We start from the raw sequence: 139,848 nt of genomic DNA on the forward strand, positions 1-139,848 counted from the left end.
CGCAACGGCGCTGCGACGGAATGAGATGGGCGTGACGAGTGACCCACTTGTGGGCGGACTTGTCGTAGCACTAGCAGCGCAAGGACGGGACGGCGCCGCCACTGCTCTATTCCTGGCTGCCGCTCATGTTGTCATGAGCTCGGGGCAGCGGCGACCCAAGCGAACTCGACGGGCTCAAAATGCCGTGAACGGCCCACTAATGGCGGTCCAGGCCCAAACAAACTGGTAACCGTTGTCTTTGAATGGTAGTCCCAATTTGCAGCCCATTCTCCCCTAAACCATCCGGCCGCTTCCAGTAGGAAAAGCAGGTGCCACGTCGTTTGAAATTCCCGTGGCCATCGGATCTCCCATCTTGCGGGTGTCGTTTCTTGGAGCGGATTTCGTGTGGAGCGGCTCCTACAATTTTCTGTCGCCAAACTCGCTCTCCATCGGCTTCTCTTCCGAATCAGCAGTGCCTAATATATTTGGGGCTTCCGCTTCCCATCTGCAGATTCTTCCCCTTCCTTCGCGTTTGTCGGCTCTCGTCCCCGCTTCCCTTCGTCGCGCTCTGCCACCGCGTTGCGCCGCCGCCGCCCCTGTCTGCTCTGCCCTGCGCATCCACCAGCGGTGCATCTCCTACGGTGGATCTAGCCGTCGTCAACCCCCATTGTTAGGAACACAGAGCTTTCCTTTCCTCCGTCCTCATTGTTCCTCGGTTTACCAAAACCCTAGGTATGTCGCATCAGTGTGCCCTGTGCTTGGCGCTTCACCTTCGGCTGGGGTACCCTGCATTGGAGCCTTCGCTTCGGCTCTGTACGTCTGCGTCTCCCGTTGGTCCTCCAAGAGCGGCGGGCCTGCCGGGCCCTCGCATTGCTGCCTCCGTTTTTCTCTGGGCGACAGGTGCTTCGGTGGGGTTCTCTACCTTTGCTTCGCCATCGTCGACGGTCCGGCTTCAACCACGCCGCCGTTCCTCGGGCCATACTACCTTCCACTCGCTCAACAGTCTGCATTGTTTTTATCTACTGGTGAGTTCCCTCCAAATGTCCCTGTTGCCCCGTTCTTGCTGTGAAATCCTGAAATCAAAGGTGTGTGCTTCTCTCCATTGATTTGCATTTACATGTTAGTTCTTGTTTTGCTTAATTATAGTTATAGTTCATGCTGTTGAGATAGAATTGTAGATTAAATGAAAATGTGCTACTAAAGTACCGAGTATGCAATACTATGCATCCTCTGTATATAATCCTTCACCTTTTTTTGGGTCATCTTTCATTTTGATGGCTACACATTTCAGTTTGTACAACCTATAAGAAACAAAAATTGTATATCAAAAGACTTGAGGACACTAGATACTAGATTATGGGAAGATTCATATATGTAATACTTTCATTCATTAAGGCTTGTGCAGACAGCTCAAGAGACATTTTGTTTTCTGCATGAATGTAGTTATAGTTTTTGCGACCTTTTGTTTTCTATAAAGGACTCAGGGCTTGCTATTTTTTTAATCTTAGTTTAGGCGCTTCCAATTATGAACAAAATAAGAGCAGCAGACAAAGCAATCAGTATGCGGTGAATGGATACATACAAAACTCATACGAACTGTGAAAAGAGCCTGTCCTAAACCTCTGATTCTAGGAACCAAGATTTTTTTTACTTCTGCACTATGGTTCATCGACCCTCAGCTTTACTAAAAAGGTGCTTGTGCCCACCTTCTGACTGCTGCCGAGCCCTCGATTTAGATTTAACCTCACTGGATATAGAATGTGATCACACTATTTTTCCTTTAGATAAGCTAGAATTCAGCTTTATTCCTTGCTATTTCCTTTGTTCATTTCTGATGCTTTATATAGTTTCTTTTCCTGGTTTTCCTTCAAAGATTCTTGCCACTGAGATGGCTTATCCATCTGCACAACAGAATTGTACTTTATTTCATGGTTGCATTTTAGAAATAGGTTTTGCATCTAGCAACTTATATAGCATAGAATTCATATGCAACCTTGATACATACTGCCTTACTCTGAAACTAATAAAGGGCCTCAACGCAGGATATTTTCCTGTCACTTCTGTGAAGGGGTTGCTAAGTGGAAGATGTACCAAGTTAAGATTTTTTTTGAAGATCATAGCTGCCCTTAACAGATATATAAACTATTGAAACTTATACTCCAAGATCTTAATCAAATGATAATTCGTATATTTCTGAGGCTTCTAAAATTTTCACAGGTTTCTTTTGTGATCTTCTTTGCCTATGATCTGCGGCCTTTCCCTTTCAGTGTTTTGTAGCTGTGATGATAGTTGATGTATCCACATTGCAGCTACATAGTTAAAACATCTTTGTCTTGTGCCCTCCCCTTTTGCATTGCCTTTGCTTGTGATGGACCTGCATTTTTTTTGCCCACTGCCCGTGATTAAATGTAACTTATATTTGATTGTGCTTTCGAATGTTTTTATCTAAATTTATCTAAGATTTTCTTTTGTGCAGTTCTGCCCCGTTGTTCTAACCACTCAATGCCCTTTTTTCCTTAGGTGAGGATGCAAAGGATTAATGAGAGGATGGAGGATGTAGAAGCATCAATCCCTGTGTATGATAAGGTGAACTTTGTTGGCTCATGCTTAAGATGATGCCTTGTTTAGCTTTGACAACAAAGGTTCCTACGTGCAGGTTCTAGCTTTTGAAAATAGGATGGTGGTGGAGGATTTCACAGCACCAATGTGAAAATCCTGAAATGGAAGGTGTGTGCTTCTCTCCATTAATATACATAGATATTGTACATGTAACCCCTTGTATTAGGATGGCAAAAGAGAACAAATCTGGAATTGAGTTTCCGTTTTATACACTTTTACCTTTTGTAACCCGTTCATATAGAAGAATGAGCCGTTTGCCAATATAAAGTAGGTGTTTTTCTACTCTGCTTTAGTTACATGAAGCTTCCATTATAGTATGCAAGAAACCGTTCGCAATGAATGTTGTATTCATATTTGGCTACTTTATATCACCTGGAATAGTTCTTTGTGGTTCTGCTGTTATTATCTTAATAGGTCGTGAAAATTTAGAGAACCGTCATGTCGCTTTAGATAACATAGATATCAAATGGCCATGCATTCTTACCTGTTTTTATGAACAGTCTTTCCTTGTTTCTCTTTTACTGTATAAAACATTGATGTACAACACAGTTGTTTGTGTTATATTATGTCATTTATGCAACTCAGTTTACAATGTGGCCAATTGAACAATGTTATCCTTTACAGGTAGACGAAGTGAACTATATATATGCCAATAAAAAAGGGTTATACGCAACTTATCCAACAACCTGTTATATTAACAACTTTTTTATTATTAAGAAATGGTTCTATGCTAATTATGCCGAGCAGCTTTGAACTTGGTCATGTAGTATTATAGTCACAAAACTCGCAAGAATAGGAATTTCCAGTATGGTGCGTATTTTATCTGAATGTTTCTAGGTCTCATAGTGACCATCGTGTCCTTAAGTAATAATACCTTTGACCACTTTTGCATGGATTCTTTGTGAGTACAACTAAATTAATGTGTTTGTTTTTAAAATGTTATTTGCTTCACTGATTCCTACAGGCTACTCATGCAATCCATCAGGCCAATACATGAGTTTCCTTTAGTACAAAACAATATCGGCTAAATATTCCATCCCTAGCCGTTCAAGCTGACACCTGCTCTGATCGTCTCGGCTCCAACAAAATTCTGAATCGTCAGCTATAGATCATGTTCTCTCTCATCTAACTATTGAAGCCAGTAAATTCTCTTACTCTCTGTATACCTTTTGTTTCAATATTTATTTGTTCTTTTGTAGGTACAGCTGAATTTATGAAAAATCTAGGTATCTACTACCTTAGGATGACATAGATATGCCGTTGCTCAAATACTGAAGAAAATACAGCCAGCGGAAAACATACATTGCAGACAATGAAGCTCATGTTACTCATTGACTGAAACGAAAGGCCTCATCCAGTAAACTGATCACTTATGGGAACAAACCAGTTAGCATGTTGCTCCGTCAACAACTTTCAGCGTGTTCAGACTTCACAGCCGAAAGCTTCGGTTATAGCTTCGTCGATCACATGCAGTTGTGTACTTCTTGCATAACTAAAAAACAAACATGCTACCCTATTTGTGTGTGGAACCGCGTCTTGGTCTGTAAATCAAAATTCAATTTGCACGAGCACCTGCACTTCAACTACATTTTATATTTGTTATTTACATTTGACTCAGCAATTAACTTTAATATATTACTTCATTACGCACAAACACCATATTAGTTCAGAAAAATAGAAGCTTAACGTTTTCCTCACTTACGCGCGATGGCGCGCGCTCTTCACTAGTATTATACAGGAAGGTGTCCACAACCACAGCCAGAGAGGGTCGTGTGATCACGCAGCATTTCAATGCTCAGATCGTTTTGTTTTGTTTTTTCCCTTTTCGATAACATTTTGTTAAAACACTGTATAGAAGAACATGCACGGTAAAGATGAAGATGCTCGTACACACGACGCACAAGTCACCTCATGAATGCACTAACGTGCATGTTGACATAGACACATAGTGCGTCGCCCACCACTGAAATGGATGGCGTCCGTTTTTATTTTCAAAATCGAACATAAGGAACCTAACCCAACAAGCCTTATTTGTTGAGAAAAAAATTGTTGAATGACTAGCAGGCTCGATTGATAAACTCAAGCGAACAGAACAATGACAGCAACAGTAAATTTCTTAGGGCATGGTATTTTCTGGCTCCTGGCCGTACTCCAAAGGCGACCTGTGGCACGTTGTAAGCACGCAAGTTGAGGATCAGCACAGGCAAGGCAATGCAAAGCAGGAGATGGTCGTCGATCGTAGCTGGAACTTCCGTGTTGCTTCTGCTCCAGGTCAGGAGATGAGGAGAGTGTCGCGTGAAGCGCAGGTACAGTAGCTGGAATCTGGCGGGTCCAAATTCCGCGCTTGGACTGGCCTCGAATCTCGATGACCAATTGGTGGAATCGCCGTTTTCTCACGTGGCGCGGGCAGCCACTAGCGTGCCATCGACCAGCAGCGAAAGCAAAGCACCCGCCGCCGGCTGGCACGCAAGCGCGTGGTGACTCGCGCGGGTGACTAGAGCTGCAACTTGCGAGATGACCAGAGGATCGTCAGTGCTGAAATGGCGTGCCGTTCTGATGCCTTTGGCTTCGGGCGATTTGTGATTTGCGATGCGGCCAGGCCTGGTGAAGTGTTCCGATGCCCGTATGCCTGGTGTCGTACGGTCCCAAGGCCCTGCCGAAACCTTCGCTTTTCATGAAAAAAAAATCCATCCCATCTAATCAAATGTTTAAACACATATGTGAAACATTAAATATACATAAAAAAATTAATTACATAGTATTTTGACTACTTATTTTTATAAAAAATATTTATCAAAAAATGATATATATATATATATATACATATACATATATACGAAAGTTTTATTCAAGATAAATCTATTTATATAGTTTTTATATTTCTAAACTCAACGGCTTAAAAAGTTATCCATAATTTATATTCCCAATACTTGATCCAACCTTTGTCAAAACGACTTTCTTACACAAGAAGTAATTATTTTTTATCAATATTTGAACACCCTTCCGATACCCTAAGAACTTTTCATCCACTATCTAATATCAATTTCAATGGTGTTTCATCAAAATTTTGTAGACATATAGTATACTGACATGGTACTATATTAACAAAATAAAAGTTAATAAGAATTTTATAGAAGTACTCCCTCCGTCCCCGAAAGAATCAATTCCTAGGATCCGTGTCAGTCAAACTTTTTAAAGTTTGACTAACTTTATAGAAAAGAGTAACAACATCTATAATATAAAATACATATTATATGAAAATATATTCTATGATGAATCTAATAATACTAATTTGATACTATAAATCTTAGCATTTTTTTCTAAAAATTTGGTCAAAGTTTAAAAAGTTTGACTTAGGACAACTCTAGAAATTGACTCTTTCGTGGACGGAGGGAATATATATTTTTTAAAATATAGATATGTTGAAAACTGTATAAAATCCCCACGATGGCCTAAACGCATCCTTAACTCCAGCTGCGTTTTCGGGTTCCCGGCGGCATAGACTTGCGGGCGGAGACTCAGTAGCAAGTCAACGCCTCAACGAGAGGAATCGAGGATGCACAGCTGCGCCTCTTCACGCCGAAATCCAAAAAGGTTTTAAGAATTTTTGTAGTTTGTCTGTAAATCGCGAAACGAATCTTTTGATTCTAGTTAGTTCGTAATTGAACAATATCTGTCAAATAAAAACGAAAGTGCTTCGGTAGCGAAATCTCAATTTTTTTCGAAACTAAGTGCCTAGGTCGCTGGTGGAACCGTGGAACGGAATCGTCTCGTGATTGATTGCTACTACCTCCGGAGGAACGCTTCCTCCTTTTCGCACAGGGCGGCCAGCCGGCCACCGTTGCACGTGGAGGATGCACGCAGCGGCTCAGGCGAGGCAGCGACGGCCAACGGCAGCTATAGCCAAGGGCGACGCCGGCGCCGGAGCGGAGGAAGCTAGGAACACCACGGCGACGCAACAAAGAAGCGTCCTGCGCACTTTTGCTGAGAGTAAACAAGATCTCGTCATGTTGCCATTGTCACCGCGCATTCAGTTTGGTATGCCTTGCTGTGACCACCATGCTGTATGTAACCTTTGAAACTTGCTCGGAAAGGGAAAGCGGTAAGCTTGAGCTAGAAATTCCAGATCACAGACAGTATTTCACACAAGAAGCTCAGCTTATTTTGACATGATAGCAAAACAGAGTTACAGTTACAAACATGATAAGGGAGGAAGGACCAGACCATAATACTTGTTGATCCCTCCTGAACCTTACACGATCAAACACTTAGCAAACAACACAAACTTACATAATAGTATACACTAATCAAACAACAGAAACTTAAGACTAATCAGCAGCAGCAGCAACCGCAGGAGGTTCTTTCCTAAAAACCGTAGTAACCTCCTGACAGCAGCCACTGAAAGCCAACCCAATCCAAACCAAACGAAACCAAACCAAAGAGCAGGGGCAGGACAAGAAGCACAAACCAGAAAGACCATGGATGGATCAGTGCGTGCTCTAATATGGCAACCGATCCATCCGTGACGAACAGACACCCACAAATACTGACAGATTCACAAGAGCTTCGTAGTAATTTTTGGCCCTCTGCCATCCCTGGTCCCTCTGCTGCGTGCACTAAAATGAGCACATGATAGCAGCAGAGGAGCGACAGCATCGAGCGGACGGGAAGGGAGAACGCGGAGAGCCATCCATGGCGGCCGGCGTCGTCATCGGTTGTTTCACTTGTCGCCGGCGTCGTCAGAGGCCGGGAGACCCTCCTCGCGGTCGTCGTCGGCGCGGTTGTTCTTGACGAGGCCCGCGGCCATGGCGGAGACAGCAGCGACGACGTCCTTGATGATCTTCCCCTTGATCTGGCCCCTCCGCGGCGGCGGCGGCAGGCCCGCCCTGCTGGCACCGCCAGTGGTGGCGGCGCGCCCAGCCACTGCCGGCATGGCCGGCGCCGGAACCTGGATGGTCTCGGTGGCCATCAGCGAAGGCAACTGGGGACTGGTTGGTGAGCGAGCCGAGAGGGGAGAGTGTTTGATTCGATTGCACAGGAGCCGCACTCCAAGGTGCCTAAAATAGGCGGCCGAGCTGGCGCTCTCGTCTCGCGTTCGCGAGCAGAGCAGAGCAAAAAGAAGAAAAGCGCAAAGGCGGCAGCTCGTGGGGCCCAAAGTGCGCGTGAGAGGGCCCCGCCACCAGGGAACAGGGACGGACACGAGCTGGTGCGGTTTGTTGGAGGGAAGCACGTGTGACTGACAAGTGGGGACGGCCACCTTCTAGACCTACAGCGCCCCGATATTCAACGTGGTCGGTCCGTGGGCCCGCCGTGTCTTTTGATGATCTGCTAGTGGCCTAGTGGGCTAGTGGCTCAGCACTGGATGGAATTGCAAGCCCGTGCTGGTGACGATGATCGTGCCACTTCGGTTAAGAGCAAGTACAATAATTATTTTATAGCCAAGTTAATTAATATTTTTATTATTAATATAGAAGAAAGAAGGAAGGAGAAAGAAAAAAGCTTAACTTTCGTACAAGCAATATGCTGGATAAGTAAGCATAGACACTAGGTCTCAATAAAGATATATGTAAGAAGAATAGGAAAGAAAATAAAAACATATAATAATAAAGAAATTTTATAGACATATACAAAAACAAACTTTTGATAGCTTGACTCTTAGAGCATCTCCAAGAGCTTGGCTAAAATTAGTAGCCAAATTTTAATGTTTAGCTATTTTGTAAAATAGACAACTTCTTAAAAAAGAAGAGATCCACAACAGCCTTGCTATCAGATAGCTAGTGTCAGTGGTTGGCTATATATGGCCAACGAAAATCAAGGAATAGCAAACTTTCTATTTTACAAAACTAAATAGCACATCTGTTGGAGCTTATTTTTCTGTTATACAAGTTCTAAAAAGTCTTAATGATAAAAATAGTAAAGCTGTTGGAGTTGCTCTTATAGCTTGACTTATAGCTAAGTATTTGGCTCTATTATTAATAATGCTCTAAGGACATCCTTAATAGTAATCAAATAGCTAGTCTGAAAGGAATTCTATTGACTATGAGGATGTTTTTAACGATAATTTATAAATAGCTAGCTAAATAAGGTATAGAAATAATAATAAAGTAACACTTCTAATGACTATCAAGAAGAGAGATTAACTAGTTACTGACTCACAAATAACTACCGACTTTCAAATAGCTAATCTAACACGATCTTCTAGAAATATCTCTCTCATATAACTCTGCAGTATAGTGTTTATTTTTTCTTATTTATATTTCTTATCTCGCTAGCTATTTAAAAATTATCATTGATAGCTAGTAATTTCAGAGCATCTTCACAGTTTGGCAAATGATTTCCCATCTATAACTTTTTTAGCAAAATGAAGAAAAATCTTCTCTTACAGTTTGGCATTCTAATTCGCCATCTTTTCTAACTTGACATATCTCCCTGTCTAGGGTGTAAATATGTACGCAGGCTCCGTGTCTGGCATCGATCTTTGATCTTATGCTTAGCGTGACTCTTCGTTCGTTTAGTGAGCTCTTCGTTTTGTTAGCGGGTTTTGGAGTTTTTGAAATGAATTTTGCCAAATTATTGGAGATGAGATCTGTTTTTTCTCTTCATATTATTTTAGAATTTAACAAATAATAAGATTTAAAAAGAATTTTGCGAAACAGTTGAAGATACTCAGATTAGTTATTTGGAAACTATCGAAGACGCCCTCAGCATAAGGAAAAGGAGATGCTTCTAAAAAGCGCCGGATCTCACTTTCAGTCGTTTAGTCGCGAGTTTTATTTATCCACGGTTTTCAGAGTGATCAATGCTCCTTTATATATATTTTTAAGGATACTTTTATTTTCTATACTTATTAATTTTTATAGACACATATATAAAAATCATAGTTTCAATAGATAGTTTTTACAAAATACTTTTTTATCCAATCAAATTTATTCTCTTTCCATTTTCAACCAATCATATCACTTCATGTCTTGGTTCTCGTGTAGACATGGTTTCGCCAGTCTCAGTGGAGTTTCACAAGGATGTCATGCACATTTATTAGAGCGCCATATCAGCAAAACTGCACTTTTTGCATGAAACGAAGAGGAGAGAGAAGGAAGTACTTTCATCATGGTGAAACCTCGCGGGCGTTGTTTACCACACGGTGAAACGGGATGAAATCCTCACTGAGGGCTAAATCGTTTCACCATCTTGCATGTGATCCAATCATTTTGCAATAATTAAATGCTTTGCCCAGCCTAGGAAACGTAAAGGTGAAACTCATGCATTGTAGAGGTTGTTTCATTATTCGTTTCATTGATGCCCTATCAGCGGATTTGTTTTGGAAACGCATTGAAACGGGCCACTGGAACTGGCCTAACTTAGACCCGGTTTCTATGATTTTTCTCTCTCTCTTCAATAAAGACATGTTTGGTTCCAGGCGATTTTTTTATCACCCATCACATCGAATATTTGAGTATTAAATATATACTATTTGCAAAACTAAAACAATAACTAGAGGATAATTTGCGAGACGAATCTTTTAAGTCTAATTAGTCTATAATTGGACACTAATTATCAAATAAAACAAAAATGCTACAGTAGCTGTTAAATTTTATTACCCCCCACCAAACACTCTAACTATCTTGCCACATCAGCAAAGTACTTAGGTGACAGTACAATTATAATTTCTACATTGGAAATACTCTAACATAACTAGAAACATACCCATATACAGACGAGACATATATATAGGGGCTATTTGGCATAACTCCTTGCAACTCCGGCTCCTTCTTTGTGCAACACTATAATAAAACTATAGCAAGGAGCCGGTGAAGCTCCAAATCGTGGCACCTCCACCTCCAAAGCCAAAATATCTTAGAGTTTAGAATAGAGAGAACAATGTTTATTTAATAGCATAAACATTAGTATTTTGTATATAAATTTGATTAAATTTTAAATAGTTTAATTAGATTAAACTAAAACATCAGTTGTTAGACGATAGAAGAGTATATCAGCTCTATGGCCGTCATCTTGGTTTTGGGGTGTTTGAGACTGCTCTACAAACTCTACTATAGAGCAGCTCCATCAAAAACTAGAATTTATAAAATACCTCTTTAGATGCTCTCACAACTCCACCTTTTTTCCTCGAAATGAGTGTGTAAAGCTAAAACTGTTTAGCTAAAAAAAAACGTAGAGCGAAACTAAAAAAACGTAAAGCACAGCCGTCTCACTTCACCCGGCAGCTCTACTGCTCTAGGTAACGGAACGGTGGCGTACTGGCATACACCATCCGTGCCCTGTCTGCCTTTCTTCTTGGTTAAGGATACATTGTACCTTGTGGATCGGTCAGGAATCATCCGCCCCTGGGTCTCTCATTGCCTCAAGCATCAGGTACAGCGTTGCTCGCGTGATCTCACCAGGAGGACGTCACCAAACTAGCTAGCCGAGCAAGCACTACCGGACGCCAGCCATTTCGAACGTATCGCCACGCAACGGCGGGACCCGACTGGATTAGCATACTTTGGCTTCAATTTACGAATTCAAAATAAGTTTAGAGCTTGTTTGGACTAGAGGTTTTTCAAAGAAATTCTAAAGAAATTCAATTTCTATGTTTTGCTTACACCACATATTATTTGAAATGGAGGAATAAAGTTTACCTTTCCTATACAAATGCTTGGTTTCCTTTGAAATGGAGGAAATAAAACATCTACTTTAGAGGTTGTTTGGAACACATGAATTTCATAGAACTAGCATAGAAATTTTATAGGAATAAGTTCACTTTTACAGGAAAAAATGCAGGAATAGAAAAATTTTCCCTCGTTCCAAATAGGCCCAGGCCTTTTGTGGAATGCGACAAAGTTTTCCTATTTCTGTATTTTTTCTATACCAAAATCCCATACACATATTTCTGCAAGATATCGTGGTCGAGTTGCACGTGGAGTTAGACAGACAAAAGGCGACTCCAAATGATGAGAGTATCTATGAGTACTCTATACTCATCAAGATACAACCTCTGCCCCCAAAAAAAATACAACTATGGTATCTGTACCGGTCAATCTGGCTCAAGTTTGATCAAATTTATAGTAAAAATATTTACCTTTAAACAAACTACTTATAAAAATATATTATATAATTAATCTAACTATACTTATTTTATATCATTAATGTTTATATTTTTTATATAAATTTAGTCAAAGTTTAGATTGTTTGACTTTAAAAAAACAAGAATTGCATTATTTTAGAGGACGCATATAATAAACACGAGTGCACTATCATAAGCTATGTTACACGAGTACGGGTACGAGTATCCGATACAATACGTGTCAGATATGCGGATACACACTTTCTCAAAAGAAAAATCCACTAAAATGGTGTATCCGAGTAACCGTATCCGCGTATCCGACGAGTATCGGATACGGATACGTCACCCCCTTGGAGTATTCGTGTAACATAGATCATAAAGACATCCAACACATAAAAGATGCATAAAGATTTGCATCAGTTCTTTGCTGTCCCATGAACCGAGCAAAAGTAAGATAAGAGAAAAAAATGTCATACAACCTCTATGTTGCATCACAAAAACGCGCACTAGTAGTTGTTCCGGTCATATACTATCCTCGCTGCTTTTTAATTTTCACAGTTGCAGTTACGAGCAATGGCGTAACAACTCGTGTGCAGGTGTGCAAGCCGTGAGAAGGAAGCTAACCCGATAACTCATGCGCCAAAAAAACCGGCCCACTTGCGTGTAAAGCTATCGCTGCCGAATGTTTCTTCGCTAAAACACTGAGGCCAGAAAATTTTGCAAAATTTTTCAGATTCGCCGTCACATCAAATCTTTAGACACATGCATGAAGTATTAAATATAGACAAAAATAAAAACTAAATGCACAGTTTGGTCGAAATTGACGAGACGAATCTTTTGAGTCTAGTTAGTCCATGATTAGACAATATTTGACAAATACAAACGAAAGAGCTACAGTGTCGATTTTGCAAAATATTTTGGAACTAAACAAGGCCTAAACCTAAACGGATATGTATGCCAACGTGGCAAAGGTGCCGCAAGCATAAAGCTTCTTCGCTTTTTCTCCACACACGATCGAAAGATGCATTACATGATCTCACTGAGGGTTTGCCCAACGCTCCACGCTAGCTGTTGGGTGTTGGCCTTGGTCTGGCAGGCGGCAGGCCACGAGCTTCAACTTCATTGGTCAGTCTGAGAGAGATGTCTTATTAAGCTCAAAGTGCATCAGCTGAAGGGCTGCTTAATTAAGTGCTTGACTGCAAAATAGCTAAACAAGGTATTAAACAGAATTTCTATCCCTTCCTTCAGACGAACAGATGAAGGATGCGTTGATAGTTGGTACTACACTTTGCATGAGCAGAGTTGAGCCAAAACAAAACACATGGAACAAACTTATCATACAGTTCCAGGTCGATCGACATCTATCTAAACAAAGCGAGTCCAAAGCTAAGAAAACCTCTCAAAGCAAAGTTCAGATACAAGGTCGATCATCGACATCTATGTAAAGACGACGATACTGTTTATATATTTCATTTCAGTTGTAGCTTCGTTCCCTAGCTTGTGATTGTGAAGCCGCTGCTGCGACCCGCTTGCTTGGAGTCGTCGCTGCCGTTGCCGTTGCTCGGCGCCACGAGGTTGCCGAGGGTCTTGACGATCTGGAGCTTGACGCTGCCCCTCCTCAGCGGCGGCCTCTTCTCCTTCGTCGTCTCCACGTTGCTGCTCATCACGCTGTTGTACTGGTAGCAGTGCTCCATATCCCTCCTGTGTGCGTGATGTGCGTGTGGCTGTTGAGACTTGAGATCGATGAGAGACAAGTGCTTGCTTTGCTTGCCGAAGGGATGCGGGAGCAGGAAGTATTTATAGCTAGGCGACGCGTGCTTCAGTATACGGGAATGCTGCTCCATGTAAGCTCGGTACCATGGACTCCTTGATGCAAAATGATCCGAGTCATGGTGTGTACGTATCTTCTTTTCTCTCTTTTCTTAAGAAAAAATGTTGGGAATAAATTGACTAGCACTAGTCAATAGTCATGGGATTACTACTATCCCTTATGTCTATCCCCAGTGTGAACATGATCAAGGGAACCTTTATTTTCGAACAATAGGTAGGAGTAGTAATCAGGGGAATCTATGCCGGCCAAAACACACGATCGAGCCGAGAGAGCATCTTGGAAGCGTCCTTAGACCAGCGACGAGTCAGGACGATCACGCATCGAAGCTTATGGTGATTCTTACTGCAGACCAGTGCTCCCAGAACCGATTCCTTAATTTTTGGAACAATGACATGCTGAGCATGTGTCGTGCGCGCCATTGGCTCCATCATCGCTGCACAAAACGAAAAAGGCTTGATCAAACTATCTCTTCTCGGTGCTTTGCTGAAAAAGGTGAGAGTGAAGTTTGGTACGCTGATCTGTTAGCGTTATCTCTTCTCGAACTATCTCATGGTGCAAACAGCTAGAAGACGCTCGGTGGCTCTGTGCTTTGCTCAAGCCTTTACCATCCTATCCATATAGGTCCTTTTTGCTTCCCTAAAAAGTCATTGCTGAAAATATTATTTATTAATTTGTTATAAAAGAAAAAATATTGCTTAATGATTAGCAGATTCAACAATAAACTCAAGTAAATAGAGCGGAGTGCGCACGCATAAAGAGTTTGGGAGTAGGTTACATCGTCGAGATATTTGCATGATATAGATCGATGCCAAAGTGGCGAAAGATTCAGACTCTTGCTTTCCTATCCGATAGCCATGCATATCACCGAGCAATGTAGTGCTAGATATTTAGATAAATTTAGGCGCATTTTAATCTAGAAATACATATATATAAAGACCTATGGGGCTAATAAGGGCTTCATTTGTGGTCTTTCCTTTATTGCAGGTTAGAGCTGGAAGATATAACCTCCAATGGATATCCTTGGAATCCTGCTGCTGATGAGTTATTAGTTGTTCGTCGAGTTGTTACTTATGTCAACCAAGTTTTTTTTTTCTTTTTTGAGGAGTAGTGAAGTTTGAGTGGTCAGTTGATCGATCGGGTTGTTATAACGAAGTTGTAAGGTGCTGGCGTGCTGCGCACCCTCTCTAGTTGTGTGTTTTTGGAACCTGGCTTCTAATAAAAGAATTCTAGAAAAAGACATATTTCTATTTTTCTTCTTTTAATAAAATTACAGCAAAATTCTTGTCGTCATTTGAAAAAATATATAAAAAGATATTCGTGATAAACTTGTGCATATGGGATCTAATTGTAATGGCAAACATCCTGAACATTCGAATAATCAAGATTTACAATAGCAAACATGATGCTGAACATACTAATCATTATGAATAAAGATGTGGAGGACCCTACCCCACTCCGGAGTTGATAATAATATTATCAATTGTGCGGGCGGGAAGACCCCCATACACACCCACACGAGAAATAAAGAATATCTTCGCATGCGAATTACCAGACGTCCTCAGCTCTAAACAAGCATCAACGCTAATGGTGTATGCATGCAGAAAGCGTAATGGGACCAGGCGTTGACGCGCAGAGTCCCGAGGCGCGTGAAGACAAGCGTGGTCGTCTGTGGCCATGCTTCAAGGCGATAAGCTTGCGCGAGGCGGTGCGCGCAGCCGTAAGAGCAAGTTTAACAATACAGCCCATTTGCTGCCTGTAAGGTTTCTTATAGCCTTCTTAGGGCACTCACAATGCAGACTTTAACATAGAGTCTAAAGTTATTTATTAACTCGAACAATGTGGACTTGAAGTCTAAATAAGACTTGGAGTCTTATTTTTTCTACCTCTTTCTTCAATAAATATGCTGCCACATCAGCAAAATACCATAAATAATATGTAATTAAGTGTCTTGGATTCTGTGATAGAGTCTTGCATTGTGAGTGCCCTTACAGCCCACCCATACAGCTATTCGTTATTAATATATGACCCACTTATCTCTCTCACAAGGTTTTTTGGTTTCTGTGCCTAAGCTGGCTGTAAGCTTACAGCCTGCTTCTCTTCTCTCTCCTTCCTTCTCTCATCCACCTCAGCATTTAGTCAGCTTACAGCCTACTATAATACTTGCTCTAACGCTGCGACAGTAATGTGCTGGAGACAAACTGGAGAGCACGAAGACGGCGGTGCGTTGGCACCGCTACAGCTCAGCTCGCAGGCTGTCCCCTACATGTCCAATAAAGAGGGTCATGTCGCTCCTATAAAAGGAGGGGGTGAAGCATCAAAGGAGGCATTAGGCATCAAGGAGTCTAGCAGCCATCTACGAGACCACGAGTAGTGAGCGAGCGAGAGCTCTAGTCCTTCGTACACCTTGTGAGTGAGTGGTCCCGAGCAGGAGCGGGTGCCTCGCCTATGCCGAGGTAAGCCGGCTCTTGTCGTCCGTGTGTTCGGGGCCTCTCGAAAGGGAAAGCCATATATAATCATGTTTGTGAACATGGAGTGAGTTTTTCCTTGTGTTTCCCTGTTGTTCTTTGATCCGGTCGTATGAGATGAGTCGCTATGCTAAGGACCCTATAGGAGAAACCTCTGCGTGTGATCTTGCTCTCGTCTTAGCCGTAGACAGGCGTCATGGAGAGCCCTGCTGCCGCGGAGAAGTGTTCCCTTCGGGTGGAATTGCCTGGGTATCTAGAGAATGCTGGGGAGATACTGAGGTGGTCAGCTCCGTAGGATAGGCTCGAGATAAGTATGGTGAGTACTGAGTAGGACCAACACACCTACGTGAGCAACTAGTGGCAGACTTGCGGGCTTCGCCAACCTCTAAGGTCCTGCATATACTGAGAATATATCATAAGCGCGCGTGAATATTATATCCGATGAGTCCTAATCACTCATATTAGCAATGCATATCGGCTAATCATACAGTATACGGGAATATCTCAATACTTAATTATACATACACTATATACATCTCAATATATTATAATATTGTGTCGGATTGACACTATACAAGTAAATATTATACCATATAATTAAATTATATTATATTGCCGTGTGTCTGGCCCCTGCCGAGAGCACTGGTGGTGCTGCTGTTTGAGACACGCATGTCTAGCCTATTCCATGTAGTCGAGATAAAACAGACGGAGTGCAGAGTGGAGGCGTGCGGTGGTTATTGCAGGCTGTATATAGGAACGTTACCAAGAAGTAGCGGGTATAAATAATGTTGTTATGAGATACAGAAGTCAAATTTTTTAAAATTTGGCTAAATTTATAGAAAATACTTATAATATTTTTAATTTTAAATAAGTTTATTATAAAAGTATATTCAACGATCTATAATGATATTAATTATATATTATAAATATTAATATTCTTTCATTTATAATTGGTTAAAGTAAGAAAATGTTGACTTCTCTAGAAGCGAGAACGACTTCTATTCTGGGACAGAGGGAGTATGATTTATTTGATTTTAGTTGAATAGAATTATAGGTGGATAATAAACGTGCTGAAGGCTGGAACTTTGCTCCCTTAACTTTTTTTTTTTTTGAATCACTTTGCTCCCTTATCTTAAACGTGCTAAAACAAGTCTGGACTTGAGAAAGTCTATGGACAAGAGAAACAGAAACGGCCAACTTAGACAGGGGAAATGGGCCGAACTAGACAGAGGAACTAGCTGCGTTGGGCCAAATCTAGACGCGACAAATGGATCGTCCTGGCCCTGGTTGAGAGCTAGTGGGCCAAAGCTTGACATGAGAAACGGTCCACTTCCATCCAGCAACGCGCGCTTCCCGTCGTTCTCGGCTGCGTGCGTGCGCCGTGAGCTCGATCGAGGAGCGTGTGGAGCGCTGGAGGCTCGAGACGGCCGACGGATCCATCGCTGACACGATCGGCTCGCTCCCGCAGTGACCGCAAGCGGCGTCATGTTCGTTTAGGTGATAAGCTATAACATACAGTTCGTTAATTTGTTATGAGAGAAAAACACTATTGAATGACTTACTGATAAGCTCAAACAAATAAGAAGACCCTGTTCATTTTAACTTATTTGCTATCAGCGAACAGCTTTCAGCCATGTCTCGAAACCGCTTGCGTCGGGTGGCGGTTTTGTCTGGGACGACGTAGCTTCAGAGGCTTTCGTCATGAGCCATGACAGACAGCTGCTGAAGATGACAGCAGATTTTTCATTTTTGATTTGTCAAGACAATCGTGCGTGCAGAAACCTCTCTAACTGTAGTCCATGCTCGTGTAATACTGTACATGTGAAGTGAAGCTGAACAGGACTCACTCGATGCAGAGACCCTTTGCACGAATCAAAAATGGGGCTAATCATGGCATGTAATACTAATATATACACACAGCTTCAAAGCAGAGCTAACTATCTAGCAGTAAGCATACATGAATTTTGCAAGTTTGCAACCCTGTTGTTGCTCAGTTCCCTCTCAGAACTTGCCGTCCGCCGCTTGGACATGGTTGGGACCGCCGTCGCCGCCCGGCACCACGAGCTTGCTGATGGTCCTCACGATCTGGCGCTTCAGCTGGCCCCTCTTCAGTGGCGGCCTCTTCTCCTTAGTGCTGCTGTAGCCGCCGCTGCTCAGGTACTGGTAGTAGAACTCCATATGCCTCGTCTCTTCTTGCCTTCAATTCTTCTGTTGCTTCCCTGCTCTGCCTTATTTGTGTTTCGATTTCTAAGCTAAAGTGCTCACTTCACTAGCTAGCTTGATGTGGATGCGATGCCGGAACCTTTGGGTGGACAGTGGATTTATAGGCAGGAGGGAGGGGGCACATTTTTTTTTTTGGATAGCTACACTAGTTCGATGCATGCATCAGTGCAGGTGGTGACTTGTGTGCTCGTTCATACTACTATTTTCTTTGTGCAGGAATAAGTTGACTGCCTTCCAGCTGCAGCCGGGACCGGGTCTCCCGAAGTCACGAGGCCCATATGGCAATATGTGAACGAGATCAGCTCGTAAATACTACTCTAAGTCAAGTAGTCACGGAATTTGTGCGCCTAAAACCGGTAAACCACGCTGAGGCCCCGGATTTGTTTAAGCCTGATGGTGAGCTAGACGTGTGGGTTTCTGAAGCATCCACGATTGGAGCAATCAACAGCCAGACGTCACATCGATTAGCACCGGTTTTAAGCTGGGGGCGATTATAATTAGAGGCGAGTTCATGTACGCTACATGCTGTGGTGTCCCGGCTGTCTCTCTTTCCGCAGACCGGCGCTTCTTTTTGCTAGCAACTTGCCAAATATCTTTTCAGTTCAGTTAGGTAGTGTTGGGTGGCTCCATTTGAGTATAAATAACACGAGGAAGAATCTGATAAATCGCAGGTTAAAGGGAAAAAAGCATGCAAAAACCAATCTGCTGAGCCATGTGAATGGACATCACACATCACATAGAGTAGTGGCGTTGCAGATCGATACTATTCGTATTCCTGCTAAGCCCTGTTTAGTTTGCCACCTAAAATTTTTTCATCCATCCCATCGAATCTTTGGACACATGCATGAAACAATAAATGTACATAAAAAAATAAACTAATTACACAGTTCGGTTGAAAATCACGAGACGAATCTTTTAAGCCTAGTTACTCCATGATTAGCCTTAAGTGCTACAGTAACCTACATGTGCTAATGACAGATTAATTATACTTAATAGATTTGTCTTGCAGTTTTCTGACGAGCTATGTAATTTGTTTTTTTATTAGTTTCTAAAAACCCCTCCCGACATCCTTCCGACACATCCGATGTGACATTCAAAAAAAATTTTATCTCCAATCTAAACAGGGCCATACTACAAAAAAATAACATGATAATAAAACGCATGTGTAACAGACATTATTGGGTCACATAGCAAATGGAAGGAATAGATAGGTGGTCAGGACTCAGGAGTGCCTTCGTGATGACTCGTGAGATAAGGTCATGGGCGGCTGCTACTGCTAGCAATCTGGACCAATCGGCGGACGGGTGGATCGGAGGTGTCGCTCGGTGACCCGGTGCACGCTGCGGCGACGGCACCTGCGCTGCCACCTTCAAGCCTGTGGAGCCGTGGAGGCTTATCTACCAGACTGCCCCACTGAAGAGTCTCTCAGAGAGATACACTGAACCTCTGGAATGCGAGGCACCATTTTCTCCTCCGTCCGTGAAATGGTTCAGTGACATGTGACATGTGTGCCACTACTCACTGACTACTACTCGATAACGTCAGTCTCCAGCACGTGCTCCTTAATCGTGTTTTCAGTCCCGTAATCATCAGGGATTTAGTGGTGTGGCTTCCTCTTAAACACTGATGATGATGTCGCCAGGCTTGGCCTGATGTGCTACTCGGATGACAGGTTCAGTTCATCAGAAGTTAACAGTGCAGACGCAGCGGTGAATCGACCAGACAACCACTAGAAACGTCGAGGAGGAGAGCGTCCAGTTACGTCGATGATTATATTGGCCACGAGCTCGAATTCGTGCTGAGCTGAGCTGACCAGTCTGACGGTCTGGCTGGTCGCTGGTCTAAGATGCACCTCTGATTGGTTACCAGTCTGACCAGTCTGACGGTCTGGCTGGTTACAGTTCCACCTCTGATGGACCCCTCTAGCAGTTTACAGTTGCTGTCTCTTTCATAGATTCCCTGATTAGTGCGTCCATCGCACGTTCACTCTAGAATTAGGCACCGTGGCCCAGAAGCAGTCGATTTGTTCCTTCAAAGAACGGTAAATACACACACCTAGTGACTTTTTTTTGGATAGAAAATAAACGCACATCAACAAACATGCGGCACGGCAAATAGGCAACGCATAGCGCCGCTGAGATTGATATGTGCTTGGCCTTTATAAGTACCTGCCACACCATCTCCCATCCTCTAAACACACCACAAAAACACAAGTGAAGCACCTGGCTTTCAAGCAACACCCATCACAAGAAGGGAAGCAGTGGCCAGGGACTAGCTAGGGAGAGAATCTCTAGAGAGAGAGAGAGAGGGGCAGTCAGTCAGAGTCAGGTAGTCATCCATGGAGTACTACGCCTACCAGCACGGCAACAGCAGCAGCGGCAACTTGAGCTCATCAAAGGAGAAGAGGCCGCCACTGAAGAGGGGGCAGCTCAAGCGGCAGATCGTGAGGACCATCAGCAACCTCGTGGTGCCGAGGAACGCCGCTGCTGCTGGTGCTGGTGCTGGCTCTGCCTCAAGGGAGAAATTCAGCAGAGGGCCGAGCTACAACTGATGGATCGATCTCACTCAAAGGAGCGTGATCAGATTCACAGCGTCACTGAGGTTGGTATGTGTACCACTAGCCGATGGAAAAGCAGGAGAGAGTGCTTCTGCTGAGTGCGTGTTCTTCTCAGAGTTTAGTACGTAATGGTTTTGTCCTAGTTCCCTTGCTGTACAAAACTTGCAGGCTTTTAGATGGTTGATGATAGAGTTTTGCTCCGTAAGGGTGTTGTTAGCTGCATAGCTTGTGTGAGGAAATAGAGATCTGGTCATGTAAATTTCCTTGTATAATATGTACATCTTGTGGAATGAATGCTTGTTACTTATGTCAAGAGAACGACATGCTTCACGGGAAAAACTCTGCATTTGTTCTAGGAACAAGTCCACTTTAGATCCCTCAACTTTCGCAAAAGTCTGTTTTTCATCCCTGAACTTCAAAACCGGGTAAAATACATCCCTCAATTTTTGAAACCATGCATATTACGTCCTTGACATACTTATGAGCGGTTTTGAAGGCAGTTTTGTCTTTTTTATTTTTATTTATTTTGGCTGAATATTTGTAAAATTATAGTAAATCACATAAAATTCATAAAATAGTAAATCTTATTTTGTTGGACTCCAGATAAGTAGATCTACATAGTGAACATATAATATAGTATGCTTTAGTACAAATTTTTTTATTGTAGCTTTAGATCTGTGTTTTTCTATAATTAATTAGAATAATTCATAGCTATAGTTTGTATGGTCCAATTGTGGTGATTTTTTTATGTTAGACTAATTACTATATGTTTAAACTATGGTAAAAATTTCATACTCATTAGATCATGTATAACTTAGTTATAGATTTATTATAATTTAATAAGCATAAACCTAAATAAATCTATAACTAAGTAATACGTGATTCAATGAGTATAAAATTTTTACTATAACTCAAACATAGAATAATTAGCGCACCATATAAATTTCATCACAATTAGACCATAGAAAATGTAGCTATAATTAGTCTAATTAATTACAGAAAAATATAGATCTAAAGATGCATAAAAAAAATGTACTAGAACATACTATATTATATATTCAATGTGTAGATCTACTGATCTGAAGTCCAACAAAATTGAGTTTTCTATTTTATGATTTTTATGTGATTTACTGTGATTTTTCAAAAAATTCAGCCAAAATAAATTAAAAGAAAAAGGCAAACCACTTTCAAAACCAGGTTAAGGACGTAATGTGCACGGTTTTAAAAGTTGAGGGATGTATTTCGTCCGGTTTTAGAGTTCAGGGATGAAAATCAGACTTTTGCGAAAGTTGAGGGACCTAAAGTAGACTTTTTTCCTTTGTTCTCTTATGTTTGTTTGATTTGATGGGCTTTTCTGCTGACTCCCTGATGCCCAACCTGCAGAACGGCCCAACATCAGAGGTAACGAAAGAATAGATTTTCTCTGGAGCTAAAATGGCCATGGTACCAGAAACTGATTAGTAAGGCCTTGTTTAGTTCACCCCAAAATCCAAAAAGTTTTCAAGATTCCCTGTCACATCGAATCTTACGACACATGCATGAAGTATTAAATATAGACAAAAATTAATTACACAATTTGTCTGTAAATCATGAGACGAATCTTTTGACCCTAGTTAGTCTATGGTTAGATAATATTTTGCCACAAACAAACGAAAATGCTACAGTGCCGAAAACTTTTCATTTTACGAACTAAACAAGGCTTAAGCCGCTGTAGAATCCTGGGAGAACCTCAGAAATAAGCTGTGCAAAATAAGGTGTATACCAAGGTTCCGGGGGGGGGGGGGGGGGGTGGGGGTGGGTGGGGGGGGGTGTTGTTCAGTGGCATTGTTAACGCCAACACGGACATCATCTTCAATTGAAAGCACCCATAAACTCTTAAATAATACGATAATTTACAAGAATAAACATGTCATAATTGCCCATAATTCTCATATTTTTCTTACAATTCTTCCGATGCATTTACATTGGAAGGCAGCAACCCATGGACAACCATATATCCTGCTCCGTTTCTCTTCTCAAAATATAAAAATGGAGAGAAGAAACAACATACCTAGAAGTGGTAGCAAAAAGAATTCGGGAAACCACAAAGGGAGAGGGGGGGGGGGGGGGGGGGGGGGGACCGGAGTATTTCAAAACTTAGGCCACCCTCAGTGCTGCCACCAACTGGGCGCCGTTTGATCAGATCATAAATACACTGATATTACGAGGTGGCGAAGATATTTGGACTGGGTGACATTGTCTTTATCAATCCAGTTTTATTTCTTGCATCTGTTCATGGTGCCCGTTCAAATTGTCCGTGGCTAGTTGGACCCCTGGCAGATCGTTGTCTTTCTCAGGCGTCTCTGGTCTCATCTTGCCAGCTTCTTTGGGTGATTCTGCTCTCTGTTCATTATCTAGATCTAGTGTTTCATCTCTGTTGGAGGTTTCTACCATTTCATCATTATTGGTAAACTTTGTGTTTGCAGAGTCATCAGCATTGTTCTGCTTTTCCTGTGAGGAATCCATGGAGAAAACAGATTTAAATGTGAGTAGAAAGCAACAGCGTGCTTTTGCATATATAAACTAACAATGGAAAATGCTGTGGACGCTAAAAGAATTCAAAGTCACAGCGATAACCAGAGGCTCTCACATTGGAAGAAATGAAAATAAGGTGATTTTTGGTCCTTGAAGGAGACAGGTAGAATATACACCCTAGAAATTGGTGTAAAACGTATTCATATGGAATTCAGGGACAGAGCTTTACCATTGTTGATGTTTGATAAAATAAATCTAATGTTTTTAACTAAAAGGGTGGAAATTCCGTACTAAAAACATTTAAATTATTTTTTTTATATAAGCAGTTTTAAGTGGCAATAACAACCAACCATGTACATGTTTCTTATGTCTCAGAGCTGTTATCTTTCAGTTACCTTGTTCTTTTCACGCCAACTCAGGGAAAATGGGCCAAGCAAGTTTTTCCTTCTTGGCTGGAACTCCTGCGATGAATTCTGGCTTGCCTGAGTAGGGGATGCATCGAGCATTGATGGTCTAGAAGGGGAACAGGTGCAGCAATATATCAACATTAGAAAATTGTGTCAATAAAGTGCCAGGAAGCTACGTAACTAAAATTATTCATCATGATGTTACATTATGTTAGTTTTCAGTTGAAAAACCATAGGAGGACAGAAGCGGCATTAAACAAAGTTCAATTGCCAACAGTGAGAAGTGAACATACTGCCTTATTGTTAGTTTTAAGATCTGTCCATCTCGCACTAAGAATTGTGAGAATAGATAAGATTGAGATACCTTGGAGAAGGGCAAGGGGAGAGTGCTTTCTGCTGGCTAGATTGGTACTGCAGTGTAGCCTCTAACATTGTTTCTGCCATTACAGCTCTGTTCTCCATTTGGGCAAGTGAAGCCATAGCTTCCTCGTACTTTTCCTGCACATATGTCATGATCCTGTAAGTGTGGAACAAGCTAGGGTAAAAGAAAAGTAGAAAGAAGACACATACTAAGTTCAATTCTGATAAAAATGATAATAAGTAGTGACAACAGTATAATTCTGGCCATTTTTCAGTAATACAGGCATTGCTAGTTTGAACAATGAAAAAAAAAGAAACAAAACAGGATGCTTCCATTGTTTAGAGACCAATTGTTCTAAAGAATATCCTTAAAATAATGTGATTGGTGCAACTTGCAAGCTGGGTTCATGCCTGTTTACACTAAGAAAGCCAGTACATGGCAGGCGGTCAGTGAAAGCCATCCAATTTTCTTATCAAAATAAAAATTGAGCTTCTTAAGTTTTGTATCATGTCTAAGAAGGAAAAATACATTTAAATGCGTCAAAAATCATGATCAAAGCAAGGTATCATTCAACAGTACTACTTTACAAAAAGAAAAATATTTGACCATTTTGACAGGTTTTCAATGAGAGCCAGATAATTTCTGAACTATCGTTGCAAGATTTATTCTGAATTAGCCAAACTGGTTACCTCAGTCAGGTCCATTTGTTTCAATTAGTTTGTTTACAAGGAACAGACCCTAGCTAAGGCCAAAACTGCTTCAATTTTACTGAGAATTTTCCAAGCACTAATATTACAGCTGCTGCTTTGATTAGTCTATGTTTATATGTTAACAAACACTATAAAAGTTATCTTTTGCTACACTGTGTAACAGACCTAGCTCAACTGGAAATAGCTTATGGATAAAACAAGAGAGCTGATGTTCAAAATAGATCAAGTCATTGATTAACCTGTAGAACATTTGCTGCATATCTCTGAGCAGCAGCATCCTGCTCGGCTGAGATGCGAGCTTCCTCTGCAATTTTCAGTTCTTGCTCGACACGCATCAGGACCTTTAACAAGACTCCTGGTTAGTGTATATGTAGTATAGAAATGCATATAGAGAATGGACAGAGAGCAACTTTACCTGAAACATTGCTTGCTCCTGTTCCTGCTTGTCTGACAGAGCCTGTCTTAGTTCAGATATTTCTTGTTCCAACTGCTCAACCTGAAAGAAAAAAGAGCAAATATGTTCAGTTCCATTGCTCTAAGAACACAAAAGGTCCTTAGCTTACCAATAAAATTTTGACAAATTTGCTAAATTATTCTTTAAAATCATATAGTAATTTATACTCCATAACTTTTACATCATTTAATATGGTGAAATGTTTATTAATAACAGATTCATACTTATGCTGTTATACCTTATGAAGACAAGCTAAATAAACATAGTTAGAAGCAATCTTTGCAATGAACTAAATACTACTCCCTATGTTACAACATAGACCTTTTGTTCAGGAGTTTCAAAAATAAATGTTCTTATGTTCATTAATGAAAGCAAGAGTGCAGGTCTAGCAACATCTCCAACCTCTACCACTTATTTAATATGTCAAAGAGGTTTCATTATCGTAGCATGTATTGCAAGTTGACAGGGGCACATTCACATGTGCCATCCTTTCTCATTAACTTTTCTTTTATTACTATGCGTATGCGCATGACTGTTGTGGGCTTGAATGAGATATGAAGATAGTACTGTGCAATCTAGATTCTGGATATTTCCATAACTGAATATTTTCTCTGTAAATAATAGGAAAGTACTCTATACCTTTGCACTTAACTGGCGCCTATTGTCTTGCTTAACCATTTCCATAAGTGCTGTTTCTAGTTCATCAGCTCTGCAAAAGCAAAAGCAAAAAAAAAGGTAAAAGAACAGTTTGACTGAGAAGAAAAATACTCAGCTGAAAGGGCATGATCGTGCTGTTTAAAAATCTCTCGTGTTTAACAGTTTCACAACATGAGTAAAAATAGCTAGAACTTTACATCAGTAAATAGTTTGCTTGTGCTTGCTTCCAAAAAACAGTCGATTCGTTTTGTATATTTCATACAATATATGTGGTCAACCAAGTCAGGAATTTCAGATATATTCACAGCGATGATGGTGGATTTATGAGGTGAAAAAAAATAGCAGCTTCAGTTCATATTACTGCAGAAAACTAGTCCCCAGGAAGCACATGAAAAGAAAAGGAGAAAATTACCCATACCAACATCAATTATAATATTAACTGCTGGTTAAATCTGGTGAGAAACTCAAACTGTAATCACAAACAGTTCCAGCATCTTATGAAAAAATAAGTGATGGAGACTTGGAAAGGAATAAGCAGACCTGAGAACAGCTGATCTTCTCTCCTCTAGGAGTCGGCACAACTCCAACTTCAGCCAGGCAACCTGTGGTGTTAAAACTAAGCATTACTACCATGGGATGATAAACTACAGAAAATTCTTGGCTTGATCAAGCACAAGGAAAAGAAGATGGCAGTGTCAAAGATTACAATCCTTCGAGTATATAGCTAACATAATTTAGAGACTGTGATTGAGAAGGCTACCTGGTCCTTTGGATCAGGCAAAGAATCAATCTCAGAATTCACTGTCACGCCACCATACTCGTCATCCATGTTTCCAGGATCACTTTCTGGATTGGCATCCCCATCTCCCACATCACTCAACTGGTCTGCTGAATCGCTTAAAGAAACCAGCGGTTCAGGGTCACGTTTAAAGTTATACAGTTTTGATGCAAGACCATTGGTATCCGTCCAAACACCTAGACCTTTCGCTCTTTCCTCCATTGCAGATATAACAGGTGGGCGGTGTTTATTACTCAGTTCTTGCAATATTGTTTCATTCACGGATTGATATCCCATACGAGCTGTCAAGACAAGCTGACTGCTGTCAAAAGTGGAACCAGCTAAAGACTGCAAAAGGGTAACTGCATCACCGGCATCTTTTGTAGTCACAAGTGCAGGGCCTGCAAATAACACAAGCATGAGTCTACACACATTCTTAGAAGAATTCTGTGTACCTGGCTACATTTTCTTTTTTGGAAATTGAAATGAAGCAAAATTATTTCCCAGTACCATAGAACTCCAGTAGCGCAAGAGCTGTCCGGAACAGCATTACTCTGTTTCCATCGAACAAAAGCACATCCCAGACACGAAGAACTGAAATGTAAAATTCAGAAGTAAACATGATGTAAAATTTTGTCGAATATATGTCTAGGATCACTACAAGCAGGTTTCATTGCTTACATAGAGTTAGTGTGTTTTATATGGTCTTCCTGCATACCCTATAACTGCCAATTATATATAATACAGGCCTAGTTATCTTTCACACCTTTTAGTGAATGCTTACTTTACCACTTCTCATTCGCTCTCGGTCTCTCCTTATAAAGATCTAAATCTTGATCAGAATCATCTAGTTTCCTTTTCTTAAATAGAGGTTTTGATCACTATTTCCCTTGCATGAGATCACAGTTGTTCATGTGTCCATTAGAAGCAATGCCAACTTGCCAAGTCCAAAATTAGAAAAGTCAATGTGCTTGGTGAAGGTAACCCCATCGCATTAGCTAAACTATACTTATAAAGAATGTTCTTCTACAAGTACTCGGTAATGGAAATAATGTAAAATAAAGTCTAACCACTTTCCCAGGGAAGCACATTTGTGAAGATGGATAAGAACCATGGCCCAGTAACCCATGCAACTTGAAGTCCAAGGTAGTCCAGGTGATTTGCTGCATCAAGAAAGTATGTTAAATCCTAATGCTTGGATTTTTTTCACATTAGGGCAGAAAGAGTCACATGTCACCAATATTACAATTTATTCATGATAGTTGCTAACCTAATTTAGGGAACTTCTCTCGAACTAGCTCCTCTAAAACAAGCTGGTCCACCTGAAGGACAACAAAAATTTGGCCTCTGCATGAGAATGAATTGAACTGGGGGCTTCAAGCACCCCTAACATGCAAAACAAACATTACCGAGTGAGTAATAGACAATTCACGATACCTGTGACTCGATCATTTCTTCAGAAAAGTAACCATCAAAATAGTCATCCATAATCCCAACCAATGTCCTGTAACATACACCAGCGATAAATTTAACAGATTATTTAATCCAACAACAACATGAAATGCAACAAACTGTCCTGCGGCATACCAAAATGCATTCTCCTCTGGCATCAATAGAAGCAAGAGACCAGCAAAAAAGTTCATTGCCTACAGCATTCAATGAAAAATCTATGCTGAGAGAAATTTTGGATTTCTGATATAAAATGTTAGTAAACAATAAAGTACTCACAGAATATTGATTGAGAAAGACTGTAATAATTTCATATTTGATGGAAGCATTGAATGTTAGGTTTTAGATTCACTTGTGTGGAGTGAGATGAGGTATTCAAGCGGCAAATCTATGCTGAGAGAAATGTTGAATTTCTGAGATAAAATGTTGATAAACAATAAAGTACACACTGAATATTGATGACAGTAATTATTTCATATTTGTTGGAAGCATTTAATGTTAGGTTTTAGATTCACATGTGTGGAGTGAGATGAGAAGTAAAAAATATATATTGGACCGCCTTTTTGCAGATCCAAAGAAGCAATTGACTTTTGGTAAGATAAAAGGTAATAATGAGAATAAATGTGTGAAGGCTATATTTACCTGGCAGTAACCAACTGATGGGTTGTGTTTTGCATAAGCTATAAGCAAGCGTCTCAAAGCATTTCTTCCATCCTCATCTAAAGCGGGATGACCAGGAAAAGTTCTGGGCAAGTCCTATAAGGACCAAGGTACAGATTGGACTCTATTAGACTTTCCAGCACAGCAGTATGTTTTATCTAAAAAATACAAGATGCTTCCCTGTGAAAATGTCCATAAGCAGCTACCTTATCTATTTGCCCAATCCACTTTTCGTGGACACCTTCTGAGGTTGGAGAATCTGAACATTTCTTATCTAATTCACCCTCTGCTGCAAGACTATCATAATACCCTTCTACTCGTCGAGCTCCAGTGCCAACAAAAGCTTGCCATAGCTGTCACCAGAAAAGCACAGAGCTGCTGAATGAGCTGAATAAATCAAAACTAAAAGAATGAAACAAAATGCTCCAGTGATCAGGCTGCACCTCTCCCCTCAAAGCCATCGGTAGTCCACCATGGACCAGACACTCCAACTCTTCCTTTGAAATGTAATTTTCTTCTTGACTCCTGCTTCCGACATCAGCATTCCCAGTATCACTCGACTGCACCTCTTGGCTCGGATCAACCTTATCTACATCATAGAATTCGTCATCTGAATCCTCTGACTTGCCCTCTTCAACTTTCACAAGATGGGTTCCGTCCTTTGCTTGCTGCTTGCCAGCAGAAGATTGCTTCTTCTCGATGCGCAGGCTCATCATCTGCTCGATGTTGCTCAGGGACGATCTAATTGGCGTCCATATTTCGATCTTCCGTGGCCCTGCTACTGTCTTCTCATGCAGTGATTCAGAACCATCACCCTTAGCATCATCACCAGCATCCTGTCCAGATGACTCAGGCTGCCTCTCCAGAAAATTCTTCCATCTATCAGATCTCTCCTCCTCTTCCTCCTACAAGTACAGCACCAAATAGGTGTGCAGCATGTCAAGATCAGACAATGCAGATGAAAATTGAGGAGTGCGTCTTCTACCTTGTAGATGCCAGCGTACTCCTTGTAACGTTGCAGGTGTTGCGGCCGCACAGCAAAGCCATATGCATCCCTGATTCAATCACACAGCATCAGAAAGGAGTGTCTCCAACTAAAATGCAGCTATCTAGCGCTTGAAACTTCGAGGGTTCTACTCGTGCATCCCCTCCCAGATTCAAAGCAGCGAGAGGTATTCGCTATAGCTAGTCATATTTTCACTCCGAATTCGATGACTACGCGACATAATTCGAGAATCCGCTGTCCTGCCAAAACGAAACCTTAAACCGCCCGTCCTAGTGCAGGAAACGGCCACAGAAACTCCAGATCTTTTCGAAAAGACAAACGGCAGTGCAAAGCAGAGCTCCCGATTCAGGCAATTCCACCAACAAATCCATACGAAGCTAAACACCTACCCTTCCTCCGATTCGTGGAGGGAGCCAGATTGCCAGCGGGCGCGTACAAGCGCGCGGAATTTCCCGCCGCATTTCCAACCAAAAAACAATTCCAGCAAAAAAAAATCCCAGCGCCGCAACGGACCGAGATCCCCGGGAAGCGAAAACAAGCACTCGTACGTCAAAACCCGCGGACGCGGAGCGGGACCTCCACAGCGGAACAGAGGGAAGGAGCCCGAACTCGTCGGAAGCTATCGAAGCGCGGCGGGGTGGGTGAAGCAGGGAACGCACCGCTTGTGCTCGAAGGCGATGAACGGGAGGCTCTTGGGCTTCATCCTCCTCCTCCTCCTCCTCCCCGCGACCCCTGGGCGGCGGCTGTGGCGGCGGCGGCGGGATTAGCTAGAGTGGAGAGTGCGGCGTGGCGGTGGCGCTTTGATCTGGCTGGCCTCCTCGGCTGGGCGTGCGCGGGGGGAGGGCGGAGTAGGAGAGTGTCCGTACCTGGGGTGTGGGGACTCGAGGAGAAATGGGGATGACCCTGACGCCTGACCAGTGACCGCCCTCGTGGCTCGCGCCGCGCGGTCTTTTCCTGACTGCCAGGGACACGGGGGTTGGTCGATCGGGGAGGGGAGGGGAGGACTCGCCACTTCCGTGACTTGTGTCCTCCGCGAGACCGAGATCCCGATCCTCCGTGCACGGCGTGATGGTGCCACCCCGTGTTGTTGTTTCCTCCCGGGACTTGCGGCGGTTGGGCCGTCGCAAGTCCGGTGCCCGTTGTCTTCTTGGCTTGATGGAGCAGATCTTTTAGCCGAAGTAGTGAAATTCAATGCTAATACTACAACGGTACCTACAACAAGTTTCCATCTTGCAATAAATAATTGCTGATAGACATATGGGAGCTAAAATTCAACTTATATTTCATGGTTCACGGTAGAAATTTGAACCTAGCTCAACTGGTTGAGGCCATGAGACCATGTGTACATCTAGACCATCTAAACGTGAGGTTGAGGTTCCAAATTTCAAAGTGTTAAGGCCTTGTTTAGAGCATCTCCAACAACTTGGTATTTCAACATGCTATCCTACCAAATTTGCTAAAAGCATAAAAATCCTCCTCCAACAACTCCTTATCTCAACTTGCTAAATTTCTCAAGTTGCTATCCAGAGGTTTCTACTGCCGAGATTTGTCAAGTTGCTATCCCAAGTTGCTATCTCGAGCGCAACTTGTTGGAGACACATATTCTTTTACCAAGTGAGCGGGTCCCATCTGTCATCCTCAAGTGAGAATAGCAACTTATTGGAGACACATCCTTTTTTCTTTTGCTAAACAAATTAGCAACTTGCTATAACTCAAGATTTGACAAGTGAATTTTACCAAGTTGTTGGAGATGCTCTTAGAGCATCCCCAACCGTTTTGCATAATTGGTTTGGCAAATGAGGGAGTTTGCCAAGTCTCTAAAAAAATATGGCAAAGGTGAAAAGAGGCAATCTCCAATGGTTTGACGCGCCAATTTTCCAATGCCAAGTGTGAACAGGTTTGGCATATATGCCAATCCTTCCTCTCTTTTTGCCAAGTTAACAAAATTACAAAGTCTAGATGCCAAACCGTTGGATAAGTGTTTTTAAGACTTTTTTGCAAATACATGAATGCAAAGCTTACTTGCAAAACGGTTGGGGATGCTCTTAGTTCACCCAAAAACCAAAAACTTTTCAAGTTTCTCCGTCACATCGAATCTTGCGGCACATACATGAAGCATTAAATATAGATAGAATAAAAACTAATTACACAGTTTGCCTGTAAATCACGAGACGGATCATTTAAGCCTAGTTACTTCATGATTGGAAATGTTTCTCAAATAAAAACGAAAGTGCTACATTGTCAAAATTCAAAAAAAATAAATAAATCTAAACAAGGCCTAAATTAGGCTCACTGGTGATTTGGGTCAATAGAGAGTGAGAAAAATGTTGTTTTGTGCAAACCAAAAATTAAGTTGATGATATTTTAATAGAACATACTCCATCTGTCCCTTTTTAATTGTCGCTTGCGCTTTCCGAAAAACAACTGTCCGCAATTATATATTAAAAAGTATTAATATTTATAATACATAATTAGTATCATTAGAAAGATCTTTGAATCTAGTTTTTAACAAATTTATTTGGAGATACAAATGTTGCACGTATTTTTTACAAATCGAGTCAAATTTGTGGCACGTATACCAACAGCGACAATTAAAAAGGAAAAGAGGGAGTATAGGATTCAATGTTACTCTTTTGTATCAACATACTCACTCCATCCTAAAACGATAAACGTTATTAGCTAAACTAGTTGGCTGGAACCTTGTTCCATTTTCTAAAAAAAATAACTAAACTAGTCAAATTATATACAAGTTTAGCAGATGCTGTGATTACTATTTAGTAAATAACAACATATTGAACAGATTCTTTTCTCCAATAAAAATACTTTTATTATTCTCAAAATGGTAGTAAAAGATATTGATTTTGTTTATTATTCTCTGTGATGGATGATCAATCTAATTGGAAATGCTACTTTCGGCGAGCTGTTGTAGCCACTCCTACAATTGGTCTTTGCTGTCTGTTTTTCCTTGTTTAGTTCCTAAAAAATTTTGCAAAATTTTTCAGATTCCCGTCACATCGAATCTTTAGACGTATGCATGAAGTATTAAATATAGACGAAAATAAAAACTAATTGCACAGTTTGGTCGAAATTGACGAGACGAATTTTTTTGACCCTAGTTAGTCCATGATTAAACAATATTTGTCAAATACAAACGAAAGTGCTACAATGTCGGTTTTCCAAAAAAATTTAGAACTAAACAAGGCTAGCTGCAACTGCAAGCACACCAAATACGATTTATTCCTTTCAAAGTAAGATATGCTAGTTTAGGTATATTTACAACTAAAGAATTGCATATAACCACTATGAGAAATCAACATCCGCGCATCGAATTAGTAAATCTTAGTTGGTGCACCGCCAACGCTCCTTCAAAAAAACAAAGCTGATCCCATACCCGCCGACAACACTTGTGGGCTCACGGTCGCAGAGATCGCGCCACACAGGATCAGGGCCTCCGTTGGTGAGGCAAATGAATGAACCGTGCTTCCAGCAACGATGCAGCGGGGATCCGTGGGGCCGGCGGGAGCGCCGAGACACCTGTGAGAGGCTGTGACCGGTGATCCTTCCTCGCCGTCGCCGCAGGACGTACGATGCGTGCCGCTGCTTTTATGCCGTCCCGAGCACAGACACGTACTGCCGCAGTCCGCAGCAACCAACGCTGCAGGACACGCCTGCCTCGAGCTCCCCTTTGGTTGGCCGTTTGGGTGTCCCGATCTCGAGGCTCGAGCGCCTTCGAGCATTCGTCGTCTGTTCAGCTGCTACTGGTAGAGCGGAGTCACGCCTTCGTCAGATACGGATTGTGCTGGTTTTTCTTTTTTTTTTCTTCAACCAAAAACGGACCATGCCGAATTACCGAGGACATTGTAAGTGCCACTGGTGGTTAGCCGTTTGTTTGGAAAAAAGAAAATTGGATGGATACAATATGCATGATGCTCTAGTGCATGATGTGCTCCCACTTGTACAAACACCTCTAGCCAAGTGGTTAGAGCAACTGAGTAGCACCAACAGACCTGAGTTCGACTTCCCGTGGAAGCGAATTTAATTTAAATAGGTCTACATTATAAAAAAAAACCAAAATGGTCTTCATCCACCTACACTGATCTGCGACTAACTTGGCTCATATAAGCCCATGAAATACAGTATGATGTGGGATGTTAGACCACGAGATGATAACATGTAGCTGCTAATCAGGGGCGGTGTGCACTATAGCACCATGCATACTAGATGCATGCAATTTTTTTTCCTGTTTGAGTCCCCTTGAGGTTGAAGAGATAATAGATGTAATTCAAGACCAGATTGTAAGAATCCGAAAACTCCCCATAACCTAGATAAATAAAAAGTGGGATACTTCTCCTCAATGCGCATGAAGAGACTATTTTGCCATCACCTTATATTGTTCATTCTTCATCCCCGCCCAGCCCACGCGTGCTGATCAACATGAACCACTGCACTGACCCGCTCAACACACACGCACCATTGCTCTCTCGCCCCGCGGCGCAAGGACCATGAGTCGCCAGTGCACCACTCCCTCGCCATCGAAAGCCACTGGCATCTTCACTCCCTCGACCCCACGCGAGCGGACTATGAGCCGTCATTGTTGTCACACGCGCCCTTATCGCTTGAGCACGGATTGTTGCCTCGGCCTTAAAAAAATATTGTGTTCTATCTCGGACATAATTAGGAGCAATTGGTAGTGATGCACAATAACCTCCTCATAATCTAAGTGAATATGTGCATTCGGCTAGCCATGCCAAGTGAACACATTTGTTTAGCTAACCAAGGCAAATATATGAATTCAGTTACCAGTATTTGCATTCGGATAACCATACCAATTTAAACCATGTTTTTGATAACACATCTTGACTTGTAACGCAAATTGCAGAGGGTGAGGTCACAAGGAGGTATTTGATGTAACACATCTTGATTTGTAACGCAAATTGTTCCCGGCTATATATATCAACGAACGTCACTCAACCCTTTTTTTTAGATAAAGACGTCACTCAACCCTAAAAGGTGTAATGTGTTTTCCCCAATTCTCTCTATATTTCTACACGAGGAGAGACAACAACAATACGAGGAAGAAGGAACAAGGTGTTTGTGAAATCATAGATAATCGAATGGCTAGAAAAGTGGAGTGAGGTTGGAGGCTTGGGGTGATCATTTTTTCTTTGTGGTCAAACCAAAGTCGTCAACCAAAGGCGAGAATTTTGAGTGTTCTATTTTAAAGAAGAAAATTACTTGCATGATGTCTAGAAATTACGTTTTTTTGGAACGGCAATTTACTGTGGACCGTATGCATGGTTTCTGACGATGTGTCTACGAACGGCGAATCCCTTCTCTAGCTTTACGCACAAACATTATGGCCTTGTTTAGTTGGGGAAATATTTTGGTTTCGTGTACTGTAGTAATTTCGTTTGTATTTGTTAATTAGGAGTATTGTCTAATTATGTTCAAAATATTTATCTTGTAAATTATAGCCAAAGTGTAGAATTATTTATTTATTTATATTTAATGTTCCATACATATATCATAAGATTCGAGTGCCGGTGAATCTGGGCCTTGTTTAGTTCCAAAATATTTTGCAAAATGGACATTGTAGCTTTTTCGTTTGTATTTAACAAAGATTGTCCAATCATGGACTAACTAGGCTCAAAAGATTTGTCTCGTCAATTCCGACCAAACTGTGCAATTAGTTTTTATTTTTGTCTATATTTAGTACTTCATGCGTGTGTTTAAAGATTCGATGTGATGAGAAATCTGAAAAATTTTGCAAAATTTTTTAGGAACTAAACAAGACCTTAATTTTTTTTGTTTTTGGATAAAACTAAACAAGGCGAAATACATATACAAGTAATGTGATGGTACATGTTACATATGCCGACGCTACATGTTGCGAACCGCGTGCACGAAAAAAAAAATCACTTCTCTTCGATCCCCGTGCCGGCGACGCCGTCGTCCCCGTACCCGCCGTGGTCGACGTCGAAGTAGTCCTCCCTGACGTTGCGGGCGAGCATGAGGCAGACGATCCAGAAGAGCATGGCGTCCAGGTTGAGGAACGCCGCGCCGCCGAGCACCCCGGTCTTGGCGGTCGGGCAGGCGTAGGCCATGTCGCGGTGCACGTTCCGGACGTGGTGCATGGCCTCCGTCGCCGTCGCCCACACCGTCGTCCCGGCGCCGGCCGCCGTGACGCCTCTGCACGGGAGAGAACCCACGAGACTCCTTAGCACGCGCGCGTGGCCAAAAAGGATGGAGCGATCGCGTGCTTCTCGCACCGTCGTCGATCTCCTTACACGGCGACGTGGAAGAAGACGTAGAGCGGGGTGTGCGCGAAGAGCGCCTTCCTCGGCACGCGCCTGCCGCCGTAGGGGAAGAAGACGGCGACCGCGCCTAGCCCCGCGCTGCACGCCGCGGCCAGCGCCGACAGCGCCCCCAGCGCCACCGTCGGGTCCGGCGGGAACCGGCAGACGACGACGTCCCGTCCCTTGATCGGCGTCCCGTACGGCGGCTAAAGATGGACACAGTTTAATTTCAGCAGGCAACGAACGGGGGATCTCTGTCTCTGCAGAAGGCAATGCAAAAAAACGCAGAAAGATGCGTTACTTTCTTGAGCTCGGCGAGGACGGCGAGGACGAAGGAGAGCACGCCGAACAGCGCGGTGGCGAGGCCGAGCTGCGTGCTCTGGCTCAGAGCCATGGCGCCGGCGCCGGTCGATCGGTGGTCCCCTGCCTGGAGAAAAGATGGTCCTGCAGCTGCAGCCTTGATCTGTCGGCGTGCCCCGGCTCAATTGGAGTCCCTGGGGATGGAACCGGATCGTGATTAACGGCCATATTACGATCTGCAATGGACGTGATGTTTTCTGTCGCGGATCTGATTTGCAGATGATTAATAATTCAGCTAGCTGCAGAGATCACTACGGGAACAGAAACGGGAAGGCTAGCAATGCGAAAGCGCAGCACAGTAATGGAAAACAGAGGAAATCGAAGAAGAAAAGAAACCAACCAAGAAAAGACGGGCTTAATTTGCCAGTTTACCTCATTGAGATGGTTCGAATTGTGAGGTCCCCAATTGAGCGGGGTAAATTGCTGTGCATGGTGGCTGGCCAATAAATAGGGAAAAAGGAAACGAGGAGAACCTGCGAGGATGACAGGTGGGCCCAAGGGTTCCTGACGCTGAATCTCTGATGGCCGTTGGAACAAGATTAACTGTTGCCACACAAAGAACGTTGCAGAAAAACAATACAAAAAATTCCGTTGCCGGGACTCGAACCCGGGTCTCTCGGGTGAGAGCCGAGTATCCTAACCAGCTAGACTACAACGGATTTCGAATTGTAGCGTTACAGTAATCCAATTGTTGGAAGGAGTTGGTACGACGTTAGCACACTAGTGCAGGCTGACAAGAAGACCTTTTCCTCCGGGAAAGAAAAAGGGCACAACAAAAACTGAACTGTTTGCTTGTACCCAACTGCCCATATCGAGATGCAATTATCAAAAGAGAGAGATGCAATCAGATCGGGGCATTTCGTCGAGCACAGGTGTTTACTTCCAATTTTTCTTGGGAAATGAATACTGTAGCATTTTCGTTTGTATTTGACAAATATTGTCCATTCATGGACTAACTAGAATAAAAAATGCAAAATTTATTGGAAACTAAACAAGGCCATACAGCGCTGCACGTCTGCACCAGGCCATCTGAGGCCCAGACCGGCGCATTCTTAATTCTTAAACACAGCGCCTCGCTAAGCCCAGCTCGTCCGCCACCGCCCTGAACCCCACAATGTGACAAGGACGAGCCCGCTCGGCTGCCGGCCTGCCGCTGGTGTCGGGGGCGGTGGCCCAAAGCATCCAGAAGAAAAGAAAGCGCCCGGCAGGTGGCAAGTGGAAACCGCCGTCGCCTTGCATGCGACGGCCACGGCCCACGGCGCACGCGCCGCACCCGGTCCATGTCCATCCCATCGTCGGGCACCGTCGGCTGCGTCGTGACGCGCCGGGGCGCGAAGCAAGCCGCAGCACCGCGCCCCCGCGCCGCCTCGTCCGTGGACACGATAGCGGCCATGGCTGCCCACGGCGTACCGGGTCACTTCGTGCCGCGGTATCTGCTGCCAACTTGCCAAGTGCCGAAAGGCCCCCCAAAAGGAAAAAAAAAAACTTCTTAAAAATGATGTTGGAACCGTTTCTAGTTGCACAAAAACAGTACCGAGAAAAAGGGGAAATGATTCTGTTTGCGCAAACAAATGACTGATTACTATTGTCGTTTTTTTTTTCTCAAATATAGAAGAAGACGTTTTTACAATGCACATGGACACGATAGAGATAAAAAAAAAGTATACAAAAGGTGCAGTCTTCTTAGCCCGGTTATACATGACGATTACTCGCGGACTAATTCTCCTAGGTGGCGCGCTTCCGCCTCTATCCAAAGGTCGACGATTTGCGTGATCGTGAATTACTACTGTCGTTGTTCAGATTAAGATACATATATGTTTCTTGAGGCTCTTAAGCTACGTATGTTAAGTTTAACTGCTTAAGCTCCGTTTGTTTCAGCTTCCTGGAAGCTTTTGAATCTCTGTTATGATCCAAAAGATTTGAGAAAGCTAAAAAGCCTTCCTAGTTCGGTTATACGTGGCGATTACTTGTGGACTAATTTGTGCGCTCTCCTCTCTATTTAAAGGTCAACAATTTGCTTAATCGTGGATTACTACTGTTGTCGTTCTGATTAAGATACATATATGTTTCTTGGGGCTCTTAAGCTACGTATGTTAATCTTAACTGCTTAGGTTTCGTTTGTTTCAGCTTGCTGAAAGCTTTTGAATCTCTGTTATGATCCAAAAGCTTCAAGGAAGCTGAAACAGAGCCTTAACCATCAGCTTCACATCGGATTGCGTGGTCCTTTGGACTTTGTCACCGCGAAGCGTGCACGCACGAATATATGTTTTCTGTTTCACCTTGTTCGTCGATCGTATGTGATGACGCCTTCGACAAAAAGGAAACCTTTGGTTACCTACAAGTAGGTCACTACATTTTTTTTTCCTAACTTTTTTTGTCTCCTGATTGTAATTGGCGGTTTTGCCTTTACTTTATATTTAATAAAATTCCAGTAGGGGCTTTAAAACCCTTCCTGTTTCATAAAAAAAAAACAAGTAGGTCACTACATTAATCGTATCTATACCATGTACTGCATGCTCACGTGAAAGCAGTTTGACCACACCAAAATTCGGACCCTTCTTTAACATTGGAAAAAAAAAAAGGCTCATTCCCCATCCCACCCTGGGCTGCTGTGAATACATTTTTCATATGCCGAGATGAGGAGGATATCGGAAAAGTCCGCATCATTTACCATTTCCTCAGTGGCTCAGTGGTGTCCCCTTTTCTGTATGTTGTCATGGCCCAAGATTACTAAATTTGCACGTTGGTGAATATTCTGGCCTCTTTTTCCCCACTCCTCGGTGGAATTTATGTAGGAACTTCCTCTGACCTTAATTGTTCGCAAATACAAATTTCTCTCGCGCCAATTAAATTTCAACCAGGGCAACATGCCAATCAATCAAACAAACCCAAAAAAAAATTCCCTCGAGTGCGCGAAGATCGCGATAAGCTTTTACCGTACCCTTTGATCGAGAATCGATAATTGTAATTGGCGAAGGGGTTTAGTGGGCAAATCTTGTTTTCTATTCAGGGTCAAAATTAGCATCCAGGACAGGCACTTTTTGCCCCTGCCATGTGTTCTTCCCTGTATGACTAATACCGTGCGAAAAGGCCGGGGCCATCATTTTTTTGTTGTTGCCGGTTTCTTGTATAGGTAATGCGACGAAAAATGTGAGTGAAACACAACGCTTCACTCGCAGCCCCGGATTCCAGCTTTCTTCTCACTCCACTCGACACAAAGTCATTGGTCCCCCTAATCTGAAATGCCTTGTTGACCATGCTGTTTATTACTGGACTGTACGTCGTTATTTATGTCATTTAAAAAAAAGACAGGAAGGCATTCACACCATCTTTCTTAAAAAAGGAATACCAAAATGTTTACACATGCAACTGATGTTTCCCAGCAGTTAGCTAGCTACATACAACACACATCTTGTCTTGTCGAATGCTGAACTTCTGAGCGGCATGTCAGCCAGCAGTTTTTTTGTATTAGGTTCACTGATCACAAGCACATACTACTATTTGCAGTGCAAACTTCAACTACACAAAAGTCTGCGGCAGTACGAAATAGTAGTTAGACTTGTAATAATCATAGTGAGATTAACAAAGTTATCTTGGTATTAGCGGCCGACAGAGAATCAGGCCGCCACACTCCCCACCTCTAGGGGAGGTGATCAAGAGGCGGTCAAGTGTTCCTTCGCTCTCGCGCTACAACGCCGCAGCAGCGCCTAGCCTTTTGGCTAAAGCTAGAAATTCCAGAGACGCAGAGAAGCGTAATGCAGGTTTGTTTAGCCCTCCAAGCAAGCTACGTTACCCTCTTTTGCTAACAAGTCCTACTATATACACACTGGAATTTGGAATCATGCATGTTAAAAAAAAAAACTCGATCGTTTTTTTCCTGCTTTACCTGAATTTAGTTAAGGGATTTATCGCGGTGTCGTCTTCATGTATGTATGGTTTGTGCAATTCAGGTAACATATGAAACTTGCTGCTACAGCTTTGTGCATTTAGTCGTCGAATTAATCCAAATTTCTTTGAGTGGTGATAAGGTTTGAGCCATTGAGTTTGAGGGGTTGATATAACAATGTATGTATGTAATGTAAGCATTACAAGGAATCACTTGGCCAGCTAGTGACTAAAAGCAATGCATAGGACTGTAGCCTGTTGGAGGCAAGAGACTAAGGGTAAAAAGGCTTACTGATTGCCCCTCTCATCATTGAGTCGCAATACCTTGCATTGGGGTTCTGATTCCCCTTTGACCGATCTTGAGCTGATATCCTGGCCTCTGTTGCTGCACTTTTAATTGCCAGTTGCAGAGACAGTTTGGCGTCTGTTGCTCCACTGAGCACTGACGGTTGTTCCAAAGTGCACGCGTACGCAGCATATATGTATGCACGATTCATTCACCAGAGAAAGGAAGAGTCCGCGGAGCTCTCGTTCATTGGGTGTTTTGTGCTGCTGCATGCGCCTCTTCGAATTTCTGTCGAGCTAGCTAAGCTACATTTCTAGGCACAACAATTGCTGCTTTATTCTCGGAGGAGGATCGGATGATGCCTGTTTGAAGTACCGCTACCGCATGCATTTTGGGCGGTTTCGGATGGTCAAAAAGGTCAGGTACTGAACACCGTGTTTGGGATATAAGGAATCGGCTTGTTGCTTAGAAAGATATATTAGGGAGAAGCCGGAGCGGAAGCCAGAGCTGAGAGGAGTCCAAACAGTCGATCTGGGACAGTGCAGTGAGGCAGAGAATTTTCGCAGAGATTTTTCTCGGTGAAACGTGGAACTGTTCTTGACTTGACTCTATGTTTGCGGTAGGCTAGGGAGTGATGGCTTCAAGCAAACAAGATACCTTCAGCATCCAGACGACCATCCATGTTCTACATTTAGGGTAATATTGCAACTTTTGCCTATCACATCAAGGCAAAAGTTGTTCCCATGACCAGATTCCGTAGTTTGCATTTTTGGTTCTGCGTCTTCCATCAATTCTTCTTACGAAAAAAGGAGGAAAGCATGCTTCTTAAAACGATAAATGAATTTCTTTCACTCAAGAGGAGGCACGTCCGTGAATCGACACAATTGAGCAGGTGAGCTACGAATCGTTTCCCTAGAAATGCAGAATTTCTGCAGATTATTATACTATTGCCTGCACTTTTTTTTGGATAAAGACACTCAAACGAGTGTCACATTAGATATATTTTAAGAAAAACAAAGACTAATATAAAAGATGGACAATAATAAGACATAAAATGACCTTAAAAATAACAATTCTTATGAGCTAGGTTACCGTGTAGTACAAGCTATACAAGCACATAGCGAAAAAAGAAGTAGCAATGAATTGGAATCTTCCAAAAGCCCTGATAAAAAACTATGCAATCAGAATAGCCTTTAGTTTTGATGGGTATATAAGTACAGTTTGAAGACATACACGTACGGGGTCCGTAGATTGAAGCCTAATAACTATGTAATGCCCAACCTTTGCCTTGCACACTCTCTTTTCTTATACATGTGTACACTCGGGGAAGCCTGCGACACTCGGGAAATTTTACCTCTCCCGTAGTGTGTTCCGTTTATTGTCACAATCATGTCCTTCTTAACCCTCGGAACTATGTATCAAGCTCTCTTCTGCATCATATCATATCGTGCCACACTTCTGATATCGTGCCACACCTCAAACTGTTACACCTATCAGTGACAATGACAATCACCATCCACACTTGGGAACCTTCGGAGTCGGCACACAGCATAGGTTCAGTGGCCTCATAGATCAGCTCGTTGTCAGCTTGTCATGCCAGCGACAAAAACTGTTAAACCAAAGAATGCCACTAACAGCAGCCAACACATATGCACCAGCAGCACTATCAACTGCAAATCGCAAGCAAGACAAATCAAAACAGCTCAACACTAGACAAAAAATATGGTCCTAAAGTTGCAGCACTCAGACAGAGGCTTAACGATTCAGATTTCAGGCATGTAGAAAAGCAACAGCATGGCCAAACTTTGTGGAAGATTGCATTGCAAAATAGGGTAACACGGAACACCAGGGGAACAATCTGTTCTTACATGAGATGAGACGGGGTTTTCCATCTCTGTGTCTTGGTTTTTTTTTACTACTACTAATAAATACTACTACTAGGATGCACCACTACGGCACAAGAAGGTCAGCAACGCCACTCTGACCACCGCACTGCCTCTGCCTCGGCAACGGGCAACGGCAGCCGCCTCTTGGTGCTCCCTGCCTTCCTCGCACCAGACAGCGCCAATCAGGACGCCCCTTGCATGGCCCAGGTCAGGTCCCAGAGCACATGTCAGCCAGGCTGGCCCACAGATCATCTCCGTCCATGTCCATGTCGATGTCAAAATCAAGAAGCTGCTGCTGGTACTGACGGTGCCCATGATGCCCATTGGCTGCAGCTGGAGCGGCCACCGGCGTCTCCCACCACCACTTGCCGTCGTCAAATGTTGTGGTTTTGCCACTTTCCCTGCACTGGATGTCGTAGCAGCAGCTGCTACTGCTGCTGTTGGTGGTGAGGTCGCCGTAGTGGCAGTGCTCGTAGCTGTTGTTGTCTGAGGCCTCCCTCTCGTGGCCTGCAACAGCCTCGGCCTCTGTCTCGGCATTCCTCGCGAAGCGGCCCTGCACCCTGGGCCTGCTGTCCGCCAGCGTCTTCCTGCAGGCATACTGAAGAGGTCCGGATCGGAGCAACAGATGCATTAGAGGACATGTATACATTGGGATTGCATTTGCAGATTGTGTGGCGCGGGAAATCATTACAGTGATCTTCTTGTGGAAGTTCCTCTGGTTACGCTTCGTACGGTAACGCTCAATCTTCTCCTTGCGTTCTTCAGCGCTGTAACGGCCAACCTTCTGAGTGAAAGGCCCCCCTGCATCTTGGCCGTGTGGGTCACCTGAAACTGAAAGTGGTGGCGGTGGTGGAGATGCCGCGACATTCATCACCTGCTTTGTATCAACACGGGTGAGAAATGATTAGAACTTTTTTTTTTGCGATTCGATTAGAACTTGTTTATGATCAGCTATAAGACCAGCTTGAAGTATGTTGGATTACCTGGAGGTCACCCGTACTGAAGACACGCCGCATGGCTCCAGTGCTGAACTCCAAAAGGTCACCGGAAGATGAAGGGGAAGAAGGAACATGGGGAAGAGGCAACTGGCATGCCGAAGCTGAAGGAGACGAGCAAGACAAGGTGGCATTACTGCTGACCTGTTCAGACAACTGGAGGTGAAGAGGGAAGAAATGCGAGTTGATGTTCCTATGCATGTAGTAGGAAGGCAGGGAAGAGGGGTAGGGAGGCGGCGCTGATGCAGCAACATTGGGAAGTGCTAGCAAGCCACCGTTGCCGTGGAAGAAACCCCCGCGAGGAATTTCAGTCGGAGCTGTGGGCACAGCAGAGGAGAAGCTCACTGCATGATGCATGGAGAGGTCACTGTAGTTGGGTGGCGACGACGATGAAGGATGGAACATGGCTTTTGGTTGTGAATCCCTCTGATGTGTTTGGGGAGTCAGTGCAAGTGAAGGAGGGTTGGTATAAAAAGAGAAGATTTCGTGCATAGTTCAATATAAATATTAACCAACGCTTTGTAGGGCCACTCCATTAGCAAGGCAGAAAGTTACTAATATACCAGCTCAACATGCTAACTAAACTACTCAGCAGACAACCACCATGTCAAAGATGGCATCCAATACATACTGAATACTTTACATGTCTTGTTTAGTACATGTACTGTAAACTCTATCTGCATATTTGACAGTCAGATTGTCTTATGAAAGTATTCATATGTAGAGATTTCTGGCAAGGCACATACGTAGCTCATAAAAAAGCTGTCCCTCTTTTTATCTAGCAAAACCATAGAAAAAAGGCAAAAGAAGTTCAGAATATATTGTCTTTGATGAAAGATTAAAGTTTATGCTGAATCTAACACCTTTCAAGAATGAACAGGCATCCTTTCACAAAAAAGGAAAGAAAAAATGAACAGGTGTCAAGACTTCCAGATAGGAATATGCTCCAACCAAATATGCATTAATATAAACACAAAGAAGTCAATTCCAGACTTCCAATGACATTTCCGCATAAGAAATGAAGAAGGTATAAAAATACATCTTACTGAATATGTTTATATATACATGTATGGACTTTTTGCAAGTGCGGATACATCAAACATTCCTTACTGGATGTATATAACATTTTCTTAATTGGATGCAACTAAGACTGAGTTCTCTGCAAGAGACGGGTAAGAAATCTTAGCTTTCATTCTCTGAAGAAACCCACTAAGAGAATGATGTAGCACTTCTTCAAAAGCTTGAGAACACTTCTTTATTTTTTAAAAGGAATAAACATAAGTGACTAGTTTTTGGAACTTATGCTGCACATGCAACCTATCTTTTCAACTGCAGTTTTGAATTTGCTTTTGAGTTTGTCAATGAAGCCACTTACAAAGGACAAGAACAAAATTAGAGATGAGGTAAGAAACAAATGTGTAATTGACATCTACACTGTCAACAGGATCCACTTGCAACATTTGGCTAGCAACAAATCTGAAAAAAAAATGACGGAAAAACTGTGTTGGATTGATAAGAGAAAACTGCATAACAAATGGTGTGTCTCTGGAAACACACAGCAAAGAAAAACAAGAAGAAATTTGATAAAGAGATGGGCACAAAAATGGACAGGACAGGCTGCAGGAGCTATTACGCACGCCATGATCCTATCACACATTGCTAAATTTGTATGCTCTAAGATAAACTCAGAAATTGAAGCTCATTTGTTTGCTCATCTTTGAGGCTGCAATTTCCTTTGTTCTGATCTGTTTTTAACCTTTCTTTCACTATCGGTGCAAATCCGGCACCTGTAGTTATGCATTCAAATGCATTTGTACAATTTTTTTTATGTTTCTAGTGAAAACAGGTACGGGCCTCCAAACCCGACCTCCCAAAGAATAAGAAAAAGGATCCACTTACAAACACAACAGGACAAGTAAGTACAGTATGGAGAAGGAAAAGAGAGTAGAAGACAAACATACTGTGGTTTGATACTGATACTCTTGTGAGGAGGAAACTCAAACCCTCCTTTCCTGGCTTCTAGAGCTTTGAGCAATTGAGCCTCAAGTAGACTCTGGAGTAAACAGGTAGGCATTATCTTCATTTCTGTACAATGATGTTCCAGTTCTGTAGCAAAAAGATTTAAGTAACTCATGAATCATGACAAGTATTGCTGAAGTCAGTAGAGTGTTAACAGTTCATATAGATGTTTGCAAGGCAGCTCCTGAGCTCCATATAAAAGATATGCACCATTTGGAAAAAATTATCAAGCCCTATTTTGAGTTTGACTTTAAAATGATAGGTAATAGGAACCAAGCACTTCAGGAAAAAGAAGAGTTTTTGAGGAATCCTACGGGTAGACAAGAATGAACAAAACTGTTCCTCATAAAGCAAACAGTGCATGGAGCTGATAACAGTAACTACTTCGTGGATAGAACAGGACTGGTCATATCTGATAACTGACAGCTCATATGTCATCTCCTAGCAATTACTAAAATATTCATAAATTAAAAAACCAGCAAAGGTACTTGTATTTTATTTCTTTCTAGAGCATTGATACAAAACATGCCTGATCAAGTCCATCTAATGTAAGATATTGGCAACCTCCTTCCACGAAAGCCCTGGCAGCAGCCATCCTACATCTTTCCCATCTTAAAAAGAGTATTTCCAGTGTTGAAAGGTCCAGGCTACAAGTGGAAAAACTTCATCACTGTAGCAAGTATCAAATTAATCAAGTGGGGAAACTCCACCTTCTTCAAGGAAATAGTAATGCCCTGACTTGATAAGAAACTTGGCTTACCTTTTTATTACATTAACCAAGTATCAAATTAAATCAATTTGTTAGCAGACATAGATAAATCATAAAAACTCAATGGAAATTGGAACCAAGACCTCTTGCAACTTGCCATTCTATTGACACCATGCACAGAAAAAATGCAACCAATCTGAAAGTAAGATTGCTGTTGGGACCATTATGCTTCTCCAAGATTGTATTGCCTGAAAAGGCATTTATGTGGCTATTGAAAAGAATCTCACCAACTGAAAAATGTAACCATACTGTACATCACAGCAGTTAGTATTTTAAAAAGGTTTAGGCTTTGCTCCATAACAAACAACAGGAAGTTTGATTTTATCCATAACATTGTTAGTTATGTTCTCTCCCACCATATCATTAAAGATCCCAAAAGGTTCAAACGACAAGAGGTAGCTTTGTCTTAATAGGTCAACTACAAAACAGTTGCAGCACCATTTTTGTAACTGAGTACTCATCATTCAGTACTTTTGTCAACTGAAGATATTGAGAAACAGGGGCACAAACAGAGGTTCTTCCAGTACCTTGAGCACTTTAAACAATTTCACATTAATACATTATATACTTCCATCAAATTCAGTTCTGCAATGAATATCATATAGATAACGTATCAAAGCAGGATGAGTGGACAATCACAGACCAAATTTGATATAGGAGATGAGGGTCTTTTACATTTAAGAGCATTTGTCACATATGAATTGTCATGTACACTGAGATCTCTTTAGAATTAAACATCAAAAAACAAATTAACAGTACTCATCTACGCCCAGCCCTTGAACCACTGTGTTGCTTATGCACCCCAGGACTCATGCATGAAAAGAGTGATGGTCTCTTTGGCTTTGAGCCAAACAGAAAAGTTCTAAGGGGAACCCCGGCTTTTGTTGACAGGCTCCGGAAGTTTTGTTGGGCTCGGTGGCTTCTTGCTATAGATACCTCGAGATTCTCTCTGAGCTTCAAGAGCACCCTTCCAACCTCCACTTGAAGGCCTCTTACATGGTCCAGCCCAGCTTCTAGCTCCTTAGCAACTTTGTTATTCTCTTGTTTCATATTAAGCACCTCTCCTTGGAATTTTGCAGCTTGAAAAGGATTGAAGTGAACTTCATCACATTTATCCAGAGTTGTGATCTTTGATATATCTTCTTGTATGCTGCATAGTGATGAAAATCTGTTCTCTACCTCTCCTTTCAATAGCACGTTCTTTTCAATCCAAACTTGAAGATCTGTATTTAGATCCCTGAATTTCTTTTCCAGTACTGCTGATTCCAACTTTGCTACCTGATAACTACCAGCAAAGCGGTAAGTGTCCCCATCTTCCTGTTCATCAGTCAATCTGTGCATCTCAGTTTTCAACATGTCAAAGGATATTTGGAAATTTCGTATTTGATGATATGATGTGCTAAACCTCAACCAGAAGTTCAAGTTCTCCCCCAACACCCTGTCAATTTCTACTCTAAATTTCTCCTCTGCAACCGAACAAGCTAGCGAGTCATCAACTTGCCATTGCTTAATGTATTCCTCTATCTCAGCAATCTCTTTGTCCTCTGTAGTAGGACTGGTGCTTATCTTGGATGTTTCTTCTGACTTAGCAATCTCTTTGTCTTCTGTAGTAGGACTGGTGCTTATCTTGGATGTTTCTTCTGACTTAGCAATATCTTTGTCTTCTGTAGCAGGACTGGTGCTTATCTTGGATGTTTCTTCTGACTTCTCTATATTCTCAATAATAGAAGCACTCATCTTTTTCTGCAAAGAACTTAGCATGCGCCTAAGCGAGTGGATCTCCTCATCTTTCGTTGCATTGGCACTCTTAAGTTCCTTCAGTTCTGACATTGCCTCAAGATGGTACTCTTGATTTCTCTTCTCAATTTCTGAAAGCTTTTGCTCTGTATCTTTGTAGCTCTGAAGTACAGATGCATAATCTTCTAATGGAATCTTACTCTCACCTTCGGATTCTTTTGGAAGTAGCTGTTTCTGGGCTACAAGGCCTTCTGAGGTTTCTTCATGTTTCTCAATTTCACTTGTAGTGCCATGCAAAGATTTGGATGGCTCGTTTTGCACAGACAGACTTGTTAGTCCTGAGTCATCTTCCAGAGAAGCATCGCCTTTGGAGCCTCGCAATGAATCCACGAAGTCACTGATTTCTTGCTCAGGAGCATGTAATGTTTCGACGAATTCAGTAAGTTCATGTGTGGCTTCAGTCATTTGTTTACAAATGTTCTCGGATCCATTTTGCACAGACTTCCAAATATGTTGTACTTCTTGCAGCATGTCTTCAACTTTCTTCAACCTGTCAGCCAAGTTACTAGAATCAACAACCAAAGCCACCTTGTCTTGCTCCAAAGCATGCAGGCGCTCATGAAGGCCATCTATCTCAGTCTTCATTCTATCAATCTGAGCATTCTGTGAAGTAGTAGCAAGTTCAAGGTTGATCACCTTTTCTACAAGTCGATCAACCTTATCCGCTAATTCTGCAACTGATAGCTCAGGGTAAGATTCAATTATTTCTTTGACTCTTTGACATATTTCCTGGAGGTCAAGCCTGCCCTCATTCAGAGCAGAATCATCAGCATCATCGAAAGGCAGTGCGTGGACCAGTTCCATTTCATGATGATCATGCCCATCCATTTGCGCGTGAGGCAGCCCACATTCATTCTTGAAGGTTTTCAGCTTTTCAATTGCCTCATTGGCTCGTCGGAGCTCCACCTTCGCCTCTTCAGTCGATCTGTTTTTCTGGTCCTGCAAGTTCACCAACGTATCCTCACACGACATAATGGCTTGCGCAGCCATCAATGCCCGAGCTTCATTGTCTTCAATGGCTACACCAGTGCTGAAAGCATCTTGCAAATTGCAGACCTCATCCTGCAACTCGGCCACCTGTTTCTCGATGTCTAGATACTTGCCTAGTGAGCTGTCGTACGAGGTCTTCAAGAACTCTTTCTCAGTCTGTAGTGCCAGGATTTGTTTCTGCAGCTTGTCTATCTCCTCCTGCGCCTTCTCCTTGGTCATGTTGGAGGTGACCCTCCGCTGTGCTTGGGGCCCCCTCTTAGGGACCGGACTGGTGCCCCTGCTCGCGTTCTGCGAGCCCATGGACAAGCCTTCCAGCGCAGGGAATTTGAAATTGCTGAGATCAATCCCACCGATTGCCTTCGGTAACCCCTCACCATCCCCCTCTTGCATTGATAGCTGCACATGGTCTGGAAACACAGTGGCAATGGTGTGGTTGGCCTTGTGCAGCTCACTGGATATCCGGTCAAACCTGTCGGCAAGGGCCTGATAGGATCTGAACATCTCCTCCACGTGATTGATGAGCTCTGGCCGGCTTTTGAAGTAGAGCTCTGCTTTCTTGCCGAACGAATCGCCGTCGGCCCCAATGAGCTTGAGCATGGACTTTACCCTGTCCTCCATCTCTGCGCAGCAAAAGAAAGAAAAAGACACAATCACTGAGCAATGTGCAATACAAACTCGTCATACGACGGGGGATGACAGGTGAATTACCGCCGACGGTTGTTTCAAGCCACTTAGACTGGGTGGTGCGGATGTGCGACGCCCACCACCAGGAGTAGGCGTTGCTGGCCGCGCGCTGCAGCATAGCCGGCCCGGGTCACACCGCGGCGCGGCCGCCCGCTCCTCCCTCCTCTTCCTACTCCGCGTCGTAGGCCGCACCCTTGCCGCGACGCGGTGGACGGAGCCGAGACGTGGCGAGGGTGCGCCGAGCGGCGAAAATTGTGGGGACGTCGGGCCGAGCCGCGGGGGGCCCGGGGGAGAGGAGAGGGGGAGGTAGGGTCGGTGGCGGGGAGCGGCATGGCAAAATAGGGAGGGGGCGGTGGTAGTTCCTTTCGTGCGGTTGCCGCTGCCGGGCGAGCTGGTGGTGGTTCACGGGCGGGTGGCTGGGCGCGACGCCCGCGGCCGGCGGTGCGGATGGCCGGGCGCGAGAAGCGGGCGGCATGGGCTGGTTTGTGGGGGTTTCCGCGCGTGGCCCGGCGGGTGCGGTCGGCTGCGTTGCCGGACGACGCACGTGGCGCTGGACGCCGGCGCACGAGGCGGGCGGCACGGTGGTGGTGGACTGGCGGTGCTTCCTCGCCGCTGCGACTGCGGGGGGCTCAGCAGGTGGCCCGATGTGCCCAAGGGAGGGCGGCGCCGCTCGGTCCACTTCAGTACTTCACCCACTTTGTGTGAACTGCACAAAACGATTCAAATAATTCAAAAACACATGGATTTTACAGTTATCGTACAGGAATTTTATAAAATCAGTTTAATTCACATCAAATTTAAATGAATTTAATTTCATTCACAGAAAAAAAAACATAAGAATAGCAGCTTAGCTAGCTTAACAAATACTCCCTCTAGCCATAAAACATGTCATTTAGAACAACATGTGGCCAAAAATTAGAAATTACAAGCATAAAAAAATATTAAAATGTTACGTTTGGAAACATGTTGTTATATGTGTATATTTGTATTCAAATGTACTTAAAAACTCTCACTAATTTAAAGGAATTCAAGAACATGTCCTAGAAGAAATTAGTGGCTAAATATACACGCTGAAGATCATGTAAAGCCAAATATGTCGATTTTTTTTTACCTAAGGTAGAATAATCTTTTTTTTATAAAGCCATGTTGCGCACTTTATTAATTTGTAAACACCAATATATCAAAAGCTAAGAATTCAAAATAAAGCTAGGAGTTTCATCAACCCATATAAAATCTTGTTTTGTATCAAAACCTCTCCTAGCTAGCTCATGCGCCACACTATTAGCTTCTCTATAGCAAATGTTCAATGCTAACATCACCAAAAACCTATCCAAAGCATCATGCACTCGTCGTAGATTATTGTTGTTGATGTTGCCAAAGCACCACCGTCTTTCATAGTGTCAACAATTTTGCAGGCACTCCTATGAAAAAACAATCTATAGGCACTTTGGTTGAACTACGAAGCTATTTGCTATCAATATGTTCCGCTAGTTATAGACGTGCCTTTAGTGCATATGCCTCCACCACTACTGCATCTACTACATGCACCCGAAAGTTGTGAGCTGCTGCAGTACAAGCTCCACTTGCATCCCTGGTTACCATTGCATCAAACCCTACATCCATGTTCACCATAAGTTCACCCTTTGATGATTTTTCTCATCACACTTTTAGGTTCAAATTATTTTCTCTCGACTTCATAAAATTGTTCACCATTGTTGTGATAGACATAACCAATCTCTTGGAATTTTGTATGCACAAATTTTCCTCTGTTTCCACTATATATACCATCCACCAAAAAGAATGAGCTTCGCAAAACTCATACCATTCGTCTTCGCTAAGGTGCCACCAATTCTCATAACTTATTGGATTACAACAGACCTCAATCTATCTACCCTCGAGATCTTATCCACCTTGCTCCCTATGCCTAAAGCTGTCCAATTGATCTAGCTCTCTGACATGTGAACAACATATGCTTTATATCCTCTATGTGACCAAACTTGACAACCACCCACACTCTCTCACATGTTTTGGTCAAACTTATGATTATTTGACTCTAAAAAAATAATAAATTGGAACCGGAGGGAGTACCATTCAAACACATCTGTTTGTAACTTACCAAGCGTTATAGTTTTTCGTATGGTCTTGATTGCATGGGCATTCTAATCTCACGTTTTTTTGTATTCCTATGTTTTGAGAATTATGTGTTCCAAATAAGGTTGATATGTTTTCAGTGGCAAAGGATGTGCCCATACTTGTAGTGATTTCACTAATCCTATGGTTTATTAGCTTAGCCTCTCAAAAATACATGTACGGATAAATAAGCTTGCCTACATATGTTCATAAAGAATGAATACATGTGCATGTGAGCGTTATTGTTTTTATTGTGTTGAAAGAAAAAGATACATAGTAGTACACTTTTTTTCTTTTTATGTATTATTTACTGGGAAATATATAAGAGAACGACGTAAAATACTCGTAGTGTGCCACCTGTGGACTGTGGCGTATGCTTGCAAAAAATAAGGAGGTGTTTGGTTGGGGATGTTAAAGTTTAACAAGTATCGTAGCCTTTTTCGTTTTAGGCCTTGTTTAGTTCACCCCAAAACCTATTTTTTCAAGATTCTCCATCACATTGAATCTTACAGTACATGCATGGAGTATTAAATACAGATGAAAAATAACTAATTACACAATTTATCTGTAATTTACGAGACGAATCTTTTAAGTTTAGTTAGTCTATGATTAGACAATAATTGTCAAATACAAACAAAAATGCTACAGTAGTCAAACCAAAAAACTTTTCACCAACTAAACAAGGTCTTATTTGGCAATTATTATCCAATTATGGGCATTAGCCTTAAAAGATTCATCTCTAGCTGTGTTTTTAGTATCACAAATAGTATATGTCCAAACATTTAACTAAACAAGGCTTAAAAGATTCATAATTTTTTAAGTATATGTCCAAACATTTGATGTTAAAGTTTAACTCTAAAACCAAACCGGGCCTGAATACAGGAAGTCTGCAAAAAATTATGACTCAGGCCTTTGTTTAGTTCAAATTTTTTTTTGAGAAATCGACTAACTAGGCTCAAAAGATTCGTCTCGTTAATTTCAACCAAACTGTGCAATTAGTTTTTATTTTCGTCTATATTTAATACTCTATGCATGCGTTTAAAGATTCGATGTGACGGAGAATCTAAAAAATTTTGCATTTTGGGAACTAAACAAGGCCCCAGTACAGACTACAGAAACGAAGCCCACGAAAGACGAAAACCGCGCATCCCAGCCCGGCGGGCGGCTGCTCACAATTTTCAAGCTTCGCGCCTCCCCCTACGAAATTTGAGACCCGCCCCGCCAAGTCACCGATCCGCTCCTCACTCCACGTCAGCGATCCGCGTCCTCCTCCCCCGCCTCCCCATCCCACCCGTCCATTCCCTCCGCATCGAACGGCAGCCACCGCTCCTCCTCCCACCGCTCGCCTCCTTTTAAACCCCTCCCCCTCCTTCCCCCCCATCCAAGCACCACCAATCTCGCCTCCACTCCTGCCTGCAATCTACTCCTCCGAGGAAATCCACCACCCACCCTAGCGGGAAGGAGCCATGTCTGGGCGCGGCAAGGGTGGCAAGGGGCTCGGCAAGGGCGGCGCGAAGCGCCACCGGAAGGTGCTGCGCGACAACATCCAGGGCATCACCAAGCCGGCGATCCGGCGGCTGGCGAGGAGGGGCGGCGTGAAGCGCATCTCGGGGCTCATCTACGAGGAGACCCGCGGCGTGCTCAAGATCTTCCTCGAGAACGTCATCCGCGACGCCGTCACCTACACCGAGCACGCCCGCCGCAAGACCGTCACCGCCATGGACGTCGTCTACGCGCTCAAGCGCCAGGGCCGCACCCTCTACGGCTTCGGCGGCTAGGCTGATGGCTTGGCTCCCCCTTCTGCAGCTGCGACGTTGTCTGGCCGTGCCCACAAGTCTTGCGGTCAAGAAAGTTTCAGGAACTCTTGGTAGTTCATCTCTGGCTGTAGTAGGTTTATCCGAATTGTAAGACTGTAGCAAGTTTATTTGAAACATGAAGCAGTAATGAAATTATGTGCATCTGATGTTGGAAATCAAGCGTGTTGTGCATCCTGTCACTCTTCAATGCAAATGAATGTAGTATTCTGGTAGTATTTTCTGTTCTACGAATCCTGTCGTCTTCTCTTTGCAGTTTTGATGACTCATGCCGGCAATTGAAACCGTCAGGTTTGTTTGATTGCAGATTTAGTGTGCCAGCTTTGACAAAGAAAAGCAGATGTACTTTACATGCTAGGAAGTTGGAATCCTAGCAAAACCAAGTTCTGGTTCTCTGCGTATCAGTATCACAAAGTGTTGGGAAGGTGCTGAAATTGGGTAGGATGTCTGGAAGGTGTCAAACTGAATGAATCATCTGAATACAAATTCTTTTCCTTTTCATGTTATGTTAATGAAAAAAAAACTGCGTAGCATACAGGAACATCAGTGGTGATGAACTGGATCAAGCTAGATGTCTATTATCTCCATGACCTATTGAATAGTACATCATATAAAGAGTAAATTCCACCATCGGTCCCTAAACTTGTGCTGTCGTGTCATCCCGGTCCCTAAACTCACAAATCGATTGTTTAGGTTCTCAAACTTGTTCATCTGTGTCATCTCGGTCCCTAAACTTGTTCAATTGTGTCATCCCGGTCCCTAAACTTAGAAATCATCCGTTTAGATCCTTAAAGTTGTTCAGTTGTGTCATCTCGGTCCCTAAGCTTGGTTTTGAATCTCATCTGGGTCAAAACAAATCGATCTAACAACTCTATATCAAAAAATAATTCATAACTTTTTCATATGAACTCAAATGAAGATAAATTTTATACCAAAGTTATAGTCCTCAGCACAATCTACAACTTTGTAGTTGAAAAGTTTTTTATTTGAAGTCGTTTAGTGTTACAAAATTTAATTTTAAATTTTAAATTTTAAAATCTATAAACTTATAAAAAATATTTTGGGAACCTAAACGATTTTAATTTAAAAACTTTTCAACTGCAAAGTTGTAGATCATATTGCTGCCTACAATTTTGATATAAAGTTTATCTTCATTTGAGTTCATATGAAAAAATTATGAATTATTTTTCAATTTAGAGTTTTTAGATTCGTCCTGTTTTGACCTAGATAAGACTTAAAAACAAGTTTAGGGACCGGGATGACACAACTGAACAAGTTTGATGACCTATATGGAAGATTTTTAAGTTTAGGGACCAGGATGACACAACCGAACAAGTTTAGGTACCTAAACGGTCATTTTACGAGTTTAAGGACCGAGATGACACATCCGAACAAGTTTAGGGACCGCTGATGGACTTTACTCTCATATAAAACATCAACAGCTTAAAAATGAATCTGAAAATAGATGTGTAGCTTCTAAACTATGCACCAAAAATCTGCTCACGAAATAACGGAAGAGAACCACTATCCTTTAGACAGACAAAATTCAATATTCCAATACACTGACTACTATGTTCCTTTGAAATTTTCAATCGCATGCCACACGCATGCACATCCAAGGACACAGTAAGATATGTATATCAATTGAATATGCAATACAAGAAGTCTCAAAATTGCAAAGGCAGTGAACTTCAGAAAAAATATAATGCAAACACTCCAGCGACAAGGTACACTAGAGACAAAAACCCTATCATTTTACAGTAGTATTAATAACACAATAAAAATTCACTACTCCTGTCAAGGTATACATTTACACTGCTGCACAAGGGAAATATAGGACTACTCTGTAATAGAGTAAGTGCGGAAAGATGATTGAAATAGAACAAACATAGCAAATTCCTATATAGAAAGGTCTTGACAATATTGAGCACTTCTCGTCTGTTGGTTCTCCCTTTACTCTGTTTGCAGTATAGTGGACTTGAAAAGGTACACATGGCCGCAGTTCAGAATTCAGATTATCGTCACGGGGAGAAGAGAGCTCCAGAGTCATCTGATGAGGGCTGCAGTGCATTGATCTTAATAACATATTTCTTCCGAGGGGATGTGCTGCTGCCCTTGGAGCTCATGTCCAGGTCATCTGACCCATCGCACAAGGTGGGATCCTCATCTTCATAAGCATTACCAATATGACCACTGCACTTCCGGCAGAGCAACCGTGTTCTATTTCTGAAGAATCCCCATGAATGGCTTGAATGGAAGTACGGGGTGCAGCTCACCTCATCAGTTTGTGTAAAACGGCTCTCATCGATTGCAAAGAATGAGACAACGCCTTTCCTGATGTGCTTGCCATACTTGGATCCAATGTTCGCTGTGTTCCGTGCGGAGGAGCTCAAGTTTAATGCATAGCCACAGTATCCACAACTGACAGTAAGAAAGTAAAATGGTCACCAAATTGACCAACATGTTCTGGGAATTGAAACTACAATACCCACGCTTGTATGCCTAAATTATGCACTAACATTTGTTTGTCAGCACTAAGCATCAGGACCCAATTTTCATGAGCCCACATTAATTTCTACTCTTGTCACATTCAGTTACTTTGCCTGGTTCTAGTGCCTCAACAGGTCATAATACACTGCAATTACTTGGGCTCTAGTTCCTCTCGCAGCACATAGGTGATGATATCTTTTGAATAACGAACTGGGTAATGGATTCATTTAGTTAACTGGGAAAGCGTTTCTATGCTTAAAGAGTATAGTGGCCTGGGTATACCCAACCAAGAGACTTAAATATATCGTCGTTAGCTTCTTGGATTAAGAGATACAATATTGATAGTCACAAACTGTGGAAAAAACTTATTAATTTTAAGTATGATACGGATAAGCCAAATATCTTTTGTAGCACCACTGTTGGAGTGTCACAGTTTTTTAAAGGAGTAACGTGGGCTGCTTCAGCAGCTAAGATGGGGCCTAGGTGGAAAATTTGAAATGGGAGGAAAGTCAACTTTTGGCAAGATAATTGTTTAGGGTCCTCTAGTTTAGCCATCCAGTTTTGGGACCTGTATAGCTAAGACCAAGAGCAGTCCAAGACTGTTTTTGAGTTATGGAATGGTATTAATTTGAAATGCACTTCTAGGAGAGGTGTTGATGATAGGCTTATGAATCAGTGGCTTGAAGTAGTACAGATTGCTTCAACAATTACCTTCAGTGAAGATGAGGATGACTGTATGAGTTAATTTGACATTTCAACTCTAATGGTGTTTACTCCTCACAATCCCTCTATCGAGTAATTAATTTCAGGGGTATTATCCCAGTTCATGTGCCTGCTGTTTGGGGCTTAAAAGTACCTCCCAGGGCACATTTCCTTTTGTGGCTCCTTTCTAAGAACAAAACTTTGACTAGAGATAATTTAAGCATTAGGAAGAAGATAGAGGATAGCTTTTGCCTCTTCTGTTCTGAAAATGAAACTGTTCACCATTTATTTTTTTGATTGTGTAGTTGGCAAACAAATGTGGAGGCACCTTTCAGATATTTTGGTAGGGAGCTGGGCTAGAATTTCCTGTCTATAGGACAGCTTTGGCTTAGCAATAAGAAATTCTTAGTTTGTAATGTTTTTAGTGCAGCAGCTCTGTGGGGGGTTTTGGAAACTAAGAAATGCTATTTGTTTTCAGGGAACAAGTCGGAAGGATATGAGTCTTTTACTCTTGAAAATTGCAACAATGCTTCAAAATTGGAGTATCCTATGCCCACAACAGATGAAATGAGAGTTCATGACAAAACTGGAGGAACTGAAACGTGCAGCAACAAGCCCGATTAAGAATCGATGGCTAGAGATGGTGAATGATCCTGGGAAGAGGTTCATGTTTCAGGAAGCACAAAACTGGAAGGCCTTGGAGATACCAGAGGAAACTAAGAAGTACCTGCCTTACAATCTGGAATCTGTCTCGTGTGGCAAGTCTGATCAGTGGTTCAGTCTAAGTGTTTTGAAGTTGCTGTTCTGGCAGTAGTTTTGAGAGTGGTTTTTCAGCTTTTTCGTGCTCTTTTAAAAACTGCTGTATGCTTCTTGGAAAGGTGTTTTAACGCCTGAATGCTGTATGATTTTTTTGTCTTTGCTTAATACAATGGCTTGGGCGCTGGCGCGCTGCCCTAAAATTCTAAAAAAATATATATATAAATAAATCACCTGAACCCAATAACTTGATTCTCAGATTCAATCCCTAAGTACGCCGAGCAGGAATGATATTTGCCAGATAAAAACTACGCTTCGGGGCCAAAAAATCAGGTGAAAAACGCCAGCTGAATGGGAAGAGGCCGTTTCCTGGAAACAGGGAAGAAGCTAGTACTGTACTATCTAGGAACTAAAGAACTATCCTACTCCAAAGAACTATCCTACAAGCCCAAGGGAAGAGTTTGGTTCGTGGCCCGAGCATACTACTACTAGAGTTAGCAGCCAGCCGGGGGCGAACCTGTAGGCGACATCCTTGCCGGAGGTGTAGCGGTCGAGGGCCCTCGCCATACTCGGCCTCCGCTCGACGGACCAACACCCCCCCTTGATTGCTTGGCCTCACCAGCGCTGCAGCGCAGCAAGGGAGGACGGAGGAAGGCGTCTGATTTGGGATGCCGAGCCGCCAACGGTCAAGCCGGATTCGGCGTCCGCGGGCGCCGCGGCTGGCGCTCGGCTTTCCTCCCCCACCCTTCTTTTTTTTCTTCCCTTCTTCGCAGGGAAAAATAAGGCCATGTTTAGTTCCCCTCCCAACAAATTTTCATCCATCCCATCGAATCTTTGGACACATGCATGGAACATTAAATGTAGATAAAAAAATAAACTAATTACACAGTTTAGTTGAGAATCGCGAGACGAATCTTTTAAGCCTAGTTACTCCATGATTAGCCTTAAGTGCTACAGTAACCTACATATGCTAATGACAGATTAATTATGCTTAATAAATTTGTCTTGCAGTTTCCTGACGAGCTATGTAATTTGTTTTTTTATTAGTTTCTAAAAACCCCTCCCGATATTCTTCCAACACATTCGATGTGACATCCAAAAAATTTTCATCCCCAATCTAAACAGGCCCTAAGAGAAGAGACGGGGCCCCACGTCCGACGCGGCAGCAGCTGGTCTCGCGTCGCGTTGACCGCCGCGGCGGTGCCGTGATTTCTGCCCTGTTGGTGATTGCGATCGTCTCGGATACATGAAGGCGCGAACGATGAGGATGGCAACTCGTTCGCTGTAGTACGTGTCCGCGAATGGGCCAAATATGAGGCAGCAGGGATTCATATGACGTTGAAGTGGACTGAACGTGAGCACGAAGGAACACTGTTTTCAGTTGTGATTGATGAAATTATTAGGTATTCAAGGACACGTGTCACTACATTAAAGATGGACCGGCCTAATCATAGAGAGCCCAGCTAGACGAGATGGACGGCAAATGACCCACTTGATGCGATCACCACCGATTGTTCCTGTAACGGGGATGGTGATGGGGGAGGCTGTTTTTCTTTGTTTCTTTTCGGTTCTTTTTCCCCACGAGATCCTGTGAGTAAAAGAGAAATTGTTTTTTTAGAGCAACTCCAACCATTATGCAAATGGACTTGACATTTACCAAAATGCATAAAATTCCAAAAAAAAACCCTCCAATCGTTATGCATTTGGACTTTGCATTTTACATAGCTATGCATTTGGAGGGGGAAACTTGGCATATATGCCAAAGGAGTCCGGCTATGCAAATAGAGATCACGGGATTCTCGGTTCCACCTCGCGGGCTTTTTTCTTCCCTTCGCGCGGTTTCCCTTCGCGCCGCCACCACTTCATGCGATAGGAGAAGCATCGCACGTCCTCCTTCGCCAGCTTCGCGCGCGCGTTTGGACGAAGCAGCGCACAATAGGACGACGCAGCGCGCGATAGGACGAATCTACAACGCCTTCCTCATCAACGCCGGCCAGGTACGCCTTCTTCATCAATGCGATATCTAGGGTTTTGCTGTTGGCGGCTTGGGGGTTGGGCTGCTTTTGGCGGCTTGGGGATTGGATCATGGGATTGGGTACTGCTGTTGGTGGCTTGGGGATTGGATCATGGGATTGGGTTCACGAAATTCTGCTGCTCGCAAGCTGCAACGGCTTGACTGATAGCGGCGACCTGCCTTGACGACGAACTGATGGCGGCGACCGGAAACTGATGGGGAACAGGACCTGATGGAGATCGGTACTGGAGCAAGGGGCGAACCTGTACGACGACGAACTGGTGGCCAACAGACGACGTGAACGGGAACTAACGGAACGGAAGATCGGTACTGCGATCGGTACTGCGAACGGGAACGACGAACTGCGCAGCTCACGATCGGTACTGCGCGGCTGTTGGCGCGGGAATTGGTGAACGGGAGACGACGGCGGGCTGTTTGGCGCGGGATCGATTGGCCGCGCGGAAAGGAGTGCCGCGAAACAAAATTTCCAGAAAAAAAAGATGATGGACTTGGCATTTTGCATAACGGTTGGAGATCACCCGATTTTAGCCTTGCCATTTTCATTTGAGAGTTTGCAATTTGCCTAAAATGTATAACTTTAAATGCATAATGGTTGGAGATGCTCTTATGAAACTAAAAGAGAAATTATGGATATCAAAGTAGAAGCACACCAAGCAAGCTCCACTTTCTTCATATTTTTGGCTGAATTACCGGTCACAAAAGGTCTCCATATGTGAGGGTATAAACCCCTATACCCTTATGGGCCTATATGGGCCGCACCATCAGAGGTGGCTCGGCCCACAGGATGAAGACGTGCGGCGCACGACTGGTCGGCGTGCACCGCAAGGCTACAAGATTTTGTACCAAATAGGATACTTTGCTTGTAACTCTGTCCCTTCACGATATATAAGGAGGGGCAGAGGTTCCCTAGAGGACAGATCATACATCATATTCTCTCAACACAAATCAATACAACCAGACGCAGGACGTAGGTATTACGCCAACTCGGCGGCCGAACCTGGATAAAAAGCTTGTCCGTGTCTTGCGTCACCATCGAGTTCGTAGTTTGCGCACCGTCTACCGATAAACTACTACTGTGGGTATACCCCAAGGTAGACTGCCGACCAGCTTTCGTCGACAGTAGCGCGCCAGGTAGGGGGTGTGCGTATAGCTTCTCACGCGAACTAAATGGGAGTTTTGTTCATCAACATCAACACGTCGCAAAATCGGCTTCATATACCTCTTGACGGTTGGACGCCTCGAGACGATTTGCGGCGGCATATTATCGGTGGAGCAACCCTGTTATTTGGTCTCTCGGCTACCACGGCGATTCACCGGCTCGAGGCGGCATCTATAACATCGTGTGTGTGCGATATCCTTCCTTGGCCCACGACAAAATTCGTCTTGACGAAATTCACAGTTGCACTTGGAGATCTACGTGGATCTGGCATGCCGCAGTTACTCGACGGGCCCGCATAGCAAAGATATCGTTAGGCGAAAGACCATCATACGCCTTGCATGGAGCCATGGAGGCTAGTCAGCGTTTCATCTGAGGACGTATCCAGGCTAACCACGACATCTATTCCTGACGGACAGGACTCGGTCATGCCAAAAACGGCCACGCAAGCTAGGCCACCAAGATTTGCATGTATTCATGCACGATGGGAAGGTGTGGTACGTCCAACATGTGGCAAGTTCGAATCGGCAAGCACCGACCAGAAGTCAGATGTTCTAGAAGCCAAACCGATCAGCCAGAAGATCCAATCTATATACAAGACGAAGAAGCATCAATCACGCACGACGGCGAGGCGCACCACACAAGTCACAAGATGCATGTTGAACTATGCAAGCCAATAACCAGGGAAGGCGTACGATCTACAACATAACCATATACCCCAAACAAGCGGCTGACGACAGGATTCCGTTACGACGAGCGGCAGACCGTGGTCATAATCACGAGCTGTCAAGTAAACCGTTGAGCCCCATCTAAAGCTGAACCATATGCAAACTATCGAGGAAGCGACCTGTCTGAGCTCTCAAATGATCCTCCGAGCTACCTAGCAAGCTGCTCGGCCTACTTAGTCGGACTACTGCCACGTCGCAATGATGATTGCCGCGAAGAACGACGCTACGACAACCGCGACCACCGTCATGACAACAAGTCAAAAAGCTCAATGGCCAGACAATTTTGTCACCACCGACCAAACTTTCGTCCAAAGATAAGTACAATTCTAATATTTTATTTATTTTTTGCATAATATTTTTAATATTATTATTCTTCAAAACAACTTTTTTAGCCGACTAGTTTTTTCTCCTACACGAGCTTTCCAGAGCCGGTACTGTCTCCGACTCCTCCCTACACGTGCACGAGATCCGCCCTCTGCGTTCCGGGTGGTCGGCAGTAGCTCTCTGACGTGGCTGACAATCCTACGCGTGCCTAGATTCCGCACCTCATGCTGATTGTTGGCTAGACCAGAGCTGGTACAAGCTCTAGGATGAATTAACTACTCGTGCTAATTTTATAACAAAAAATCTAAAACTTATCTTAGTACTGATTTTTTATCTAAAGGTTATTTATACATCATGTACTACCAATTCTTTATATTTACTTTTTAGGAGTTTGGTCCAGTCGACAAGCTACGCTTGGAGACTCGTCGACTATTCCCTACGCTGTGCCCGGGGACTGCTCCGACCACCGAGCACGTTTACGTTTCCAACCACGCTCGGGGACTTGTCGACTACTCTCTATGCTGTGCTCGAAGACTGTGCCGACCACCGAGCACGTTTACGTTCCCAACCACGCTCAGGGACTTGTCCACCGGTCCCTACGCCGTGCTCGGGGACTGTGCCGACCACCGAGCACTATACGCTCGGGGACTGTTCGACCAGCTCACCAATTTGAGAGTTTTGGGACTGTACCGACCACCGAGCACTATACGCTCGGGGACTGGTCGACCAGCCCACCAATTTGAGAATTCGGGGACTGTACCGACCACCGAGCGTTATATGCTCGGGGACTGGTCGATTAGTCTATTCAATTGCAGACGGACTGGTAAATTCAATTTTTTAGACCTTGCTACAAGGCTCATACTTCGCCTTCCAGCAAGCTCGGGGACTACATCGGTACGATGCATCTGGCGATGCATCTCAGTTTCAGAATTTCTTTGAGGACTTTTCTTTTCACCCTGGCACCACGTGCCTACGTCACCTACTACCAGGCTCGGGGACTAAGTGGGCACACTTCACCTTGCGGTGAATATGCTTGCTTTTTGAAAGACTATACTTTTCAGAAAAGTAAAGTGGGCACACTTCACCAGGAAAGAAATCTTTTTTGATTAAGAGCACCATGTATTCTTCGAACAACCTGCTTCTTCGATGTCAATGTTGATCAACTGTCTTTTGAGTTGGTCAAAATACCGTTGCAACTGTTTGGGCGACTTTCCTGCTTATTGAAGACGTCAAGCCTCACTGATCGAAGAAGCTCAAGACGGCGTGTTACATCACAATACATGGTGCTCGGGGACTAGCTGTGGGGGTATAAACCCCTATACCCTCATGGGCCTATATGGGCCGCACCATCAGAGGTGGCTCGGCCCACAGGATGAAGACGTGCGGCGCACGACTGGTCGGCGTGCACCGCAAGGCTACAAGATTTTGTACCAAATAGGATACTTTACTTGTAACTCTGTCCCTTCACGATATATAAGGAGGGGCAGGGGTCCCCTAGAGGACAGATCATACATCATATTCTCTCAACACAAATCAATACAACCAGACGCAGGACGTAGGTATTACGCCAACTCGGCGGCCGAACCTGGATAAAAAGCTTGTCCGTGTCTTGCGTCACCATCGAGTTCGTAGTTTGCGCACCGTCTACCGATAAACTACTACCGTGGGTATATCCCAAGGTAGACTGCCGACCAGCTTTCGTCGACACCATATAGATAGTGTCACCTATGAGCTATCTTCAGCTACATACCACCAGTCGAAATTATGGATATGAAAGTAGAAGTACACCAAGCAAGCTCTACTTCCTTCACATTTTTTGCTGAATTACCGGTCACAAAAGGTCTCCGTATAGGTAGTGTCACCTATGAGCTATCTTCAGCTACATAGCACCAGTCTTCTTGTCTCCCTTGCTCCCTTGCCTACCACCAACCTCCTCCCATCTCCAGTGGCCACCACCGCTGGATCCGCCTCGTCACTCCGCTGCCGCCCACCGCACTAACCTCAGAGGCAGTGTTGAAGCTCATCGTGCCTCCGCTCTTGTCCCCGCCTACTGTCAGCCTTCTCCTGTCCTCGGTGGGGTCCCGTGCTAACCTCAGAGGCAGCACTAAAGCTCACTGTACCATTGCCCCTGCCCCCCGCCTCTTGCAATCCAGTAGTCCACCCTTTGCCCGCCTAGTGACGCCCCCGTCGTCTAACCCATCACCATTACTTGCCTCCCTAAGCCTCCCTTTCTAAGGTAAGTACGCTGGCAATATATTTTATTGTGCATTTATTGTAGACTTTATCAAAGTTATATATATATTTTTTAAAAAAATTATAGAATTTGACTTAGCATAAAAGAATAAATCAATCATTTTTTACGAGAAAGAGCAGTAAACTAGCTCATGGGTAGTTTTTGTGTTTGTAAGAGAACCTATTCTTCGTTTAGTTGTTTTTATGATTTAGTCAATTAGTCCCAAGGTACCCTCTTGCAAATTTGTAATACAAAGAATCTTTTGCCCTTTGTAATTGCACAAGCGTGGAGATTTGTGGAGGAATTGAAAGTTGCTAATGTCATGTGTACGCTCACTCGCCCATTCGACTCGCGTGTGTACTGCAGAGGATCGAGTTCTCTGGAGCACACATGCCTTTTAAGTTTTTATTATTCCGTAGCCTCAGATTCGACTATTCAATTATATATATAAGACTGGTTTCAATGCGCCATTCCTAACATAGAAACTAGAATATGAAATCAGACTAGCTTAAGATTGTGGGCTTACGATGTTAGCTTGTTGTCTAATAAGCTAGAAGTATTATTTACTGATTTGTTACAAGAGAAAAACACTGTTGAATGACTGACAGATTCAGTAGATAATTTTGAATGAACAAGCTGAATATAATTAATTTACTCTTTTAAGTTTCACCTACTAGTAGAATGTCATCTATGTATTCCACATAGGCGGTATTTTGTCGGTTTTGTTTTTTTAGTTTGAAATCTTTGTCGGTTTATCTTGCTGTCACAGATATCACGTTTTCTGGCAAGGAAACCTTCCCACACAAAGGAAAGACAGACCAGGCAACCACTCTATGATTGCTTCCTCCCCGTTCCGTCCTCCCGGCTAAAAGTCTCCGCCTCCAGAGAGATGTCGGCGGCGACGGAGGTGGCGCCAGTACAGCAGCGGAGCCATGCGGCGGCGGTGTGGCGGGCGGTGGCGGGGTGGCTCGGCCTGCTCTTCCAGATCCTGCTCCGGATCATCCGCAGCACGCCCTCCTCCTGGGCGCAGCTGCTCTCCTTCGTGGGCCTGCGCCACCCGCTCCTCCCAGTCGCCTCGTCGCCTGAGGTGGCCTTCGTGCAGCTCCCATCCGAGGCCCCTGCTGACGTGTCGCCTCCGCCGCTCCGGCGGCTCACGGTACGGACCTCCTGACCTCCATGCCTTTGGCCTGCTGGAACGCGAAATGATGGTGACTTTGGTAGTTTGAGCTTGTGGAGGGCCAAGGATCAGTTGGAAATTGGAACTATGGGGTTATTCGTAATAACTGATTGCTCATTAAAGGGATATATGCTTCTGTAGCTGGACTCATCCTATGTAAAAACTGAAAAGTTAGTGATCATTCCGCATGTTTCCATCTCGTTTATTTTTGAGCTCTGGTGGTCTGGTGGCCGGTGGGTGGTATGATTTCCAGTTTCTAGGCATGACTCCTAAGTTCTAATCCTAATTGAGCAACTGACGGCTTAGTACTAACATGATTCTCGGCTATAATTTTCGACATTTGCTTCCTATCTGCCTTTCTTAGTTGTGGCTATCAAGTCTACTTGAATGAACTTCCTATGATACTTGCATAATCTGCAGGTGGTGCTTGACTTGGATGAGACTTTAGTTTGCGCGTATGAGTCTTCGAGCCTTCCTGCTACTGTGCGCACACAGGCTGTTGAAGCAGGATTGCATTGCTTTGACATGGAGTGTGTATCGTCTGAAAAGGCAAGTAAATTGCAGTGTTGTGCATTTGCCTTATCTATTGCTGTTTTCAGTATACTTCTTAGAAAGGTACTTACATAAGTATGTTTACTGGTTTACAGGATCCTGATGGAAGGCAGAGGATAAATCATGTAACTGTCTTTGAGCGTCCTGGCTTACATGAATTTTTGCAGCGAACTAGCGAATTTGCTGATCTTGTTCTCTTTACAGCTGGTTTGGAAGGTTTGATCTCCTCAACAATTTTTCTCTTTTGACAACAAAAGCCAAGTTGATTTCACCTTCTGCCATTGACACTGATCTGTGCTCTTATCCAGGCTATGCCAAACCTCTAGTTGACAGGATAGATGCTCACAACAGATTCACTCACCGTCTGTATCGGCCTTCAACTGTTACTACGTAAGTTGTCATTGGTATTTCCATAAGCTATTAGTGATAGGCTGTTATATTCTCAAGGTTTCTTGTTCATAAAAATTCCACTGCTTTCAGTTGGAGGCTAAGGCCCTGGTTGGCACATCGGTATAGCTTATAAGCTACTTATGACCAAAATAAGCTGAAACTAATAGCCAAAACAGCATTGCTTTTCTGTAGCTTATTCTGGCCATGCTTATTGCCACCACCCCTTATTTGTACTAAAAAGTAGTAGAAGCTAGGTCAGACCCCAAACAGGGCCTTCTCAAGTAGAAGTTTTCATCTCTCAAGTGATTCATCAACAGCATATTAGCATGATAACACCCTGTTCAGTCCGATTGGGCAAATTTAGTTCATCTTTTTTTTTTTACCTTATGTAGTTATTTTCTTGTTCATAACCACTTTATGCGAACCGCAAATCTGGTTTACTGATGTTCCCGTGAAACCTTGTATCATGTTGATTGTACAAAATACTTATTCAGTGAGAAAGTGAGTCCTTTGTTGCATTAGCTGAGCTGGTTCAGTCTTCTGATAATGTATACTTATAATTTCAGAGAATACAGAGAGCACGTAAAAGATCTTTCTTGTTTGTCCAAAGATTTCCAGAGAATTGTCCTTGTTGATAACAACCCATACAGTTTCTTACTGCAACCATTGAATGGAATACCATGTATTACATTTTCAGCTGGACAACCTGTTGACGATCAGGTAAAACTAGCTATGTACATCAACAATTCTTTGGCTCTACAGTTACAGTCCCTAGTTTTACTAATCCGTTTACATGTTCTGACATTTTAGCTTATGGGAACGATATTTCCGCTCCTCGAGCACCTCGCTCTGCAAAAAGATGTTAGGCCTGCATTGTATGAAACGTTTCACATGCCAGAGTGGTTCCAAAGACAAGGAATCCCACAAACTGAACAGGCAGTTTAGGAATTGCAGCCACCGCATTGGATTATTGAAAGGCTCAAAACCTGCTATTGTACAGTAGCATAGATACACGAAGACCTTGTTCACATGTTTGAAGGGAGGGAAAGAGATAAAAAGGAATTGTAATTTAGCGCAATGATAGATCTCTATTTGTGACGTGAATCTTGTTTTATGGTTGTATAGCACTTATTTCTGTTTTGTAAAACAGTCTGCACCTCAACCATCGCTTTATACCCACTCGCCCTGCATCCAGATAAAGCAAACACTCATGAAGGTGCCAAAGTGAGTGCCAGACAGGCAAACACTCATGAAGGTGAGGAAGGTGCCACAGTGATGCAACCAAAGCAAGTACTGCGAGCGAGTCGATATCTGCGCCAGATAGCCGAGGGCTTCAAAAATTTTGCAAAGTTTCACATTGAATTTTGCGACACATGTATAAAATATTAAATATAAATAAAAATAATTAATTGCATAGTTCGCTTGTAATTTACGAGATGAAGAGTTAGTCTATGATTAGACAATAATTATCAAATACAAACAAAAGTGCTACAGTAATCAAAACAAAAAATTCACCAACTAAATAGCCCTAACTTCACGTGAAAAAAAATGTCCCGGAAATCATGAAATAATGATTGGTAGCACTACATGTACATCATATGTATACGATATGGCAGGGTTTTTCTTTCCTAAATTAACTTTCATGGCAGGCCTCTTTGTTAGTACATCTTTGCAACTTGTCACCAATGGATTTTAGTGGGACCCTGGAACATAGCACGTGAAGGAATACAATTAAAATGATGATAGTGTGACTATTCAAACTTGAACACAAGAATTTGGTCAATTGTTTGATGAATTAGAGGAAGTGCGTCATAGGTCAAGAACCAGAAATTCGGTTGAGAACACATAAAGTGCTTCAAAGGTAAATCTATGAATTCCATTTGCTATACCATGAGTTGGATCAACATCGTAGTACATGGCAACTGTACACAAAAAAGAAGAAGCAACTTTTCTCATATTTACATGCAGAACTAGCGTGTACACACGATTGATTCACCTTGCAAAACAGGGTTTTCAATGCCATGTGTTGACCTAAAAAAAACAAAACCATGAAGCCAAATCCTGTTGCAAAAGGAAACATGCTGTTTCAGGAGCCAGTAGCTTCAGAAAGTGTAGACTACTTGTCAGGAACGAGTTTGATTGGCCGTTGAACTATATTTGAACGAAAGCCATCGGTGTTGCAATGCTTCGCTGGCCGTTGGTCTCTTTCTGGGATTTATTTGCAGCAGGTAAGACAGAAAATCAACAAATTTTTTGTCTGGGCACTGCAAGTGGCGCCGCAAAGAAGATTTCTCTGGGATCAAATACTCCAACTGATCTGTCTCCTATTTTTTTAGCAGGAAATGGAATAGAAAAATAAGCACTCAGTGCTGCATGAAAATTGCACAAAGAACAAACAACTAAAATTCTTATGCCAAATATTCCATGGTGACAACAAACTATTGCCTTTAAGGACAAGTGTAGGGCTAAATTGTCTTCTGCACCTCAACTATGCACGGATGGAGTACAACTAACTAAATAACAGGTGGATATTAATACATATTGACAACAGACCAAGATAGAAGTAAATAGCTACATGTTCGATTGGGTATTATGTATCAAACCTGCACATACAGACCAGACTATTAGCAGATGGCGTACAATTGAGAAGAAACATTTTTTTTGAACAAACTTAGACTTCTATCGAACAGTAACTTGTTGCTATTGGTATTTGAGCTATCAGCTTTTACTTCTGCACTACTCAAGGTGTTGTATATGGCATAAAAAATTTAGAATAAGTGCTTCAGCATAAATAAGCCTCTATTATTACAAAGTAATTGTACTACTGGTGGCATTTAACATGCCACTCGTGCTTTTCAGGTCATCATGCAAAATCAACATGAACAACATCACCGATCTGTTGTCAACTACTGTGCATATTGAAACAAATTTATGTTGATAATCTTGCATATGATCCAACAATTACCTCATTCTTGTGGAAAAGGTCATAGTCATCTGTGAAGTACTTCTGGGTCTCCCGTCCTGATACAAGCATTTCCATATCAATTGGACCAATTGTCCCAATCATACGGGCAAGAATGATTGGTACTGATTCATTAGGAAAGAGCACCTGTGACATGTCAAAGGGGTCGCGAATCACATATATGATTTCTTTCAGAAAGCAGGAGAACATGGTAGCCAGTACTACTGTTAGTTTCAATAGACATGTTATCCTCAGTAAAAATAATACCAAGACCATGATTCCCATTTTATGCAGTCTGAAATTGCAAGCATTTTTCAGATGTTTAGTAATATAAGCTTTTGAAACCACAAGAATAAAGCCACCACCCAAGGATAGTCTCCTCAACTCGAATTTGGGTGTCCATTTCTTATTAATGCAATGCCACCTAAGGTTCAACCAACATGTCAAGCACCTACAGAGTTCCTGCATCTATTGATTTCCTCTGGATGAAATGGGTAACAAAACAAGGTAAAACAACGTAATAAGAACCTCAAATGCCAACAGTTATTTACCAGAGTAAATGCCAACACAATGGCAAATCAGATTTTGTTGACAGTTATTTACCACAGTAGTGTGTCCCCCTACTGTTTTCGCTTGAAAACGCCAATATTTGCAAGATAAGCTTAAAAGACATGCACAGATTTTACTGTCAGCACAACCTTATTTGTCATTTGTTTTTTCTTAAATCATTTCAGTTGGTTCACATGTCGAGAGTTCAATATAATACCAAACAAAATATAGAATAGGAGGTCAAGATATAAACTTACTTCACCAGTGTACAGTTCAGCTAAGATGCAGCCAAGAGACCAAATGTCAATTTTCTGATCATATGGCAAACCCAGGATGACCTCAGGAGATCGGTAAGAACGTGATTGGACATATAGGTTTAAGTTGTCTGACAAGAAGCAGCTGCTTCCAAGATCAATAACTTTGATTTCACATCTGCTATAGCTCTTCAGAAGGATATTCTCTGGCTTCAGGTCACAATGAACTATGTTTAGATGATGCAAATACACCAAAGCCTCCAAGCATTGTCGAGCTATAGCCTGAAAGCAAGACAAAAAGGCTCTTATTTCAGCAGGCCTTGTTGGTCTCCACTCCACTTAATAAAATTTAATCACACTTAAAGTATTCATTCCAACCTTTTAAAATATATTGAGATATAGATGGTCAATAAATAAGAAAGAACTTTATTTTACAGAAGCTGGGTAATACAGGGGGCAGCTGTAAATGCCTTTTTTGATTACTCGAATTAGAGTTAATTGATCCATATGACAGCTGTAAGGAGTAATTTGATCACAAAACAGTTGTAAATACCTGTATTCTGGGCAATGAAAAGTACACCTCATCACCAGACTCCTGATTATATTTCTGAAACTCATAAAGATTAGCACGAAGTAATTCAGTGACAATGAAGAGATGTTCCTGTCGAATTGTTTCACCGTCAGCATTTTGCAAGTTCAAAAATGAGCTTGGACAAATATCAAACACGTAAATTATTGAAGTAAACGTCACAAACAGGAAACTTGTATCTTTATCTTTTAATGGATCCTTAGGACTTGGAATGAATGACCTCCTTAAAAGCAATGTGACTGTTCCCTGAATAAGTGAATATGTGCATCACGCACCTGATAGTAAAAATAATCATAGAGACGCAGTATATGATGGTCATCATCTGGATCATATTTATTGACAAACTTGAGGAGCTTTATCTCATCCAAACTCTGGTCAAAGAAATCCTTGTCATTTGTTATTATTTTAAGGCATACATCAACTCCAGTGCGAAGGTCGTGTGCCCGTACAACCTTGCTGAATGCAGCAGAACCAAGATACTCAGTGACACGATATCTTCCAGCTATAACTGAATCCATGACAATAGGGAATTCTTTATTTTCCTCAAAGCCAGTCCTGCAGTGGACATCTGTAGCATGAGTACAATATCCCTATAATTATTTGGCAGCAGAAAAAAAATAAGAAAGGTATCTGATGGTGAACCTGTTCTTCCGGTGGAAAATCTTCAGGTCAAATACCTCATACTCCTGCTGAAACTTAGAGAGTACAGGATCAACTTTTGGGTCTTCCTGAAATTTGTGAGTAGTAGAGTTTTGAATATCTGTATCTGCAGTCTTGAAATCTTCCACCCCATAAACATCAAAAGGGACTACACTCTCAGGGAAAGGATGTATGCAGTAGCTATCTTTTAGAAATTCTTTGCCATCAGCATTTTCCTCATTTGTTACCATACAAACATCTAGGTCATCATTTCCTATTAAGTCATTTTCAAGCCCAGTATCTGCAAAAGATAACTAGAGTTAAAACGAAATAATTTGATCAAGGAAAAAAAATCCTTCGTGTTATATGGGTGAACGATGAATTCCAGATAAAGGCATATGGATAAGAAGCAAAATTAATGTCATTATTGACATGTGGAACTGGATTCAAGCTTGCTTTGTTGTTACCCACTGGTGCAGAATTTTAGCAGTAACTCTAAACTCAATTCACCATCACAAACATTGAACTTGATGCCAATAAAATTTAGGATATATTCTGAGAAAAGGCATTTGTGTGAAGCAAAATGGTAGCCAAGGGTTAGTGCAAATTCCAATTACAATGTCATGAGGTTAGTTCCATCTAAATTAGCAAAAGAAATGTGAGAAATGAAACTGAGAAAAAAGGAAAGAGGTCATAACTACTTACCCTCAAGAGCATCTGCATCAGCCAAGTACGGAGTAAGCATTTGAAGTTCCTTCTCTAGAGCACTAAGACCCAATCCGTCGTCCTCTGCTTTCTTGAAATCCACTAACAGATCGCCAGCATCAACAAACGCATTCAGCCTGAACCGGAACGCTTCTGCAACACACTCATCAAGCCCCTCCATGTGGTCCTCCATGATCTGATACCTCCCATAAACAGAAACAGCGGAGCAAGAATCTCTCACCAACTCCTCATTATAGCAGCAACCCCAAGGTGATGACGAGCAAGCATTCCTCTCCGTGCACCCATCAGAGTCCGCATTGCAGTCTCTATGTACGTGCCCGCGACCGCAGCCATCACCAAGCTCCCGCACCTCACTCCGCTGCAAGCTGACGTCAGGACCAACAATGAACTTGTCCTCCCCTTCGCTGCCATCGCTCTCCGGCTTGCTGTGGAACAGGTGGTTGTCGTAGAGCCAGTTGTCAGCGAAGAACGGATCAGTGGTGTCGTACTCGCGGGCCGTCCCGAACTCCATCTCCGACGAGGACGCCTCCGACGGCGCGCGAGGTGGCGACCATAGCCCGCCGCACGGATTCAGCGTACCTGATCCCCACGGGGAGGGAGCAGCCGAGACAAGCATGACCGACCAAAATTAGGATCAGAAGTAGACATACTTACAGCAAGCAGCCAAGCAATCACGCTGAGGCATCGAGATTGGGAGCGGTGTCAATGAGGCAGGCTTGTACGCATTGGGGAAAACACTGTAGCACGCACGCACGCACGCGGTACCTGAGGGCGTGGAACACATGCTGACGAAGGTATCAGAGGAGGAGCAGGAGCGTGGGCTGGCGATCGCGCCGCCGCCGCCGCCGCTGCCGCTGCACGAGGCGCGCAGCCGCAGCGGCGGAAGCTGGGGGTCATCGAATCCAGGCGCCGACATGGCTGGGTGCGAGCCGACGTGCCGCGTGCGCCCGGGTCAAGCTCGCGGTCGCTCAGCCTGCACCGGCTGCGGCTTCTATCATTTGAAGCGAAGCGAGGGCGAAGCAGCCAATCGGGCTGGCCGGCGCAGGCACGCAGCGGCAGCTACAATGACGCGGGGACGCTGACGACGCACCGAGGCGAGGCAGCGGCACGGGATCCAACAGCCGCCGCGCCCGGCGGGCGCCGCACAACAACTCTTCTAGAGTGTGCGAGCGTGTAGCTCCGACGCCTGGGCCCCGCGCCGCGCCCCAGAGTGCAGAGGCGCAGGCGGCAGGCAGGGCCCAGCCGTCGGCGTCCGCGGGCGCGGGGCGTCGCTGTCGCGTGGCGACTGGCGATGCGGTGGGTGGTCGGGGAGGGAGTGGACTCCGATGTGGATGGAGTGCCGCCATTATTGTCGGTGGCTGCTGCCGCGCGGGCCCGCAACATACCTGGACGCCGTCCTCCTTGCGGGCGGCTCTGCTTCGCTGGGAGAAGTGGGGATTCTCTGCGCCTGCCAGTGCCGGGCCGGGTCGGCGGCGTGCCCGTGAGTAGTACACCGTGACAGCCAGCCAGCCAAATGTGACGGGCTGGTGGCGCTGGCGGATGGCGTCAGATCAGATCCCAACAGCAACAACAGAAGGGGACACCAGATCTGCCAAGGGAGGCCGCTTCGTTCCTACCTGTCTCGTCTCGACGTATAAGAACGCATCCGCGCATCGTTAATACGCATTCGATCGCTCCCGATCATCAGAAACAAAAGGAATTCAAATGACTTGGATTGGTGGGCGACTGCTGTGGTGAGTTTCAATCTGAATCAAACAAGTACATGTTGTGAGTTACTCAGCAGTATGATGACGCTGACCACGATAAGCTTGTTAAATTAAATTTAGGCCCTGTTTAGTTTTCCACCTAAAATTTTTTTATCCATCTTAAACACATGCATGGAACATTAAATATAGATAGAAAAATAAACTAATTACACAGTTTGGTTGAAAATCACGAAACTGAATCTTTTAAGTCTAGTTAGTCCATGATTAGCCTTAAGTGCTACAGTAACCTATATGTGTTAATGACAGATTAATTATGCTTAATAGATTTGTCTTGCAGTTTCCTAACGAGTTATGTAATTTGTTTTTTTATTAGTTTCTAAAAACCCTCCCGACATTCTTCCTACATATCCGATGTGACATTTAAAAAAATTTTCATCTCTAATCTAAACAGGCCCTTACTTGTCGAATTTATCAGCCGTTCAGCAGCTCATAACAAATCAGAAGCTCAGCGAACAGGCTCAAGGTCAGCGTCAGCTATGGGTGCTCCTCGTTTGAGACCTCGGAGCAAAGCTGAAGATTTTGACTAGCAATTTGTTGGCGAGCGAGAGCGAGATCGGAACTACAAATTGGGTCGCTGGGTGAAGCGCTGCAAAGGATTGGCCGCACCCTGACTAAACCCTCGGCAATTTCGTTGTCACGGTGGTTAGAGACCAGACTAGAGACTATATTAGGGGGATAAAGCACCCCTTTCTCTGTCATCGAACTGCTAACTTAACTACTAAAGATTTGACGCTTTAATTATGCAGGGTCGTGTACTCGTGTTTATACTCGGGATAATATAAGGTGGATGCAATTTTAAGTTGGCAGCGTACAGGGCTCATATATAGGATATCACAGAAAAGGCGATTAGAGATGGATGAACTGGCAAACAGTTCGCCACTGTCCCACATGGCACATCCGATCGGGGGAGACGACTGCGAGCTTTTTGCATTTGCAGCCGTTGTTGGATCGTCTCTCTCCATCATGTGATTTCTTTGAGCCTGTTTGGTAGGGGCCAGCTGGGGCTCAATGAGCTTGTTTGGTTGATCGTTTTCGTCTCTAAGCTAGGCCTCACCAGGCCGCCGTACGCGCCGGGGCCTAGCTCCCAGAAAACGGAGGGTGCATCCGTTTTTCTGGGGCTTGACTTGCGCCAGCTCGAGCGGCTTTTCCCGTCACTCTCTGCTCCTTCTCCTAATTTTGACCAGTGGACAAAATTAGGACACCTGCGCCTCTGACCGGTGGACAGCTGCCACCTGGCTGATTAAACATTCAAGAAATGGCATATCCGAGACATTGTTTAGTTCCAAAAAATTTTGCAAAATCGACACTGCAGCACTTTCGTTTGTATTTGACAAATATTGTCCAATCATTGACTAAGTAGACTCAAAAGATTCGTCTCGTCAATTCCGACCAAACTGTGCAAATTAGTTTTTATTTTCGTCCATATTTAATACTCCATACATGTATCTAAAGATTCAATGTGATGGGAAATCTAAAAAATTTTGCAAAATTTTTTGGAAGTAAACAAGGCCCAACTAACCAAACACTCCCTTTATCGCCTGATGAAGCAATTAATGGTATTTTGGTAGATCTGGCGTTAGGTATACTGCTCATTGGAATTGGGGCCTTGTTTAGTTCCGAAAACTGAAAAGTTTTCCGTTTTTATTTGACAAACATTATCCAATCATAAAGTAACTAGGCTTAAAAGATTCATCTCGTGATTTACAGATAAACTGTACAATTAGTTTTTATTTTCATCTATAATTAATACTCCATGCATGTGGCGTAAGATTCGATGTGACGGGGAATCTTGAAAAGATTTTGTATTTCAGGGTTAACTAAACAAGGCCTGGAAATGGAAAAGAAAGGCGTAGTTGACTGTGACCACGTCTGACTCTCGTGCAGCATCTTCCCGGGCCATGCCTGAAAAGCAGACGCCTGAGACCTGGCACGCTCTGTTTTTGCAGTACAGTATTTTTGAAGCAACACGAGCACGCAAATCACGGCTTAGACTGACTCCAACAGCGACAAGGCAAAACGGCGACCCATTACAAGGTTTAGGTGCTGCACAGTAAATAGGTTACGGACCCAAAAACATAATTTTCCAACAGCCGGAAGGCAAAAGGAGGCCCATCCGCATCTCCCTCCCCGGTCCGCTCAACCTGCAGCCTGCCGTCATCGTCTGGGCCCACCAGTACTAGTGCAACAGGATTGCATCGCGGGGGAGAAAGGACGCATATTTGCGTTTCGGCTCAGCTGGTACCAAAAATAGGTGTTCTATTTGCATATGCTGTTGGAGACTATTTTTTGGTACCCAAAACACTGTGCACTACCTAAAATGCATTTGGGTCACGCTTTGGCTGCTCTGTTGGAGACAGCCTTACATACATGTTACTCCTAGGCCTTGTTTAGTTCAAGCTGAAAACCAAAAAATTTTCAAGATTCTCCGTCACATCGAATCTTGTGGCACATGCATAAAATATTAAATATAGACGAAAACATAAACTAATTAGACAGTTTAGTTGTAAATCACGAGACGAATCTTTTGATCCTAGTTAGTCTATGATTGGATAATATTTGTCATAAACAAACGAAAGTGCTACAGTACCGAAAACTTTTCAATTTTCGGAACTAAACAAGGCCCTAGATTTTGAGTTGCGCTAAGCGGGATTGTCCTAATTTTGATAGAGTTATATTTAATGTGGTAATTAAATATCAATACCTTTCTCTATAAACTTAATCAAAACTTAAAAGTTGCAATACCTTGATTTAGAATAAACTTATGACGTGTTTGGTTGGAGGTGATAAAATTTAACAAGCATTGTAGTATTTTTCGTTTTATTTAACAATTAGCGTCCAATTATGGACTAATTAGGCTTAGAAGATTAGTCTCGCAAATTATCCTCTTGCTGTTGTTTTAGTTTTACAAATAGTATATGTTTAGTACTTCATGCATGTGTTTAAACATTCGATGTGATGGGTGATAAAAAAAACGCATGGAACCAAACAGGCCCGAAAAGTCATAGCTGAAAGTTCATTCTATTTATTGATTTATTGTGAAAGAAAAAATGTTAAATAACTGATACATTTAGATTTACTGTGAGAGAAAAATATTTCTGAGCAAACGTGCTCTTAGACACCTTTGTGTTTTCCTAGAACAGTGGAGTGCTCCGTAACCAGTAGGAATACTTGCCATCTTTTCTGTTTTCTATCTACCAGCGAAAAGCGCACCAACACTCTAACAGTGATGTCCCACTGTCCCAGCCCCGTATATTTGAACTCGAGTTTCAGTTTCAGCTTTCACTTAACTTATCAACATGGATTATCAGCCATTCTATCATATTTTTCTCTCACAACAAATCAGTGAATTTGAATTGTACTTTTCAACATCAACATATTACACGGCATAAACAGAATTCATAAGATAGATCAGCTAGCCCTTCATCATTTCCTCTTTCTGCTGTTGTAACTTGTCAGTTAGCTCTTTATCGCCATATAGGCGCAAATGGACCTAAGGTGACAGTACACGGTACCAGCAAATTGCATTTGAGGTCAACACCAAAACATTTCACAACACTTTGAGCGTCAGGTACACGTACACCGGAGATGGGCCGACAGGCAGGCGTGCATCCTTCAGCAGATGCTCCTCAGAGATACTGAAAAGGCTACTAATAATTACATGAGTAAACCAATCAGGGCGGCTCCAACTATCTAAATCCCAGACAAAATAATCATTAGCAAATGGAGAAGGGCTTCTGCTTAGTGGGCCCGAGGGGCGGACTACAATGCGTGGAGAAGAGCATCGGCTGCAAGCTGCAACCTCACTCGCTACCCAGTTTTACAGACCCATCTTTTATAAGCTTTATGCTAAGGCTATTGAAGCGCCCTCTTGAATAATGCCGCGATGCTTTTCTCCAATCTGTGCCAGTTTTCATCATCGCTACAAATTCTTCATAGCTAATTTTACCATCCTGCAGAAACAATGAAAGTTATTGAGATGATGGAAGAATATTTGAAGGCAGAAGCTATCTCAGGGGCCTTAGGTGAATCATTAACCTTATCTGTGTCAACTTCTTGCAATATGTCATTGACCACGTCCATGGTATCGGCTCCCCCATCCTCCTTCAGGGCTTCCTGAAGCTCCTCAGGCTCAATGAAACCATTGCCATCCTTGTCGAAAAATAGGAAGGCCCGCCGAAGGTGCTCATCATTTGCCATCCTTTGTAAATGAAGTGAGACAGCCAAAAATTCACCATAATCTAGTGCTCCTCTACCATTTGTATCCACCTATTATTCCAAACATAAAGATATGATATGCAATCAGCACCTGATTCTTGTTAATGATAGATGAAGCCAACCATGTCACCTAGTTCTCAAATTGACACTAAGTCACTCACATAGCAAAAAAAGGCCTTATATGAATCTAAGCAACCAAGGGAAAAATAAAGGTGTAATAAATTAGTTCAATGGCATGTCACCTATGAGGCCCTATATTTATCAGCTTTCAAAAAACGTACAAATTGAGTAGAACAAACAAGTCCTTCAGGGAAATGGGAGTAAATGTTTCATTATATGTATAATGCCATATTGACAACCTCCAAATTCTCCAGGACCAAGCACCACCTAGTGCAACTATAACTAAATTGCTGGGCTCCATGGAACACTAACAATCCAACATATTAGACATCAATGGTAGCAGAAATCATGTGATTCAGATCAATTACAACTGGAGATAGTGACTCAATCAATTAAACAAAACATACTTACAGCTTCAATAAGCATTTGCACTTCTGATTCTGCAAGATGAGAACCAAATTTTGCAATCCCACTCTTTAACTCTTCATAAGAAACTATACCATCATTATCAGTATCCATCACCTTGAACATCTCCTTTATGTCCTCAACCTCTTCAGCTGACAAGTGGTCAGCAATAACCTAGTCAAGTACCAGTTTGTCAGTAAAGCAAATTGTTTCCATGGTAGCTAGAAAAAGGATGCATTCAAACACACTAGATCATTTTCATGATAAAGAAAGGTTTCGAACCCTTAGAGCTCTTCTTTTGAATCTGTTCATCCTTGAAAACTGTTTCAGCCTTGACTTTACAATGTCTCCAAGAGGAACATTTGGAGCTTTCTTAGCATTTTGAAGCCAGGGATGCTCTGTGATACCAGAAACAACGAAAAGGGCAAGTCAGAACATTAGAGTATCTACCTGAACCCAAAAAAAAAAGTTGGGGAGGATGCCAGGTAATTCCATATGAACTTTGCACATTATCTATGGTGTATACAGCATGGAAATTTAAATAGCTCTTGATTACAATCCAAGATCCTAAGAAATAAAAGCATGTAGAGCTCGAATATTTGAAGCATAAAATAGCAAAGATTGAACAAACTTGGTGGTATCTAATTCATTCAAGTGATCAGTATGTATAGAGGTGCAGAAAATGGTATTCTCTCAATTGCTAAAACAATATCCATCATCTCCTTTTCTAGATAAACAACAAGCTTCTTTTACCAGCTTTTCCTTTTGAGAATGAATACATCTGCAAGTAACTGCCACCTGGAAGTTGCCATGAGGTGCAATAAGAAAACACGTCTAACTCCAAAGACTGTCTAGAAGTAAGAGCTACAGAAAAGCATTTACTTCCACTTTTAACTTCAACTTTGATCCATCATTTTTTGTTGTCACTAATCAATTTTACAATCATAGCATTCTGTAACTGTACCTAGTCAGATTACCTAAGCAAGTAGTCAATACACTTGGAAGCTAAAAATGTGACACAAACTATAGTTGCACCAACTTCTGGAACAAGGATACAGAGTAGATCCTGCAGAAGTTGCACCAACTACACTTTGAAACTATGTTTGATCCATGTTACATAGACACCTGTGTGGTATCAGTGTCCGATTCGGGTGCAGGGGTCCGATTTGGCAGAATTTTTAGGGATCCTCCAAATGGCACTTGGAATCCAAGTATCCAACATAGGTGTTGGGTATCTGACTAGGCAAAGAAATAGGACACAGGTGTCTGGGTAACACTGGTGTTGCTCCCTTCAACTGAACTGATCTGATGCAATGTGCCATACAATGAAGCACTATGAGTTAATAGGTTTGAAATACAGATACAACCTACCAAGAACTTGCTTTGCTGTTAGCCTGAGCTTTGGATCAGGTTGAAGCATCTGCCGGACAAGATCTTTAGCATTATCTGAAACATTGGGCCAGGGTTCTCGCTTAAAATCTATATTTCCCCGAAGAATAGCTTGTGCAACTCCTTGTTCAGTCTCTGCAATTATTACCTGGTAAGCTCATTTGCACAGAAGTAATGCTAGAGGACAAGATGTTCTCACAAATGAAATCCCTTTACCTGCCCAAAATGGAGGAACACCACATAACAAAATATACAAGATAACACCAGCGCTCCATATGTCTATTTCAGGTCCATAGTTCCTCTTCAAGACTTCAGGAGCCATGTAGTATGGACTTCCCACAATTTCCGAAAACTTTTCACCTGGAAAGGAAAACAGTGCTTTTATGAGTTTGAAACAAATATCATACAGACATTTAGCAAAGGAAACCAAAAAAACACACATCACAAAGCAAGTAAATTAAGTACATCAAATCATAACCAAATCCCAACACACTATGTGGATGACAATTTACAGCAACTGCAAAAATAGTTGCATTGCAGCCGAAGCAAGGGATCATTTGTTTAGGTGATAAGGAGACACGGAGTTCCGTGAGTGCTGCTAAGACAGCTAAGTCTTAATGGAAGTTGCTTGAAACATACTTCTATATGCAAATTTGTATTTCAAAATATTGTTGTACATAATCTGAGTTTCCTAAAACATCTTACCTCAGTTGAACCTGAATAAGTATACGATGCTATAGGCAAGTCGCTATGCTGAGAAACAGCTACGTGACGTGTGCTCCCACTAATGGTTTCCAAATTCTAAAAATAGCTGGCAGGCAGCGACTCAGCAAGCCAACATGTCAACCTAGCTCAGTAGATTCGAATCTCTGAGCTCACCGCACCGTCTGCAGCAAAGCTAGCAAGAATGCCTGTCACAGGCAACAGCAAAGTAGTTACCTTGGACTGATAAGTGCTGTCATGTCCAGTACCTCAAGTAGTTCCAAAAGGCAAATCCAAAGAAGTAACGTTAGTAGCAGAGAAGAGGAAGACCAATTCTGCCTCAGATTGCGCAAGCATGAGAAAAGCAAGTGGCTACAGAAATGACCACTACAGATAATCCCCACTAACTAGAACGGCGACCAACCCCACGGATCCAGCCTGAATCCACGGAAAAGTCCAAAATTGCGGCCAGCTGTTCGTCCAAATGAAATCAGGGACGGATCTCGGTGGCCGGAGCTTACCGGGCTTGAAGAAGATGGAGAGGCCGAAGTCGATGGCCTTGAGCGGCGAGTTCTCCTTCTTGTTGGCGAAGAGGAAGTTCTCGGGCTTGAGGTCCCGGTGGATCACGCCGTGGCGGTGGCAGAGCTGCACGACCTCGACGATGGTGCGGGTGACCGCGGCCGCCGCGCGCTCCGTGTAGTGGCCCCTGGCGACGATGCGGTCGAACAGCTCCCCTCCCTCGCAGAGCTCCATGACGAGGTGCACGGCGCCGTCGTCCTCGCACGCCTCCCGCAGGGACACGATGCTGGCGCTCTTGGGCAGGTGCCGCATGATGGCCACCTCCCGCCGCACGTCCTCCACGTCCACGGGCGTCCGCAGCTTCCGCTTGGAGATGGACTTGCAGGCCAGCAGCTCCCGCGTGCCCCGGTCCATGCACAGGTACGTCACCCCGAACTCGCCGCGCCCGAGCTCCCTGTCCAGCGCGTACTTCTCCTCGATCCCGGCGCCCACGTCGCACCCTTCCTCCCCGAGCACCGACAGCCGCTTCTTCTCCCCGGCGCCGCCCCCGCCTCCGGCGCCGTTCCGCGCCTGGTGGGGCTTCTTCTTCCCGCCGCCTGCGGAGGCCGGGAAGTGCGACGACTTGACGTCTTCCCGCGCCGCGGCGGCCGGCGAGCGGCAGCAGTTTCCCATGGCTGCTGCCGCGCGAGATTGGGAGTGGGGGCACTAGGGTTTGCGCGGCATTGGGCACTGTGCGAGTGGGGGAGGAGCCAGGAGGAGAGGGAGGAAGGGGGGGCTAGAGAGAGAAGCAGCTAGACAGAGAGAAGCCAGGCGAGGCGAGCGAGGCGAGGCGAGGCGTGCGCAGAGACGAGACGAGGCCAGGCACAGGCGAGAGTGCGAGACCTGTGTCGGGGTATAACGGTAAGGACGAGGCGTGGGGGATGGGTTTCCGGGGACGCGTAGCAGGCACTGTGGGCCCGGAAGACACCCCACGTCGCGCTGTTCTTTTAGCTCCAATGGTTCACTGGAACACGGGCCCGGCGTGGGGTCCGGTGGGCCCCACGGTCGCCGGGGACGGGAAGTTTGAGTGTTTGACTGACGGACTGGGTCCGAAGGCGGACCAGGGAGAGTTTCGATCGACTCGACAGTCAGACAGGCCGTGTAGTGGACAGAGGAATCGGATATAATTCTGACAAGATTTAATTTTATATAACAATTTTAAAAAACGAGCGCTTGAGTGCGTTGGTGATTAGCGATTTGTTTAACCTGAAAGATTCCAAGGTGATGACATGTGATTGTGAATGTCAGGAATCCAGGGCTTAGAATGTCGAGCGAGGCACAGTGCTGTTTGCACGCTTTGGAAATCTTCAAACCGGTTCTTCTTCTCTGATGTTTTTATATATGAAATTTTGGACGGTCGCCTGAATAAAAAAAAAACTTGTTCTTTTATATATGAAAACCGTATGCAAATAAAGCTTATAGAAAGCTGAAAGTGCTTTCTTTCTTGCCCTAAAGTCTTATGATTCGGCCATAGTCATCTCCAACTCTTTATGACCAAGTCAGATGCTCCCAATTGCACATTTTCATTCTTGATTGTTTTTTTTTTTGACAATAGTCGGAAATTCAAGGTAGCCGCCATAGAAGATAATCAAGGGACTGAAGGCTCAAAGTGCTTGTCAGCTCGGCGTAAACCAGGGAAATCATGAGAATGCAAGCTGTAATCCTTCTTTTTATTCTCTTCATTTCGCTATACGTCAAATCAAAGCGGGCTGCTGGTAAGAGCCGTTGAAAAATGTGGCGAACAGTGAGGCTGAAGAATTCCACGGGATATTCTTCTTGCCTGGCCTGCAATTACCTCCTTCATAAAATGGTAGCATAAATAATTCAAATAATCACAGTCACATCACGTTCCTCGCCCTGTGTTAAGGGTTTGGTGGAGCCGTACGTAAACGACGGCGGCCCTCCAAAAATGTCGTTATGGGTTGATAGGATCAACTTTGAGTTGGAATAATCACAGAAATACTTACAAAACACAATCCTGCTCCTGGTAGTAGATGACAAAATCAGCGCCAAACTCGATCTACATTCTACCGTGGTCACAGCCGGCTTTGGCGGCGCATACGTAGTACGTATGCATTGTTCCGAACGGTTCTATGCTTTGTCTCGCTGGACCAGGTACCCCAGGTCCCCAGCTACTCAAAGTACGCTCCGTTGAGCCCGTTCGCTGATTAAAAAATTATGACTAAAAGTATTATTCGCTGATTTATTGTGAGAAAAAACTACTAATGAGTATCAGAAAAAGTATGGTTTATAAGATAAGTGAACAAACTTAATAGTCTTATCTTTCAAAAAATATGCATTTGTTTCGTAAACACAAGCCGGCGTTTTTTAAGAATGAAAGTCTGCATTATGATGCCCTTTCTAAGTGATATGCGGGCTCTGATTTTTACAGCCGCTCGATGTGCTAAACTGAGGTGCCAAGCAAACCAATTACGTACTGTAGATACGTGTAGAAAGATCGGTGACCCTAAACCCTATATAAGGACGTAAATATGGTAAAAACACGCCCCAATCACGTGGTAGCAGTTAACGCGATGAACTAACTACCGTTACTCTATCAGTAATGACTTTGCGACAGAATCTCCTGCCATGGTGATTGGTGAATGACAGACACAAGACCAGAAGGAGTCATCAGTGGTCGTACCGACCATGGGTTTAAAAATGGAGGCGCCTGCCCGGACCGACCCGCTTTACGCTTCCTTTTTACGTTGGGCGCCATGATGCGCCCGTGTTTCTTGTGTCCCCAGGCTTTGCCACTGCCAAAAAAGGGTCCCCCTCTTAATGATTGATCACGCAACAACAGGAACAGGGCCCGCGCCCCGCCGCCTCGCCGTCGTCGATCTGAGCAACGGCCGTGATTGCCCCACGGCCTCTTGCCACGTCTTTCGGGCCATCGACACGTCCACGATGTGTAGGAAGCTGTAGAGAACGGGTATGAACGCAGATCCCAGGCACAGCCGCGGCACAGCACAGGCGATGAAGATGAGCGCTCGGATGGGAAGCGTACGAACGAGGTCGAAGAGAGGCCTCGCTGACACGCGGGGCCGGCTGCCCTGCCCCGCCCCTGCATACACGTCGTGGGGGCCTGGGGGCTGGATGCTGGGGGCTCCCCGTGTTTGTTCGTACCTTGGATGCAAGCTAGCTGCCGCTGCCGCGTGTACCAGTGCTGTATATGCCGGTCCGTATATGCCCAGACGGAATCGAGAGGAGTTCACACTTCACAGTGCAGCGCTGCAGATGTACCGTCGAGACGAGACCGAATCTCACGCCTTGTTTAGATACACACAAAAATTCAAAACTTAACGAAATGAAGTATTAAATATAGATAAAAAAAATAACTAATTGCACAGTTTAACTGTAAATCACGAGACGAATCTTTTAAATCTAGTTACTCCACAATTAGACAATATTTGTCAAATAAAAACGAAAATACTACAGTGTCAAGATCTAAAAACTTTTTGCATCTAAACAAGGCCTCATTGTTTCTTTTTCGGTAGATAATTTTTTTTTTAAAATTTTAACATTGTAACATTTTTGTTTGTATTTAATAATTATTGTCTAAACTATAGACTAGCTAAACTCAAAAGATTAGTCTCGTAAATTATAAAAAACTGTACAATTAATTATTTTTATCTATATTTAGTGCTCTATGTATGTGTTGTAAAATTTGATATAACGAGAAATTTTGAAAAAAAATTAGGATTTTGGGATGGACTAAACAAGAGGCATTTATAGTCCCTTTCTCTCTCTGTGTTGTGGCCGTGTGGGCGGTGTGGGAGTGTGAAGATTGGACTGATGGTCTGAAGTTTTCTAGTGTATACCAATGACTAGGGCCTTGTTTAGTTCTGAAAAAATTTCAGATTTTATTACTGTAACACTTTCATTTTATTTGATAAATATTGTCCAATCATGAACTAACTAGGATCAAAAGATTCGTCTCGCGATTTACAGATAAACTATGTAATTAATTTTTGTTGCTTCATACATGTGCCGCAAGATTCGATGTGACGGGAAATCTTGAAAACTTTTTGAATTTCGAAGTGAACTAAACAAGGCCTAGGGGCGCTCGTACGTGCCTACTGGGGAAGCTCAAAAGGACGCTATCTTTGTGCCAAACATAATCGCGGGGACGTATCTGAATCTGACTATCGGTTGTTGAAGGTCTTGTGCGATCTGGGCAGAACGAACGTTAGGCCACACACACTTGCGGTTTTGGAGTAGGAACGGATGTTTGCTGAGCAGTGTTTGGTCAGTCCACATCCCAGACACCAGACTCCAAAAGGTAAGGCTTTGTTTTCACCAAAATTCAAAAAGTTTTCAAAATTTTCCGTCACATCAAATCTTGTGGCATATACACGAAGCATTAAATATAAATAAAAACAAAAATTAATTACACAGTTTGTCTGTAAATTACGAGACGAATCTTTTGACTCTAGTTAGTCTATGATTAAACAATATTTGCCACAAACAAACGAAAAATACTACAGTAGCGAAATCCAAAAAAATTTCACATCTAAACAAAGCCTAAACCTATTTCGTCCAAGAATTCCAAAATTGCATTACCGTACTTAGGACCTATTTGGATGGGTTAGGAGTAACAATTACTCCTGTTAGCTCCTATAAATAAACTAGTGAACCAATATTGGACTAATAAGATGTTTATAGACTTAAAATTAGTTAACTAATTGTTAGTTCTTTAGATCTAAACAGGACCTCACTTTGACCAAACTTTTTTTTTGAGAGATCATTTTGACCAAACTTCTTAGACTCCCAAAAAGCTCAGCATGCTCAAGCGACCATTGTACTTCACTACTCCGTCTACTCGATCGCCATCACCAGGGAGGGAACAGCAGGAGTGGTACAGGACAGCGCCCTTTCTTTCTCTTGCAAATGTGGCCATCATCAGATACAGAATAGAGTAATAGACGGAGTTGCACGATTGGTGGGCCACGGGCCCACAGCTCATCATAGCGAAAGGGTCCGGTGGAAACTGACAAATATGGTCATCACTCATCAAACGAACGGAGTTGCACGGCTAGCCCATCTCTGCATGCTCCTTGGAAAAAACCTGGACTTGGGCTTTCATGTGCCGTTAAACCGAACGGCCCATCCATTCTTTGCTAAACGGCCCGTGCGGCACAAGCACAGCCCGACCACAAGCATCGAGCCATCGACACGACGAATCGAATCGCATGTCGCCATCCAAATTCCGAGCCCGATGCCGGACGCCCACCCTCCACCAAGGCACCAAAGATGCCGGGCGCCTGGTTCTCCCACTGACCATTGGGACCCACATAGCAGGTTGGAGAGGAGGTTCCCTCCCTGCGACTGCGAGACTGCGACCCTGCCCCCCTTCAACCCGCGTCTCGAGAGAGACGGAGACCGGAGACGCCCACGAGGCCGTCCTCCGCCGCGACGCGCCATGGATCGCGCGCAGTTGCTCCTCGTCGGACTCCCGGCCTTCCTCTTCTTCTCCGACCTCACTCACATCTTCGCGCCGCCGCCTCCCCACCTCCGCCACCCCCATCACCACCCTCCTCACCACCACCATCACCCGCATCCGCCGCACCATCCCCACCCGCACCCGCCGCATCATCCCCACCCGCCTCACCACCACCCGCAACCGCCGCACCACCACCAGCACCCCGACCCTTCTGCGGCAATCATACAGGTAGGTCATGAACCCTAGTGGAATCCGATCGCGACCCGGTCTCCGATCTGGATGGTGAACTGACTTGTTGCTTCGATGCAATTGCAGGAGCCACGTGTGGATGGGGCTGGATTCGGCAGCACGGTGGAGCTGCAATTCTGTGCCTCCTGCTCGTATAAGTGAGCTCGCTCGTCCACTGTGTCTTGGGGTTGCGCGTACTGGTGGTTGCTTGTTGGATTCCTTTGGTTATTTGTTGTGTGTGGGCCAAAATGAACATGCGCTAGTTAATGTTGGAATTATGGAATGTCGCACACTTTCTGCAAATAACCATACTCAGTGATCCGTTACGAGGAAGGGTGACAACCATCAAAGCATCTCTAGTGTTAACCAACTCTTTAGTAGAGGATCTCCGATCACTACAACTGGGCTTCACTCACCATTTCCAGCAAGTCTAGTATTTGAAAAAAAAGAGGGGGAGGGGGGGTAGGCGTCCACTGAGTGCTGCAGCTAGCTGCAAGCATGGATGTGGCTCTGCGAGTGTTCTCGTTATTTGTTACATGATGAGCTTGGCCACTTGGCAGGGAGAATTGTTAGCATGGACTCATGGTGGTGGGTTACTAGGTTTTCTTCTTGCAAGTTGTAGGCTTGCGGTGGATTGTGCCACTTGATTTCATTGTTGCGTATGGCTTCCAGTCATCCAGTGGGCTTCAAGCCATGAGTCTACTTGGTGCTTCAATTCTTTATTTTGGCACGGGGAGGGGTGGTGGGAGGGAGCCTGGTTTTACCTCCACCCCTGGCATGATTTGAATTGCATAGGGTTGTTTATTTGGCAGTTGGCACACCAATTCACTGCTACCACCACTGAATGATGAATTTATGACTGTTGTGTGTTCATGGATAGTTACTAACTCGCTATTGTGGGTTTGTGGTATTTTATCACACACAATAGTTGGTAACTTAACACCAAGTCAGATTATTGTGTGTAGTACGTTAAAATTATAGCAGGAAACTGGGGAAGGGATAGGTGTCAGTCACTTGTTCTTCATGGCTGTTTTGATTGTCTAATGGAGACCTTAAAAAGGACAAGAAAGATTGAAAGAAGTAGATTCTAGTGAATGTAAAATATTTAGGGCCTGTTTGGCAACTTAGCAATCTTTTACAGCTCAAATTTGTTACACCTGTAATTCCTTCTGCGCTAGGAATCCCTTGTATCCATTTCTGCCTGTGATTTGCTGTTGGATTGCTGAGAGGTAGAAACTAACCTGCGTCCCGGCCTTATAGAAGCTAGTGAATTAAACAGACAGTAAAAGCAAACGAAGTCAGGAACAATTAAGTGAAATTGATGTCAGTTTGGGTACATATTCTGAAGTCAGCAAACTTGCACCCATAGTATCCTAACTACTGGAGGTCAGCTGTTGGATGATAGTGAGTGGGCATGCATGATTCATTTTGTATGAGATGAATAGATGATATCATAACAATACTTTTGTGTACTGGATTGTAGGCCTCATAGTTTGAGTTTAGCAGGTTCTTAATTTGATGTCTTGTAAAATCTTTAAATTTAGAGAAATGTATCTTTTATGTAAACCTTATCCTCATGTTACTACAATAGCATGGGCTATCACTTGAAAATTCTTCAACAGTCCTACTTATGTTATATGATTTGCTTTATTGTTTATTGTTATTCCCAAGCCAATACAGAATTTTAAAGGTATGGAGAATCAGAGATCAATTTGAGTTGACTGCAGTAATTCTGCCAGGCTTGATAATTACAAACCAGATTGTTGACGTATGTTCATGCTTTAATGATGTTGTTGAGGGCAGGAGAGTTGATAATTAGACAAACACCACTCCCCAATTTCGGTGCTTTAGAAATCTTTTAACCACAGAAAGCAGTGAGGCATTCTAAAAGGAAACTCCCTCTAAAAGCTGACTTGATGCGCATATGTCTTGCATTTCCATACGTAGATATCAATTGTAATGTCTCCTATCTTGTCAAGGACCTGGACTGGTATAATAAGACAGTGCCACCCTAGTGAAGCATTTTAGGAAATTCAACTTGATTGAAAATGGATTTTATAAACGTGCGATCTTAGCTAGCACTTGAGGGAATAGTTGGCTTCAGATTTATGGGCCACAAGATTGGGTGAAGAAAAAGAAATGGCTGGCATGGAAAATTTGTGGGGTGGCCCTACAGATAAGAGTAATGTTTTAGGGTGGTAAGCGGAGCTGAAAAACGGGTTATTTTCTGGACGCTTGTGTTCAATTTTCAACTGTATAAGTGCTTTTTTTTTATCTCATTGGAAGGAAGGTCTGAAGGTGTCTACGTAATCTAATGCACAGCATAGCTACTGGCTCCTCTTGATTTTTCCCACAACTGAGCTAGCACTGCTCAGCTACATCATTATGCTGCTTTACTCAGACCATGTATTGTTGCTCTCCCCATTATCTAACCTAATGTCACAAGCCAGGACAAAACTTTTTTAGGAGTGAAACTTAATAAGTGGTGAAGAAAAGTACATCTTTCATGCATAGAACTATAGAAGTTTTTTTGCTAAAGAAAAGTACATTTTCATGCATAGAAGTTCAAAACCTATGCTTTATATCTACATACTCCCTCCAACCCAAAATAAATAACTTTCTGAGGTTAAAATTTGTCCCAAAAAAACATTCTATAAAAACACAGAACACTTCCTCTTAATGCAAAATCACGGGTGCATGTAAATGGTAATTTGCTAAATCTTGGAGATATCATCTAGGAAAGGAAAGGAGATGAGGGTACATGCTTCTTTTGCCATCATCTTTAATCTGTCTGAAAAAATATAAAATTATTTATTTTGGGACAGAGGGTATACATGTTATTCTGAATACTTTTTTTTTGTTTTACACTGTAGGGGAACTGCGGTGACCATGATGCGCATGCTGGAAACCTCATTTCCTGGCATTCATGTTATCTTGCATAATTATCCTCCTCCATTCCCCAAGCGTGTACTCAGCAAAGTTGTCCCAATTGTTCAAGTTGGAGCCATTGCAACAATAATGGCTGGTGACCATATTTTCCCAAGGCTTGGAATGGTTCCTCCTCCATGGTACTACTCACTTCGCGCCAATAGATTCGGAACCATGGCAACAATCTGGCTATTTGGCAACTTTGCTCAGTCCTTTCTACAAAGCTCTGGTGCCTTTGAAGTTTACTGCAATGGAGATTTGGTATGCTTCCTATGTTAGATGCAACCTTATGTTTTTCCTTTGTGTTGATTTGATGCAAAATGCTTTATATATCAGGAGGTGTCATCTGTTTTGAAAAAGGATTAGTTCTATCTCTAGGATTACTTGTGTTATGTTGCAAATTCTATTGTGAAGTTACAAAGTTTTTTGTTTCACCTTTTCTTCCATGGCATCCTTTTGCCTTCCTAGATGACAGCAGGATTTTAAAACCTCTGCATCCCTTCATTATTTTACTCAAATCACTTCCACTTTTCAGGTATTCTCAAAACTTGCTGAGCAGAGGTTCCCTAGCGAGTTCGAGTTGCGGGAGCTTATTGGCAGCAGACTGCCTGAGTCTCCATTTGGGAGGAATCTGGGGAAAACCTTGACTTAGATGACGACCCCAGAAATCAAAGCTCAGAATGCCACAATTCAATCTGTTGCTTTTAAGGTATTATTAGTAGGTAGTAACTATTTGGTGTTGATCTATCGAGGATGCACACTTGTCTGTAAACACAACTTTCCAGCTTGTATAATGGATCTACGGATCACCTGACATGAGAAGGTGACCAAAGTACTACAAACTGTGTGATGACAATGGGACGGTAAGGATATTATGATGGCCTGGTAGCTTCTGGGAGATTTGTAAGTATGTTGCTCACATCACTACCTCGACCACTATCTGCATGATCTGTCATCGCATTGAAAAGGTGTATAGTTTGGCATTGATTAAACGAGCGAGATGTAAAGTTACAATGTTGGCATTGCTTCATAATAGGGCCTTGTTTACTTCCTCTCAAAAACCTAAAATTTTTCAAGATTTTCCGTCACATCGAATCTTTAGACGTATGCATGGAGTATTAAATATAGATGAAAATAAAGACTAATTACACAGTTTGGTCGAAATTGATAAGACGAATCTTCGGAGCCTAGTTAGTCCATGGTTGGACAATAATTACCATAAACAAACGAAAAAACTATAGTGTAACGAAATGTTTTGGTTGAGGAAGTAAACACGGCCCAGGGGAGGATAGGAGCTGAACGCCTGCATCGTTGACATCGAGAGCTCATTAAATTCATTTATAAGCGAAAAACACAGGTTGTCACTGTGCTTGAGGCCTCTGATGCAATTGTGCCCTGAAGCCACCCTTGCTCACTAGGACTTCAAACGCCTATCGCTACATAGTTACGTATGAAGGGTGAGTTGACGATTTTTGTCTGGCCAGGCAAGTTTGGAAAGTTGATTTTTGCGTGACCAGGCAAGTTTGGAAAATTGTGTTTGGATGGATGCCTGCCTGAGAATGCTAACTAAAGTAAATTGATTTTGGATTAGCTAAATAAGGCCTTGTTTAGTTTCCACCTAAATACTTTTCACCCCATTCCATCGAATGTTTAGACATATGCATTAAACAAAATATAGATAAAAAATAACCAATTCCATAGTTTGCATGTATTTTGTGAGACGGATCTTTTGAGTCTACTTAGTCTATGATTAGATACTAATTGTTATAGTTACACATGTGCTACAGTACCTAATTTTGTTTATGGTGTGAACTAAACAGGCCCTAAAACCAGTGTACATTATTATAGTTTGCATATCCAGATAAATTGTTTGTATTAGTCATTTTTCTAAGTTCATAAGATTGTTTAAAATAATTATTTTTTGCTATATTTAGTTAGATTAAAGCATGATAAATTAAAGTAAATAATTATTTTTAACAAAGTTCTCTTGTCAAGTCCACATAATCATGTAGTTAATTAAGAAAAAGAGATATGATGAAACCCGTCCGAGGCTGTTCATCGAGGCAATTGAAGCACTTTTGAACCAAACAAGCCCGAAGAGCTACAGGTACTACTGAGTTACTAGTACCCATGAAGAGCTATTGATAGTATGATCATAAATCACAAAAGAAAAATAGCACAAAAGGCAATAATATCAGGAAAAATAATGTTATCTTAACACAAACTAGTTAATTAAAACATTTTAGAAAAAATATTTAAAAGCAAAGGAACACATTGTCGTTTTTTAAAATGAAATAACCAATAAGGCATTGTTTTTTTTCAAATAACAATAAGGCTCCACTTGTCATGAATATATGTTGGTAGCTTACAATAAACACAATTTTGTGCCAATAACTTGTCGCCAATCCATATAGCTAGATACGAACACAAGACTAGCATCGCAATAGTATAATCATAGTATGAAGAACAATTGTGAAAAGACAAATACGTATTCTAATCCTGAAGAATCATTGATCCGCATTCTACACTCATGAATAGAAGACTGTAGTTGCTTATTTTTTTCTTCTAATAACATGGAGAAATATAAAAATAAACACCTATAAGCTGTACAGAAAAAAGGACAAAACAGATCCAGAATATAAGTACAATGCTTCTTTCATCATGAGATCTTGTGACATCAAACACATGCAGCCTCACATGAACACCAAATAGTTTATTCAACAACCTATAGTTTGTACTACCTCAATTCCAAATTATAAGACGTTTGACTTTTTTTAACTTCAAGTTTGACCATTCGTCTTATTCAAAAAAATTATGCAATCATAGTCAAATTTAAGTAATTTCTGAAGAACTTTTATTAATAAAGCAATCCATGAAAAAAGAAATAATATTTTACACAAAAAGTTTGAATAAGACGAGTGGACAAATTTGGTGTAAAAAAGTCAAACATCTTATAATTTGGAAGGGACTGAATATTAATTAACAAGGCATATACATTGTTCATAATGCCTTCTATTTACAATTTAAGGAACTCTTTTGAGCAAGAAAAACAGTCCGAGACTCAAGACTTTATCTAAAATTTTGGTTCGCGGAGACAAGGGCAAGAAGAATTGAGATACAGCAGCAAACAGGTTCGTACCTACTTAAGCTAACCCTTCTTGTTGAATCTATTGTTTTGAAGTTTGTTGAATCTATTGTTTGTTTCATTCTTTTCCATGTTAAGGATATCATCTTTTTACTTGTTAGTTTTCATTGCCTATGTATGTTGGTGTCATTATTTCTGAAACTTATTCTGAATAGTGAGACTAGTTTACAGGATAGCTATTTTGATTTAGAATGATGTTTGAGCAACTATTGTTTGTTTTCACCCTATTGTACAGGGAGTTTACGATTCAGTATGCAGGACACTAAAATATCACATTTACGCATATTACAAATAGTACCACCATCGTTTTTACTCCTGATTTTGCATCAGTTGTGCGTATTACAGTTCTTTAAATTAAGACATGTACTCTTTCTAACATGTATTTTTTTATCCATCTCTGTATAGAATTTTGCCCCCCTCACCGGCTTATTCCATATTTCTACAACTCTATTGTGAAGTCCTCATGATAGAACCAGCTGACTTCCATTTTAAATGGTTTTGCTATTCTCGTGAAGGCTGGTGTTCTAGTGTCAGCAGTAATGGCGTATGATTTGAAATACCTCTATCAAGAGCATGTACAGTCACCAAAGGATATTTAAATTCCCATTCAGCTGTCATTAAGGCCATATCAAGCTTTTCGTAAGTGGGATGAGGTAGAGAATTAACCCAAGTGAATTGTCTATCTGTCATATTAAGTTTCATAAGATCAAAGTTGTCAATGACAACACTGAACAGGAAAGGCCAGCGGTCACTAAATCTATCATTATTCTTCTCTCTGCTATTCCTCATAATATTAAAATCCCCACCGATTAGAATAGGAAGAGGTTTTTTTGGCAAGCATGTACGAATTCGGTCAAGAAAGGCGTTTTAAACTCCTCTTGAGCTGGACCATAGACTGCCATGAGTATCCAATTAAAATTACTCCCTCCGTCCAAGTTTTAGTAGCACGTCTGGATTCGGTAGAGGAACTTAGTGCGCCTGTGAAATTACTATATTGCCCCTATAGAGAAGAATTGACATCCATTGAATAGTCGAAATACTATCACATCGTTGTCCTCGTCCATGGAACAAATAAGGCCTTCTTTAGTTCACCCAAAAATCAAAAAGTTTTCAAGATTCCTTGTCACATTGAATCTTTCGGCATATACATGAAACATTAAATATAAACGAAAATAAAAACTAATTGCACATTTACATGTAAATCACGGGATGAATCTTTTGATCATAGTTAGTCCATGATTAGACAATATTTGTCACAAACAAACGAAAGTGCTACAGTAGCGAAATCCAAAATCTTTTCGCATCTAAACAAGGCCTAAATAAACTAATATAAATCTTGCGCTGGTACAACTGCACGCGTGCGTCAGGTTGGGGCTGCAGACCTACGTGATCGATTAATATTGGGAAATTTTTAAACTCCAAAAATGCAATTAAAACTTGGATGGAGGAAGTATCTGATTATTGCAGAGATGAAATTTGATATAAATTCCCCTTTACAATCAATGATAGATCAAGAGATGAAATATTAATGCCAAGGAGGATTCCTCCAGACTTCCCCCGAGGTGGTAGACAGTGCCAAATGAAATCTGTTAGGAGAGATTTGATTTAGACATGTCCTGCTTTCCTGTTTTCATGTCAGCCACGAAATCAAAGTTATGATCACGGATTGCTTCAGCTATGTAGCGATATTTAGCCAAGTCTGATAGACCTCTGCTATTTCAAAAGAAGTCTTTCATGGGGAAACTTTTTATTGAGAACCTTTCTTGTGGCTTTTACGATTTTTTGCTGCTATCTTAGATTTACGACCAGTAATCATAAGGCCCCAAATTTTTGTGTCCAGGTACAAAATCATCCAAGCCTACATCAGTTATTTCCATCACTAAGTGTTCGAGAAGGGTACTGTCATTTTCATATCCTCGTCGTCACTTGCCGCAAAGGGATTTTCAACTACTCCTAATCTTTTAGTCTCTTTTTGATTTGGTGTTACAGTTGTTCTATCGACTTCTGAATCAAGATATAAACAAAGCAAAACATGCTATCTTTCATTTTTCATAGTTTCCAGTTTACTTGCAATTGTGTTGTTATTTTTCCATAGCATTTATTCTGTTCATATGGTTATCCAGATGTGTTCTAATGTTTCCTATTTGATCCAGGTTCTATAGAAATCAACTGAAAGGTGTTTTAACTAGTTTGGAAGCTGATGGGTGGCAGCTTGCAGACACCTTTTTTTTTTTCTTGGAATCCTGGAGAAGTTTGGGTTTATTGGCCATTGCAGTTTTAGTTATGTTGTCTTAGGCCTTGTTTAGTTCACCCCCCCAAACCAAAAACTTTTCAAGATTCCCCGTCACATTAAATCTTGCGGTACATGTATGGAGCATTAAATATAAAGAAAAATAAAAACTAATTATACAGTTTGTCTGTAAATCGCGAGATAAATCTTTTGAGCCTAGTTACTCTATAATTGGACAATATTTGTCAAATAAAAATAAAAGTGCTACAGTACCCCAATTCAAAAAATTTTGGTAACTAAACAAGGCCTTATTCTCGGAGAAGTATGAAAGATATTTTTGTTTTTAATGTGAAGACCCCTCATCTTTAACGGGAAGAGTATTGAGAAAGGAGGATGACTCAGTTCGGTTGTATGTAACGGCCATCACGTAAGATGATATATGCTTTGTTTATTGCAAGAGAAAGATCTATGAACGCTCATGTGACAGAGCCGGCTCTAATGGAGGGGCAGGCAGTGCGACCGCCGGGAGCCCATGGAGCTTAGGGGCCCAAAATAATATAGGTAATTAGTACATATAATTTTTTATTTGGCATATTAACATTTGGAGATCCAAGACAGAGTAGTCAAAGTCGTAGATTACTTTTTCTTTCGGTCCTATTCTACATAACGGTAGAAAAATAACAGATACACACGCCATCACAATAAGCAACACACCAACAACCATGATCGATTAGTATTTTCAATTTTTTTTCTTATTTGTTTTGTGTATTCTCGCTATGCTCGTATAGTGCTAGGGCCTAGCATTATAAATTTATAATTTAATATAGTTATCTGAATATATTAGATGTCGCCTAAGAAGCATTTGTCGAGTACTCAAAAAAAGAAAATAAGAAGAACAAAGTATTGTTATGTTTTATGAATTATACATATATTGTAAAGTAATTTTTATTATCCGTACTATATATATTAATTTTGATATAAAAGTTATTTGAACGAGCCCTTATCTTCTTACTTGCCCAAGGACCCTTAAAATTATAGAGCCGGCCCTAGTGACAGGACATATGGCAAATTGGCGATGCCTCTGCACTTTATATGCCCTGCCGTTTCTGTTGTTGTTGTTGCTGCTTTTCTTTCCACCTGGTGGCTGACCTTTATAACATTGGTACTTCTGGGACCTGTTTTATATTTTATAAACCGGGCAAATTGAATCGAATTGAACAGTAGCCTACCCGCTGCGCATTGGCATCTCCTCTGTCTATTCGTTGTTTGGAAATATTTGTGGATCCTATTCCTTGAACACATTGTTTCAGCAAAATCCATTCAGTATTTGCTTCATGGCGGTGGAAGAAGTAAAACCACATCCGTGGTTAGGAGCGAAAATGGCCGAGGCAAATCTCGTTAAGGGCCCGTTCGGTTAGCAGGGAACGAGACCTTGGAAAAAAATCCAGCTGGAACAGCAGGCTTAATTTGTATAAGAAAGCAAATCTGGAATGAATCCTGACTCTGGAAGGAGCTAACCGAACGAGCCCTAAGTCAAGTCGTGATTCCCACATTCGACTTGTAAATTTGTATTTATGGATACTAAAAATAATGTGTGGCATTACACACAAACCTCATAGAAACAACACTTAATACACCCTATCTAACCTTTTTTTTTTATGAAATCATTTTTAGTCAAGATGAGCCTTCTATTAAGGTACCAAAGGAAAGTTCTAATCTTCAAAGGCAACTTAACGCTTGACAAATAACTAAACAAGGGGTTCTCTCATCCTAGGTATCTAGACTTGTTGGTATTTGTCGAGTTCTCAGACTACTGAATTCCCGACAGAACTCGAATGAGGGGAACTTGACCAAGACTAGGCCCACACTAGGGTCCTCACTAGTAAAGATCCCTCTATAAATGACGGATTGATTATAGATACAAGTTCAATCAAGAATACACAAGTAAATGGAGAGGGACTTGGAAGTCCACAGCCCTTTCGATGGATTTGGAGGTCCAAATGTGTCCCATCATCAAGTTTTTCGCCCCGACCTTTTGACTCCCTCCATCAATACCACGGCAAATTTGTTCGCTTGATTGATAAGGGATGACTAAAAATATTATTTATTAATTTATTATGAGAGAAAAATACTGCTGAATTACTGATAAATTCGGTAAAGCAAACAAGCTGAATGACACGAGACGGTTAGAATACTTGTCCGAGTACGTGACAGTGGAAAATTGTGATTAGTCATAGCCCGAACTACGAACGAGGAGCGGCAGAAAATTGGGCCTTCAATGTTAAGGTAGGCCTTTGTTAGCAGAAGTAGCCCATGTCTGCTCCGAGACTCCCCAAGCCCACTCAGCCGAGTACCTAAACAGTTTGGCGGGAAACTGGTGCCTTCTGCAGGAAGGAGAGCAGCATACTCCAACGTTCCTAGACCAAATCTATAGACCACGCAAACTGCATCTGGGCCCAGTCTAGAATGCCCTCATGTACAAACAGGCGAGGCTTTCGTTTCGCTGACAACACACTACCAGAGCCGCGTGCCACTGGTCTACAAGCACCGCGCCTTGCAATTGCGATTCGTAGTGGCAACTTGGCAAGGCAAAACCCACTCCTCCCTCTCTCTCTCTCTCTCTCTCGGCTGGCGTCACCAGAAAACCACCCCATCGTCCTCCCACGCCACCACCAATCCCCCTTTCGCAAGCGGGCACAACACCGGCACCTCGGGGATGCCGCTCCGCCGCCTCGTTGTTCTCTCCGCCGCCGTCTCCGGCCACCTCCGCCGCGGCCTCTCCACGGCCTCCTCGCCGTCGCGGCCTCCGTGGGCGATGATCCGCGGCCCCATGGTTGTCAACTCGCCGGAGCCGCGCGCGTTACTCCACCTCCCCGCACCGCCGTGCATCTCCCAAATCCTCGTCCCCGCCCACCTCGTCGACGCCCCGCCCCGCCCCGACCGCGACAGCGACACCGTGCCCGTGCGCGAGGTCTTCGGCGGCCTCGTTAGCGCCGTGAGCGCCGACGGCCTCCTGCTCCTCGAATTCATGGATCTCCGTCTCCGCGAGGCTGCTCCCGTCTTCAAGCACGGCTACGATCAGGCACGCGCAGTGGACGGCGTCCAGATTGCCGACCTCACCCGCTTCGTCCTGAACCCGCTCAGCGGCCAGATGTTCCGCCTCCCTGACATCGATGGCACGAAGAAGACCGTCTCCTGCGTGGACATCGGCATCCTCACCCAATCCGAACGCCCGGACCAGCCGCCTGACAGGTACGCTGTCGCCGTGCTCAACGACTACAACGATGGGGGGCAGCAGAGGTTCGTCATGCGGCGGTTTCTCTCGCAAACTGGAAAGTGGGACGAGCTGGTGGCTTTGCCGTCCCCGTCCCCGCACCCGATGGGCCGCTGGATGGAGGTGGTGGCCTTCGCCGGCCGACTGTGGTGGGTTGACATCAGCTGCGGCGTCATCTCGGCCGACCCGTTCAGCGACCGGCCGGACCTGCATTTCGTCGAGCTGCCGAGGGGCCGCGTGACGGAGCCCGTGGAGCACCTGGACGGTTTCTGTCGCGTGGGGGTCACTCAGGGGAGGCTCCGTTACGCAGAGGTGTCCCGGGAGGAGCCTTTCCTTGTTAGTTCGTTTACCCTTGACGACAGCGGCAGTGGCTGGACGACGGAGCACCAGGTGGCGTTCAGCCGGCTCTGGCCTGGAGAATGTCACCCGTATCAGGGCTCCCCACGGATTGGCGTTTTTGATCCACTGAACGCTAGCGTCTTGCATCTCACAATCGATAACACTGTTTTGGCTGTAGACATGGTTAAGAAGAAGCTGCTTAGGTGCTCGATGATAAGTGGTAATGTCCGAAGAAGGTCCTCTTTCCTAAAAGCATGTGTGCTCCCACCATGGCTTGGATCAAGTCAGATCCCTTCTGCAGGTAATCTTTCACATGGTTTCTTTTGGGACACATGTTTGATAAAAGTTTCTTAGAGCCAATATTGCAATTAAGGTAGGATAATTTTGCTAACCCATGGCAACAGCCTGATATTTGGGGAACAATGAGAATTCTTCTAAGCTTTCAGCTTTGATCAGGATTATCGGTAGTATTGTAATCAGAAACAACCTGGATTTTATATTATATTTCTGCACCTAAATCCTTGGTTCGTTTTGGTGTTATGTTATTCGACATGAGATTTCTCTATGTATTCATGTTTCTGAACTGGTTTTTAGCAATGTTATCTTGAACAAAATTTCAGCATATATATATATATATATATCAGTTATGTTCTTGTTGAATGTCTCAAGTTTGTTTGCCACTTAAACTGTTATATGCATTTTGAGAAGACATATACCTTCTGTTCTTCTGTGATACCATTGTTCACAATGCCTTCTATTTACAATTTAAGGAACTCTTTTGAGCAAGGACAGTGCAAGAAGCAAGACTTTATCTGAATTTTTGGTTGGTGTAGACAAGGGCAAGAAGAAGTGAGATACAGCAGTAAACATGACTCTTGGTACCCACTTAAGCTAACTCGTCTTGTTGATTCTATTGTTTTGAAGTTTGTTGAATCTATTATCCGTTTCATTCTTTTCCATGCTAAGGATATCATCTTTTTACTTGTTAGTTACTTAGTTTTCATTGCCTATATATGTTGGTGTCATTATTTCTCAAACTTATCCTGAATGTGAGACTAGTTTAAAGGATAGCTAGTTTGATTAAGAATGATACTTGAGCAACTATTGTGTGTTTGCACCCTATTGCACAGGGAGTTTAGGATTCAGTATGGAGGACAATAAAATGTTACACTTAGGCAGAGTACAGATAGTACCTCCATCGTTTTTTACTCCTGACTTTGCATTAGGTGTGCATATTATCGTTCTTTAAATTAAGACATGTACTTTTACTAAAAAAATAAGACATGTATTGTCCTGAGTATGGTGTTCCTTTTTACTTGTGCTCATGCTGAGCCCAGTCAGTTGTTTTTTTGATGTCACTCGTTTTACTCATATGACTAATAAATGAGAAAGCTGATGGGTGGTAGCTGTAGAAACTCTAGAAAGCCTCATTTTTGGAAATCCTTGTGAAGTTTGGGTTTATGCCACTTGCAGTTAGCCTTTTTTTTTTTCTGATTTTGGAAGAAATCCTGAAGAGTTTGGGTCTTACTTTGCACACATATTTAGAACTTGCAGTAGAATGGCTGAATTCAGTCAGCAAAGCCAAAACGACTTAAATTCGGATTGCAGAGAATTAATAAGTATGAAGCTACTTAAATCTATAAGATGTGTTGTCTTTCCATTTTTATAATTTATCCACTCCTAGATAATTACAAGGATCTAATGAAGAGAGCTATGGAATTAAACCGTATTACTTCCTCTTTTTTGGGCAACAATATATATTTAGCTTAAATGAAGAAATTGCACGGACATACCATGTGCACTGTTTTTTTCTGAAAAAAATACAAAGAGGTATATATGATTATGCTAGTGTTTTGCTTTATATTGAAACCACCGGACTTAAGTGCAAACTAGAAATTCTGCTTATAAAACAAGTGTCTGAGAGCTTAAATAGTGGCCATCCTTGTCATCATGATGAGTCACCATCATTCCTTTGTCCTAAAATATTATCACCTACCAATCATGCCTGAGATGAAGTTAGCAAAGATCATGGTGTAATCTTCTATTGATCTGCTGAATCAAGATATAAACAAAGCAAAACATGCTATCTTTCATTTTTTTTCATAGTTTCCAGTTTACTTGCAATTATGTCCTTGTTTTTCCATAGCATTTATTCTGTTCATATGGTTATCCAGATGCGTTGTAATGTTTCCTATTTGATTCAGGTTCTATAGAAATCAACTAAAAGTTGTTTTAACTGATTGGAAGCTGATGGGTGGCAGCTTGCAGACCCTCAATTTTGGGGAATCCTGGAGAAGTTTGGGTTTATTGGCCATTGCAGTTTTAGGTATGGTATGAGAGATATTTTTGTTTTTAATGGGAAGACCCCTCATCTTTAATGGGAAGAATATTGAGAACATTGCAGTAGAATGACTCAGTTCGGTTGTATGTAACAGCCATCACGTAAGATGATACATGCTCTGTTTATTGCAAGAGCAAGATCTATGAGCGCTTATGTGACAGGACGTATGGCGAATTGGTGATGCCTCTGCTTGGTTTATATGTCTGCCGTTTCTGCCGCTGCTGCTTCTTTTCTTTCCTGTTTTTTTTCAATACCTCGTTGCTGAATGCTGACCTTTATAGCACTATCCGGTACTTCTGGGACATGTTTTATATACTCAATCTATCCTAAATTATAAGACATTTGACTTTTTTGATCTTCAAAAATTTGTGCAAAATATCACTTTTTTTTTGTCATGGCTTGGTTTATCAATAAAAGTTTTTCAAGAATGACTTAAATTTAACTATGTTTGCACATATTTTTTAATAAGACGAGTGGTCACATAGGGTAAAAAAAGTCAAACATCCTATAATTTAGGATGGATGGAGTAGTTAAATCGAATTGACTGGCAGGCTGAATGTAAAATACAAAATGTTAAGTACTTTGGAACAATGAAATGTAAATGCGAAATTTTTTATGGGTGTGTTTGGTTCCATCCAAAATTCCAAAATTTTTCTAGTGCTAGTGGGGGTGGGCATGGACTCCCAAGCGCCTTTCAACCTTTTTTTTGGTCTCTTGAGACTAAAATCTAAAATGGAGAATAAATATTTTTAAAATTTTTTTTGGTATGGTGTGTAGCTCTATTATGCAAAAATAATAGACCAAAACCTAAAACACCCTAAATAGAGAAGGGGAGCAAGATTGGCGATGACAAAAGAGGGCATGGGTTGATGGAGAGAGTCAAAAAGGACTGACTACATATCTCATGGAAGATTTTTGTGTTTGCTATCTTCCACTTTTTTATGTAAGATTTTTGTGTCTGTTGTCTTCCAGTTTTTCGAGCAACCATAAAAGTGCACGTCAAAAAAGCATGTACGCAACAAAAAATCTAAAAGAATACTGCGGTGGTTATCTTCCACTTCCTTGGAAAAGTGACGTGGCCAATTGTCAGTTTCGCTATGATAGTCCATTTGTCACACTGAATCCGAAAAACCATAAGCTGTTGTTGGTGCCTTACGAGCAGCTTGCAGGAGACTTTCTTTAGCATCAGTGTACTCCAACTGAAAATTGTCTAAGGAATTTGTAGCATTTATTTAGAAAGCTTTCCTACAAAAACCAATTTTCTGAAGAAAGATATAATACTTCATTGCAAGAGCTAAATATAGAAAAGAGTAATTCCAAAAAGCTGCATCACAACAAATGGAATAAAGCAAGTCAATTAATTGTTGATTGGAATGAGCTTCAAAACTAGGTGTCGTTGATCTAATTAAGCTTTTCTGTGGTAGGTTTTAGGCGTAAATTCTTTTTACTGCACACAAAGCACATAAGAAAACTACAAATCTCGTATGAAAAAAGTGGTCCATTTTGGCAACAACAGGACTGAGCACACAACCATGTCGACCAGGAGTAGGAACTTGACCTGACATGTCTTGTGATGAACCAAAAATACCCATGTTCAGACTGTGAACCATATGAAGGACTACCAAAATACTACTCTACTACAGATGGAGATAATTTCCAGAGAAAGAAAAACTCAGGGTACTCAAAAAAGAGATAACCCAACAAACATATAATGTGTCGAACACACTAGCGTATCAGTGATTTGCAGCTGAAGAACTGTGTCAAAAATATCCGAGGGGAAATACAAACTAGGCAGATGAGCCTATTCTAAACTCAGATCTCAAGCACATAAACTATCTGCTTACCTCCTCAACATGTTGGGCATCACCAAGCATGCACACCTTCATCTTCAGACGAGGGTGTGGGGCAACTTAATAGAGTCACTGAAACGCTTGTCCTTCTGTGGATTATAATACTTCAGACCAATCTGAAGTTCAATAATCTTATAACTCCCTATTCTTCTACTTGGCATCCCTAACGATCTGGGAGATGGCATCCGTGAGAACCTCAGATTGCAACTCACTCCAATAGTATCAGTGCAGAGAAATTATTTGTCAAAGTCACACAGATAATATATCTGGATGGGAACACTGCTCTAGCATTCCGATTATTCCTGCAAATAGGGATAATACTGCAACATAATATATCATAATAAGCAAACAAGAACAAACTAACAGTTAGACCCAAACTCCCAAAAAATCAGAGAAACACAAGCAATAGGAATGATCACATTATGCAGTTTTCTGAAAACATAAAGGCAACAGGTAAAACAGGTAACGGGCTTGCTGCCATGTTCATGTATCATTGCAATTCAGTTTCACTTTGCACACATCAAAGAAAAAAGTATATGAAAAAGGTAGAGGCACAAGACAATGGGAGGCAAGCCTGTTTAGGTTGAACGTTGAAGCTAAGTACATGCAAAGACTATTGGGGTTGTCTTCTGAACACTAAAACCAAATAGCTAGCTGATAAAAAAAAGAAATATGTATAAAAACAGAAGTATCAATCTGACAATTTGGTGTTACATGAACAATGATAAAAAAAGTCACTGCAGCTCATTCACATTATCCCACCTTTGATGATGTGAACAGAAAAGAAACATTTATCTCTCAACAAAAATAAGAAGAGCTATCTTTCCCAATCTGCTCTTCCAAATTTGGAGAGACACACACAAACAGAGGGAGGCGCGCGCACACACACACAGAGACTACACACACAAAGACAAAAACAAAGACAACAAAATCAGCTGTCAAAGACACTTCACCCACAACCACAAACATAGACACACCCCACAAGCACAGACACACGACCACACCACAAAAGAAAAAAAAGAAAAAGCCCACACACAGAGATAGAGAGAGAGACTGATAGAGAGATAAGACATATAGACACAAAAAGGCAAATGCCAGGAAAAGGCAACAAACTGAACTCTGAAATTGAATTGAATCTAAAGTAAAACTGAAAATAAATTATACTACACTTCAACTGAACTTCAAATGAAAATAGGAAAAACTAAAGTTAACTTGAACTTGAACAAAACAAAAAAAAACTAAAAATGAAAATAGCACACTGAGAAAAAATGAAGACTGCTTTGGTGCAATTAAAGATAACAAAATCATAATATGAAATGATAACAATCCTGATAATAGTTTCACGTTCAAGATCTCTCGAGCACACAAAAGTTGTACAACTCCTGGTGGGCATCTAGACCACAGTCATAGTGTATAATGGTTCAAACAAATACATGCTAGTACGACATCCTACCAACTTGTTCAGACACTAAGGAGCACTTGATAAAAGTCTGCAAAGCACTATAGCGATTTCACTTTGCTCTATGAGGCAAAGTAATCAATCATTGGAAAAAGAGGCTTGCAGCAACACTGAATATAAAATTTTCAGAACAAATGGGAGAAAACAACAGAAGCATTGTATTTGCATTGTTTAAAGGTAGTAGATAAACAGGTAGTTGGTCAAACATATCTAAGACATATCAAAGGTTGCACACATGACTAAAATATATCTGAGTTGACGCCCGAGAGGCTGACACAAGGTGACCGCTAAATCTATATATCGATATGAAGGTTATACAGAAATTCAACTTCAGAGACAAAAGTAAGAAATCAGTTAATTTTTCTGAAATAGCTCACACTAAGGAAACAATGTACCCAAAAAACTATAGGCATCTGATTCAGAGAAAATTAAGAGATGTGAAAAAAATAATGACTCTGGATTAAGGATAATAAGGGCAGTAGTACTAGTCAAAACAAAACATGACTCATGCTCACGTTAGTGATAACTTTTTACTAGCAAGAACCCTAAACTACTACTGTGGGAGTAATACAGAACTTAAAAATCATCAAACAATTGATGGAAGGCTATATAGTGGGGCGGTGCCTACTGTCAGGTTGCTGCGAAACTAAGAATTACATAAAAAAATGCCAAAACCTAATAAAACTTAAAGCACACAACAGAGAAAACAGGAAAAAGTGAGGCGATACAATCCACATCATAGTGCTCTATGGGTGATTCCACATTAACATTAAAACATTATCCCTTTCTGAAAATCACAAATTATATGGAAAGTGAGTGTGTGAAAAGTATAAGAACAGCACAACAATATATGGTTTGCATTTAATAGCTCCAAAAACAGCCAGTAGATTGAACACCTTTGGTGAGCTTGTCTATAGAATTCATCTGATGATAATTAACAAAAAAAGGCAGGATAGCACATTAGTATAGGTACGTTCCATTAAGGATGTTCGCAATATATTTAGAACTATTAGCTGCTACTAAAAAAGGACCACATGAGATATTTCACTGAAGGAGCTAAAAAATGTATTTCTCTAGTGAAGTCACTGGATGGGTGGTGATATAGATTAGTTATTTTCTCACCTTTCCTTCTCAAGCCTAGTCTTGGTGTCCTATATATACAATAGTCTGAATCTCTGTTGCCAACTTGAAAAGATAATAAAACTTGTTAGCAATGTACTCAAGATAGCTCGCAACAAATACAACATCTAGATAGGACAAAAAACATGTAGACATCAGAAATGACAAATAGAACAGCAAGGATAGAGCTTAACTAAACATAGGTCATAAGCACTAGCACTGTTTTTAGACCAGCCTTGCGTACTCAAAACTGAAAATTGAACTTACAGATTTTCTGAATCAGATATTCAGACTATGAATAAAATTATGAAGAGGCCTAGCTAGTACTGGTAGCTACTGCAAAATCAGAAACATGACTAAACCAAAAGGTTGATTACTCAGTTTTGAATGGATCAAAGTCAAACAAGCAATGATATTAACATCCTTTTGGCAAAATAAACAGTAACCACTAGTCCTAGCTCATAACTGACAGGGCAGTAACAGATTTTAGACCTGAACGGTATATCCTTTTGCTCTTACTAAAAGCTAACTTCCGTGATTCTTTATCTATAATAAAAGCAACTAATCCTGTCAGTACCATTTGACTGGGCCGACTAGGAAGCTGACAAGGTTCAAGCCAAAGCTAGACGTATTGACTCTGATTCCGAGCATCAGAAAATGCCCCACACGCCATGAGGACCTGCCTAGGCCGCTTCAGTAAGCCACGTGATATTCACTAACTCTAAATTTTGGCCACTGAGAACAAAAATCGCCCCCACACAACTACACAACCAGATCTAGAACAATATGACAGCACAAAGAAGAGGATTGGGGGAGACAGATGCAACAGAAGAGAACAAAAACCCTAAACACTCACCGCTGCGGGCGAAGAGACCACGACACGCAAAGGCACACAACGACGGACGAGGACAATGGCGGACGAGGGCAGAGCACGGACAAAACTCCGACGCGTGAGGAAGAGGACGAGAGTAGAGTTTCTAGGCACAGCGGTGCAGCTAGGATGTGGAGAGGGTGCGTCCGTCGCCAACGCCGCCGGCGCCCGGCGCCAGTGCCGCAAGGGGGCAACTACCCGACACAAACACAACACAAATGAAATGAACCAGGGCCTTGTTTAGTTCCCGAAAAATTTTGCAAAATTTTTCAGATTCTCCGTCACATCGAATCTTTAGACGCATGCATGAAGTATTAAATATAGATAAAAATAAAAACTAGTTACACAGTTTGGTCGAAATTGACGAGACGAATCTTTTAAGCCTAGTTAGTCCATGATCGTACAATATTTATCAAATACAAACGAAAGTGCTACAGTGTCCATTTCCCAAAAATTTTTGGAACTAAACAAGGCCCAGAACCAGCGCTAATATTTCTAAAATGACATAACAACCGACACCACACAGAACAAAAAGACACATAAATTCGAAAATGGGAGCACGAATTTTGAAACGATCAGCACCGTACAGAAGTGGAAGAAAACAGAAACGAAAATCTGCTGGAAGATAAATAGAAATTCTGAAAAAAAAAGGATGGCATGGCGTGGTGTGGCACGAGACGATTAGACTACTTGTCCAAGTATGACGCTGGAAAATTATGGTTAGTCTTTTAGCTATCGCTTTTCAGCCGAGCAAATATGTATATAGGCCTTGTTTAGTTCAAAAAAATTTGCAAAATTTTTCAGATTTTCCGTCACATCGAATCTTTAGATGCATGCATGGAGTATTAAATATAGATGAAAATAAAAACTAATTGCACAGTTTGGTCGAAATTGACGAGACGAATCTTTTGAGCCTAATTAGTCCATAATTGGACAATTTTTGTCAAATCCAAACGAAAACGCTACAGTGTCGATTTTGCAAAAATTTTTGGAACTAAACAAGGCCATAGTCTGATCTTAGAACGACGAGCGACAGAAAATTGGGCCTTCAATTGTTAAGATAGGCCTTTGTTAGCAGATTGCCCATGTCCGCTCGTGATTCCCCAAGCCCACTGAGCCGAAGAACTAAAAATTTGGCGGGAAACCGGTGACGCCAACAGGTTGATTAGCCAATGGCAAGTTGACAACGCGGCGTCCAAAATTCAGGCGTTCAAACTCCTTGTTTAGTTCCAAAAATTATTAAGAAAATGACACTGTAGCATTTTATTTTTATTTGACAAACATTATCCAATCATGGAGTAATTAGACTTAAAAGATTCGTCTCGTGATTTACAGATAAACTGTGTAATTAGTTTTTATTTTCATCTATATTTAATACTCTATATATATGCCGAAAGATTCGATGTGACGGAGAATCTTGAAAAGTTTTTGATTTTTAATCCCTTTGCCTTAAGGAGCGCAGCATACTCCAACGTATTCCTAGACCAAGGTCTTGTTTAGTCCTAAAACTTTTTGGTTTTCGAAACTGTAGCACTTTCGTTTTTATTTGACAATGGCCTTGTTTAGTTCACCCCAAAAACCAAAAAATTTTCAAAATTCTCCGTCACATCGAATCTTACGGCACATGCATGAAGCATTAAATATAGACGAAAACAAAAACTAATTATACAGTCAGTATATAATTGGACAATATTTGCCACAAACAAACGAAAGTGCTACAATACCGAAATCCAAAAAATTTCACATCTAAACAAGGCCAAACATTGTTTAATCATGAAGTAACTAGGCTTAAAATATTCATCTCGCGATTTACAGGTAAACTCTGTAATTAGTTTTTATTTTCATCTATATTTAGTGCTTCACGCATGTTCCGTGAGATTTGATGTGATGGAGAATCTTGAAAAATTTTTGGTTTTTGGATGAACTAGTAGACCATGGAAACTGCATCTGGGCCCAGTCTAGACTGCCCTCAAAGGCAAAGCAAACCCGTGGATCAACACCACACCACGGTGCTTTCGTTTCGCTGACAACACGCTGCCGGAGCCGCGTGCAACGGGTTGGGTCTACAAGCACCGCGCCTTGCAATCGCCATTCGCAAAGGCAAGGCAAACCCTCTCGGCTGGCGTCAGCGGAAAACCACCCACCCCAGAGTCCAGAGTCGAGACCAGAGCAACGCCCACGCCACCGCACAAATCCCCTTTCGCAAGCACAACACCGGCACCTCGGGGATGCCGCTCCGCTGCCTCGGTGGTCTGTCCGCCGCCGTCTCTTGCCGCCTCCGCCGCGGTCTCTCCACGGTCGCCTCGCGCCCTCCGTGGGCAATGATCTACCCGGGCATCGACCTCGTCAGATCTGCGGCTCCGCGTGCGTCGTTCCGGCTCGCCGAACCCCCGGGCGTGTCCCGCCTCCTCCTCGTCCCTGACGACCTCGTCGGCCACCAGCCCTTCCCCGACGCCGACAGCGACATCGTATCCATGCTCTGCGGCGCGTCCAGCACCTCGAGCGGCGACGGCCTCCTCCTCGTCAGTTTCATGGACTTAAGAGCCACGGCTCCCATCGTCGGCATGCACGGCGAACGCAGCCTGATCGGATGCGACATGGACCCTGACATCATGCGCTTCGTCTGCAACCCGCTCAGCGGACAGCTGCTCCGCCTCCCGGACATCGACGGCACGAAGAAGACATCGGACTGCCAGTTCTGCGGCCTCCTCACCCGGTCCGCACATGGACACGGGCCGCCTGACAGGTACGCGGTCGCCGAGCTCAGTGAGGACCGCGGCGTGGAGAAGAGCAGCTTCGTCATGCGGCGGTTTCGCTCTCAGACTGGGCAGTGGGAGAAACTGGTGGGCTTGCCGTCCCCGCTCCCACTCGCGCGGCCGTTGGTCATACATGACGTATCCGCCTTCGCCGGAAGGTTGTGGTGGGTTGATCTGAACTGGGGTGCTGTCTCCGCCGACCCGCTCAGCGACCGACCTGAGCTGCGCTTTGTCGAGCTTCCCAGTGCTAGCGTGTTGCCAGCGTTCAGCACGAAGGCAGAGCGTCTTGCTGCACGGGTGCGGGGTGTGCGCCGGCGCATAGGGGTCAGTGAGGGAAGGCTCTGGTATGTCGAGCTGTCAGAGAAGAAGCCTTTCCTGCTCAGCTCTTTTGTTTTTGACGATGACAGCAGCTGCTGGACGCTGGAGCATCAGGTGGCGCTTGGCCGACTCTGGGCGCATGGAGGCCATCCATCTGAGGAAGACATCCCACGCATTGGCGCTGTTGACCCACTGAACGCAAGCATTATGCATATCACAATCGGCACCCAAGTTCTTGCCATAGACATGAACAGGGGGGAAGTGCTCGGGTGTTCGCTAGTAAGTGAAGATGAAACGCCATTAGATCTTAATGCAGGTTTTGTACCATGTGTGCTTCCACCCTGGCTTGGATCGAGCAGCATCCCTCGAGGTAATCATATTTCACAAATGTTCTTTGAGAGACATGTTTGATTAATGAGATGTAGTTAAATATACAGAATGACTAGATTTCATACTGTTCTATTTAATATGTCTGTTGAAATCAAATCATCTTGATCTCATACTGTCCTATTTAATATCTCCTCTGAAATCAAACCATCTTATTGGTGGCCTGTGTATGCCAGTATGATTTTTCTGTACCATGGTCTATGCATCATCTCTTATACTTATAAGTCAAATAGTACGAATAGCATTAGTTTCTTGTAATATGGGAATTGAAGTAGGCATGTTAAGGACCTTTGCAGATGATTGCTAAGGTGCTACTATTCCGTAATCTGTGAACATTAGTTGTGTTATCATAAATAATATTTCCTAAAAAATAAATCAGGTCGGAAATATGGTATTGGTATTAATCAGTATCTCTTTTGAGTATATTTGATGTAAGAATGTTATGTTGTTGCTTCCTCAGTTTTATTCAGCTGGTCAACTATTTATATGCAATGCGTAGAAATGTATTCTTCCATTTTTGTCATATAATTGTTCAAACTCTTCAACTGAAGGTCCACTCAAGTTGAAAAGCAAGACATTGTCAGACATATTGGTTCGTGGAGACAAAAACAAAAAGAATTGAGGTATACAAGCAAATTCATTTTGTACTTTCTTCAGTTATTCTTGTTTAACCCTCGTATTCTTTTTCAATATTCCCCGTGTTAAAGAAATGAAGGTTGTGACTAGTTTCTTTTGCTGCCCAATATTTAGTGTCGCCATTTGTTTGGTGTAATACCCAGATCACGGCAGATTCATTTTAAAAAGGAATTTTTCCACTTCAGTTTTATGCTATGAATGATTACTATTCTGCATCTTGTACCATTTTCAAAATTACTTAATTAGTAATAGTTATTGCTATCGCATTTTACTCCAGATTTTGCATTAGTGTACAAATTGTAATTGTTGTCTGATCTGCCAGATGCCACCAAGACACTTCACATTGGTCCAGTAAAACTTGTCAATTATCTAAACCTAAAATACTTTCTTTGTTCCAAATTATAAGTCGTTTTGACTTTTTTGGTACATCGGTTTTGCTATGAATGTCTAGATACATAGTAAAATCTATGTACCAAAAATGTCAAAGCGATTTATAATTTAGAACGGAGGAAGTAATTGCTTAGTCTCGTTCGTTGCCATCGCGAGTTACTGACTTCTACATTGCTTCCTAATTTGTGATACTGTCATAAGTTCGTACAATGTAGAATGTAAGCATACAATGTACTTTTCTTTTAACAAAATGCAGAGGTCTGTTTCAAATTATCACCATTCCTGTTTATTTGTGCTCTTAAATAACCAAGAAATTCGGTTCTTCATTGTATCAGATATCACTAGCTCAATGGTGCCCCTGATGTTTACTGTTTATTTTCCAGGTTCCTGGAATTTAACCGTCAAAGGCTTGCTGATGATAGACTAGGAGTACTCTCTTTCTTTTTGTGAGACATTAGAATGTCAGTAGGGCTACAATCCCCAAGCCCTCATTTTGGTAAGCATTGGCTAAGCAGAGGTTCAGATTTTGTTGGGCTTTGCTGATGCAGTTATCCTACTTTGGGAGATACCAAGGCATTGTTTAGTGTCAGTTTCAGTAGGCTTTTTTTTTTCGAGACGCGCTTTCAGTAGGCTTGTTGAACATTTAAGTGGGATATTTTTTTTTTGGAAGGTGCTATGGGGGCGAGGTTTTGAAGAAAAGATTTAGTACATGCCTTGGCGCGTTGATCCTACATTGTGTTAGCTATTATTTAAGTGGGATGTTGATATAGGTTGAGAGCTGCCCCTTTATTTTCTGTTCAAGATGTAACAGCAAGGAAGCAGCTATGCTATAACTTCCTCCCTTTGGCCAAGAGGTGAACTGGAAGCTGGTTGAGGTTCACTACTTGCTTGTTCCTTCTCAGCATACCCTGGTTCAAATAATACATGTTTGCAACATCACTTTGAAGAAAGAAAAAACAGCGGGAGAAATACAGATTTTGGGTGTGTTCCCAAATGTGGAACTTAGCAGTTTTTTCTCTCGTGGGTTTGAGCTGCTGATTCTTGTTGGCACAATCTGGGAAATGATTAATGAGGCTACTTCCATTTCTCCTTTGGGGGTGGGGGGGGGGGGGGGGGGACCAGACTCGTTATTGTACGGTGGTATTACTGATATCTTTATTGTCTGGTTACTATTTCTGGCTGTTTGATTTGTGGTTTCTTATTTGTGATAATCAAGGGTAAGGCCTTGTTTAGTTCACCCTGAAAACCAAAAAATTTTCAAGATTCCCCATCACATCGAATCTTGTAGCACATGCATGAAACATTAAATATAGACGAAAACAAAAACTAATTACACAGTTTAGCTGTAAATTACGAGACGAATCTTTTGATCCTAGTTAGTCCATGATTGGATAATATTTGTTACAAACAGACGAAAGTGCTACAGTACCGAAAACTTTTCACTTTTCGGAACTAAACAAGGCCTAAGCTTAATTGAAGATTTGCAATTTGTACGGGCTGTCTATCACTCGTCAGATCAACGTGCCTCTCTTTTTTTTTGTGACTAGATCAACGTGCCTCTCTGCCTCGCATTGTGTCACTCAATTGTTCAATTGGGCCTTAATGTAAGTAAATGGTAGCCCATGTCCACTACTACACTCCGATTTATCAGGCCCATGCAGCCCAAAACAAAAAAACATTTTGGCGGGAAACTGGTGAGTTGGAGAGGCAGCTCAGCCGGAGCCGGGTGACAATATGACAAGGTGCAATTCAAAGAGCTACCAGCACGAACATAGTACCTAGCAAAAGCTGCGACCAATCGCATCCGGCATCCTTGAGTTCTGGACTTAGCAACTCCAAAAGATTAGCCATTTGTATCATACAGTTCAAATTTAGATATTTTTTGAAAGAAACGCAGCGCCAACCGCTGACGTTCCAAAAATAACAAGTCATGTATTCCGTCTTTCTTGCTCGCTAGAAAAAGCACACCGCACACGCTCGTTGTCCGCCTTTCTCTTGCCTATTCCAGGCTTCTTGCTCGCGGCGCTCGCCTTCTCGCGTGCATATATCCTTTCCCATGCGCTCTGCTCCTCTGCGGTGCCTTTTTATGTTGGCTTCTCCACCAGTTCACCTTTACCGTCGGCACGCACAACCCGTTCTTTGTATGTCACGGCTTCACCTTCGTCCAGAAATAAGTAAACAAATGTTCTCTTGCACGTACAAGACAATTTTTCTTTGCTACTTGTCAGACCCAACATGTTTTCTAAACACAGCTGAACATTGCTTGAAAGGCGAGGAAACGGCGAGAGAACAAGCTACTTCCCTGACATGTGGGTCCCTGGCTTGATGCTACCACGGTGGAACAGGCCCATACGCTTCAGGCTTGCTTTGCTTGGCAACCAGTTTTCCAGTCCGAACTGCGCGCACCAAGTGTTGATGCACCGTGTCGCCTACTCCCCAAACAACACCAAGCAAAGTACCCGGTTCTTGGTGAACCACGTCCATAACCGGACCGCCCCCTGCCGGCGGTGCCAGAGCTCCTACAGTACTCCGTGAACAGCTTTACCATCCCATCCCACTCGTCTCGTCTCCGCTCCGCCGGCGCCAACTCGCCGCCCTCTCCAACAAAGACCCCCCCAAAACCCTCGTCTTCTCCCGCCCGGCCGCCCCCACCGCCGGTCTCCTCTCATCGGACCAAAATGCGGCTCCCGCTCCGCGGCGCCCTCGTCGCCGGTGTATGCTCCCGCCTCCGCCGCGGCCTCTCCACGGCCGCCTCGCGCCCTCAGTGGGCGATCATCGAGAGTACGGGGCTGGTCAACTCGACGTCGCGCCGCGCGACCCTCCAGCTCGCGGAGCCCCCGCGCTTCTCCGAGCTCCTCGTCCCCGGCCACCACATCAATCCCCTGCCCCGCATCAACTCCGACCCCGAGAGCGTGGGCATCTTGGCCAGCATGGTCTGCGCCACGAGCGGCGACGGCCTCCTCCTCCTCGAGTTCCGCGATGGACCCGCCACGCCTGCCTTCGCCGCCAAGGTCCGTGCCGCAAAGGTCCGCGCCGCCCGGGAAAACCAAGGCGGAAGCGGAACGTTCACGGTCCGCGGCGACAGGGACGACATAGACCCCGACATCACGCGTTTCGTCTGCAACCCCCTCAGCGGCGAGATGTTCCGCCTCCCGGACATCGATGGTACGAAGAAGGTTCATGCCCATCACGCCAAAGGCATCCTCACCCAATCCGTGCGCGGGCACGGGCCGCCTGACAGGTACGCCGTCGTCGAGCTCAGCGTGGAGGGTGAAGGGGGTAAAGGGACCTTCGTCATGCGGCGCTTCTTCTCAGAGACAAGGGTGTGGGACAAGTTGGTGGGCTTGCCTTCACCGCTCCCGCGGCCGCGGCGGATTGACATGGACCTCGAGGTGGTGGCCTTCGCTGGACGGTTGTGGTGGGTCGATCTGACCTGGGGCGCAGTTTCCGCCGATCCATTCAGTGATCGGCCGGAGCTTCGCTTTGTCGAGCTGCCGAGGGCGAGCGTGAGGCCAGTGCCCGGCCCTGGAAAGAACGAAATCCCGGTGCAGGGAATGCACCGGCGCATGGGGGTCAGTGAGGGTAAGCTGCGCTACGTGGAGGTGTCCCAGAATGAGCCTTTTGTGCTTAGCTCGTATGCTCTTGATGATGATGGCGATGGCTGGACGTTAGAGCACCAGGCGGCTCTTAGCCCACTCTTGGCCGATGCAGGAACACAGGAGGGGACACCACTGATTGGTGTTATCGATCCACTGAACGCACATGCCGTGTATGTCATCTATGGGAACCGTGCTCTCGGCATAGACATTGACAAGAAGAAGGTGCTTGCAAGTTCACTGATGACAGATGTCCCTGAAAGTCCAGTAGAAGTAGCATGTTTCTCTGCTTCGCTTAAAGCATGTGTCCTCCCACCATGGCTTGGAACAGCCCGGATCCCTTCTGCAGGTTATTAATCTTCACTTGCTTTCTTGGAATGCATGTTTCTTCCATTATTCCATACATATTGTATTTTAGATCCATAACTTTTCTTTTACAGTGTGGATAGAAAATAAAATTTCAGTGTAGAAATTGGTATTATTACCATCTCCAACAATTTTGTTCACTATATTTTATTATGTAAGACATTTATAATGATATGGTATCACTAGAATGCCAATATGCTATTGTTCAACATCTCAGTTATGTTTGCAGCACAGCTATAATTGAGGATGTAATTGCTTGCTAAGTGCTTCCAACTAACTTTATTTCAATCGTCATCTAAGACCTTTGATTGAATCAAATCCATCCACCTCAATCCATAAGTAGTTAATTAATCTTGATCCAAGGGCTTAGAATAATACTGATTGAAAAAAAAAGAGTTAGTTTCAATCAAGTACTTGAAATTTGAAAATTATCTATTATTCTATCAAAAAATAAAATGATACATTTTCTGTTGTATAATTGTTCCATCATTTCTATGTTTGATTGAAGGTACTCTTTCAAGCAACAAGGGCAAGCTGACTTTATCTGAAATTTTGGTTCGTGTAGACAAGGACAAGAAGAAATGAGATACAGCAGCAAACAGACTTGGTACCCACTTAAGCTAACTCTTCTTGTTGAATCTATTGTTTTGAAGTTTGTTGAATCTATTGTCTGTTTCATTCTTTTCCATGTTAAGGATATCATCATCTTTTTACTTGTTAGTTTTCATTGGCTATGTATGTTGGTGTCATTATTTCTGAAACTTATTCTGAATAGCGAGACTAGTTACAGGATAGCTATGTTGATTAAGAATGATACTTGAGCAACTATTGTTTGGAGTTTAGGATTCAGTATTTAGGACACTAAAATGTTACACTTAGGCAGAGCACAGATAGTACCACCATTGCTTTTTACTCCTGACTTTGCATCAGTTGTGCATATTACAGTTCCTTAAATTAAGACATGTACTTTCTCTAAAAAAATAAGACGTGTATTGTCATGAGTAAAAGGAGTAGACAGATTATCATGGTGTTCCTTTTTACTTGTGCTCATGCTAAACCCAGTCAGGCTTTTTTTTATGTCACTAGTTTTACTCGCATGACTAATAAATGAGAAAACTGATGGGTGGTAGCTGCAGAAACTCTAGAAAGCCTCATTTTTGGAAATCCTTGTGAAGTTTGGATTTATTGCCCCTTGCAGTTAGCCTCTTTTTTTTCTGATTTTGGAAAAAAAAATCCAGAAGAGTTTGGGCCTTACTTTGCACAAATATTTAGAACTTGCAGTGGAATGGTTGAATTCAGTCAGCAAAGCCAAAACGACTTAATAAAATTTGGATCCGAGAGAATAAATAAGTATGAAGCTACTTCAATCTATAACATGTGTCGTCTTTCCATTTTCATAATTTATCCACTCCTTGATAACTACAAGCATATTTTTCCTGTTTACTTGCAATTATGTTGATATTTTTGCGTAGCATTTATTGTGTTCATATGGTTATTACGCATTCTAATGTTTCCTATTTGATTCAGGTTCTATAGAAATCAACTGAAAGGTGTTTCAACTAGTTTGGAAGCTGATGGGTGGCAGATTGCAGACCCCTCATTTTTGGGGAATCCTGGAAAAGTTTGGGTTTATTGGCCATTGCAGTTTTAAGTATGTTGTCTTATTCTCGGAGAAGTATGAGAGATATTTTTGTTTTTAATGGGAAGATCCCTCATCTTTAATGGGAAGAATATTGAGAAGATTGCAATAGAATGATTCAGTTCGGTTGTATGTAGGCCATCGCGTGAGATGATACATGCCCTGTTTATTGCAAGAGAAAGATCTATGAACGCTCATGTGACAGGACGTATGACGAATTGCGATGCCTCTGCTTGGTTTACCGTTTATGTTGCTGCTGCTTCTTTTCTTTCTTTTCTTTTCAATACCTGGTTGCTGACCTTTATAGAACTACCTGGTACTTCTGGGACCTGATTTACTAAATTTTATAAACCGGGCAAATTGAATCGAATGAACGGCATTCGCTACACTGGCATCTTCGCTGCCTATTCGTTGTTTCAAAATATTTGTGGACCGTACATTGTTTCAGCAAAAATAGTTCAATATTTGCTTGGTGATGGTGGAAGAAGTAAAACAACATCCATGGGTAGGAGCGAAAATGGTCGGTAAATCTTGTTCTGTTAAGTCCCGATTTCCACATTCAACTCGTTTGAAGTACTATTTATGGACATCTAGATCTTTTTTTTCCTGTTTTTGATTAAAAATAGGACGAAATGATTTGGTTATTTTTCTGATCATTTTAACTTTTCTAATTTTTGGCACGGACATCATAGTTTCACACACACCGGTTACTCGGTTCTAGGCAATCCAATGTAGCATTGCTAGTCTACGGTAACGACAGGGTAGTCCATTGTGGACATCATTTCTTCGACTCTTATCATCCATGGATATTATGGCATGGATAATGGATTGGAATGACTTATGAGTTAGCAGGGTCGGCTGGGTCGCCATATTAGCTCGGTTGGATGCGTGTGAAGTTATGTTTTTTAGTTCATTCTTCAGCTAAAAGAATATAAAATTATTTTAGCCTCCAACAAACACTTCGAACACCAAAATCTCCAAAACACGATCATTGTCAATGATGATTTCTCTTCCTCTTTAGACAACTTGGATCAATGCCTGATGCAATACGTCCCTTTAAAGTGATCCTGCAAGTAAGAATAGGTGTGCTTCTTTTAAATGCTAGAGTATAACATTTCTCCATAACTACGCTGCCAAGCATATAACTCCCACACCATTTGAAATTTGCTTTTCTCAATCTTGAGGAAAAACTCGAGAGCTACGACACAAGCAAATGATGTATACTCACAGATGGTTGGATATTTAAAATAATGTGTGGCATTCCACACAAACCTCACAAAAACAACACTTAATACACCATAATATTTTTCACCCTATTCGTTTTGCTGATAAGCCATAGTAGAAAGTATTGTTCGTTGATTTGTTGTGAGAGAAAAACACTGCTGAATGACTAACAGATTCGGCTGATAAGCTCAAGTTGAATTACTAAATCATCTTTAGTCAAGATGAGCCCTTAATTAATTTATAATTAAATAATAATAACTAAATACAAACAAAAATATATTAATGTTGCCAAACTAAAAAATCGCGAACTAAACAGGCCACAGTAGCCAATTGGTGACTGCTGCCACACGGGGCTCGAAATGCGAGGAGACGTTCCCTGACGTGTGGACTCCTGGCTTCATGCTACCATGGTGGAACAGGCCCCGCAACCAGTTTCCCAGTCCGAATGACGTGCACCGAGTGTAGATGAACCGTTTGGCCTACTCGCCAAACAACACCAAGGCCTCGTTTAGTTCACCCTGAAAACCAAAAAGTTTTCAAAATTTCTCGTCACATCGAATCTTGTGGCACATGCATGAAACATTAAGTATAAACAAAAATAAAATTAATTACACAGTTTAGCTGTAAATCACGAGACGAATCTTTTGATCCTAGTTAGTCCATGATTGGATAATATTTATCACAAACAAACGAAAGTGCTACAGTACCGAAAACTTTTTACTTTTCGGAACTAAACAAGGCCCAAGCAAAGTACCCGGTTCTTTGTGAACCATGTCCATGGCCGGACCGCCTCCTGTCAGCACCCCACATGCTGGAAGCCCAAGTGCAGCTACAAGGCCCAGAAGAAACAGACGCCCCAACCCAAGATCGGCCGGCCCAGAGTGGTCATGCAAGGCCTGCCTCCTTCAGAAGAGTGGCTGAGAGATAAATAGCCAAGTGAATGGCTGAGAATGTAACTAAGAAATATTGTATCTGACTTTACAACCCTAAGTACTCCTCCTCCGTGCGGCCGTGCGGCTCAATGCCGGCGGCGGTCCAATCCCTCCTCCTCTTCTTCCTCCAGTAGAAGTAGGAAGATCGCCGGACTCTCGCCGCAGCGAGCGAGGGCCTGACATTGGTATCAAAGCTACCGGTTCGGGCTGCGCGCTGGATCAGATCGGCGCTCATCCCCACTTCACTCGCCTCCAGCGGTCTCGGGGAGTAATGGATCCGTCCGTGAAGGCGTCGTTCGAGGAGGTGCTGCGGCGCTTCGACTCCTTCGACGAGAAGTGGGAGGCCAAGTTCGCCTCCGCCGAGGCCGTGAGCCAGGAACGCGCGGCGGAAGCTGATCGTCTCTTCATCGGGCTGGAAAGGTCCTGCGCGGCCATTCCTACGCTTGAAGCCCGCTTCGCCTCGTTGGACGCCTTTTGTTCCGCTCAATCGGAATAGAACTCGGTCGCCGACGATTGGGGCTGGGCGGTGGAGCGGCGCGTTGGGGAGCTGGAACATCGCGCCGACGACTTGGATCTCATCCGCATCACCGAGATCCGCGACGAACGAGACGACCGGGTCTCTGCCCTGGAAGGCGCGGCTGAGGTGTTCGACGAATGGCGGCCCTGGGTCGAAGCCTCGATCTACGACATCCGTAGGGAGATGAACCGCTCCAACATCCGCGCGTCTTCTCCAATGGCGGACGGCCTGGGAAGCTCTTCGGCGCCACCGTCGTCAACAAGTCGGCCTCCGCGCGCCCATCTGCCGGAGAAGGAGCCGACTGGCCCAGCGGGCACTGCGAACAGGGGTATGGGTCGGTCACGACCGTAGCCCCACCCCACAACCATGGTATGCCTCGCCCCCATCCCCCCCTCTCTGTTCTTCCCCGTCTTAACCCAATCCCCTACCCATCGCCCCACCAAGCTCCACCATATCCTGTTCTTCCGCCGCCTATACCTCCTGATCCTCACCCGTTACCTGTTCATTCGTCCCAATTCCACCCAAATTCCCACCACATGCCTCCCCAATTCAGTCACTATGATCCCAACCATCAGTTTTCCCCTGCTCAATACCCTCAGCCTGGCCTCCCCAATCAAACTCCGTTTAACCCAGCTCAACTCGGCCGTCTTCCCAAACTCGATTTCCCCAAATTCGATGGTGACCACGCTCAATTCTGGATCACCTGTGCTGTCAATTACTTTGAGATGTACGCGGTAGAGCCTCAGTTGTGGATACGTGTGGCCACGATGCATTTTACTGGTGCGGCCAAACGTTGGTTGCAATCTATTGAGCCTTTGCTTGCCACTTCTGATTGGAAAACCTTCTGTTCCATGATTCACGAGCGTTTCAGCCGTGATCAGCACGAACTCCTCCTTCGCCAACTCTTTAACGTCCGCCAGACTGGCTCCGTTTCGGAGTATGTCGACAAATTCACCGAGCTCATAGACCAGCTTAAAGCCTACAACCCCAACCCTGACCTTCTCTCCTATACCACTCGCTTTGTCGATGGGTTACGCGAGGATATACGTGCTGTGGTTTTAGTTGCTCGCCCCAATACCCTGGATGCTGCGTATAGTCTTGCCCTGTTGCAGGAAGAAGCCGGAGGTCCGAGCCGGTCCAAGGACTATCGCCGTCAGGACATCTCTCCAGTGCCAAAGTATGCCGCGAGCCGTGGGGGTCACTCAGTTCCTCCTACTCTCGCCCGTGCTGGTGGCGATAAGGCCTGGAGCGATGACAAGTCGGGTGGCACGAAGACTCCTTCAGTCGAGGATAAGCTCTCTACTCTGAAGTCGTTTCGCCGAGCCCGTGGTCTCTGCATCCGTTGTGGCGAGAAGTGGGCACCTGGTCACCGGTGTTCCCCCAGCCTCAACTTCATGTTCTGCAGGAAGTCTGGGAATTATTGTAGGATAATTTGAATCCACTTCTGAAGAGTCTGTGCTTAATGAGGGTCTTGAAGAAAATGATACTGAGGCTCCAGCTAATCTTTTTCTAACCCTCTCGGTTGCAGCTGTTACAGGGGACGATGTTGTTCACACAATGCAATTCTATGGTATTCTAGCTGGTCGTTCAGTCCTCATTTTGGTGGATTCTGGTAGCAGTCATTCCTTTATTCGCGAGTCAGTTGCTGATTCTATCCCAGGGCGGCGTCAGATGCCTCTGCCCATGAATGTTAAAGTTGCTGATGGAACTGTTATTCAGTGCTCTTCTGAAATACCCGACGTTGCCTGGGAAGTTCAGGGTCATAGTTTTCACTCCACGCTGAGAGTGTTGCCGCTGGGTTCTTTTGATCTCATTCTCGGCATGGATTGGCTGCAGGCTTTCTCTCCGATGAAAATCAACTGGAAGTCCAAATGGATGTCTATTCCCTATGGCAGCAGGTCAGTCTTGTTGCAAGGTCTGTTACCAGATGACTCTGATTGTTTCGTGGCTCAGCTATTCAGTATTTCATCCGAACCCCCGCAGCAAATGAGGTAGCGTTCTCTGCTCCAGTCCAGGAGTTGTTTGATGAGTACAATCAACTGTTTGCAGAACCCTCTTCCTTACCCCCTCGGCGTGATTGTGACCACACTATTCCTCTGGTACCCGGGGCTCAGCCAGTCGCAATCAGGCAGTACCGCTATTCGCCAAAGCTCAAGACTGAGATAGAAACTCAAGTGGCCGAACTTCTCAAGGCTGGCATGATTCATCCCAGTCACAGTCCATTCTCTTCGCCTGTTCTCTTGGTTAAGAAGAAAGACCAAACGTGGCGCATGTGTGTCGATTACAGGATGCTCAATGCACTCACTGTCAAGAGCAAATTCCAAATCCCAGTAATCGATGAGTTGCTTGATGAGTTATCCCAGGCTCGCTGGTTTTCTTGCCTAGACCTCCGTTCAGGGTTCAATCAGATCAGACTGGCACCAGGGGAGGAGTACAAGACGGCATTTCTTACTCACTGGGGGCATTTTGAATACACAGTTATGTCCTTTGGACTTACGGGCGCTCCAAACACCTTCCAGGGAGCTATGAACACAACCTTGAAGCCGCTGTTGCGAGTCTGTGTTATAGTCTTCTTTGATGACATTTTGGTGTATAGCCCAACCTTGGAGCAGCACCTCTTGGATCTCCGCCGTGTCTTTGAGCTTCTAGTCAAGGACCATTGGCTTGTCAAACTTAGCAAATGCCGGTTTGCCCAAGATTCTATTGCGTACCTGGGACACGTGGTCAGCTCTCAAGGAGTCAGTACTGACCCTTCTAAGCTGGAGTCCATTGTGGCATGGCCTCAACCTTCCGACATCAAGCAGTTGCGAAGTTTTCTGGGATTGGCCGGTTACTACCGGAAGTTTGTGAAGAATTTCGCTGTCATTGCTCGCCCCTTGTACGATCTGCTCAAAAAGGGTGCCCTTTTTGTCTGGACAGCTGCTCATACATCGGCATTCTCTACTCTTAAAGCTGCCTTGATGTCTGCTCCGGTTCTCACCCTACCAAATTTTGACAAACCATTCCAGCTCTAGACCGATGCCAGTGATTCGGGAGTCGGGGCGGTGCTGTTGCAGGACGGCCATCCCCTCGCCTTTGTCAGTAAATCCCTAGGTCCCCGTACCCGCGGCCTCTCTACTTACGACAAAGAATATTTGGCAATCCTGGTTGCTATAGAGCAGTGGCGTTCTTACCTTCAACATTGTGAGTTCATCATTTTCACAGATCAGAAGAGTCTGGTGCATGTCACCGATCAGCGTCTCCACACTCCATGGCAACTCAAAATGTACACTAAGCTCGCGGGTCTCCAATACAAGGTTGTATATAAGCCTGGGGTATCTAATCAGGCTGCTGACGCTCTTTCTCGTCACCCTCAGGCTCCCGCTCAGCTACAGGCCATTTCTTCTGTCACTCCCTCCTGGCTTACAGAAGTTGTAGAGGGCTATCAGAAAGATCCGGATGCCATTAAACTTCTCCAGCAGCTCTCTATTCAGGGTGATTCTCGCCCTCCATTCTCTCTGCACGAGGGAGTTATTCGACACAAAGGTCGCATTTGGATCGGCTCTAACAAGCCTCTGCAGTTGCGGATCCTGGCCGCGCTTCATAACAGTGCAGTGGGGGGACACTCGGGCATTCCAGTTACTACCAGCCAAGTTAAGAGGCTCTTCGTATGGAAGGGACTGAAAGGTGATGTCCGCGACTTTGTGAACAACTGTACAGTTTGTCTGCAGGCCAAACCTGACCGGGTTAGCTATCCAGGACTTCTTTCTCCACTCCCTGTCCCTGCTCACTCCTGGCAAGTGGTCAGTATGGATTTTATTGATGGTCTTCCCACTTCAGGTTCCGCTAACTGCCTCATGGTCGTGGTTGACAAGTTTAGCAAATATGCCCACTTCGTACCTCTGCATCACCCATACACTGCTACCAAGGTTGCTCAGGTGTTTCTGGACAATGTGTACAAGTTGCATGGCATGCCTACACATATCATTTCTGATCGGGACCCTGTATTCACAAGCACATTCTGGCGCGAGCTCTTCCGTTTGGCCAATGTTCAGTTATGCTTGAGTTCGGCCTACCACCCGCAATCTGATGGGCAGACCGAAAGGGTCAATCAGTGTCTTGAAACCTTCCTTAGGTGCTTCGTTCACTCTTGTCCTCGTCGTTGGCTACGCAGGGTTTCATTGGCTGAGTATTGGTACAACACAAGCCTTCACTCTGCTCTGGGCAAGTCTCCATTCGAGGTACTCTATGGCCACTCTCCCAAGCATTTTGGTATTTCTGATGAGGTTGTTTCACCTGTGCAAGATGTCGCTACCCTTATGAATGAGCGTGAAACAATGCTCAGAAGCGTCCGTCAGCACCTACTCAGGGCACAGCAGCGCATGAAGCACCAAGCTGACAAGCGTCGTTCTAAACGCAGCTTCAACATCGGCGACCAGGTTTTTCTCCGCCTCCAACCATATGTTCAGTCCTCTCTGGTGCCTCGTTCCTACCACAAACTATGCTTCAAGTACTTTGAGCCCTTCAAAATCATCGACAAGATTGGTTCTATAGCCTATAAGCTTGCTTTGCCACCACCATCCACAATCATCCGGTGTTCCATGTGTCGCTGCTCAAAGCTGCTCCTCCACAGTCTACTCCGGTTTCCTCTGAGCTTCCTGACACTGAGGATGCACTTCAAATTCCTGAGAAGGTCCTCCAGTCTAGGATCCACTACCGTGACACCTCAGCAGTGCCTCAGCTACTCATCAAGTGGAGCAACATGTCTGAAGACCTCGCTACCTGGGAAGATTCTGAAGCCATCAAGCAACGCTTTTCTGCTTCCCCGGCTTGGGGACAAGCCGGTGCCCAAGGAGGGGGGGTGTCAGCACCCCACATGCTGGAAGCCCAAGTGCAGCTACAAGGCCCAGAAGAAACAGACGCCCCAACCCAAGATCGGCCGGCCTAGAGTGGTCATGCAAGGCCTGCCCCCTTCAGAAGAGTGGCTGAGAGATAAATAGCTAAGTGAATGGCTGAGAATGTAACTAAGAAATATTGTATCCGACTTTACAACCCTAAGTACTCCTCCTCCGTGCGGCTCAATGCCGGCGGCGGTCCAATCCCTCCTCCTCTTCTTCCTCCAGTAGAAGTAGGAAGATCGCCGGACTCTCGCCGCAGCGAGCGAGGGCCTGACACCTCCTGCCAGTGGTGCCAGAGCTGCTGCAGTACTCCGTGAACAGCTTTACCATCCCTGTAACAGAACCGACCAAATTATAAGAGATTAAGCCTAATAGTGACCATTTGCATGGTCAAACCATCACGCTTAAGCCCATATAATCCCGGTAGTCCGTGAAATCTCGAAGGATTTCAACCACACATCGCATACAGCCAAGATCGTAATAAGTTTAGCGGTCGCCATCCACAAGTACATCCAAATTACAACATTCATGAGACACATCGGAGTGCTTATAGTTATTACAAACCAAGTTCTTCAAGTAGCGGAAGCTTCATATTTCGAAAATACAACCCACACGATAAGTCTGATACAGTGCCATAGTTCGGTCATTCCCACAAAAGCAAAAGAAGAGACAGAGTGACCATCGCCCTTGGTCTAGTCATCACCCATAGCTGGGTACAGACAGAGGATGCAATAACCATAGTACATCTGACCATCTGCAAAACAACATGGGAATAGAACCCTGAGTACAAGAAGGTACTCAGCTAGACTTACCCGTCATAAACTTAAAATAAAGACTCATCAAGGATCATGAAGGCTATTTAGTGGGGTAGCTGACAACCATTTTGCAAAGACCGCAAGGTTTCATTACCTGAACCTACAAAAATCTTTTCTGCTTTTAATCTGCTCAAGTTGAAAGTATCATTACCTATTCTCTAGGTTTGCACCTGTGCTATTACAAGCAAGTATGAGACTATGATAGCACCTCATCACAGCAATCCTAAACCTGTTTCATTATACCCCAAGTGTTCCATAGTCCTTACTACGAGGACAGGGCTCATGTCAAGTGCTCACTATCCAGGAGCGATGGCGATTCGAATCGATTTCTGACCAGCTGGCGAGGTATTCCCCACACAAACCACACTCACGGATCAAGTGAGCTACAGATCACCGTATTACACTATCCAGGACCAATTCGCGGGTTCGGCAGGCACCGCCAGTACCCGAGGACCGTTCCGGCGACCGAGGTATCCAAGGTATACCAAGGTTGCGCGCCGCGCCCTCGTCGTTCTCCTCAACCATCACCAATACAGCGCATGGCGGCTCGATTCCCGGCCCGGATAGTGTTCAGGCTTCGCGGTCGGAACGACTTATCCTTCCAGCTAAGTGTGGGGCATGCGTTCAACATGACAAGAGGGCCGTCAACGATCGGTCCTTAATCGACACAGGCAGGGGCACTATGGGCAACCCACCATAAGACCCTGCCCGGTCTCCAATTACTTTCCACCCTTGGTTATTTCTTTTCCCAGCAACCACTGCTTAATCAAGCAGGTATCCACCTATATCTCGCAGGTGACAGGACATCACCCGACTTCTACCGGACTAAGCAAGCTAAGCATAGACTCCGCGCCTATCTACATAGGACAAGGTAGATAACAAGTAGGGGTAACAAGGAGTACATATGCAGCAACGGTATCAGGCAACTCCTATCACGTAATATGCAATATAGTAGAATAAGTATAGCACTTTATATAGTTAGCGAGAGTAGGGAGACTTAGAATGCTCCGGGGCTTGCCTTTCTCAAACGTGCTGGGTCGGTGATCCGGGCACTCTTGCAGTTCCTCTCCGGGCTCTTGTGCTTCCGGAGGTTCCTGCTCCTGAAGCTCCTCGGGTTCCTCGGGTCTCACTCCGTTCTCCTGCGAGCCTGTATGATGCGTATATGCTCATGAGTGGCGTGCGAGATGCCCGAGTGGATGCTTATATGAAAGAGTACCAAGGAGTCATGTTTGTGATGCATAGGTAATGCACTTGGTCATACTTATTACAAGGTAGTTAACATCACCCAAGAATAACATTTGAACCAACACCTATTACATTCTCTTCGATCATTATTTTTCAAATGCAACCAGCAACCTCTATGATGCTTCAAAGATACACCAAACCCAACTTATTCCATTCAACCTATATATATATAATACCATTCATCATTTTTCTTTATTCATTTCTAAGCCCATTAAAAATCACATGCAATTCTATTCATCAATAAATTCCAGAAAAATTACAGGAGACTACTAGTTAATCACAAAGTTCACTGTAAATTTTTCATAATTTTTGGTTACTTATTTTGAGCCACAAAAATCACAAGATTAATTAATAAGGCAAGTAAAATCACCCTATTGTGATATAAGTGTCAAACAACAGATTTCATATTTTTACAATTTATCTAATATCATAAGAAACATCCACAAAATCTTCCAGATTTATTGCATGACTCAATTAATTATTAAAAATCATAAAGTACTGCCATGCAAGCATTTAAATTACCATAAATTCATTTATACACCAAATAATATGTAACAATATTTTCTCAGTGAGGAAACACACATGCAGAGCCAGCAAAACAAGTTTCACATTTTTCTGAGCCATATTTCATTTACTATGCATTTTCCAAGTTTAACAAAAACATGGATTAATTATACTTACACAGAAAAGTTACTCAAACATGACATGCAATCATACTAGGACATAGATCTGGAAACAAGGAACACACCAAAATTTATTTCACCATTTTTGGAGCTATATTCATCAAGATATGGATTTTTGAACATTTAAATCATTTTCTGGAAAAACTTTTAAAACGGAAAACCACCTGAAACGCTAAACGCACCCGGATCCGTTCCCCCGGAGTCACTGACAGGCGGGACACGCGAGTCAGGGGACCCCACCCGTCACCCACCTCGTGACCCCGCTGGGTGCACCCGGTGCAGTGCACCCGCGGCCGCTGACGAGCGGACCCGCCTGCCAGCAGGGCCCGCTGGTCAGAGCGCAGAGGGGGGAGGAGCTCCGGCGAGCCGGAGCTCACCGTCGGCGACCCCTTTCGGCGAATCAAGCGGCTCTACACGTTCTACGGATCACGGCGGACCTAGGGCACTCATTTGCGCGGCCTAAAACGGACCGGAGCAGGCTCGCCACCGGCCATGGCGGAGCGGCGGCGCTGCTCGTCGTCGGTACGGGACGCCGGCTCGGTAGAGCGTGGCTGGAGGGGCTTGCGAGCATCGCGGTGCCAAGGCGAACACGATGCGCCAACTACGTAGCACCGAAAGGCATGGAGGCGCGCGGATCACGCGTGCGGCGGCGGAGCTCTCGCCGGAGAAGAAAGCGGGGGCGAGCGGGGCTCACCGTGCCTTACCGAGCGCCCCGATGAGCGTTTCGCAACGGCGGAGCGAAAGCGAAGCTCGGGGAAGAACTAATTGAAGAATGGCGCACGTACGGGGGAGGAACAGCCGAGGCGGAGCTCGGGCTCCAATGGCGACGGCGGCGCTCTGCGCGTGCGGGGCGAGGGCGAGAGAGCGAGAGAGAGAGAGCTGAGGGGCGCAAATGGGAGCGGGGGCGGAGGCGAGCGCGACCGGGGCGCCTTGGTGGCCGACCGGGGCGCGTCCTCGCTGCCGCATGCCCGCCACGCGGCGGCCGAGCCCTGCCGGCGCGCCACGGCGTCGCGGCGAGGCCGTCCGCGCGCGGACGCGGGCGCGAGCGCGGAGGAAGGGGGGGGGAGGGGAGAGCGCGGGCGGGCCGAGCCGGCTTCGGCCAGTGGGCCAGAAGCGAGGCCGCGGCCTGCTAGCGCCCCCTTTTCCCTTTTTCCAATTTTTTTTTAAATCTTTTCTCAAACCCTCTTCCAAAAGCATTTTGACTATTTTCAAATCATTTTCACCATTTTCACCCAAAAGCAAAGTTGTTCCAAAACAAAAACTCTACCACTTTGTTTTAACAAGCAAAACCAAATTCCAAACAGAATTTGAATTACAAGTTAAAACTCAGTTCTAGGTTTTAATTAAATTCTTTTTGGATATTTTTGTATAAATTCCATTTCTCCAATTCCATAGCTCCAAAAATTGCACAAAAATATTCTAAATGCTTCTCACACATAAATCAACCTAATTTGAATTTTTCACAATTTTAGGAGCAAGTATCATATTTTCAACATATTTAAAACACATGAAATAAAGCACATAAAATCGTAATTTGCTCAAGATTGTCATGCTCATGATGCTTATGCTTGATGGAATGCTTATGCATGGCTTTGGTGAGACTAAGTGCATGCTTAACACCTAGGGTGTTACAGCCCTTCCCCCCTTAGGGAAATCTCGCCCCGAGATTTTGGGTTACTAACCATTTCTTGTGAAATTTTGGATAAACTGTTTTTAAGTAATCCTCCGTTTCCCAGGTGGCATCCCTATCGTCATGATGACTCCACACCACCTTATATGTTCTGACAACTTTGTTTCGGGTTACTCGCTCCTTGGTATCCACAATCCCCACTGGCTGCTCCTTATACTCTAGGTCTGCTTTTATCTTGATCCCTCGAGGTTCAACTCTTTGCTCAGGCACTTTCAAACATTTCCGTAGCTGCGACACATGGAAGACCGGAAAGATCGAGCTCATCTCTTCAGGTAACTGAATCTTATAGGCCACTGGGCCTTTCCTCTCTAGCACTTGGTACGGTCCCACATATCTGGGTGCAAGCTTGCTTCGAACTCGGAAACGTTGAACTTTCTTCATCGGCGTAACCTTGAGGTACACATAGTCACCTATGTTGAATTCAAGTGGCCTTCTTCTCTTATCAGCGTAACTCTTTTGTCGTGACTGTGCTGCTTGCATATGTTGCTGTATAGTCTGCACCTTTTTCTCGGCATCATTCACAAAGTCGATACCATAGTACCTTCTTTCACCAGGTTCAACCCAGTTTAACGGAGTTCGACATCTTCGACCATACAAAGCTTCAAACGGGGCCATCTTGATGCTCTCTTGATAACTATTATTGTAGGAGAATTCAGCCAAAGGTAACCACGATTCCCATGATCCCTTGGATGATAGCACACAGGCCCTCAACATATCTTCCAACACTTGATTTAACCTCTCGGTTTGACCTGAAGTCTGGGGATGATACGCCGTGCTTCTTATCAGACTAGTCCCCAAGCTCTTATGCATGCGCTCCCAGAAGTGAGCAGTGAACTGCGGTCCTCTATCTGATATGATAGTTTTGGGAATACCATGCAATCTGACGATCTCAGCCATATATATATCGGCGTACTCAGGAGGTCGGTAACGAGTCTTCACAGGGATGAAATGGGCCGATTTGGTCAATCGATCTATGATTACCCAAATCGAGTCATTCCCCTTCCTGGTTGTCGGTAAGCCGGTGATAAAGTCCATGCTGACCTCTTCCCATTTCCACTCCGGAACTGATAACGGTTGCAACAGACCTGCAGGTTTCATATGAATGGCCTTAACTCTGCAACACGTGTCACAACGGGCCACATAAGCTGCTATTTCTTTCTTCATCTTGGTCCACCAAAAGTGGGGCCTTAGATCTTGATACATTTTGCTGCTGCCAGGATGAATAGAAAGCTTAGAGAGATGGGCTTCATCCATGATGCGATTCTTCAACTCCCGATCTTTCGGGACCACTAACCGCTGTTGAAACCACAGTACCCCTTTCTCGTCAACCCGAAACTGAGTCTTTGGGTCATCTTTGATCTTCTCTTTGATGTGGAAAATACCCTTGTCTGTTTTCTGACCTTCAATGACTTGACTCTCGAGTGAACAACTGAGTTGTATATGACATAAGACCTCAGGATGCATAAGGTTGAACCCATCTTCGAACAACGGTTGAACCAATTGATAGTGGGGTTTACGACTTAGAGCATCTGCTACTACATTAGCTTTGCCTGGATGATAATGAACTTCCAGGTCATAGTCCTTGATTAGCTCTAACCACCGCCGTTGCCTCATATTCAGCTCAGACTGCGTGAAGATGTACTTCAAACTCTTGTGATCAGTGTAAATGTGACACTTATTTCCTAGCAGATAATGTCTCCAGATCTTCAAAGCATGCACCACAGCTGCTAACTCAAGGTCGTGCGTTGGATAGTTGACTTCATGTTTCCTCAACTGTCGGGAAGCATAAGCTATCACCCTGCCATCTTGCATCAACACACACCCTAGGCCACTCTTCGATGCGTCACAAAACACATCAAAAGGTTCCTCTATATTAGGTTGTGCCAGAACGGGAGCAGTGGTTAGTAACCTTCGCAAGGTGCGGAAGGCTAACTCACACCCTTCCGTCCAGACGAACTTATGATCCTTTTGTAGCAAACTTGTCATTGGCTTAGCAATCTTGGAGAAGTCGGGTATAAAACGACGATAATACCCGGCCAGACCAAGAAAACTTCTAACTTCCGAGACTGAAGTTGGTGCCTTCCAGTCCATGACTTCCTGCACTTTTGATGGATCCACGGCAATCCCTTCTTCAGACAAAATGTGCCCTAGGAACGAAACTTTCTTCAACCAGAACTCACACTTGCTGAACTTGGCATATAACTGATGCTCTCGTAATCGTGTCAGCACGATTCTCAGATGTTCGGCGTGATCTTGCTCATTTTCTGAATACACCAGGATATCGTCGATAAACACCACAACAAACTTATCCAATTCCGGCATAAAGACTGAATTCATCAGATACATAAAGTATGCAGGAGCATTTGTCAACCCAAAGGACATGACAAGATACTCGTACAACCCATATCTGGTGGAAAAAGCAGTCTTCGGGATATCTTGCGGACGAATCTTGATTTGGTGATACCCGGATCTCAAATCTATTTTAGAGAACACTCTTGCCTTGGATAACTGATCAAACAGGATATCAATCCTTGGCAAGGGATACTTATTTTTGATTGTCACTGCATTGAGTGGACGATAGTCCACGCACATGCGCAACGACTGATCCTTCTTTTTCACAAACAACGCTGGACAACCCCATTCCGACGAGCTGGGCCGGATGAACCCTTTCTCTAATAACTCCTTCAATTGTTTCTTCAATTCTGCGAGTTCGTTGGGTGGCATCCGGTACGGCCTTCTGGATATTGGTGCTGTACCTGGTATCAACTCGATTGTAAACTCTACCTCTCTATCCGGGGGAAGTCCTGGTAACTCCTCGGGAAACACATCGGGAAACTCACAGACTACTGGGATCTGTGGTAAAGGAACCACGTGCGTAGCACAGGAGATGCTAGCAAAGTCAAGACGACGGGGCAGAGGTACTTGAAAAGAGTTATTGCCCTGTGGTTCTCTGAGAGATAACATCCTCTTTCCAGCATCTATGATCGCATCCCATTCTCTCATCCAGTTCATGCCCATGATAACATCCAAAACTAACCCAGGCATGACCACTAGATTTACCCGAAAAACTCGGCCACTTACATCCAGGGTTGCCCCTCGGACCACTTTATTGGTCAACACATCTGCCCCTGCTGAGCTGATGCGGTAGCCATAGCCCAGATCTGTAACTGGTTGATTATGCTTTTGTGCAAATGCTTGGCTCATGAATGAATGCGACGATCCAGAATCAAACAAAACAACTGCAAGATGTTGGTTGACAGAAAACATACCAGCTGTTACCGGTTCTCCTTCCGGGATTTCCTCAATCGAGGTATGATGCACACGAGCTGGATATGTCGGCTGCTGCCTCTTGGGGTAGGGACATTCCTTAGCAAAGTGCCCCATCTTGTGGCAGTTATAGCATGGACCCTTGGGCGCATTGTTGACGGCAGATGCTGCAGCTTGAATTGCCCTTGGCTTGGCAGGAGCTATCGCCGCCTTGTACGGCTTCTGCTGTGTCGGATGTCCAGTGTTCCTTTTCTGCGGCGGTCGGAACCTAGCACCTGGGGCAGGGGGACGATACAGCTGTCGCCCTGTCACTGGCGCCCTGGGCTGGGATGATCCAGCTTCAAAAGCCCTTTTACGTGACTTGGATGCACTGTAGTTGTTGTTGTTATTCTCCTGGGTGAGACAGTCACTGATGTAAGCATTGAAGGTAGCCCTGGCCCCTGTACCCATGGTCTTCAGCATCTTTGGATTCAAGCCTCTCTGGAAACTAGCAATCTTCTTGGCCTCCGTGTTTACAAACTCAGGGGCATATCGAGCGAGATTATTGAAGGCATGTAGATACTCTTTCACAGATTTCGTCCCCTGGGACAGCCTCATGAACTCCCCAACCTTCATTTCAACCACCCCAGGAGGAATGTAATTTCCCCGGAAAGCGGTGGTGAAGCGGTTCCAGGTGATTGGTGTCCCCTCTGGGTAGGTGGTACGGTGATGGGACCACCAAATCCCAGCGGGTCCTTGCAACTGATGTGCCGCATACTCAGCCTTGAGTTCTTCTGTCATTCGGAGAAGACGAAACTTCTGCTCCATGGTGTTGATCCACTCATCCGCTTCGAGCGGTTCCAAGGCCTCCTTAAAGATTGGTGGCTTGGTATCCATGAAGTCCTTGAACGAACTGTACTGGTTGACCTCTCGACCACCCGGATTATCTCCACGACGGGTGTTGTCAGCTATGTTGCGCAAAGCTTCTTCCATGTTGCGCTGCATTTGTTCCATGTTGCGTTGGCTTCCCAGAAACTGCGCGAAAAACACATCCGCAGTGTACGGGGGAGGTGGTGGTGGTGTTGGTGCTTGATCCTCATTCCGTTGAGCCCCATTTCCGGATGCTCCTGCTCCAAGACCCGGATGGCCGTTACCCCCGCCACGTGTTTGTACCATCTGCATACGCCAATGATAAGCAATCGTTAGGAGTTGCCATCAACCGGTAGGAAATGTGTAAAATCGTGCCATACTGAATTTACTGAGGGAATAAATTCACACAATAAACAAAGGCACAACAACTCATTATCCACGCACAACATCACTAACAGATTACTTATCATTCACGCAACAAGATTCGCGTACATCCAACTTGCCAGCATACATACACTGGACTTTCCGTATCAACTCATAAAGTCTTACACAGCCCAGATCCAAAAGTACATGACATGCCACGCAACATACATCACAAAAGAGGGAAGACTAGCTCTAGAGCCCTAGCATCTACTCGCTGTGGTCACTGTCCATGCCAGAGCCATCCTCATCCTCGTCACCACTAGCAGCTGCTCCTATCTCGGGATCCGCGTCCATCTCGTCCTCCGAGTCTAGCTCCGCGGCTCCAGGTAGGTGGTGAGGGTGGAGCTGGTTATGCAGCTGGTGGATCTCCTCATGCAAGTTCTCATTGTACTCCTCGGCATTAGCTAGCTGCTGCTCTAGCTCTAGCTGTCGGGCCCTCAAAGTGTCCTCCTCGTGCCAGGCTTCATTCCTCTGTCCAAGCACATGGACTAGCATGCGCTCGCAGTTCCTGTGAGCAGTAGTCACCCTGTCCTTCTGCTCCCGTGCTGCAAGCAGGTCCTGACTCAGCTCACTGTGCTTCTGGACTGCCTGGTCCCTCTCTCTGGTCACACGAGCCAACTCTGCCTGTAGCCTCTCAACCTCAGAGTCAAACTCACGCTGCAACTGACGCTTCTCATCCTGGACGGTGAGAAGAGACCCGGACAAGCGACCCAAACAACGCTCTAGGCCTCCATAGGTCTTCATCAACGCGTGCATGGCACTCATAGCTGCACTGTCACTGTGCTGGTCCTCATCCGCACTCCTCTCTAGAGCGTTCACCTCGGACTGATCCCACACCGAAGTGTAAGGGTCACCCCGGGGAAACACCCCAGCGAAGGCGTGGGCCAGCTCCTGTGGAAACCTCTCCATGAGGTCCCTCAAAACTGCGAAAGCTGCCCTGCTGGCACCGTGGAAAGGCGTGACACCTCGGGACTCGTACACCCAGCCGCCCCAAGCAGGGTCTCCTCCACTGGTAGGGACAACTGCCTCAATCCCCACCAGGGTCTCGTCACCAAGCGGCTCCTTATCCCAATAGTAGCGAGGCTCCCTTCCTTCGGGATACCCCATCGAACTGAGCACCCTCCAAAGCAAAGTGGGCATCCCAAACTCCTCTAGGAACTTGCTCTTATGTCGCGAGCTCCTAGCTGCCAACGGATGGCGAGGGGCCCGCCCACCAGTGGACTTGCGAGCTGTGAGCCTAGTGCGTGCCATCTGCTGCAAATGGAATACCGCGGGTAAGAGCGAGGATTACCTTTAATTTATTTTATTTAGAATTGGGACAGATTAAATTAAGGGGGAAAGTAAGCAATGATATGAAATGATCATGATGCATGCACGAACTTACGATCTCACAAACTTAGAAACAAAGGTGAACACTAAGCGGTATATGCGGTGGCACACAACGTTCTCTCATAACGTAACTAGCGTTCTAAGCGAGAACGTGGTTAGTGTACCTGCAGAAAATTCATTTCAGCCCACCCACAGTATGGTCGTGCATAATAAAATTTAAAACTATACACTTCACATGCACAGACACCCGTCCATGCATGTGACGTGTCACTACCCACATCATCGCCCTAATGACGGCATCGCCTCTCAGGACGGAATTCCCAGCACGCGGTACTGTTCCCAAGACACACCAACATGTGTGCATGGCATAGCACCTGACAACACTTCCCTAGACCAGCAGTGTATCCGATCATGCTCTCACAACTCCCACTTACCAGGGCGTAGAGGACAAATTGATCCATACATTACCACTCAAATGAATGGCACTCATACTATTGCACGCCGTATGAGCGACGAAATAAAAATATGATGCATTAACCCCCAAGTCAGTACTTAGCTAGCCACCTTAGAGTCCTTAACTGGGCATAAAGGATATGACCATGGCACACTAGATAGTTTTCCAAAACTTAGTTTAACACCTTGATCTTTATTAATTACTAAAATCTTTCATTAAACCGGTTTAGACTTTTGTTTAGAACGTACTTATGAACAGTAACTCGCTAAACCTTGCTCCGATGCCAGCTGTAACAGAACCGACCAAATTATAAGAGATTAAGCCTAATAGTGACCATTTGCATGGTCGAACCATCACGCTTAAGCCCATATAATCCCGGTAGTCCGTGAAATCTCGAAGGATTTCAACCACACATCGCATACAGCCAAGATCGTAATAAGTTTAGCGGTCGCCATCCACAAGTACATCCAAATTACAACATTCATGAGACACATCGGAGTGCTTATAGTTATTACAAACCAAGTTCTTCAAGTAGCGGAAGCTTCATATTTCGAAAATACAACCCACACGACAAGTCTGATACAGTGCCATAGTTCGGTCATTCCCACAAAAGCAAAAGAAGAGACAGAGTGACCATCGCCCTTGGTCTAGTCATCACCCATAGCTGGGTACAGACAGAGGATGCAATAACCATAGTACATCTGACCATCTGCAAAACAACATGGGAATAGAACCCTGAGTACAAGAAGGTACTCAGCTAGACTTACCCGTCATAAACTTAAAATAAAGACTCATCAAGGATCATGAAGGCTATTTAGTGGGGTAGCTGACAACCATTTTGCAAAGACCGCAAGGTTTCATTACCTGAACCTACAAAAATCTTTTCTGCTTTTAATCTGCTCAAGTTGAAAGTATCATTACCTATTCTCTAGGTTTGCACCTGTGCTATTACAAGCAAGTATGAGACTATGATAGCACCTCATCACAGCAATCCTAAACCTGTTTCATTATACCCCAAGTGTTCCATAGTCCTTACTACGAGGACAGGGCTCATGTCAAGTGCTCACTATCCAGGAGCGATGGCGATTCGAATCGATTTCTGACCAGCTGGCGAGGTATTCCCCACACAAACCACACTCACGGATCAAGTGAGCTACAGATCACCGTATTACACTATCCAGGACCAATTCGCGGGTTCGGCAGGCACCGCCAGTACCCGAGGACCGTTCCGGCGACCGAGGTATCCAAGGTATACCAAGGTTGCGCGCCGCGCCCTCGTCGTTCTCCTCAACCATCACCAATACAGCGCATGGCGGCTCGATTCCCGGCCCGGATAGTGTTCAGGCTTCGCGGTCGGAACGACTTATCCTTCCAGCTAAGTGTGGGGCATGCGTTCAACATGACAAGAGGGCCGTCAACGATCGGTCCTTAATCGACACAGGCAGGGGCACTATGGGCAACCCACCATAAGACCCTGCCCGGTCTCCAATTACTTTCCACCCTTGGTTATTTCTTTTCCCAGCAACCACTGCTTAATCAAGCAGGTATCCACCTATATCTCGCAGGTGACAGGACATCACCCGACTTCTACCGGACTAAGCAAGCTAAGCATAGACTCCGCGCCTATCTACATAGGACAAGGTAGATAACAAGTAGGGGTAACAAGGAGTACATATGCAGCAACGGTATCAGGCAACTCCTATCACGTAATATGCAATATAGTAGAATAAGTATAGCACTTTATATAGTTAGCGAGAGTAGGGAGACTTAGAATGCTCCGGGGCTTGCCTTTCTCAAACGTGCTGGGTCGGTGATCCGGGCACTCTTGCAGTTCCTCTCCGGGCTCTTGTGCTTCCGGAGGTTCCTGCTCCTGAAGCTCCTCGGGTTCCTCGGGTCTCACTCCGTTCTCCTGCGAGCCTGTATGATGCGTATATGCTCATGAGTGGCGTGCGAGATGCCCGAGTGGATGCTTATATGAAAGAGTACCAAGAAGTCATGTTTGTGATGCATAGGTAATGCACTTGGTCATACTTATTACAAGGTAGTTAACATCACCCAAGAATAACATTTGAACCAACACCTATTACATTCTCTTCGATCATTATTTTTCAAATGCAACCAGCAACCTCTATGATGCTTCAAAGATACACCAAACCCAACTTATTCCATTCAACCTATATATATATAATACCATTCATCATTTTTCTTTATTCATTTCTAAGCCCATTAAAAATCACATGCAATTCTATTCATCAATAAATTCCAGAAAAATTACAGGAGACTACTAGTTAATCACAAAGTTCACTGTAAATTTTTCATAATTTTTGGTTACTTATTTTGAGCCACAAAAATCACAAGATTAATTAATAAGGCAAGTAAAATCACCCTATTGTGATATAAGTGTCAAACAACAGATTTCATATTTTTACAATTTATCTAATATCATAAGAAACATCCACAAAATCTTCCAGATTTATTGCATGACTCAATTAATTATTAAAAATCATAAAGTACTGCCATGCAAGCATTTAAATTACCATAAATTCATTTATACACCAAATAATATGTAACAATATTTTCTCAGTGAGGAAACACACATGCAGAGCCAGCAAAACAAGTTTCACATTTTTCTGAGCCATATTTCATTTACTATGCATTTTCCAAGTTTAACAAAAACATGGATTAATTATACTTACACAGAAAAGTTACCCAAACATGACATGCAATCATACTAGGACATAGATCTGGAAACAAGGAACACACCAAAATTTATTTCACCATTTTTGGAGCTATATTCATCAAGATATGGATTTTTGAACATTTAAATCATTTTCTGGAAAAACTTTTAAAACGGAAAACCACCTGAAACGCTAAACGCACCCGGATCCGTTCCCCCGGAGTCACTGACAGGCGGGACACGCGAGTCAGGGGACCCCACCCGTCACCCACCTCGTGACCCCGCTGGGTGCACCCGGTGCAGTGCACCCGCGGCCGCTGACGAGCGGACCCGCCTGCCAGCAGGGCCCGCTGGTCAGAGCGCAGAGGGGGGAGGAGCTCCGGCGAGCCGGAGCTCACCGTCGGCGACCCCTTTCGGTGAATCAAGCGGCTCTACACGTTCTACGGATCACGGCGGACCTAGGGCACTCATTTGCGCGGCCTAAAACGGACCGGAGCAGGCTCGCCACCGGCCATGGCGGAGCGGCGGCGCTGCTCGTCGTCGGTACGGGACGCCGGCTCGGTAGAGCGTGGCTGGAGGGGCTTGCGAGCATCGCGGTGCCAAGGCGAACACGATGCGCCAACTACGTAGCACCGAAAGGCATGGAGGCGCGCGGATCACGCGTGCGGCGGCGGAGCTCTCGCCGGAGAAGAAAGCGGGGGCGAGCGGGGCTCACCGTGCCTTACCGAGCGCCCCGATGAGCGTTTCGCAACGGCGGAGCGAAAGCGAAGCTCGGGGAAGAACTAATTGAAGAATGGCGCACGTACGGGGGAGGAACAGCCGAGGCGGAGCTCGGGCTCCAATGGCGACGGCGGCGCTCTGCGCGTGCGGGGCGAGGGCGAGAGAGCGAGAGAGAGAGAGCTGAGGGGCGCAAATGGGAGCGGGGGCGGAGGCGAGCGCGACCGGGGCGCCTTGGTGGCCGACCGGGGCGCGTCCTCGCTGCCGCATGCCCGCCACGCGGCGGCCGAGCCCTGCCGGCGCGCCACGGCGTCGCGGCGAGGCCGTCCGCGCGCGGACGCGGGCGCGAGCGCGGAGGAAGGGGGGGGGAGGGGAGAGCGCGGGCGGGCCGAGCCGGCTTCGGCCAGTGGGCCAGAAGCGAGGCCGCGGCCTGCTAGCGCCCCCTTTTCCCTTTTTCCAATTTTTTTTTTTTAAATCTTTTCTCAAACCCTCTTCCAAAAGCATTTTGACTATTTTCAAATCATTTTCACCATTTTCACCCAAAAGCAAAGTTGTTCCAAAACAAAAACTCTACCACTTTGTTTTAACAAGCAAAACCAAATTCCAAACAGAATTTGAATTACAAGTTAAAACTCAGTTCTAGGTTTTAATTAAATTCTTTTTGGATATTTTTGTATAAATTCCATTTCTCCAATTCCATAGCTCCAAAAATTGCACAAAAATATTCTAAATGCTTCTCACACATAAATCAACCTAATTTGAATTTTTCACAATTTTAGGAGCAAGTATCATATTTTCAACATATTTAAAACACATGAAATAAAGCACATAAAATCGTAATTTGCTCAAGATTGTCATGCTCATGATGCTTATGCTTGATGGAATGCTTATGCATGGCTTTGGTGAGACTAAGTGCATGCTTAACACCTAGGGTGTTACAGCCCTTCCCCCCTTAGGGAAATCTCGCCCCGAGATTTTGGGTTACTAACCATTTCTTGTGAAATTTTGGATAAACTGTTTTTAAGTAATCCTCCGTTTCCCAGGTGGCATCCCTATCGTCATGATGACTCCACACCACCTTATATGTTCTGACAACTTTGTTTCGGGTTACTCGCTCCTTGGTATCCACAATCCCCACTGGCTGCTCCTTATACTCTAGGTCTGCTTTTATCTTGATCCCTCGAGGTTCAACTCTTTGCTCAGGCACTTTCAAACATTTCCGTAGCTGCGACACATGGAAGACCGGAAAGATCGAGCTCATCTCTTCAGGTAACTGAATCTTATAGGCCACTGGGCCTTTCCTCTCTAGCACTTGGTACGGTCCCACATATCTGGGTGCAAGCTTGCTTCGAACTCGGAAACGTTGAACTTTCTTCATCGGCGTAACCTTGAGGTACACATAGTCACCTATGTTGAATTCAAGTGGCCTTCTTCTCTTATCAGCGTAACTCTTTTGTCGTGACTGTGCTGCTTGCATATGTTGCTGTATAGTCTGCACCTTTTTCTCGGCATCATTCACAAAGTCGATACCATAGTACCTTCTTTCACCAGGTTCAACCCAGTTTAACGGAGTTCGACATCTTCGACCATACAAAGCTTCAAACGGGGCCATCTTGATGCTCTCTTGATAACTATTATTGTAGGAGAATTCAGCCAAAGGTAACCACGATTCCCATGATCCCTTGGATGATAGCACACAGGCCCTCAACATATCTTCCAACACTTGATTTAACCTCTCGGTTTGACCTGAAGTCTGGGGATGATACGCCGTGCTT

At 43.8% G+C, this 139,848-nt stretch overlaps 16 protein-coding genes, 2 long non-coding RNA genes and 1 other non-coding gene across 29 annotated transcripts in view; 8 read left to right on the forward strand and 11 right to left on the reverse strand.

Moving 5' to 3' along the window:
- Positions 1-82, reverse strand: part of LOC8061785 (probable apyrase 7) — a 4,218-nt gene extending 4,136 nt beyond the window's left edge. Inside the window, exon 1 of the mRNA XM_002441189.2 lies at positions 1-82. This exon is cut by the window's left edge and continues 208 nt beyond it. The gene's annotated coding sequence lies outside the window, so the exon portion shown is untranslated.
- Positions 345-4,204, forward strand: LOC110430082. 10 transcript variants are annotated; one of them, XR_002447288.1, is made up of 6 exons: positions 369-606; positions 712-1,004; positions 2,500-2,565; positions 2,636-2,706; positions 3,563-3,711; positions 3,798-4,204. XR_002447288.1 is itself a non-coding variant. In XM_021447028.1 (4 exons), the coding sequence occupies exons 1-4, from the start codon at positions 714-716 to the stop codon at positions 3,604-3,606; spliced, it is 465 nt and encodes a 154-aa protein (XP_021302703.1). In that variant the 5' UTR covers positions 345-713; the 3' UTR covers positions 3,607-3,791. The 10 variants fall into 10 exon arrangements, 4 of the variants coding, with proteins under 4 accessions (XP_021302703.1, XP_021302702.1, XP_021302701.1 ...); XR_002447287.1 differs by having other exon boundaries at positions 444-1,004; positions 3,563-3,695; XR_002447286.1 differs by having other exon boundaries at positions 447-1,004; positions 3,804-4,204.
- Positions 6,738-7,636, reverse strand: LOC8061786. Its single transcript, XM_021447259.1, has one exon. It carries the CDS (start codon positions 7,565-7,567, stop codon positions 7,319-7,321), a length of 249 nt encoding a protein of 82 aa, XP_021302934.1. The 5' UTR covers positions 7,568-7,636; the 3' UTR covers positions 6,738-7,318.
- On the reverse strand, positions 12,868-13,518 carry LOC110430511. Its single transcript, XM_021448239.1, has one exon. The coding sequence runs from the start codon at positions 13,501-13,503 to the stop codon at positions 13,153-13,155; it is 351 nt and encodes a 116-aa protein (XP_021303914.1). The 5' UTR covers positions 13,504-13,518; the 3' UTR covers positions 12,868-13,152.
- LOC110430139 lies at positions 16,833-18,783 on the forward strand. The gene is made up of 2 exons (XR_002447404.1): positions 16,833-18,112; positions 18,395-18,783. It is a non-coding gene; the product is annotated as an uncharacterized LOC110430139 (long non-coding RNA).
- LOC8072559 (TBC1 domain family member 10B) lies at positions 22,586-30,686 on the reverse strand. The gene is made up of 18 exons (XM_002441191.2): positions 30,391-30,686; positions 29,711-29,780; positions 29,169-29,630; positions 28,932-29,078; positions 28,708-28,821; positions 28,204-28,262; positions 28,054-28,120; positions 27,887-27,938; positions 27,687-27,779; positions 27,127-27,210; positions 26,599-27,017; positions 26,379-26,440; positions 25,821-25,890; positions 25,143-25,223; positions 24,967-25,068; positions 24,021-24,154; positions 23,645-23,762; positions 22,586-23,225 (listed from the first exon to the last, which is right to left on the reverse strand). Exons 1-18 carry the CDS (start codon positions 30,432-30,434, stop codon positions 22,980-22,982), a joined length of 2,424 nt encoding a protein of 807 aa, XP_002441236.1. The 5' UTR covers positions 30,435-30,686; the 3' UTR covers positions 22,586-22,979.
- Positions 35,504-36,516, reverse strand: LOC8061788. The gene is made up of 3 exons (XM_002441192.2): positions 36,329-36,516; positions 36,019-36,233; positions 35,504-35,920 (listed from the first exon to the last, which is right to left on the reverse strand). Exons 1-3 carry the CDS (start codon positions 36,419-36,421, stop codon positions 35,647-35,649), a joined length of 582 nt encoding a protein of 193 aa, XP_002441237.1. The 5' UTR covers positions 36,422-36,516; the 3' UTR covers positions 35,504-35,646.
- TRNAE-CUC lies at positions 36,974-37,046 on the reverse strand. Its single transcript has one exon. It is a non-coding gene; the product is annotated as a tRNA-Glu (tRNA).
- LOC8061789 (two-component response regulator-like APRR1) lies at positions 42,354-45,026 on the reverse strand. The gene is made up of 3 exons (XM_021446954.1): positions 43,428-45,026; positions 43,136-43,318; positions 42,354-43,042 (listed from the first exon to the last, which is right to left on the reverse strand). The coding sequence occupies exons 1-3, from the start codon at positions 43,929-43,931 to the stop codon at positions 42,653-42,655; spliced, it is 1,077 nt and encodes a 358-aa protein (XP_021302629.1). The 5' UTR covers positions 43,932-45,026; the 3' UTR covers positions 42,354-42,652.
- Positions 46,806-50,146, reverse strand: LOC8061790 (protein NETWORKED 2A). The gene is made up of 2 exons (XM_021446953.1): positions 49,723-50,146; positions 46,806-49,634 (listed from the first exon to the last, which is right to left on the reverse strand). Exons 1-2 carry the CDS (start codon positions 49,814-49,816, stop codon positions 46,987-46,989), a joined length of 2,742 nt encoding a protein of 913 aa, XP_021302628.1. The 5' UTR covers positions 49,817-50,146; the 3' UTR covers positions 46,806-46,986.
- LOC8061791 (histone H4) lies at positions 53,214-53,857 on the forward strand. The gene has a single exon (XM_002439887.2). The coding sequence runs from the start codon at positions 53,295-53,297 to the stop codon at positions 53,604-53,606; it is 312 nt and encodes a 103-aa protein (XP_002439932.1). The 5' UTR covers positions 53,214-53,294; the 3' UTR covers positions 53,607-53,857.
- On the reverse strand, positions 55,265-58,364 carry LOC8072560 (uncharacterized protein At4g08330, chloroplastic). The gene is made up of 2 exons (XM_002441195.2): positions 58,108-58,364; positions 55,265-56,063 (listed from the first exon to the last, which is right to left on the reverse strand). Exons 1-2 carry the CDS (start codon positions 58,155-58,157, stop codon positions 55,664-55,666), a joined length of 450 nt encoding a protein of 149 aa, XP_002441240.1. The 5' UTR covers positions 58,158-58,364; the 3' UTR covers positions 55,265-55,663.
- Positions 64,837-67,362, forward strand: LOC8061792 (CTD nuclear envelope phosphatase 1 homolog). The gene is made up of 6 exons (XM_002439888.2): positions 64,837-65,222; positions 65,664-65,792; positions 65,891-66,011; positions 66,104-66,185; positions 66,752-66,905; positions 66,996-67,362. Exons 1-6 carry the CDS (start codon positions 64,956-64,958, stop codon positions 67,128-67,130), a joined length of 888 nt encoding a protein of 295 aa, XP_002439933.1. The 5' UTR covers positions 64,837-64,955; the 3' UTR covers positions 67,131-67,362.
- LOC8072561 lies at positions 68,043-81,974 on the reverse strand. The gene is made up of 17 exons (XM_021448179.1): positions 81,023-81,974; positions 80,016-80,159; positions 79,782-79,934; positions 78,693-78,808; positions 78,417-78,584; positions 77,706-77,936; positions 77,475-77,620; positions 77,227-77,305; positions 72,995-73,436; positions 72,670-72,858; positions 71,884-72,483; positions 71,182-71,479; positions 70,815-71,094; positions 70,504-70,611; positions 69,954-70,232; positions 69,151-69,294; positions 68,043-68,509 (listed from the first exon to the last, which is right to left on the reverse strand). The coding sequence occupies exons 1-17, from the start codon at positions 81,690-81,692 to the stop codon at positions 68,309-68,311; spliced, it is 4,248 nt and encodes a 1,415-aa protein (XP_021303854.1). The 5' UTR covers positions 81,693-81,974; the 3' UTR covers positions 68,043-68,308.
- Positions 86,340-90,585, forward strand: LOC8061794 (selT-like protein). Its single transcript, XM_002439889.2, has 4 exons — positions 86,340-86,730; positions 86,818-86,888; positions 89,604-89,919; positions 90,194-90,585. The coding sequence occupies exons 1-4, from the start codon at positions 86,482-86,484 to the stop codon at positions 90,308-90,310; spliced, it is 753 nt and encodes a 250-aa protein (XP_002439934.1). The 5' UTR covers positions 86,340-86,481; the 3' UTR covers positions 90,311-90,585.
- Positions 97,672-101,207, forward strand: LOC110430185. Its single transcript, XM_021447339.1, has 3 exons — positions 97,672-98,947; positions 99,417-99,524; positions 100,851-101,207. Exons 1-2 carry the CDS (start codon positions 97,750-97,752, stop codon positions 99,497-99,499), a joined length of 1,281 nt encoding a protein of 426 aa, XP_021303014.1. The 5' UTR covers positions 97,672-97,749; the 3' UTR covers positions 99,500-99,524; positions 100,851-101,207.
- Positions 102,503-106,497, reverse strand: LOC110430167. Of its 2 annotated transcripts, none has more exons than XR_002447470.1 (3): positions 106,272-106,497; positions 105,419-105,481; positions 102,503-103,139 (listed from the first exon to the last, which is right to left on the reverse strand). It is a non-coding gene; the product is annotated as an uncharacterized LOC110430167 (long non-coding RNA). The 2 variants fall into 2 exon arrangements; XR_002447471.1 differs by having other exon boundaries at positions 102,503-103,157; positions 106,272-106,483.
- Positions 108,515-111,730, forward strand: LOC8072562. Its single transcript, XM_021448180.1, has 3 exons — positions 108,515-109,730; positions 110,299-110,370; positions 111,157-111,730. The coding sequence occupies exons 1-2, from the start codon at positions 108,515-108,517 to the stop codon at positions 110,367-110,369; spliced, it is 1,287 nt and encodes a 428-aa protein (XP_021303855.1). The 3' UTR covers position 110,370; positions 111,157-111,730.
- On the forward strand, positions 113,260-116,638 carry LOC8072563. The gene is made up of 3 exons (XM_002439891.2): positions 113,260-114,718; positions 115,244-115,342; positions 116,263-116,638. The coding sequence occupies exons 1-2, from the start codon at positions 113,452-113,454 to the stop codon at positions 115,318-115,320; spliced, it is 1,344 nt and encodes a 447-aa protein (XP_002439936.1). The 5' UTR covers positions 113,260-113,451; the 3' UTR covers positions 115,321-115,342; positions 116,263-116,638.

This window comes from Sorghum bicolor, chromosome 9, assembly GCF_000003195.3.
Source record: "Sorghum bicolor cultivar BTx623 chromosome 9, Sorghum_bicolor_NCBIv3, whole genome shotgun sequence".
NCBI lineage: Eukaryota > Viridiplantae > Streptophyta > Magnoliopsida > Poales > Poaceae > Sorghum > Sorghum bicolor.

What these genes read in the sequence shown, in the direction of transcription:
- LOC8061790 (XM_021446953.1), bottom strand. Translation starts at nt 49,816, where the DNA reads ATGCTGCAGCGCGCGGCCAGCAACGCCTACTCCTGGTGGTGGGCGTCG. An exon ending in GCTTGAAACAACCGTCGGCG is followed by an intron (nt 49,635 to 49,722) that starts GTAATTCACCTG and finishes TTTGCTGCGCAG; the next exon opens with AGATGGAGGACAGGGTAAAG.
- LOC110430082 (XM_021447026.1), top strand. Translation starts at nt 714, where the DNA reads ATGTCGCATCAGTGTGCCCTGTGCTTGGCGCTTCACCTTCGGCTGGGG. An exon ending in CAATCCCTGTGTATGATAAG is followed by an intron (nt 2,566 to 2,642) that starts GTGAACTTTGTT and finishes TGCAGGTTCTAG; the next exon opens with CTTTTGAAAATAGGATGGTG. An exon ending in TGAAAATCCTGAAATGGAAG is followed by an intron (nt 2,707 to 3,797) that starts GTGTGTGCTTCT and finishes GTTCTTTTGTAG; the next exon opens with GTACAGCTGAATTTATGAAA.
- LOC8072563 (XM_002439891.2), top strand. Translation starts at nt 113,452, where the DNA reads ATGCGGCTCCCGCTCCGCGGCGCCCTCGTCGCCGGTGTATGCTCCCGC. An exon ending in AGCCCGGATCCCTTCTGCAG is followed by an intron (nt 114,719 to 115,243) that starts GTTATTAATCTT and finishes GTTTGATTGAAG; the next exon opens with GTACTCTTTCAAGCAACAAG.
- LOC8072559 (XM_002441191.2), bottom strand. Translation starts at nt 30,434, where the DNA reads ATGAAGCCCAAGAGCCTCCCGTTCATCGCCTTCGAGCACAAGCG. An exon ending in ATCGCCTTCGAGCACAAGCG is followed by an intron (nt 29,781 to 30,390) that starts GTGCGTTCCCTG and finishes TGATTGAATCAG; the next exon opens with GGATGCATATGGCTTTGCTG. An exon ending in TGCCTGATCCAAAGGACCAG is followed by an intron (nt 26,441 to 26,598) that starts GTAGCCTTCTCA and finishes TTAACACCACAG; the next exon opens with GTTGCCTGGCTGAAGTTGGA.
- LOC8061786 (XM_021447259.1), bottom strand. Translation starts at nt 7,567, where the DNA reads ATGGCCACCGAGACCATCCAGGTTCCGGCGCCGGCCATGCCGGCAGTG.
- LOC8072561 (XM_021448179.1), bottom strand. Translation starts at nt 81,692, where the DNA reads ATGGGAAACTGCTGCCGCTCGCCGGCCGCCGCGGCGCGGGAAGACGTC. An exon ending in ACGTGTACCTGACGCTCAAA is followed by an intron (nt 73,437 to 77,226) that starts GTGTTGTGAAAT and finishes GCCATCCGCCAG; the next exon opens with CGCCACCAGCCCGTCACATT. An exon ending in ATTTTCCACCGGAAGAACAG is followed by an intron (nt 71,095 to 71,181) that starts GTTCACCATCAG and finishes TGTCCACTGCAG; the next exon opens with GACTGGCTTTGAGGAAAATA.
- LOC8061789 (XM_021446954.1), bottom strand. Translation starts at nt 43,931, where the DNA reads ATGCACGAAATCTTCTCTTTTTATACCAACCCTCCTTCACTTGCACTG. An exon ending in TCAGTACGGGTGACCTCCAG is followed by an intron (nt 43,319 to 43,427) that starts GTAATCCAACAT and finishes GATACAAAGCAG; the next exon opens with GTGATGAATGTCGCGGCATC. An exon ending in ACTTCCACAAGAAGATCACT is followed by an intron (nt 43,043 to 43,135) that starts GTAATGATTTCC and finishes GGACCTCTTCAG; the next exon opens with TATGCCTGCAGGAAGACGCT.
- LOC8061788 (XM_002441192.2), bottom strand. Translation starts at nt 36,421, where the DNA reads ATGGCTCTGAGCCAGAGCACGCAGCTCGGCCTCGCCACCGCGCTGTTC. An exon ending in TCCTCGCCGAGCTCAAGAAA is followed by an intron (nt 36,234 to 36,328) that starts GTAACGCATCTT and finishes GTCCATCTTTAG; the next exon opens with CCGCCGTACGGGACGCCGAT. An exon ending in GTCTTCTTCCACGTCGCCGT is followed by an intron (nt 35,921 to 36,018) that starts GTAAGGAGATCG and finishes TCTCCCGTGCAG; the next exon opens with AGGCGTCACGGCGGCCGGCG.
- LOC110430511 (XM_021448239.1), bottom strand. Translation starts at nt 13,503, where the DNA reads ATGGAGCAGCATTCCCGTATACTGAAGCACGCGTCGCCTAGCTATAAA.
- LOC110430185 (XM_021447339.1), top strand. Translation starts at nt 97,750, where the DNA reads ATGCCGCTCCGCCGCCTCGTTGTTCTCTCCGCCGCCGTCTCCGGCCAC. An exon ending in AAGTCAGATCCCTTCTGCAG is followed by an intron (nt 98,948 to 99,416) that starts GTAATCTTTCAC and finishes TTACAATTTAAG; the next exon opens with GAACTCTTTTGAGCAAGGAC.
- LOC8072562 (XM_021448180.1), top strand. Translation starts at nt 108,515, where the DNA reads ATGCCGCTCCGCTGCCTCGGTGGTCTGTCCGCCGCCGTCTCTTGCCGC. An exon ending in ATCGAGCAGCATCCCTCGAG is followed by an intron (nt 109,731 to 110,298) that starts GTAATCATATTT and finishes CTTCAACTGAAG; the next exon opens with GTCCACTCAAGTTGAAAAGC.
- LOC8061791 (XM_002439887.2), top strand. Translation starts at nt 53,295, where the DNA reads ATGTCTGGGCGCGGCAAGGGTGGCAAGGGGCTCGGCAAGGGCGGCGCG.
- LOC8072560 (XM_002441195.2), bottom strand. Translation starts at nt 58,157, where the DNA reads ATGGCGAGGGCCCTCGACCGCTACACCTCCGGCAAGGATGTCGCCTAC. An exon ending in GGCAAGGATGTCGCCTACAG is followed by an intron (nt 56,064 to 58,107) that starts GTTCGCCCCCGG and finishes TCTTACTGTCAG; the next exon opens with TTGTGGATACTGTGGCTATG.
- LOC8061794 (XM_002439889.2), top strand. Translation starts at nt 86,482, where the DNA reads ATGGATCGCGCGCAGTTGCTCCTCGTCGGACTCCCGGCCTTCCTCTTC. An exon ending in CTTCTGCGGCAATCATACAG is followed by an intron (nt 86,731 to 86,817) that starts GTAGGTCATGAA and finishes ATGCAATTGCAG; the next exon opens with GAGCCACGTGTGGATGGGGC. An exon ending in TTTACTGCAATGGAGATTTG is followed by an intron (nt 89,920 to 90,193) that starts GTATGCTTCCTA and finishes TCCACTTTTCAG; the next exon opens with GTATTCTCAAAACTTGCTGA.
- LOC8061792 (XM_002439888.2), top strand. Translation starts at nt 64,956, where the DNA reads ATGTCGGCGGCGACGGAGGTGGCGCCAGTACAGCAGCGGAGCCATGCG. An exon ending in CGCCGCTCCGGCGGCTCACG is followed by an intron (nt 65,223 to 65,663) that starts GTACGGACCTCC and finishes CATAATCTGCAG; the next exon opens with GTGGTGCTTGACTTGGATGA. An exon ending in GACAACCTGTTGACGATCAG is followed by an intron (nt 66,906 to 66,995) that starts GTAAAACTAGCT and finishes CTGACATTTTAG; the next exon opens with CTTATGGGAACGATATTTCC.